This window comes from Carcharhinus amblyrhynchos, chromosome 7 (assembly GCF_965287045.1).
Source record: "Carcharhinus amblyrhynchos chromosome 7, sCarAmb.v2.hapA, whole genome shotgun sequence".
Lineage (NCBI taxonomy): Eukaryota > Metazoa > Chordata > Chondrichthyes > Carcharhiniformes > Carcharhinidae > Carcharhinus > Carcharhinus amblyrhynchos.
In genome coordinates, this window is record NC_137330.1 from 34,912,618 (window position 1) to 35,056,796 (window position 144,179).

The 144,179-nt window shown below is 43.5% G+C and overlaps 1 long non-coding RNA gene across 2 annotated transcripts; it reads left to right on the top strand.

Moving 5' to 3' along the window:
* The first annotated feature begins 56,479 nt into the window (after nt 1–56,479).
* LOC145345438 (uncharacterized) lies at nt 56,480–110,230 on the top strand. Of its 2 annotated transcripts, none has more exons than XR_013887064.1 (3): nt 56,480–56,631; nt 106,034–106,166; nt 110,124–110,230. It is a non-coding gene; the product is annotated as an uncharacterized LOC145345438 (long non-coding RNA). The 2 variants fall into 2 exon arrangements; XR_013887065.1 differs by lacking the exon at nt 56,480–56,631 and adding an exon at nt 101,714–101,799.
* The last annotated feature ends 33,949 nt before the right edge of the window (nt 110,231–144,179 follow it).

The window sequence follows — 144,179 nt, forward strand, 5'->3', positions numbered from 1 at the left end:
GGAAAACCATCTGATTGTGTTTACGTTCTATTGGACACCTCACTCTGCCAACTCTGTGCAACTGCGGCATTTATGCAGTCAGCTGTTCTGTAAATCCATGCAATACACTAAGGCAAAAACCTAAATAGCCCCTATTATACTTGGGCACCTGTGCCTTGCTTACAATTGTTTGGTATACAGCAGGATTGTTGCTAAGGGTTACAGATTGGTTCGAAACGCACCCCGTCCCTTTATTATCTAATATCAGTGACTATTTTATCTTAAATAATGGATGGGATTTTCCAGCCGTGCCCATCAGTGGGATCTTGTGGTCCTACTGATGTCGAACCCCACGCACACCACTACCACCGCACCCCCACCCCCCGCCAGCCAATAGCTGGCCAACACATAACAGAGTGTGCAAAAGGAAGGCATTAAAAACATGAGGTTGTACCTATCAAGAGAAGATCAATAGATTTGGTCTTTTTTTTCTTAAAAGAGGCCAAGGGGAGAATCAAGGTCTTTTAAAATTATGAAAGACTTTAGTGGAGCAAGTGCAGAGAGAAATATTTTGCTTGTCAGGAAGATCAAGCCTAAGTCCAACACTACTAGGTAGCCACCAAGATTTTAGTAGATATGTCTTCAGAGTGCTAAGAATGTGGAACTTGCTACCACAGGGAATAGTTGAGGGTAATGATATTAGTACATCTAAAGTAAGGCTCAATGTGCATTTGAAAGTGAAGTAAATGAAAGAGTAAAGTGAGGAAGGATGGGATGAAGCCAAAGTAGAACATAATTGCCAGCGTAGGTTATTTGGACCAAATAGTCCCTTTCTGGATATTGAATAAAAAAGGCTGTGTCCCTTTATTTTTGAAAATATAACTTCAAGCTTTCAAATGACTGGAAATTTGGCAATTCGAAATGAGACAGAATAAACTTGGCAGCACGGTGGCACAGTGGGGGCAGCACGCTAGCACAGTGGTGGGCAGCACGGTAGCACAGTGGTTAACACTGCTGCTTCACAGGTCCAGGGACCTGGGTTCGATTCCCGGCTTGGGTCACTGTCTGTGTGGAGTTTGTACATTCTCTTTGTGTCTGCGTGGGTTTTCTCCGGGTGCTCCAGTTTCCTCCCACAGTCCAAAGATGTGCAGGTTAGGTCGATTGGCCATACTAGAATTGCCCCTTAGATGCGTAGGTTAGAGGGATTAGTGGGTAAAATATGTAGAGATAGGCGGGTCGGGCCTGGGTGGGATTGTGGTCGGTGCAGACCCGATGGGCCGAATGGCCTCTTTCTGTACTGTAGGCTTTCTACGTTTCTATGAAACTTCTTAAAACGCAAGGCCACCTTCCCAAGGTGAAGGTAAAAAATAAACGATGCGAAGAGCGAGATATCAGAAACCCACAGAAACTCATTGCTGTCTCAGAAAAAGACAGTAAAATACAAAGTGCTAGATAGTGAAACAATGGCTGCCACGGACCAATACACCCAAAACACTGAGAAAATATGCAACGGCTGAAGTATAACAGGCCAGACTGCAGCCATGGCTGCACAGAGAGTGAAAGAAAGCGCTCAGCAAAGGAAACAGGCTGAAAGCTGGGCTCTCTCTTGCTCTCTTTCTTTTGGAACAAATGTATTAGCTCGTTTAGAAGTTAATTTTTCTAGAGGTCTACCAGCAATCTCAGATCTTGTAAAAATTGGATTATCTGCTACATCTGACCGCACCACGAAACCAGCTAATCCAAATCAGCCACGTTTAAGAAAGCAAGCCTCAAGAACAATCAATAGATTCTAAACTGTATATTCTTATTTCTGATACGTTTGTGTGTGTGTGTGTGCATATATGTGTGCGTGTGCGCACATGTGGTGTAGGTGTATGTGTATGTGTGTGTGAGAGACGCTGGGCAGAATTCTCCTGTCCCATCCACCACGGGAATCATAGTGGGCAGGGGTGGATCGTGCAAAGGTCTGTTGACCTCGGGTGGGAATTTCTGGCCTTGGGCTAAGCAAGGCCTGAAAATCCCACCCGCTGTGTTTTAATTATGTTATCCTGCAGGTTTAGTGGTCAATAAATTTGCTCTTCCTTTGATGCAAGAAAACATTATTTGATTAGCTCCTTATTGCCCACAGCTTAAATAGTGATATATATTTGGACAAATCCTTGTGAAAAAGAACCTTAAACCTTTGTTGCAACCAGCCGAGGAGATCGAATAGTGGGATCCAGCTCAGCTCTTCTCACTTGGTCATAACAATACTCAATGTAATTCTATGTAATCTGTGCTTGCAAAGAGCATCTGATTATCAGAATTAGTCATCGCTGGCACCCTAGGAGATTTACGTTGAACACTGCCAAACCTTTTCATGATTTTGTTTTGTTGAACATCACACATGAACCATCGATGAAGACAGCGCCACTTGTTGCAGCATCAACTCATGGTAATTTAATTGTTGAGAAATAAATACACTCCAGTCTCAGCTGTGGGGATGGGGGATGAAAGAGTCGCTGAAGGCATTCTACTGGGCTGCTTTCACGTCCCCAGTTACAAATGGGAATCGGGAGACTTGAATGGAATGCAAAGTCGAGCCATTGTAAAATCGGCATTGTGCCCAATCCCCTCAGCTCCCAATGGGTCAGTTAGGTAAAATTGCCCCCTAGAAATCTGTGAATGTTGCATAAAGTAAAATACTCACAAAACTCACAGTATATTGCATTGTAATTGAGCCTGTGTGATCTTTTCCACCCATTATTTTCCAACAATATGTGGTGTATCTGAAATATCATTTGAAAAGTTTCTTTATCATCTACAGATAACTTCTTACTTTTGTTGACAGCACTTCAAATTCAGCAGTTAACTTCCTCAGTGCCAGTTTAACCTCCTCACTTTTTAGCCTGAGTCTCTCATGCTTTTGCATCAGTTCCCCCACATGTCGCCCTCCTGTGGTGTCCTCAATATTACTATGTGATTTTCCTGGGAATTCATATTCACCATGTGACTTTTGCTAAAACAGAACAAACTTGTGAAACCTATTGAAGAAAAAGAGTCCCAGCAGAATGATAAGCTGCACCAATATATGTTTTTAAAATGTTTGGATGGATCTCTGTGTCCATTTGCATGGAAGCTTCCTTCAATTAGTTGAGGAGAAAGGGAGTGGTCAGTGTGCAGTCCGAGGATATCGCACCATTGTTCAATGTGTTAGTCATTGCTGTCCGCTCCCATCCCTGCCCTGCTCCCTGCATACCTCGGTAAAGTAGGATGTTTGGCAAAATTGTGGACCTTTTCTGAACACGTCTTTTGAAGAAGGGAGCTCTAACTGATATCACCTAAAGCTGAAAGATAAGAGGTGAAATTGGACTTTGACAACAGCATTAGTGAAACCCATTGCAAATTGTCAGCCTGTTCTACAATGGACTCATTTTCTTTCCCTCCTGAACTGCAAACTTCACCCTCCAGAATTTTTTTTTTAGTTTGTCGGACTTTCAGTTGTGTACATGGCATGCCAGAGCAATGATGCAGGTGCAGTGGGCAGTCAGCCAGCAGTTGATAGCTAGAGATGTGGGATTTCTGGTGTTTCAGTTGATTACCTCTGGCTGTTGGGGAGTATTTGCTTAGAATTTTGATAGACTACAGTCTACGACAATGTAGATTGTTCATTATCTATGCAAAATGGGGCAAGGATGGAACAAATGTTTGATTATTGTTGTTGACCGAGAGATTGGTAAATGACCTCTTTGGCAATACACTATTTCTGGATTGATTGATCTTCAAAAGAAACTGAGGCAATAATTTTCGCTTTGAGCAATTGTGTCATCATAGGTTGTGGGCGCCTGGTTTCTGCTTACACAATATGATAGACAGTGCACTACTAGCTGGATGTGCACATGCACTGGCTAGCCCCCATTTTATATTCTTAGCTGTCCACACAGGACCTGAGGAATGGGCATAATGCAATGTAATTTCTGGGCCAATGTGTTCAGTAAATAATTTTGGAACAGATGTTACACTATTTCCATTTTCAAAAAATGTGAACTTTCCAAAGTCAATTTACAAAACAGAAATGGGCCAGGCTTGGGCACAAGAGGGGGAATGCTGGTGCGTGCATTGTCTGACTGAAGGCCATCCCAAAAGGAAAAACAACATTGCAACATCAAAAGACAGTGATCATCCCCTCCCTGTTTCCACAAATGCTGAAATGGGAAGAGTAATGAGAAGAGAATTAAAACAAAGCACAGTTATAAGGAAGGATGATATGAAATAATGGGCCCTCATCACAAAAAGATGGAGAAAGAAAGCAGTGGAAAAACTGGCTCTCGGACTTACACAGGTTGACCCTAATTCATTTTGTTATTGAGATCAGAAAGGTGGCAGAACACTCTGGCAGACATTTCAGTGTAAATTCCTCCATTGTAAGACCTCTTAAAAAAAGTAAATACATGGGCCCACTTTTACCAATCGGAGCCTAAGGGCCGGATCCGGGTGTAATATGGATCCGAGCCCGGAATCCTCATTCCAGCATGCCCATATGCTTTTAGTCTGGTCCAATTCATTCTGTGGGTGGGGCTGAGCATTGCTGGAATGATCAGAGCTCTGAACTGCGCATGCGCAGTTCAAAAAAAATCTGAAATAGTGCGCCCAGGCGTGAAAGAAAAGAACAGCAGAGAGAGCAGGAGAGGATGGCAGGGAGGATGAGCTGCGATCAGACCACCCTGGGAGGCAGGCCCCCCCCGGCAGATATCCTCCCCCGAATCAGACCCCCCAGGAGACAGGCCCCCCTCCGGGCGCACAGCCCTCCCCCGGACCAGACCCCCCCTGGGAGGCAGGCCCCCCCAGATCAGACCCCCCCTGGGAGGCAGGCCCCCCTTGCAGACCTGCCCCCCAACAATCGGACCACCCTGGGAGCCAAGCTCCCTTCGGCAGAGCAGACCCCCAACCTACCTTGCTCTCCCTCCACCATCCTCCCGACCTGCAATCCTTTGAGAGCCTGCAGACCTTCCTGGCCTTCTGCTGGCATCCGCTGGAGGAGGGGGGTGGGCTCAGATGGATCTCTGGTTGGGGGAGTGGGAATGGGGGGGAGAATGGACTTGGGAGGATCTCGCAGACTGAAAATAATGTAGCATCTTCTTTGTGCTGCCTAATTACCTATGGGAAAGGTAATTAAACTACAGTGTCCTAGTGAGCAATTAGTGACCTGTATATCCCTGTAGCCATGAGCCAGGTGCTCAAATATTCAGAGTCATGTGGTGAACTTGAAAGATTTGTCCCCGTGGTGGAACTTGGTTGGAAATAAGATTCAAGGAGATTACTAAATCTGGGCAATCAACCATAGTGAAAGGAAGTTTGTTTTGGCAGCTCTTCTCTCACATTCCATTGCAGATGTGTCCCTACTTATGAATGTGATTTGCATGGGCAACATTGGATGCAGTTTCTTTGTACTGTCAAGAACATGGTTGACAGAATGGAGCAAGTTCTACTGGATTGAAAAGACTGGAATTCTTGAAGAAAATCTATTCAATAACAATGAATTTTTTGGTAAAATAAACATTTCCCTCATCAATCCTGGGTTCCAGCTCTCTATCTGCTCTGGTCAATTTGATGCTTAAATTTATTCAAACTATGCTCTGATGCTAGTCACAGCAATAGCTCGCTTCCCTAGCCTCAGTTCCTGTCCTGCCACCATTCATTAGTTGCCATTCCTGACCCATCTCCAGTAAATACCTCATCTCCACTAAAATCAGAAATTTCGTCCGCTTCTTGGCGGCAAGCTGGAAATGAACCTGCCTCCTGAATTCTGCTTCCTCAGTTAAAATCCAGAACACAATGTTTTACACTAATTATTGCTCTGCAGAAAATGGATGTCCATAGAACATAGAACATAGAACATTACAGCGCAGAACAGGCCCTTCGGCCCACGATGTTGCGCCGACCAGTTTTTTTTTTAAAAAACACTGACCCTCTAACCTAAACCAATCCCGTTTCGTCCATAAACCTATCCACAGATCTCTTAAACGCCCCCAAACTAGGCGTATTTACAACCGCAGCAGGCAGGGCATTCCAATCCCTCACCACCCTCTGGGTGAAGAACCTACCCCTGACATCCGTCCTATAACTACCAGCCTTTAATTTAAAGCCATGCCCCCTCGTGCTAGCATTCTCCATCCGAGGAAAAAGGCTATCACTATCCGCCCTATCTAAACCTCTAATCATCTTATATGTTTCAATAAGATCCCCTCTTAGCCTCCTTCTTTCCAGCGAAAACAACCCCAAATCCCTCAGTCTCTCCTCATATGACCTCCCCTCCATACCAGGCAACATCCTGGTAAACCTCCTCTGCACCCTCTCCAAAGCCTCCACGTCCTTCCTGTAATGTGGGGACCAGAACTGCACACAGTACTCCAAGTGCGGCCGCACCAGAGTTGTGTACAGTTGCAACATGACGCTGCGACTCCTAAATTCAATCCCCCTACCAATAAACGCCAAGACACCGTATGCCTTCTTAACTACCTTATCTACTTGATTCCCAACTTTCAGGGATCTATGTACACATACACCTAGATCCCTCTGCTCCTCCACACTATTCAAAGTCCTCCCATTAGCCCTATACTGAACACATCTGTTACTCCTACCGAAATGAATTACCTCACACTTCTCCGCATTAAACTCCATCCGCCACCTCGCGGCCCAGCTCTGCAACCTGTCTAAGTCACCCTGCAAACTATGACACCCTTCCTCACAATCTACCACACCACCGACTTTGGTGTCATCAGCAAACTTACTAATCCACCCAACTATACCCTCATCCAGATCATTAATAAAAATTACAAACAGCAGTGGCCCCAAAACAGATCCCTGAGGCACACCGCTCGTAACCGAAATGCAATATGCACAACTTTGTATTTTCTGTCAAAGGTTACAAGTGGTGCCAAATGTAGGTAATTCAAAATTAGCACTTAATGCAATTGTTATGAATGCAAAGTTTTATAAAATGATGATTAAAATAAAGTGGGTCATGTGATCTACTTTGAATTCTGCCCAACCACAAGCCCGGGTTGGCTGGTTACCTCGAGAATGGGAGGAGCCCAAACTGGGAGCCAAATGCAAAATGTTCACACCTGGAAATGAAGGCAGGCACAGTTGAGTGAACTGTGGACAGACCTTTGGACAGGAGAGAGAAGTCGATTAGGGAGGCAAAAGGCTGGAGCTGGTGTGGGTTAGCAGAGCAGAGCGGAGGAAACTGCAGATTCACTATGAGCTACCAAACAGAATGTGAACATGAGGATGGTCGAAGAGATGTATGGAATATGAAGACTCTGGAAGATTTACCTTGGCAAAGCTGGAGGACAAATTGCCAGATTAAAACTTAGTCCTGCTCATCAATTTTGAAATTCTCTGAAAACTGAGAGAAATGCTTTTTGATGATCGCTCAGCAAAGTGGGAAGAAGCAATCTGTTAGAAGCTGGGAGTGTCTGCAGACTGTTTCCTTTAAAGACTGTAAATCTGGAGAAATATTATCATTTATATGCATGCAGCAAGGAGTTATCGGTCTTGGTAGAGCATTATTGTTTCTCGAGTTTACAGTATTAGTTGCAAACTGGGTATTGTTTAGTCGTTATTGCTTTTAGTTAGTCTACTACAGTAAAAGTATTAGCACTTGAAATCTTGACATACAAGTCCTTTCGAGTTTAGGTGACCCTTTGTCAAAGACAAAGTCTCAATCACCTGGACTCGAAACATCAGCTCTTTTCTCTCCTTACAGATGCTGCCAGACCTGCTGAGATTTTCCAGCATTTTCTCTGTTGGTTTCAGATTCCAGCATCCGCAATAATTTGCTTTTGCATAATTCCTTTAATTTGGTCACTGGAAATTCAAGAATGGCCTCCCGCGCTATGTTTCTGGTAACAGGATGCAGCTAGGACAGTATCTTCTGGCCTTGCCGCTGTCAGTGGGATTTCCAAGCCAGGCCACTGGGAACCTACAGTGGGGGTGTGGGTCAGTGGGATAAGATGGACAATTACAAGTCACTATCAAATAAGTAATCATTGTTATGCCGCTGTTGGCACGTCAATAGAATGAAACAATTGAGGTGCTATATATATTGATACAAGTGTGGAAATCCTGTGCAAAAATAAATGCAAAGCAAATAAATCATTGGGCATAAAGTTTATGCAGAGCAGTAAGTGTCAAATCTGTTTAAAGGTTCTAATTCCTCCCAAGAGGGTGAGGAGCCATCATTCTACAGGATCCATTATGCAAGGTCAACTCATATAAATATTTTAGTGGCACTCCCAGCTCATGCTGCATGATGAACCAGGATCAAAGGCTGAAGTATCAGAAGCTAGTAACCAACAGCTGCTGTTGGCTACAAAATGCCAATCTTTATAAACCTGGTACAATTTTAAATGAGGTGCGGGAACAGAGACCTCAGGTGTGTGTAGAAGGCAGGACAAGATGAGGAGGTTGTCAAAAAACAAATAAAAGGGATTCATGGCTTTATAAGCAGAGGCACGGGGCAAGATCATAATTCACTCAAAACCCATCTACTTGCAGAGAGTTAAAATCGGCAGTTTGCTAGCTGCAAAGTTGAGGAACTCTTGAGAATTATTGGTGATGTCCCAACCAAAGTATCATGTCTAATTCTATGCAATACACTTTAGAGAGTGCACAGACTCACTAGAATAGGACCATGGATGAGGGAATTCAGTTACATGGAGTGAATTGTCCTGCACATGGAAGGTGAAGAGGAAATATGTAGAGTTGTTCCAAATTATGAATGGTTTAAATAAAGTTCATTAGGAGCAATAGTTTTCAAAGGCTGAAGTATCAGTCACTGGAAAACAGATTTTAATCATCAGCAAAAGAGGTGACATGAGGAGAATTCTTTTTAAACATGACAAGTTGTTATCAGCCTGTAACTTGCACTCAACAATACTGTTACCTTTCGATTCAATTCACTTCATATTGGCATGACCGACACAAAAGATTACAACATTTTAAGGTCAAGTTATGTTCATCAGAATTACTCAATATGATCTTTTGCCTGCCGACCACCAGACTGAATTAATCACCATTGGGAAGTTCCACTAGTTGCGTTAGCTGGCAGATCTTTGACATGGCTGGAAAAATTGAGCTCTTAAGTTTGACTGCAAGGATTCTAATAGGAATGTTTAAAAAATCTTTGGTTGTAATCTTTTCAATTTATAAAGAAACTGACTACTCTGCTTCATTTTAAGCTAGAAATGGCCCCCCATATTTTTTTAAAGTTATCAGTCATTTAAAATAGGGTTTCTCATAGGTGGTGGATCGACACTAATTTTAAAAAAAGATTTTTTTGTGACAGTTCATTTTTATCGGTGTTAATCAAACTACACCTAATTATCACTCTTAAATATTTCAAGGAGTAATTTTTACTGCAAATTTAAAAATGTTCAAACTGATTGTCTTGGTTAATGACAGGCTTTGGTCAGAATTCTCCCAGAAATATTCTAAGTGTTGAATTTGCATGAAAACTGGAATAATTCGTGTTGGTATTTTCGGTGGGAATTCAGAGAAGAATCTCCCGTACTTTGTCCACTGCAGAGCCACCAACATAAATACCATTAGAAACTAAGGGGCAGGGTCTATTCCTGGTGAAGAGGCTGAAATCAGCACATTGAGCAGGCCTTTGCACATGCGCCGATCTGAATGATCTGAAAGAAATTGAAAGTCCAGATATGCAACATCCACCGGTCCACCCTTGTGCAGTCTACTGGTCAGATCCCCAAAAGATTCCAGAAGATTTGTCTAGCATGAGTTCCCTTTGAGTGAATCCATGCTAACTTGGACTGATCCTGTCACTGCTTTCCAAATGCTCAGACATTGCATCCTTAAAAATTCGAGTTTAGGTGACCCTTTGTCAAAGACAAAGTCTCAATCACCTGGACTCGAAACATCAGCTCTTTTCTCTCCTTACAGATGCTGCCAGACCTGCTGAGATTTTCCAGCATTTTCTCTTTTGGTTTCAGATTCCAGCATCCGCAATAATTTGCTTTTGCAGAATTCCTTTAATTTGGTCACTGGAAATTCAAGAATGGCCTCCCACTAGGCTAACTGGTCTACAATTCCTGGTTTTCTCTCTCCATCCTTTTTACAACAATGGGGTTACATTAGCTACACCCACTCCACTGAAACTGTTCCACAACGTAGAATGCTGGAAAATAATCATCAGTGCATCCATTATTTTTAGAGCCATTTCCTTCAATACTTTGGGATGCAGACGTCAGAGTTATTGGATTTTAATCTGAGCAATTTCCTCAGTACAATTTCCTGATGAATAATAATCTAGACTTTATTAAAAAAACACATCCATGAATGTCCTTGCAATATATTTAAATCCTTTCAAGTACTTAATCCTTTACCAAAACAAATACTTCTGTTCATAAACCCACACCAAAGACATATAATCCTTTAATAACCATTTGGAGCTGCCATAAAACTGACTGTGCGCTTACAACTCTCCCCACCACTCCCCCACCCCCACCCCAACATTCTGATAAAGACAGGTTGCGGAAACAGTTGAACAGCTTAATCCTATAATGATAATCCTCAGGCTTATGTCAACAAACCTCTATTGAAATTGTAAGCACCATTTTTTTACAACTGCAAACTGTTTCTTCCCTGAAATTTAAACAGTAGGGGATTTAAATAACCTGACAGCTTGACAGTTCCACAGCTTTTATCCATTTTTTACACACATTCATGTCTACTTCTAACAATTCCATAGGGATACACAACTTCTCCCAAAAGGGTAAGTGACCCCACCAAAAACCTTTGACAGATTAAGTCTTTTTCCTCAGATTTGTAAAGCCCACAAGTATTTAGAAACCTGGATGATGAAAATTGCTTCTGATTGAAGGCAGCTGCACTTTTAAATGTACCACTATCTCCATGAACTGTTGATGTGCAAACTACATCCGGTCCCTGTCCTTCCCCACCCTCTTCCTCACTCCCGGCAAAAATGGTTGGTGCCAGATCGGGGACTGGGGTAGATTTGGGGGTCAGGTGCCATTTTGGCTCAGATTTCCATCTACATGAAAATTTGGGTCCACATTTCTGTTGACCTGCCATTTTAATTCCCCCAGTCCTCCCAGTCTGAATTCTTTGTCCCTGGTGTTCTACACTGTTCTCGTGAAGCTCAGAGTAAGCTTGAGTAATAGCACCTCATCTTTCAACTTGGCACTTTACAGCCCTCCAGACTCTACATCGAAACCAGACAGCAGCTGTTGATAATGGTTCTGTTATTGCCATTCACAGATCCTCTAGACTCATTTTTGCTTCTTTATTTGTCCCATTACCATCCCCTATTACCTCATACCATCATCCTAGATTTTCACAGTAAATTCATTACAGTATGAACGATCGTATGAAGCCTACTTGTGACTAATATATAAACTTCACTTTTACTTTTTTTTATCATTTAATCTCTCTGCATCCTACCCTATCACAGATCGCTCCTTTTGATCTTTCCTCCAGTCCCACTTTCTGCACACTTGTAACTTTTTCCAGTTCTGATGAAAGGTCACCAATCTGAAACACTAATCTTTTTTTCTCTCTCTGGAGATGCTGGTTGATTTGCTGAGTACTCCCAGCATTTACTGTTTTTCAATTCCAGATCACTATTCCATCTGAAGAATGGTATCTCCACAAAACAGCATTTTCTCAGTATTGAACTGGAGCATTAGCCTAGATATTTATACACAAATTCTGAAGCAGAACTTCAACTCTGACCATCACTATTTGAAGATTGGGTTCGCCGGTACTATGAAATACTTGGACGCTACAGTCAGTTGATTAAATAGTAGTAGGCATAGGAAGCTCAAAATAGGATGACTCTGCCATGCTGGCCCGAATGCAACGAAGAATGTTATTGATAATATAGTGTGCAAGAGTGCTGGATTAAGAGCAAGGAGGATGGGTTGATTAAGTACTATGCTGCATGACCATGCATGCTTTGGAGCAATGATATGAAATCAAGGGATGAATTCCACCAACTCTATGGAGCTAGGCTGGAGGTGAGGTAGGCAACAAAATAGGGAGGAGCACTATTGGGATGGCTCTCCGATGCATTCTTGCCTCTGGGAGAATTTCCCAGTTATGGGCTAGCAACAGAGTCTGGGAGATGATTAGTGTAATTAAAGCCCTGATTAGGAACCAATCTGTGATTTCAGAGGCTCTATTTCCCCCTGCCGGGGGCCTAAGTATCAAAGATCACAACTGAACCTATCATGACTCCCAAGCAGAGGTTTTCTCTCCTTCTCCATAGCCATCCCAGCTTCAGGTCTCTATTTATTGACTTCTCTGCAGGGATGCCTCCACGTGGAGGACTGCTGCCTGCCTCAGCAGTGCCTACCTCTCCCAGTGGAGCTGCCAGCCTGGCATCACTGCAGGATCTTTGATTGGACCGCCAGCCTCAGGAACTAGCTCCTTGTCCTCAATGGAATGGAAGGTAGAAGTGGCCAATTAGGGAGCAAACCTCCCAGAAGGAGCGTGACAGTACGGTTGGGGTGTAGACCACAATATGAGGCGACTTCAGGGGAACCGACGTCCGCTGAAAAATCCGACCCAATCTTGATGTAGCGGCACAACTGAGATGGCATTGAGTGAGGCAACTTCAAGGCCGGGGTCATAAATGTGGATGGCACATTCACAACAGCATATCTTGGGAAGTACTGATCCAAGAGTGAGAATGGTTTAAGGCTGACCAACCTCACAGCAAAACACGTGGTTAAATATTCTGTGGGGTAGATCCCAAATAATACCAGTGATGGTTTGTTTCTAGGGGAACTGGATTCTGATGTTTCTTATCAGTTCCTGAATACTCAATGTACACGATCCCCTCCCTTTTAAGAGAAAGAACAAACTCGCATTGATTTATTATGGACTCAGGACTTCACTAAAGTTATCCAAAATGTTACATCCAACAAACTACTTCCTGTTCCGCCAGTCATTAACATCTCTGCTGTTTGTGGGATTTTGTTGAGTAGAAATTGGCTGCTGTATTTCCTACATTGAAGCAGTATTAACATCCAGAGGTTGTGTAAGGTCCTATATAAAGGCAAATTCTTTCTTTTGTGTAGTGAAATAGGAAAATCTAATCTGCAAACAGTAAGAAGCCACTATCGGCAAATGAAGTGAAGGTTCAACCAATCGTTTTTGTAGTGTTCATTGAGGGAGGAATTCTGGCAAGGATGCTGTGAGAATTCCCTGCTGTTTCTCAATAGAATCTTCTATGAGCGACTCAGCAAGCAAATGGAAATTTAATTTAAGTTCTCATCCAAAAGTCAGAAGTTCCCAAAAGTGTCCCTTGGCACTGAAGGAAAGTGCCAAGACTATCTTCGCAATTCCTGGATGGCAGCATATACTCACTGGGGGCATAATTGAATAGCCACCCAAATCAGGCTTGGGAATCATGATGTATCATTAACCCACACCCATTCTAAGTAGTGCAGGCAGTACACAACCTTCCTGCTGCCTGCTAATTGTCATGATAGTGAGGGGTAGCCCAATATTAATTTAACTGCCTTCTTCAGCAAAGTTGTCACCACGTGGGGCTTGCCCTCGCAGGTGTTTGCCTTTGCATCATTTCCTCTCAGGCTGCAGCCCATGGCACTGGGAGAAAATATTGTTCTCAGCGCCCACATAGTCACAAGCAATGCCTTCCACAATGAGCAATCCCCCTGCAGACTTCCATAACCAATTCATCTAAACACCCAGCATTTCCACAAACTGTGGGGTGGCATGGTGGCACAGTGGTTATCACTGCTGCCTCACAGTGCCAGGGACCCAGGCTCGATTCCCAGCTTGGGTCACTGTGTGGAGTCTGCGTTGTGTCTGCCTGGGTTTCTTCTGGGTGCTCCAGTTTCCTCCCATAGTCTGAAAGACGTGCTGGTTAAATGCATAGACCACGTTAAATTCTCCCTTAGTGTACCTGAATAGGTGCCTGAGTGTGGCGATTAAGGGGATTTCCAGAGTAACTTCTTTTCTTTTAGACACAATGAACACACAGTGAACCAAGCTGGGAATCGAGCCTACTTGTGACACTAATAAGTTAAACTTTAAACTAAATCAACAAATCCAGCCAGTAGAAATGATCCAGCAATTAGTCTACATGTGGTTGAGGAATCTTTTAACCAGCATTGGTGATGGGAGGTCATTTGTTGAACGTAGCAGCTGTGCTTATGACAGAGTGTTAACTAGACTAACAAAATCCAAAAAGGCATGTCTGGCATCAAATCACTGTTGAAAGCCACAATCTGCCTACTTCCCATTTTCTAGTGCATGATGCACCAATATCTTCACCATGTTGTTCGGCACGGGTCACTCCAGCAACAAACAAAGCAGCATGGACATCATTCTGATACTAAAATTGCAATGGCCAAATCACCAGTGCGTATGCAGCCCAATTCCTCTGCCACTATGTTCCGACACAGTATCAAGAGATTGCTACCAACTCACCCAAGATGATGCGATCCAAATGACCTACTAGAAAGAGAAAGTCTAGCAGCACAGCAAGGAAATTAAGCCAAGGACGCACCGCAGGGGAATAAGCCAAGGACACCTAAAGCCAAGCAAAAACATCTGAGAAAAAGTAAAATACTGCAGAAACTGGAAATCTGAGAGAAAAACAGAAAATGCCAGAAAAACTGCAGTTCTGGCAACATCTGTGGAAAGAGAACCCAAGAGGCTGGAATTTTACTGGTACATCCGACCCGATTTCAGGGGCAGGCGAGGCTCAGGTAACGACCTTCTTTATTGTCCTTGGGGGAGGAGGGTTTGAATGAACCTTGGGCTGATGTGCCAGTAAAATTCCACCTGCACTTAGCATTTCTTGACTGTTTAACTCCTACTGAGGCACATCGATTTTGAACTTGTATTTTCTGGTTATCAGAATGTAATCAAAATTAAATAACCTGCTCCCACCTGTTTTCCGTATACCTCTCAGCATTTTCAGGAGTAGTCATGTTTCCCCTTTTCTTCACTAATGAAAACACTTCAGCTTTGTGATTCTAATTAGCAGTATTAATTAGCAGTATTAATTAGCAGTATTGATCTCAGTGTCAGTATTTACTATGCCAGCACTGTTGTCAGTACTTATAAGCCTGCAATTTTCAGCCTTTGACATTTACTGTATTTGCATTTATCAACAATATTGATCCCACAGCAAATACCCACAATAGTCACATGCAATAAAGGATATTAGCAGCTTATGGCATTACCTTGCTCAATAACTTCCCTTCTTAATGTAACGGTAAGTGTTAATGACTTAACCCCCTACACTGCCAGTTAAAACCAAAAGAACAAACTTTGCCTTGTAGAATTATAGAAAGATGAGGTTGTTCTCATGTGATAAGTTTCTAACTCACCACGATGTTGACAAATGAGATTTCCCATGAAAGCAGAGAAGGCTGAAGGCTAAGTAAACTTGTGGCACCTTTGTGCATTTGCATACCAGTCTGAAGCTCATACAGGTCTGAAATCAGGTCTGGAATCAGGTCTGGAATATTTAATCTGTAAGTGCCGTTCCCTCCAGGCAAAATGAATTTTATTGGAGGTTTCTGCATTTTCCTGATAATTTGGGAAATAGTGCACACCACCACTTAAGCTGATGGTGGCTTGGGTGGGTGGGGAGGGAGGCGGGGGGTGGTGGGAGGGGAAATGAGGAACAGAAGAAATAAGAAACGATGATGGAAAATCTTCAATATCCAATAGCCAAAGCACTGGAATTCCTGTAACTTTCCTGTGTTTAGTCTACTGCTGAGTTTATTATAAGAAAAGGAAATGGTTTATCTGGATTATTCTTGGGTGATTTTTTTTAAAACAATGTCATTTGCGTTTAACTCACACTTTATTGCTCTTAGGGCATCCCAAAGGTCTACGTTCAAAGAGCAGTTGCTGTTGTTACGCAGATAAATACAACGTCCAAATCACAAAAAAAACATTGTCCCACAAATCAACAGAATTAGACTAATGATCAGTTAATTGCTTTTGGCAGGTCAAATGAAGAATGTTGGCCAGGACACTGGGGAATACTTTCTGCTGTTCCTTCAAAAATGCCAATGGATTTTTACATTTCCTGGAACAGGCAGCCAGGGACATGTCTTACTGATTCATCCAAAAGGATGTTCAGTTTTGTCATGAAAATTAATGCATGTGCTATTAGAGGAAATGCAGGTCAATAAATTGAGAAATAAAGGTGAATCGGTGTATGTTTTTGGATGGGCAAGATGTGGGTAGCTACGTGGCCTAGTCTTGTATGCTGTGATGACTTGTTAATTCAAAGAGTTCAAATTCAGCAGCAAACTAGATGGTTATTAGAACATTTACTGAGGCCATGGCTGAATTTCAATTGCCAGGAGTGAGTGAGATTGAGTATGAGTTGGAGGGGGATTTAAGATCACCAAACCTAACAGCATATATTGGGAAGTCAGTCCCAACTTGCTGACTTCATTTCAATAGAACATGTTCGGCTGTATGTTGGTCGCCTTGACCAGAGGCACTGGACATGAGCCTTCCATCAGCCAGTCTGTACAACAGCACTGCGATAAGCAAAGGCAAAGCCAATACAGGCACTAAGGAATGCCCAAGGGTGATCAGTTTACACCTGTATACAATTTGGAATGATCGAATTTATAAATGTTGTTTGAAATAGTTTTTTGTGGTGGCTTTTATACTTGCATTGCAACAAGCGAACACTGATGATCAGTGACAGAGGGAAGATTAGGTGTGGATCTATTGGCGAATGGTGAATTGGGTTGTTTACTGACATTGTACATGGATGTGTTGGTCATTGACAGTCTGAACAGAAATGAACTATCTAGTTTGTCTCCTGTTTTCCACTTGTCTCTCCCTTCGGTTGCTCACTATATTGCTGGTGGCAAAGACTGGCCCTCATGCAACAGGCCAGCATGAAACTTGAAACCCACTCTGCACAGAACTGCAGAGCTCCTCTAGAGTGACCTATGCAAGTTTCTGTACTCCAACGATCTGCTCAATCACATTCTGTGTGGCAGCATGGCTTTCAATGCATGCATGCTGCTCACGTGTGGGTTGCACACTGGAGCCATCAGCCATGTCGACAGTCGTCAACCCTGGTGGCCCAGCAGCCAACATTTATATGGCCATGTTGGCTCAAGTGCAGCTGGAATGGCGCACTGCTGCCCATTAAGGCATCATGGGCACTGAGCTGAATAATTTGCTGCTTATGATAACACACCAGGCAGTGGAATCCCTCTTAATTACCTCTCAGAGATAACATACAATGCCTGCGAAGCAATGAGTGTGTGTTTGTGTGTGTGTGTGTGTGTACTATCAGTGACCTCTTATATCATGGGGAAGCTTGGAATACTTGTAATGCTCATGTGCTAACTGTGCCTGCTGGTCTCTTGACAAGAGACAATGAAAAGTAGTTAGTAAACTCTCGATGAACCAAATCCCTGGGGAGCTGGACTTAGATTCCAGTTAAGCAGAGTTTTGTGATAACCAGGGAGGCCCAATTTGCCACATGATTGCTTCTTTATATAACCCAATATGCCTGCAAACATGGCCCACACAGTACTGTGCTGTATTTAAATTGTTACATATTGTGCCAGTCAACACTTACTGGTTTTGCATTTCAGATTCAAATGCTGAATGAAAAACACAGTAAAAGAGTAAAAATATCTTTATTCCATTTGTTCACAGTTGGTCTTGAAAAAGGCCAGAATTTAGCACCAGAAAAGCTCTGTAATCTTCTGTTTAGCGTGCTGTTTTGGAATGTGTGTGAAACAGTCTGCCATGTCACCAGTGCAGTAAATGTTGTTTGTTTGCTGCAGTGCAAAATCCCAGAGCATCTCAACAACTTTCACAGCAACGGCAAGGCAAACAGGTGGGCCAGGGGGCAGGGAGGCACTGGGATCTTCAGGGTCATTGGGCTCTTGGCTGAACAACACTCCGCATCTACAGTGACATCATCTGTCAGTTCCATCTTGCGGCATCATCCACCTCCGCCTCAATTTCCATGGCTGCCTCTGTCAGAATCTCCATACCACCACCCACAGATGAGGAAAAGCATCTCGTCATCAGGTGGGTTGGTACTGTAACCTGCTTGAATGCAGTGGTGTAGAAGCAGTTTATAATTGTGGCTTTCTTCACTATCGTCTGCTCATTTTCAAACACCAGCATGGCCTCCGACACAGTGGGATTATTGTCCTGCCTCTTTTTGATAGCCTTAATAAGTGAAGACATCAGTTGCCATTGGTAGTGAGTTTCCAAACTCCTAATTACTCCTGATTTACTGATTGGTGCTTGCTGTGGTTTTGGGAGGCAAGAGCATCTGTTTGGTGCTTTTCAGGCCAGCGATGTTGGGGTATGAGGGGCAGTGTGTGATGGAAATGTTCCTTTTCTTTTGTTGCTTAGTTTTGTCCATTTTCCTGATCCATGTCTCAAAAATGCTAGAGGTCATCCACGCATTTTAGTTTGCCCTGTACTGAGCGGGTAGTGTCTTGATTGTTGTGAAGCATTGTGGGCATATTGGACTTCCCTTTCAGGAGAAATGGCAGCTTCTCAGCGCTTTCCATGTGGGTGTAGACCATAGCAATGACAACATTCCTTGCTCCACTTTTCATCATTAAGCCATTAAACAGCAGGAGGAGTCTGGCAAAAGGCAATCATGATGTGGACATGCTGGCGTTGGATGGGGTAAACACAGTAAAAAGTCTGACAACACCAGGTTTAAATCCAACCGATTTATTTGATAGTAAATTTGAGTTTGATAGTATATTTGAGTTTACTATCAAATAAATCGGTTGGATTTAAACCTGGTGTTGTCAGACTTTTTACTAAAAGGCAATCAAACAGTTTGGTTTTATCCATGTTAAGAACCATAGAATCTCTAAGGTGTAGAAGGAGGCCCACTGACCCATCAATGCTTGCCTGTCCACCCTATCCCCATAACTCCTTCACCACATTTCCCATGGCTAACGTACCTAACCTGCACATCTTTGGACTGTGGGGGAAACCGGAACACCTAGAGGAAACCCACACAGAAATGGGGAGAATGTGCAAGCTCTACACAGACAATGATCCGGGGCCGGTGATCAAGCCCGGGTCCCTGGTGCTGTGAGGCAGCAGTGCTAACCACTGTGCCCCCGTGCTGCCCCAGGTCCCTGTTACTGTGAGGCAGCAGTGCTAACCACTGTGCCCCCATGCTGCCCCAGGTCCCTGTTACTGTGAGGCAGCAGTGCTAACCACTGTGCCCCTGTGCTGTCCCAGGTCCTTGTTACTGTGAGGCAGCAGTGCTAACCACTGTGCCCCTGTGCTGTCCCAGGTCCCTGTTACTGTGAGGCAGCAGTGCTAACCACTGTGCCCCCGTGCTGCCTCGGGTCCCTGGCGCTGTGAGGCAGCAATGCTAACCACTGTGCCCCCATGCTGTCCCAAGTCCCTGTCACTGTGAGGCAGCAGTGCTAACCACTGTGCCCCCGTGCTGTCCCAGGTCCCTGTCACTGTGAGGCAGCAGTGCTAACCACTGTGCCCCCGCATGCTGCCCTGGGTCCCTGGCGTTGTGAGGCAGCGGTGCTAACCACTGTAAACCCATGCTGTCCCAGGTCCCTGTTACTGTGAGGCAGCAGTGCTAACCACTGTGCCCCCGTGCTGTCCCAGGTCCCTGGTGCTGTGAGGCAGCAGTGCTAACCACTGTGCCCCCGTGCTGTCCCAGGTCCCTGGTGCTGTGAGGCCGCAGTGCTAACCACTGTGCCCCCATGCTGTCCCAGGTCCCTGGTGCTGTGAGGCAGCAGTGCTAACCACTGTGCCCCCATGCTGTCCCAGGTCCCTGGTGCTGTGAGGCCGCAGTGCTAACCACTGTGCCCCCATGCTGTCCCAGGTCCCTGTTACTGTGAGGCAGCAGTGCTAACCACTGTGCCTTTGTGCTGTCCCAGGTCCCTGGTGCTGTGAGGCAGCAGTGCTAACCACTGTGCCCCCGTGCTACCCCGGGTCCCTGGCGCTGTGAGGCAGCAATGCTAACCACTGTGCCACTATGCCACCCACCAGAGACATTAAAAATGTATCTTCACGCATACTCATTCAAGATGTGAATGAAACCATTTTGAAGACAATATCTGTCATTGCGGTCGCTTACAGTGAAGAAGATGATGCTGTACCTTGTCTTGAATTGGTCCAGCCATCTGTTGCTGGTGAACAGTCCTAGCTTCTTCACCATGGTGCAGAATGGGCTGGAGATGGGCACATTCACTGCTTAAGCTTCCTTGGACCACTTGAACAGATCTTCTCTAACTTTGGGATAAGTAGCCGTTCTCATCTCTTCCTTGTTGGAGAGAAAGACTATTTGTCAAACTGACGTTTTCCTTAGCTTTCAAAATGGTAGACAAACTAATTGGCTGAATATCTCACTCTTTCCAGATGCCTGCTTTCTGCTTCGTGTCACAGTTTTCCACTTGCACTATCAACTTCACCTTCACTCTGATCCACAACACTTTATCACGGGTTCCGTCGTGTTTGCACGCTTTGCGTGTTACTTCACAGAGAAATTTGAGAAAACTTATGTCTAACCGTTCTGCTCTGATTGGCCAACATGGTCACATGGTCACAACATGGCCACAGCTTGCTTGCGCTGGGGAAGCACCTGTTTTACGAGGGATTTTTGGCAACATTTTCCTTGCCAGCATCAAGCAGAAGTTTAGCTAACCCAGATTGGCCACTGCAGAATTTCAGTTAATTACGGGCAATGTTCAATAGTTTTTGTTATTCTGCAGGTGAGAATGATTGATAACTTTGACATGAATGGAATTTTGTGTCATCTGACTTTGACTCATGAGGATTTGACTGCAGTTCTCCGAATGGAAAGTCTCATGAATCTCTCACACGACATTGAATGGCAAACTGTGCGATATTGCCAATACCTCCAGCTTCAGCCTGGAGCAGCACGGAACATAGGGGTTCATAACCATGGCCACCTTCACTGGCAATGCAGGCATTACTCTGCTCTGAGATTGTGGTTTTATCTGAAGCAGTTGTCATATTTCACTGAGGATGTCCTTAAAGTTTAAAGTTTATTTATTAGTGTCAGAAGTAGGCTTACATTCACACTGCAATGAAGTTGCTATGAAAATCCTCTAGTCACCACACCCTGGTGACTGTTTAGATACACTGAGGAAGAATTTAGCATGACCTAACCAGCATGTCTTTCAGATTGTGGGAGGAAACCAGAGCACCTGGAGGAAACTCGTGCAGACAGGAAAAATGTGCAAAATCCACATAGACAGTAACCAAAACCAGGAATTGAACCCAGGTCTCAGGTGCTGTGAGGCAGCATTGCTAACCACTCTGCTGCCCTGAAGTGCAGCAATGTTCCTCACTAAGGTCCATGTTGGGCAATTGTTCAATGAACACTCTGGGCAGACATGGTCTCCTGCTGGTAGTTTTTTTCCCTCTCCTCCTTCTCCTTCTTTGGGCAGTGAAGAGGCGTTTCTCCTTGTCACATTGTATTCCAACAGGAGCGTCCATACTGACAACACAAATGATTTCAGCAGAAGATGTTGGGTCAGTGTTCTCAGCCCAAGGGCATCACTGCAGGAACGCCTCAGAATTGTGTTGTGAACACAATCACCTTCAGTTGCTTCATCAATGACTTTCCTGGGGAAACCCATGATGATTGCACAATGTTCAGCATCATTTGTCAGTACTCAGATACGGAAGCAGTTCATGCTGACATGCAGTAAGGCCTGAACAACATTCAGGATTGGGCTGACATGGAGCAAGTAATATTCAGGCCACACAAATAATAGGCAATGCTCATTCCCAAAAAATCTAATCATCTTCCCTTGGAATTCAATGATATTATCACCACTGAGTTCTCCTGTGAACAATATCCTGGAGTGATCACTGATGGGAAGCTAAACTAGACCAGCCATATAAATACTGTGGCTTCAGGAGCAGGTAAAAGGCTGGGAATTCTGCAGAGTGGAACTCACCTCCTGACTCCACCATGCCTGTCCGCCATTTACATGGCACATGTCAAGAGGGTGATGGAATACCCCCACTTGCCTGGGAGAGTGCAGCTTTAACAACACTGAAGAAACTCAAGATCATCCAGAACAAAGCCACCCACTTTACTGGTCCCCCATCCAGCACCTTGAACTTAACTCCATCCATCACCAACATTCTTTGATATCAGTGTGTACCATCCAGAAGATGCACCGCAGCCAAAACTTTCTCAACTGCATCTTTCAAACCCATGAGCTCACTCACCTAGAAGGACAAGGACAGGTGACACCTGGGAACACCATCACCGGCAGATTCCCCTCCAAAACACACACCATCCTGACTTGGAACTATATTGACGTTCCTTCACCATCACTGGATGAAAACCTAAAATACCCTTCATAATAGCACTGTGGACTACAGCAGCTCAAGAAATAGGCCTACCACCACACTGTCAAGGGCAATTAGCAATTGCAACAAATGCTAGCCTTGCTCACATCCCAGGAATGAATTAAAACCCTCCAGCATTTGCCACGCAGCGCCTTGTAGATTTTAGCAACTTTGAAGAACTCTGGAAGGTTCAAAGCAATCATAGTGAGAGTCAATGGAAATCAATCTGCCCTAACTTACAAGGAGTTGATAGTCCGTTTAAGTAATGCTGGGAGGTCCTTCCTTTATTTGAATGCATGTCCAGCTGTGCATGATTAAAAGAAAGCAATAGCTGGAATATTGAGGTCCAAAATGGCAGTGCTGATGTCAAATGAACTGATTGACCTGCCATTCTTCTGGTGAACACTCACTGCTAACTCATCAAAGCCACCAGAGATATGGTGCCCGCATGACTCTCTCCAGAGGTGTGCACCTCGAAAACCACCTATAGTGTTCAAGAAATGCTACACGTGCCAACTCCGGGATGAGAAACTGTAACACAATTAAACTAACACAATGCTGTGACAAAAGGAAAGTAGTTTTAAACCTCTGTACAATGTCATATTCTGGCAGGACTTTAATATAGAGCCATGTGCAAAACAATCTCCAGTGGATCCAGATTGTTCATCATCAGCCTTAATCATAACAATATCTGGTATAGGCATGTAAACATCAGTACGAGCAGATCTGAGCATATTAATGACAGCTAGATATAAAACACATTTGTTTCATTTCAAATAGAAAAGAACTGCTTTATAAATATAAAAGCTGGCCTTTGTTATATCTTACGTAAATCACAGGCTATTTCTTTATTCGTCTGACCTAAGTTGAAAACTCTTGAAATAAGCAGTCTACTGTATCCATCGTGTTGGAGCTCACCGTGACATGTCAATCAAAGAACATTATTAAAAAGATGTTCTCAGAAACAGTTCTCACATTTGCCTAGCACATCCTTCCATGAAAATCTAATTTGAAGCACCTCTTTGGTTTCCCCCTGAGTTTTAAAACTCAGAACTTTGGTTTATTTCATCTGATCTCCATTCCCTGATGTCCTCATTCCAGGTTTGACATGATAGGGTATCTTCAAAACAAAACTCTCCTGATTGTTACAGCTACAGGTTACGGCAGAGGACGATTGTCTTCCTTACAATCAAGTCTTTTTTCCACGTATTTGTCTTATCTTTAAACCATTCCTCTCATAGATCCTCTCCCTTTAGATCTTTCACTGTCTGTCTGCCCACTTTTCCCGGTTCTATTCTTGCTCAAAAAGTCGTTGGCGGGAATTCTCCGAGCTCACTCGCGGCTGGAATTCTCCAATCCCAGTGCAATGAATGGAAGTTTGGCGGAGTGCCGAATTCTCAGTTCTCGCTGACAGCAGTAATGGGACATGCAAGACTGGGGAATTCCAGCCATTAATTTCTAATGTCTTCCAGTTCTGATAAATGGCCATCAACTTGAAATGTTACTTCTATTCTTTCCTCTGCTGATAATGCCTGACTGATTGATTCCAGAACTTTCTGCGTATTTTCTTCATTCTTGTTTTTTCCTAAATTAACTCATCTTTGCTCTATCTTCCAGTTATAAACTACTATGTGACACATGATGAACTTACCCCCAAAACGTGGCAGAGAAAGCATTTTTGCTTTCTAGTTGCCCTGTTACCCAATAGTGTTGCTAAATTGAAAGCGAACCTAACTTTAATGGACAGTGGTTAGCACTGCTGCCTCATTGTGCCAGGGACCATGGTTTGATTCCCGGCTTGGGTCACTGTCTGTGCAGAGTCTGCACGTTCGCCCCATGTCTGCATGGGTTTCTTCTGGGTGCTCCAGTTTCCTCCCACAGACCAAAAGACGTGCTGGTTAGGTGCATTGGCCATGATAAATTCTCCCTCAGTGTACCCAAACAGGCGCCTCGAGCGTGGCGACTAGGGGATTTTCACAGTAACTTTATTGCAGTGTTAATGTAAGCCTACTTGTGGCAATAATAAATTAATCAACAAATAATATTCGACTTTAAGGGACTTTTGTTATCCTTGTGTGAAATATGCACCTGAATTTTACTGCTGTGCCTGCCATGGGAATCAGTGAGGGTGAGGAGCGGACATGGAAAGGTTGGTTAACCTTGGATTTTACTTGAATTTGTAACCATGGACGGGATTTCAGGATGAGCAAGGCTGTAAAAATCCCACCCAGGGTCATAAATCCAAGTGATGCCAGAATGGAATGGGTCAGGATCTCAGGAAGAGGGATTGACCCAATATGACCCATGTAGGAGAAATTTCTTTATCCAGAGGATTGTAAAGCATTGAAGTTCTCTATCCCAGGAAGTTGTGGATGCAATGTCATTAAGTATGTTCGAAAGAGAGGTTGATAGAATTTTAGGTACAAAGGAATTTAAGGGAAACATAGAAACATAAAAAATAGGAACAGGAGTTTGGCCCTTCAGACTTGCTCTGCCACTCAATATGATCATGGCTGATCCTCTCTATCTCAATACCTCACTCTATCCATATCCATGACGCCTTTAGAGCCGAGAAATCTATCTCCTCCTTGTGAGGATAGTGCAGGAAGTTAAAGTGAAGTTAGAAGATCAGCCATGATCTTAAGGCAGGAGTCTTGATGGACCAAATGGCCTAATCCAGCTCCTATTTCTTATGTTTCTATATTCTTAAATCTGTTTGCAGTTCATAGCAATCTGTATTTATAGCCGGAATCGTTTCAGGGAGTATCCAAGTTGCAAAGTGGCACTTCCTTCATCCCTGTCACTTTTTAGTCTTGAACATGCTGAATGTTCTGCTTTTCTTTCTAAATAGAAACTATCGATGTGCATTTCTAAGCTCATATCTCAGTAGGGATTAGAGTTCTTTTCTGTAATTCAGAAATAATCTTTCCTCTTTTTTAAAGAAAATGTCAGCATTACTGGAAAGACTTGCCCAGATAAGATTTACTTTTTGTGAGCCTTATCTACACTTCCTTTTTTGTGGGTTTGCTTCTGACTTGCACTTGTACCATTTTCCCAGGCTGAATGTCACTGATCTGCCCTTTCTTAGTCTTGCAAAATAGCTTCAAAGTGCGAAGGTCAGGCAGAAAGCAATCATACGATATTCACGTAAGACCACACCTGGAATATTGCGTGCAGTTTTAGTCTCTTTGTCTAAGGAAGGATGTTCTTGTTCTAGAAGGAATGCAGCAAAGGTTTACCAGGCTGATTCCAGGAATGGTGGGACAGATGTATAAGGAGAGATTGAATTGGTTAGGATTGTATTCTCTGGAGTTGAGAAGAATGAGGGGGGGGGGAATCTCATAGTAATCTATAAAATTCTAATAGGACTCGACGGGGTAGATGCAGAATGAATATTTCCAAAGGTGGAGGAGTCCAGAACAATAGATCATAATCTAAGGATACGGGCTAAACCTTTTTGGACTGAGATGGGGAGAATTTTCTTCACCCAGAAAGTGGTGAGTCTGTTGAATTCGCTATCACAGAGAGCAGTAGAGGCCAAAACATTGTTTGATATAGTTTATGGGGCAAAGAACATCAAAGAATATAGGGGGCAAGACAAATTCAGGCTACTAAGTTGGATAATCAGCCATGATCATAATGAATGGCAGAGCAGGCTCAAAGGGGCCTCCTACTCCTATATTTCATATTTCTATATACATGAAAGGACACTGACCATTGAAACAATGAGAAAGAGTGGTTGAGATTGAGGAAAATGCCCAAAAGGGATAGAGACATGAGGTGGTTGGGATCTTGGTGACACTAGGTGCTCGGGACTGAGCAGTGGTGGAGAACAATGATTCTCAGGTAGTGTTTTAATTAACCGACGGAGCTGGATGTGACAGGAGACCAGCTCAGTAGCAAAGAAAGGCAGCAGCAGATTGTCTCAGGTGTGAGACCTGGCGTTCAAAGACATAAATCAACAGCCTAGAGGTGCACAGGTGGAGTAAGTCATGCAAGAAGAATGGCCAAAAAGATGCAAGAGATAGGATTACTAACAGCAAGCTTAAACATAACAGAAAAACGTTATGGACAAGCATGATATAAATAGGAAGGGACAAAGTATTAAAGGAATGAGTTACAGGCAGTAAATAGAACATTAATAGGAAATTGTGATGTGATGTTGTTAATAAGTATAATAACAACTTACATTATGCTCTTTTTGAAAAACCAGTCAAACAAAAGATAACCTAATTGAAGTAACAGCCCCTTAAAGGGGCACCATAACAAAGAAGATAAGCTTTAAAGGAAAATTAACTCACATCAAAATGTTATTTCTAGGGCTGATGATACACTCCACCATCTGCAGTGTCCATAGAACTATAGAATCCCTACAGTGCAGGAAGAGGCCATTCAGCCCATTGAGTCTGCATTGCCCTCCCCTTTGTCCTATCCCAAAATCCTGTGCATTTACCATTGTTAATCCACATAAATTAAACATCTTTGGACTGTTGGAAGAAATGATGTGGAGGTGCTGGCATGGGACTGGGGTAAACACACTAAGGTATCTCACAACATCTGGTTAAAGTCCAACAGGTTTATTTGGTAGCACAAGCCACTAGCTTTCGAAGTGCTGACCCTTCATCAGGTGAGTGGGAGTTCTGTTCACAAACAGGACATATAAAGACACAAACTCAATTTACACACCACACAGACCTCCTCCGAAGACAAAAACAGGGCACATCGGACAGAGTACTCTTCGGTGTCCAGTCCTTCCCCGGAGTGGAGAAGCTTCTCCAGAGTCTTCAACATGTCATTGATGAAAACGAACATCTCGCCAAGGCCATCCCCACACCCCCACTTCTTGCCTTCAAACAACCGCACAACCTCAAACAGACCATTGTCCACAGCAAGCTACCCAGCCTTCAGGAGAACAGTGACCACAACACCACACAACCTGCCACAGCAACCTCTGCAAGACATGCTGGATCATCGACATGGATACCATCATCTCACTTGAGAACATCATCCACCAGGTACACAGTCCATACTATTGCAACTCGGCCAACGTTGTCTACCTATTACACTGCAGGAAAGGATGTCCTGAGGCATGGTACATTGGGGAGACTATACCGACGCTACGTCAATGGATGAACGAACACTGCTCCACAATCACCAAGCAAAACTGTTCCCTCTCTGTTGGTGAACACTTCAGCGGTTACAGGCATTCGGCATCTGATCTTCGGGTAAGTGTTCTCCAAGGCGGCCTTCACGACACAGGACAGCGCAGAGTCGCTGAGCAGAAACCGGTAGCCAAATTCCGCACACATGAGGATGGCCCCAAACAGGATCTTGGGTTCATATCACACTGTCTGTAATCCCCACAACTTGCCTGGGCTTGCAAAATCTCACTAACTGCCCTGGCTGGAGACAATACACATCTCTTTAACCTGTGCTTAACACTCTCTCCACTCACATTGTCTGTACCTTTAAGACTTGATTACCTGTAAAGACTTGCATTCCAACCATTATTTTGTAAATTGAGTGTGTGTCTTTATATGCCCTGTTTGTGAACAGAACTCCCACTTACCTGATAAAGGGGCAGTGCTCCGAAAGCTAGTGGCGTTTACTACCAAATAAACCTGTTGGACTTTAACCTGGTGTTGTGAGACTTCTTACTGTTGGAAGAAACCAGAGCATCCAGAAGAAAGGCATGCAGACACAGGGCGAATGTGCAAACTCCACACAGACAGTGACTCAAGGCTGGAATCAAACTGGGTCCCTGGCACTGTGAGACTGTAATGCTGACCACTGTGCCAGCACGCCACCCTAAATACCTCAAGCGTGCCAGTGGACACAACTTACATTAAAAATGCAGCAATTAATGGTGTAAAATATCCCAAATTGTTTCATAGGGATGTAAGCACACAAAGACTGATACCAAACTGAAGGAAGTGGCATTAGACAGTTAGTGAGATAGGTTTAAAGTAAAATCTGAAGGAGGAAGAAGAGATACAGATTTATAGGGAAAATTCCAAAACTTAGGGCCTAGATAGTTAAAGGCTTGGCCATCAATGACATGGTGAAAGAATTCTACAAACTGATAGTTCTTCATTGCTACATGTTTTTGTTCTCATTTTAAGCTAAACAGCCAGCTATACATTCTGTAAAGGGAAAGAGCTATTCCCAGTTCCTCCAGAAACACAGCAATCATTTGTTAAAAGCTGTGTTGAAGTGATCTGAAACTTGGGGCCTGATTTTCCCCCTTGGAGACAAGACTCAGGGGCCGCTGGGTCTGTTTTTGTGTCAGAAACCAGCCTCCAGGAGGGAACTGACCGAGTTTCAGACTATCCAGGGAATGAAAGCTGAATTGATTTGGAGGTGGAGGCCCTGTTCAATGGGGCAGGAGAGGAAGGCAGGTTTCAGACACCCAACACAGCCATCACTGAGGGTGCTGCTTGTCCTGAGGGAGAGATTTTGTGCCAAAGCCTGGCACTGCACCACAGAGACCTGAGATGGCACAAGGGGAGCTGAAGGACTGACAGCCATGAGAGGAAGGGAAGAGTTTGCCTGCCCTAAGGGTGCCAGAAAGAGACCATCTCATCGTGCAGCAGCAACACCTCTCTGTTTGTCTCCCTCTGACTCCAATTCTTCCTTCTCACTAACCTCCTGCTCCTCCTGATCAGTTCTCTCCTTCCACTCAGCCTCACTCTCCTCAAGGTCTACACCTCTCTGGAGGGCCATGCTACAGAGAGCACAGTGGACTACCACAATGAGTGAGACCCTTGTGCAGGTCACTGCCTGACCACACCAGGCATCTAAACCCAGTGCCCTCTGAGTGTGTGATGCCCCACCAGTTAGGACCCTAATGCAGTGTCCAACATCGATGAAGAGGGCGTCGATCCCCTAGGTGATGTATCTAGGTGAAGCTGCCTGTGTGATGCCACAGAGTTCCACACCAACAAGGGCACAAATGTCTGTGACTATCTGCCAAGAGATTGGCAGTCTCCCTCAACACTGGGTCTCATCATACCCAAGGATGGAATTTACCTGTCCCATCCGCCACCGGAATTGTAGCGAGGGTGGGGGGACTGAACCATGCAAAGGTCCGTAGACCTTGGATGGAGATTTCCGGCCTTGGGGCGAATGCAGCCGGAAAATCCCGTGCCAAGTCTCTTTGCATCGGCCTTTGAATTCTAAGCTCAAGATGATGGCTCCTTATCCTTCATGTCCCTTGTCCCTCTCCTCCAGCCTCCTACTGCCTGGTGTTTACGGTCCAGGCGAGTGCTCCTCATCTCCAATGGCTTTGATTTCTGTAGGTGCGGCTGCCCTTTCCAGCTGCACCTTTCCAGGTGGACTCCAACCACCCAAGTCCACTGCTCCAATGCCCATGTGATGCCAGACAATGCCAGGATGGGGATAAATATCTGAACTGGCAAAAGTCTTAATATTGGCTCCTCCCCGCTATCAATGGTGGTCTGCTGCAACTTTAACTTCAAGGGGCTAAGCCCTTTAGATTTTAAAATGCATTTTTACTGACCTTTTTAAACTATTCCTGGTTCCACATGGTCCTCACCTCCATGCAGCTGGTCTGATCCAGGTAACTGCTAAACTCCAGCACCCTCTGGAAGGATTTCAGAAATTATGGAAGACGGGCTTTTAATAAGCTCACAACATTGTGAAGTGGCCTCATAATTAGTGCGAGCGGATTTGGAGACTCGCATTCTGCTCCCCCCTAGGGTAAATCGGGGAGAGTGGAAGCAGAGGTGGGACTGCTAACTGCACAATATCATGGTGATATGTTTTACTGGTCTGCCTCCATTTTTGCAGCCTGGTGGCACAGTGGTTAGCACTGCTGCGTCACAGCGCCAGGATCTCGGATTCAATTCCCAGCCTTGAGTCACTGTCTGTGTGGAGTTTGCACGTTCTGCCCATATTTGCGTGGGTTCCCTCCAGGTGTTCAGGTTTCACCCCCGCAGTCCAAAAATGTCAGGTTAGGTGGATTGACTGTGCTGCATTGCCCCTTTAATGTCCAAAGATGTGTAGGTTAGGGGGATCAGTGGGGTAAATACGTGAGGTTATGGGGAGAGGGCCTGGGTGGGATGATCTGTTGGAGAGTTAGTGCTCTGACTCTCCAACAGATCATTGATAGGCCAAATGGCCACCTTCTGCACTGTAGGGATTCCATGATTCTATTTGGAGCTGATAGTTTGGGTGAGGGTGGGGTTGGAAATCAGGCCCTCAGAGTTCAAATTGAAATTTGGAATTCTCACTGGGCAGAATTTTCCAACCCCTCCTGCCAGCAGGATTTTCCAGCCCTGTCGAAGTCAATAGAATTTTGAATGCTTTGCCGCATTTTACGACCCCACCCCCACCCGCACCATTGACAGGGCTGTAAAATTCCACCTCTTAAGTGCAGAGTTTTGTCTGAAAGACATCTTATGTACTGAGCTGTCAGCTGAATGCAAGCTTGAGAAAATCCTTGAATTTACAAAAGGAATAAAGATAATTCTGGCCATCTAGGATAAGCAACATTGTATGTTATTTTAGTTTTTCTAAGAAATCAGACAGTCCTTCTGTTCCAGGCACATCTGCAACAATTTATATACACTGTAGCAATTCCAGAAACTAGTACAGCTGGCCTCTTGTGGTTTGATAATCTAAGCAGTGATAGTACTGCACCGTGTCAACACATAAATATGTGACTATTGATAAAGTATAGCAATGTACTCACAAAGTTTTGGTTTAGCAATTATCACCGCAGTAGTGTACAGCGATCAGTTTGCTCACCAACTCAAAAGATCGTTCTAATCCGCTGACTCCCCTGTGCTGTAAGCACTCAGTTAGTGGGACGTGATGGCTTAGTGGTGTTTTTGCTGGACTATTAATCCAGAAACTAAAGGTCTGGAGACCCAGGTCAAATTGTGGAATTTAAATTCAATAAAAAAAACCTGGAATCAAGAATCTACTGATGACTATGAAACCATTGTCAATTGTCCAAGAAATCCATCTGATTCACCAACGTTCTTTAGGGAAGGAAATCTGCCATCCTTACCTGGTTTGGCCTACCTGTGACTCTGGAGCCACAGCGATGTGGTTGACTCTCAACTGCCTTCCAAGGGCAACTAGGGATGGGCAATAAATGCTGGCCAGCCAGCGATGCCTATGTCCCATGAATTAATTTGAAAAAAGCAGTGGGTAATGTTTTCCTACTCCTCCCGTTTAACACAACTGATTTAATCCCAGGCTGACACTATTCCAAGCACAACTAATTTGCCAAAAAGCATGGAGCGACATTGGAATTTATGGCCTCGCTTGTCCCAAAACCCATAAAATCCTGCCTGAGGTCAACAGACCTTCCCATGGTCCTGCTCTGATTCCCATGGCGGGGAAGGCGTTAAAATACCGGCCATTGTGTTTAGTAAGTTGACTTTGGGGCTTAAGTGGATTTGACTACGAGAGGGCAATCAACTGAATAACAAGCTGCTGAAAGTACTGGACAACACCAAACAGCGTGATTGATTGGTGTGGAAAACTTGCATGTCATGCTCCAGTTGAATTTGGAAATCAGGATTGGAGCCGTAAATCTGACTGGTCATTGCAAGGAATGAAGAACTGACTCTGTTTTGTTTTGCGATCTTCAGTAGTGCAATTAGTTGTGAATAATTTCTAATTACATTTTAATACATGCAGTGGTCTCCAACTCAATAAAACGGCGTGCCATGTGGGAAACCACTTCCTTCGTTTTCTGGTAAAACATCCTTTCACTCCCAGGTTTATGAATAAATAAAATATTCCACTCATAAAAGGGAAATGAAACATCCATCAGTGGGCAACTGGAGTCATAGAATCCCTACAGTACAGAAGGAGGCCATTCAGCCCATCAAGCTTGTACCGACCATAATCCTAGCCAGCTCCTACTCCCATAACTCTCATTTACCCTGCTAATCCCTCTGATACCAGGGTCAATTTTGCACGGCCAATCAGCCTATCTCACACATCTTTTTTAGTGTGGGAGGAAACTGGAGCACCCGGATGAAACCCATGCGGACAAGGGGAAAAAGTGCAAACTCCACACAGACAGTGACCCAAGACTGGAATTGAACCTGGATCCCTGGCACTGTGAGGCAGCAGTGCTTACCACTGGGTCACTGTGCTGCCAGTTAGTGAGTTGCTGGGACTGTGTTCCAACAACGCGCCATCTCTGCTGGCAATCCCACTGCTCTCCTTTGTCTGTTATTGTTGGACTGTAGATTTCTGAGGAAGGTTTGAAAGGAATGGAAGTACCACAATGAGCACATTCCCTTCCTGCCCCATTAATTCCAAAGAGGCAACTATTCCCAATTATCATGTGACACACAACTCCTCACCTATCACAGTGCATAAGCCAGCCATAAACTTTTGTAATTCTACTGGATAACCATGTTAAAAAGGTATTGATGACAGAAAGTTAACTCAGATCACATCAGAAATGGAAAATCTCTAATTGATTTTTTTTGTAAAAATACTGTCTAAAAGAAAGAAATGATGACCAGAATTTTATAGACTGTAACACAGTCTTAGTGTTTAGGTAACTGTGTAAACAGCACAAGCATCATACTCATCATTTATATAGTTATCTAAACTCCCTGGGGGTATTGCAGTCGTTTGATACAATCACAGACATCTGTTGTACTTTGTGTTTTCGCACATAACTGAAAATAAAACATTATAATAAAGATGAACAGTAGACATCTTCAATATAGTTTTCTGAATGACTAGCTCATCAATAATCAAGTAAATAGCTTCCAAATCCTTCCTTGCTCCAGCTCCATGTAGAATACAGCTGCAAATTTGCATCTCAGTGATTTACGCGGAGAATGTTCAGGTGTAACCAGCGCAGAGTTATTTACTGTGATTATAGTTTAGTGTTCAAACTCCCAGTGCTTGTTACTGGATTTGAACTCAGCTGTGAAATAGGGAAGGCACTGCTGCCATCTGACGAACAGGTTGCAATGAAGCATACCTGATGTAAGTCACCTACCTTTTCCAACGAGTGTCTTTACCAATTGAAAGCGCATTGCGATTTGTGAAACGAGAGCTTATTTTCACTCTTATTTCGGAATATTCTTGTGCATTGCCACCACACCTGGATGCTTTGTGAAAGATTGCATGGGTCACAATGCTAAATTCAGTCAGAACACATCTTGCAGTATTGCCACTGAGCCACTTGTTAAACTGCTAACCATGTACTTAATGAGCTCAAGCTGCAAAAACTGACTAATTCTCCTGAGCAGTGAGCTAATGTTTTAGTGATATTGTCAACGCAGTTTATGTGGAAGCACTCTTCCCATTGATTTCTGAGGTTGTATGTTTAAGTTTCACTCCTAGAAATAACTACATAATCTAAGCTGGAAGTCCAGCACAGTACTGAGAGAGTGCTACACTGTCATATGATGAAATGTGTAGAGAGTACAGTACTGAGAAAGTGCTACATTGTCATATGATATGTGTAGAGAGTACGGTACTGAGAGAGCGCTACACTATCATATAATGTGTAGAGAGTACAGTACCGAGAGAATACTACATTGTCATGTGATGAGATGTGAAGAGAGTACAGTACTGAGAGTGCTACACTGTCATATGATGAGCTGTGTAGAGAGTTCAGTACCGAGAGAGTGTTACACTGGCATGTGATAAGATGTGTAAAGAATGCAGTACCGAGAGAGTGTTACATTGTCATATGATGAGATGTATAGAGAATGCTATGCTGTCATATAAAGATTTATCAGACTGATTTCTGGAATTGCAGAATTAATGCACAAGGAAAGATTGAGTCAGTTAGGAATGTATTCCCTGGAGTTCAGAAGAATGAGAGGGGATCTTGTAGAAAACTATAAAATTGTAACAGAACTAGACAGGGTCAGAAGGATGTTCCTGATGGTGGGGGTGTCCAGAATCAGGGGTCATAATCTGAGTATACAGCGTGGACTGTTTAGGACAGAGATGAGAAGAACTTTCTTCACCCAGAGAGTGGTCAGCCTTTGGAATTCACTATCACAAGAAGTAGTTGAGGCCAAAACATTGTGGGCATGATCTTACCGGCCATTCACGCCAGGCTTCCACTGCAGTGAAGTCAGAGAATTTGGCACCCAGCCAAATCTCTGTTCACCACAGTGGGATGGGAAAATCCTGCCAGCGTGAATGGCGGTATCGGCAGTAAGGGAGGCATGTGGCACAGTGGTTAGCACAGCTGCCTCACATGGGTTTGATTCCCAGCTTGGGTCACTGTCTGTGTGCACATTCTCCCCGTGTCTGCGTGGTTTTTTTTCCAGGTACTCCGGTTTCCTCCTGCAGTCCAAAAATGTGCAGGTTAGGTGGATTGGCCATGCTAAATTATCTGTTAGTATCAGGGGGATCAAGGGTAAATGTATGGGGTTACTGGGATGGGGACTGGGTGGGATTGTTGTTGGTGCAGGCTCGATGGACTAAATGGGACTCCGTCTGCACTGTATGGATTCTATGATTCTGAGATTCCGGCCTGTGTGCTTTCAAGAAGCAGTTAGAAATAGCACTTGAGGCAAAGGGGATCAAAAGATCTGGGGGGAAGGCAGAATCCAGCCACTGAGTTGGATGATCAGTCATGATCATAATGAATGGCGGACCAGGCTCGAAGACTGAATGGCCTTCTCCTGCTCTTATTTTCTATGTTTCGATGTTAAACTGACACTTTGTTCAGGTTAAACGTGAATGCCACAACGCTGTTTTGGAAAAACCAGAGAGGTCTGTCTAAGACTTGTCCCAGATTCCCCCCCAATTAAAATGAACAAAAACATACTAGGGTTGAGCCTGGCACGAAAGGGGAGCCTGGCAAGGGGTGGGTAAGGGGGGCTCTGGGTCAGGCCTGATCGATGGGAGGAATGGGCTTTGGGTGCCAGATTGGGTCTGGACTTGGAGGGGGCTGGGGGTGGGGGGGTCAGTGTCAGGTGGTATGGAGGCTACTAGGGGGTTGGGGCGCACCAGGCCAACTTTTGGTGGGGTAGTCGGGGGTGGGGGGGGGGGGGGGGGGGGGGCGTGGTTGGTGGGGTAGGGTTGCAGGTCCAGTCCCACGATAGGTAGTCAGGGGCAGAGTGCCATGTTTGGGGAGGTCAGTGCACTGGTTACCCAGAAGCTAGAAATGGTTTTAATTTTTAAACTTATTCTGGGTAACGTTTGCTGTCAGGCAGCCGGAACCATCTGGAGTTTACGATACAAATTGCATTTTCAGATGGTTCCCAATGCAGCTCAATTACCCAAAGAAAGTTTGTACATCCAGGGCAATTGCAATGCAATCCTTACCTGGAAACTGCTGGGTAGGTAGTTCCTCTGCCAGGTACACTACCTCAGAGCTCAGAAATTATTGGCCAAATTTTAGTTTCTCAGTTTTTTGTGAGATCTTGCCCAAAATAACGACATATGCCTACATCACAATAAACATATTTCAAAATGGGTTTATTTTATGCGAAGAACTTTTGGATATTCCTGATGGATATCATAGAATCATTAAATCCCTACAGTGCAGAAGGAGGCCATTGGGCCCATCAAGTCTACATTGACCACAATCCCAATTAGGCCCTATTCCTGCAACCCCACATATTTATCCTGTTAATCCTCTGACAATAGGGTCAATTTACCAGGCCTATCAACCAAACTCACATATCTTTGGACTGTGGGAAGAAATTGGAGCATCTGGAGGAAACCTACGCAGACACAGGGAGAAAGTGCAAACTCCGCACAGGCAGTGAGCAAAGCCAATAATTGAACCCGGGTGCCCAGTGCTGTGGGGCAGCAGTGCTAACCACTGTGCCACCGCGCTGCCAATGATGAAGTACTTATTCTTCTGACTAATTTGATTAAGGTATGAGAAATCTATGTACTCAGAACATCCTGTTTTGTGACTACAATAGCAACAAGTCCGCTTTTAATGCAAAATACCGTTGTCATGTTTCAGCAACTTTCTGACTTTTTTCTAATGAAAGAGTTCCGAAAATGAGAGTTACTTTTAAGTTTCTTTGAAATTCTTCTCTTAAAAGTATCCAGAAGCCTTGTTTCTTAATCCAATTTCGTGGAGATTGATCATAGGAGAGCGAGAGAGAGAGAGATGCAGATTTCCATGAAAGTAAAGGATAAAATGAATTTCCAGTGTCATGTAGTAGAAGGTGTCACAGGGACCAAGTATCTCAGCCCCAGAATATATAGCAGTGCCTCCAGATGTTCGATCATCTGGCCAAGGAAAGTAAGGTGCTCTCTCCCTATCCAACCTTTGGCATCAGCACACAATGTAGTCGTCATCCTCACAATCTAAAGAGCTCTTGCACTCTGATTAATTCTGGATCCTATGATAGACCTACCCCAGCCTCTCTGGTGACACTCAATTGCATGCAGAACCTGAAAACCTCTGTCTCCAATTCACTGGTGTACAAGTACCAGACCTCTGACATCGATTGCCCAGTGTCATTGTAGAGCGGGGCCTCAGTAACTATTCTTCACTGAATTCCTGTAGTCTGATTTCAGGAGAAAGATGGGTGCAACGTCCACAGAAAGCATGGGATTGGAGGAGATATTAAGAAGCTCAGCTCTTATGAACTTGGAGCATATTAGGGTAACAATCGAAGATTGAATATTGAAATGTATGCCAAGGATTTCTAGAGGATTCAGCAGTCTCTTAAGCGTTGTGTTGAGCAATGTCATTCAATTCTGTGAAATAACATTGTAGCTCTTGCATTACTGGTTTCATGCCAGCAGTAATCTTTCTTGTCGGCACTTTATGATGAGTATGTAGTAGCACCATTTGTTCCACAGATTCTGTTTTGAACACAGATCTCACTACATTGGGTGGAAAATGTGAAACAGTTATTCAGGAGCTGGTTGGGAAATACTGAATGCTATTAAGCATGTTTACACTGAGACTTGTGCTTTTTATGGCTGCTTTTGGAGAAAACCAGGTTTAGGATGTTTTAAATCTCCTTTTTAACAGCATAGTGGAAACTACCTCAAAAAAAAAGTTTTGAAAGAATTAAACTCACCTGACCAGATTGTGTTTATGTCTATGTGTTGTTACAATCCCTGTACTAATAACTTTTAAAAATAAATTCAAACTTCCAGTTAATAGGGGGAGGGATGAGACGGCTAGATTTCATGTTTTAAGGTTTTTAGTATCACAAGCAAATGAGGAGTAACAAACACTACGGTGGGATTTTCCATCCCGCCTGCCCCCTGCGGCACGTTGTGGCAGTGGCGGTGGCCCAGCATTGACCGACAGTGGGATCTTCTGGTCCTGCCACTGTCAGCAGGGTTTTCCGTTGTTCGTACCCTCCATTGATCCTGCTGGCAGGAATGGCCTGAACATCCCAGCCCATTTGTGTAGGCAACTTCTACTTTAAATTACTGAAAAAGACTTAACCCTTTCACTTTTAACACAAGCAAAAATCCCATTTTACAATTATACATTTCACTGCGCCTTATGCGCTCACTCATGGGTTTTCTCCAGATGCTCCAATTTCCACCCACAGTCCAAAGATGTGCAGGTGTCTGCGTGGGTTTCCTCCAGGTTCTCCAGTTTCCTCCCACAGTCCAAAGATGTACAGATTATGTTGATTGGCCATGCTAAATTGACCCTGGTCAGGGGAATTAGCAAGGTTACAGGAATAGGGCCTGGATGGAATTGTGGTCAGTACAGACTTGATGGGCTGAATGGTCTCCATCTGTACTGTAGGGATTCTATGATTCTAGTTGACCTTGAGAAGGTGGTGATGAGCTGCCTTCTTGAATCACTGCGGCACATTCTGTGGGTTGACCATTTATTTCAGCAGCTGCTTCCACTTGTGCCTAATTTTGATAGCCCAGACATGTGAAACCAGGTTAGATCTGGTTGGAACAAATATAACCTTTGTGGAGTCCTTTGGAGAGATGCAGCACTCTTTTGGAGATATAGGACACCCCTGCGGATATGGTCCGAGAACACCTTTGAGAGGGTGAATGGCCTTTGGAAGAGGTCAGGTAAGATGCCCTTTGGGATTGTTAAAGGTGGCCATGATTGTGCACATAAAGTCCATACACTCATTAACTGTCAAATCAAATCTTTTCTCGTCCTGGTCCCTGCTACGAAGACAAAACACTTTTAAAACAAAGTAATTTCTAATACAATTTTCAGCAATAAAGCTGCTGTACATGACATTTACCCAGAAATAAACAATGGCTACAGCATTAAATTGAAAATAAAATATTCTTTGTAGCTTGACTGCCAGATAAAGCCTCTAGTTTCATTTCTATTTTTCAGGTTGCCTTCAGTTCCTCAAAGCAAGATCTGGAAAGCACTGCCTGAGGGGTTTTGGAAGTCAATTCAATAACAGCTTTCAAGAAGGGACCCCACTTGAAACTTTTCAAATCATTCGACATCATTTACTTCCAACAGTTTTCAATAGACATCAACAGCGCTCAATTGCAATCATTTTGACCATCATTTGACATCAATTGTTCTCAAATGCTATCATTCTGTCATCATTTGATATCACTTGCACTCATTAGCAATTATCTGGCTATCATTCAATTTCATTTTGACTCCAACATGACAACACACAGACCACACTTGCGATATCAAATGATAGTCATCAATTGACATTATTGTCATTAATTGATGTCCTGTATTGATCACAACAAAATGTGACTATATCCAGCCAAAGTCCCAGTTGAATGTCTATATAGTGGGTAGGATCATACTGTCCCCAGCCCGAAGCAACCCGTCTCTATCTCTTGCCCACCTCCCTCTCCCCTCTCTCCCACTTCACTGCTTATTCCCCTCCCCCAAAACTCCTCTTATTCTCCTCCCCCATCTTCCCTCACTTCTTTCCCTCCTCACTCTTTCCCTCTGCCCCTCCCATTTTTGGTCTTGTCAGGGATTGTCCAGACTGGGATCGAGGTGAGGTCATTGAGGCCCAGATTGAAGTGAGGTCAGTGAGCCCAATTTCCCTCCTCAAACCCTCATTCCATTCTTCCTTCTTCCCTCCTGTCTTTCCATCCTCTCATCTTTGCCTCTTCCCTCTTTGCCTCCTTCCCAATAACCCCCTCTTTCCCCTCCACTCTTTTCCCTCCCCTCCTTCACTCATTACTCCATTCCCAACCCTGCCCTTTCCCTTCCATTTTTCCTGTCTCTACTCAAAACCTGTTCCCTGCTCGTCACCTTCCCAACTTCCTCAAACCCTCACCACACCTCCCTTCAATCCATGCCTTCTCCTCTTCACTCCCCTGCGTTCAGTCTCCCTTCAACAACCCTTCTTCCCGACCACTCCCCTTCATTCTCCTTCCTCAGCTGAAGACTCTGTTTACATTGCCAGCTGTAAGCCAGAAGAAATATTTCTCAGGCCGACCCTTTAGAGATTTCGAGTTAGCATGACAAAGCAGGGATTGTGTGTAAAGGCAGGAAATAAAAAGTTGTAACTTCTGTTCATGTGAGTATTTATTACTCCTGAAATGATGAAGTTCAGCGTGTTGCTGGACTCCATTTTCTTTCTCACTTTATATTGGAAGACAGTAAGAACATGTCCAATTTAGTCAGGTATTTTGGTACGCAGCAGTAATACAATTTAACACATCCCCAAGATACACCTTAAACTCCTATGTTGGGAGAACACTCTATTTTGTTAGAGGCTGCTAAATTGGATCGTAACATACCGAGGGTAGGTCAACTGGAAAGCAGACTGACTGTCAGGAATCATTTCACCTGTTAACCTTGTCATTGAGACTATCTTTGTATCACCCATCACTAACAGTTCTGGATTCAATGCGGCTCCCCAGAGACAGAGAGCCAGGGTATAGATACAATGGCACTCCTGCTGTACAGGAATGTCATTCATTTTCCATAACTTCCACTAGGACACAAAATATATTGAGAGAAACGGGATTCACCTACAGGGTTTAGATAGCAGATTAGAACTTTATCAATATCACTTTAATTATTTTTTCCAGTAAGTTTTGTGAGTGGGAGATTCAGAAACATCAAGCCTGAAGAAAATGATAAAAATGGTAGTTACGGTATAATCGATTTTACTGGGGTGGACCCTGAACTTGGAGATTAACCTGCATTAGCTTGACTGGACCACTCTAATTTGGTATAGTACATTCAAGCAGATCAATAGCTGTCTCTATTCATCATGCACACAGCAGTTGCCAACCCCCTGGGAGCAGAGGTATTGATCATTCTGCAGCCTGGAAACAAGGCTTCCCATCTTTACATTTCTAGCTTCTGCTGAGGTCTTTGTGGCTTCTGAGGCGTATCATGGTGAAATTAATAGCAGTTCTTTGGAGTCAGATACTAAATCTGACTCCTTGAGCATAGTGGTAAGTGTGACATTTTCCCTACCAATTCATCCCATAGCTCCTTGGGCTCCACACTGAGTAATAACACCATCCAGAGAGCCAACGTTTTAAATGTGGACCATGGGAACCTTTATAAACGTATCTTTGAACTATTCTTTTCAAACGATGAAAATTTGCTGACTGGGGAACAAAGTTCTACACTCAGAACATTCCATTGCAAAGTGCAGTCAGGGGGGTTGCTCAAGCCTCAATGTCATAGTCATAGGGTCAAAGGCCACAATTTATCGCTCCGTCTGCCACGAGAATCGGAGCAGGCAAGGGGGGGTGTGGGTAGAATGGAAAGGTCCCTTGTCTTCGGGTGAGATTTTACAGTTTCAGGATGAGCGAGGCCATAAAATCCCACCCATGAGTCATACAGTGCAGAAAAAGCCTTTTGGCCCATCGAGTCTGCACTGACAATATCTACCTCTAAAGGCGCGTTAATCCCATTTTCCTGCACTTATACAGTATCCTTGAATATTATGATATTTCAAGTGTTCATCCAAATTTTTTTTAAAGTTGTAAGGTTTCCAGCCTCGACTACCGTCCCAGGCAGTGCATTCCAGGTTCCCACCACCCCTGAGTGAAAAATGTTTTTCTCAAATCCCCTCTGAACCTCCTGCCCTTTACCCTAGAACTATGTCCCCTCTTGATTGATCCCTAAACTAAGGGGAACAGCTGTTCCCCACTCACCCCTCATCATCTTATACACCTCAGTCATGTCACTGATCAGCTTTCTCTGCTCTAGGAACCACCCCAGTCTCTCCTTATAGCTCAAATGCTCCATCCCAGGCAACATTGTGGTGAATTTCCTCTCTGCCCCGTCTAATGTGCGGCACGGTGACACAGTGGTTAGCACTGCTGCCTCACAGTGCCAGGGATGCAGGTTCAATTTCCCAACTGGGGGTCATTGTGTGGAGACTGAATGTTCTCCCCGTGTCTGTGTGTGTTTCCTTCAGGTGCTCCAGTTTCCTCCCTTAATCCAAGAGACATGCTGGTCAGGTGCATTGGTCATGCTAAATGCTCCCTCAGTATACCTGAACAGGTGCTAAGGGACTTTCACAGTAACTTCATTGCAGTGTTAATGTTAGCCTACTTGCGACATTAATAAAAAAACTTAAGAATAAACTTTAAATTAATGCAAATATGTTGTTGGTATCTATGGCTATATCTCAATGATCTGGATGTTGGAATCAAGCCATTCAATTCAAATACTAAAATTTTGTAGGTTTTTCAAATTTGATTGATAGTTTGTTTTGAATTGGACAATTATTTAAATCTGTTTGATCTTGGCTGTTTTTTCTTGAAGACTTTTGAGAGTAATAACTGGATGTGACAACTTCTGATGAAGAGGAGAGAAAAGGAAATGAGCCATCGGTTAATTCTTAGTTTAGCTCAGGAATTAGGTCTAGTTGTTACTTTCTACTTGTTTAAGTACAAAGAACAAAGAAAGTTACAACACAGGAAAAGGTCCTTTGGCCCTCCAAGCCTGCACCGACCATGCTGCCCATTTGAACTAAAACCCTGTACCCTTGGTATCATATCCCATCCTATTTATGTAATTGTCAAGATGTCCCTTACAAGTCACTATCATATCTGCTTCCACTACCTCTGCTGGCAGCGAGTTCCAGGCACCCACCATCCAAGTAGTTTACTAAATATTATTAAGCCTTTATATTTGTAAAATTGTTATTGTTCAATTGTTGTATTAGTAGTCCAGCGTGATGTTTTTCTGCTACATTTTTACATGAAGGAAGATCATAAAACATGTGAAAAAATAGAAAGCTGAAATAAAGTGAAGACGCTTTGCTCAACTCCAAGATATGCTATTAATTTACTGATATCTGAGGCAGGATTTGTGCGCTAATATGGGGGCAAGAAAGGAGAAGGGCAGGTTCGTAAATTCACATGACTAGATTGTGGGCCAGTTTGTTGGCACCACCCTGAGGTTAAAGAAATGTTGAGAGGTATAGATCGGGTGGATTCTCAGAGGCTATTTCCCAGGGCTGAAATGGTCGCTACGAGAGGACACAGGTTTAAGGTGCTGGGGAGCAGGTACCGAGGAGATGTCAGGGGTAAGTTTTTCACTCAGAGGGTGGTGAGTGAGTGGAATCGGCTGCCGTCAGTGGTGGTAGAGGCGAACTCGCTGGGGTCTTTTAAGAGACTTCTGGATGGGTACATGGGATTTAATGGGATTGAGAGTTATAGATAGTTCTATGGCCTGGTAGGTATGGATATGATCAGCGCAACTTGTGGGCCGAAGGGCCTGTTTGTGCTGCAGTGTTCTATGTTCTGTGTTCTAAAATGCCAATTCAGGCCATAGACACGAGTCTTCAGCAGCTATTTGGATGTAGCCTCCCAGCAGCAGATTAATTTGGTGGAGGAGGGGAGTGCAGTTCCCTCAGCAGAGTTTGAGGATCCTCACTGCCTACCTGGCTACAGCTGCAGTGGTTTCTCATCCACAATGATGACCAAGAAGCTATGGTTATTTTTTATTTCAGATTGTTTAAAGTTACTGAAAGGGTACTCCAAAGGATATATCTCTCCCCCCTTACTTGCATGACAGATTGCAGCCCCCTCTATGCTGGAGGGGCTGATATAGGTCCTCCAGGTACTACACCCCTCTGCCCACTGTCCTTACTTGGATGGTGAGTGCACCTTTGGACGCCAATTGAACAAGTCGGGGAAAATACTGTCGGGTGATTGTTCCTCACACAGTTTAGGATTTGAACCTCCATTTGACCCTAATTTGGGGTCCCAACTCAAAATGTAAAACACTTTCTATGTCATGTAGGGAGCAATAGATTTTCTGTAGAAATAGTTTGAGATGCTGAACTGCCCCAAAAAATTAGAATAAAAGAATTGACACATCCCTCATTTTTTTAACAAAATGTAGAAGACAGTTGACATTTCATATGCTGAGTTTGCTCAAAAGTCCAGTAAAAGCCCTTTTTTTTATTCAGACGTTCTTCACTCTGCAAAGTGCTCAGGAGACGCTCATGTGCCACTCAATCAAACAGGAAAGTGGTGAATGTAAATTGCATAATTGATGGAAGATCAGCGTCAAGTGGTGTCATTATCAGTGCAGCCAGTCACTGATACCTGGGTATATGTGGCTTCAATGCGGCATTCTCCTAAACAGGATTGGGATCAGGTTGTGGTCAGAGCAATGTTTCGAGTTACACAGCGCAGTTGCCTTATGTGATGCGTTGCATTTCCAGGCAGCTCTGCCATTCCTCCCATCCATCGATTACTGTGGAACACAAAAGGCACACTTGGACGAGAGAACGCTTTGCAGCAAACTTGATCTCATTGTTCCAAGAACCCACTCGGCCCAGTCGTATTTTGAGGAAGTTACGCTTGAGACCTGAGCCACAATTCATGTACAAGTGCCTTTCTTTATGAAGTTAATTTCACTATTTCTTTAAAAGGGATATATTCCAGGAAAGTATTGGGAAAGATAGTAATGTCTGGCTCACCAGCTTTGACAAAGGATCACCTGGACTTGAAACATCAGCTCTTTTCTCTCCTTACAGATGCTGCCAAACCTGCTGAGATTTCCCAGCATTTTCTCATTGTACTGATGGTTCCCTCTATCTGATTTTATAACTGAATCTTGAAGACAGATCCTTGAGACCGCCTATTCAATTCTGTGTCACGTCTGTGTTTGTCTGATTTAGTATTCCGCTTCTATCAATTACAAAGGTGAACTTTCCGATGGGTGGTCTGACGATAGTTAAAGTAAGTCAGGTGAGTGGGAGCCAGGAAACTGGATGTCTAGCAGTCCTGCCCACTAGAAGCATGCCATTTCTATCTTTCCATTGGGGGAGGGGAGTGTTTTCTGTGCCAATGACTCTAGCTACTTTTGAGTGGGTGCCTTAAACGCATATTCAACATTCAGTTGAAAGCACTTAGCAGGTTTTGTTTCATTTTGCAATGTTTGAGTGGGTGTCTTCTTTTCTACTCTTTCACAGGATGTGTGCATTACGAGCTGGGCCAGCATTTATTGCCCATCCCTGATTACTCTGGAGAAGGGGTGGTGAGCTGCCTTCTTTAACCGTTGGAGTCCATGTGGTGTAGTAACTCCAGTAAGAAGTCTGACAACACCAGGTTAAAGTCCAACCAATTTATTTGATAGTGAACTCACAGCTTTCGGGGTTTGTCCCTTCGTCAGGTGAATGGAAAGTTCTAGCCTCAGACAGAGCATATAAAGCATATAAAGCTCTGTCTGAGGCCAGAACTCTCCATTCACCTGATGAAGGGACAAACCCCAAAAGCTAGTGAGTTTGCTATCAAATAATTCAGTGGGATTTTAACCTGGTGTTGTGAGACTTCTTACTATGTTTACCCCAGTCCAACACTGGCATCTCCACGTTGTGTAGTAACCCCCACAGAGCTATTAGGGATTTTGATTCAGCGATAGTGAAGGAACAGTGATACATTTCGAAGTCAGAATGCTGAGTGACTCAGAAGGGAATTTGCAAATGGTAATATTCCCATGTGTCTGCTGTTCTTACCCTTCTAATGTCATTCACCTGGGGCTAGCTGCTCTTCACTGTGGATTTCATGTACCAAAATATAACAGTGCATCCAATGTGGAGCTTTGAGTCATACAGGAAAAGGTACACACATTTAATGCTCTCGTTCAGGCAGATGGTTCTTGTCAATATTATCACAATGGGATAAAGAGGTTTGATACATTGCCATTGATGCTAGATTGAATGATTATTTCAAGATAGAAGAGAAGTTGAGGCACTGTTGAGTATCATAATACATCAACAAGTTAGAACAAATATGTCATGCTCTGATGCCCCGACAATCCAGTTGTTAAGGAGGTAGCAAAAGCATCACACGAGGACACTGGTGATCCTGTTGACAACCGTTCTTGCCAAGGCTTCTGCCTCTTGCAGCGGTCAGTCCTCTGCTTCTGATCCTGGGTGGAACCATTATCTGTTTCTCACATTCTGATTTCTGCCCTGTGCACCTCTGCGTAAAACCAGGATTGCAGAAAGTCCCTAAAAGCAAAATGGAATTTGGCGAGATCAAACTTAGTGTGGTTAAACGAAGGAAAATGGCTTTGGCTCAATTTTTCTTGACAAATTAAAAGAGAATACCCTGATTCTCTGCTAAATGTTTGACAAAATCAGTGTGGAACTTATAAGTCGTATCTTTTATTTTTGCTGTTGTAAACTCTTTGAATGGCATGTTTTGTCTATATAACATGCAAGAAACAATACTTCTCACTGCATGTTAAAACATGTGACAATAGTAAATCAAATCAAATCAAAAAATATTTTTATAAAACTTTTTATTAACAATTTTATTGTTGGCTTAGAGACGGATTTGATGAGAAGCTGAGAAATTGTGAAATTTGCATTCGATGACACCTGGAACATTCAAGTCTGGTATTGCTTTAGAGTAGATATTACTAGAATCCTTTCCAAACCGAGAGCACTGCTGACCCAACGTGACATTTTTACCATTGTGTCCTTTCAGCCTCTGTGTCAACAGAGTTCCATCTTAAGTCCATTTTGAGGATATATCATCTCTGCACTGCATTCAGACTCCTAAAACTTAGCTCTGTAGAAATGGTTACTGTAATTCCAAATATTTCAGCTGCATTGGAAGTTGAATTGCAGATGTGAGCGGGCAGTGCTCCAGTGAGAAACCTAGGACCAGCCTTGTCCCTATAACATCAACTCCCAAAATAACTCATTTATTGGCCCTCGCGATTTCTTATCTCCACTATACTGACTGCACACTTCAACAGTATGGTTTTAATCATTTTGAATAATTTCATAACAATATAGTGGTCATCATGACACAGGCAAAAGAGAATGTGTGATGGATTCTTACAGATTTTAACAGCTAGCAAACAAAGGGATAACTGCATTCTGCCTTTATATATGAAAAAAATCAGTTACATATGTCCTCAACTGAAGGTTGATTTTGAAGCATCTGTTTCTTGTTTTTAAAAAAAATCCTTCACAACTCCAGAATGTCAGATATGTCAAAAGGTTTCAGGCCATTACATCACTTGCATCACATAAACCACCAAAATCCTTCAGCATTGTCTCATATGGTGCACAGCAGCTGATAATCATAAACATCTTTTCAACAAGAATTTGCTCCATCGTCAGTCAAGGTTTCTGATGAATTCAGTGTGGAAATGTTCCCTGTGACTCTGTGTTTAAAAACAAAAGTTCTAACATTGAAACCAGGCGAACATTCACTTTTCCAAATCAGTAGACGAACGCTGTTTATTCAACTCTGCTGTGATTGTTTCGTGACTTTACGATACATGGAAACTGACATTCTTTCTTGGAAAGAATAGCCTCTTAACTGCACAATGCACCTTACACAACCTCTTAATGGCAATAACTGTATTTTATGGAACTTACCCGATGAGAGCTGCAAAAATAAAAAGAAGCATGCATTGACGAAAGTTGATGATTAATGTCCGCCTTATCAATCAAAATTCTGCCCACTTGCTGTGTTCAGCTCATTCAAAGGGCAAAATTTACATAGGGGAATGGAAGTGTAGACTCTGTCTACACTTCCCGCTGTCTTGGAAAAGCAGCCAACATCGTTAATGACCCCATGCACACTGGACATTCTCTCTTCCATTTTCTTCCACCGGGAAAAAGATACAAAAGTCTGAGGACACGTACCAACCAACTCAAAAACATTTTCTTCCCTGCTGCCATCAGACTTTTGAATGGACCTACCTCGCACTAAGTTAATCTTTCTCTACACTCTAGTCATGACTGTAGCACTACATTCTGCACTCTCTCGTTACCTTTTCTATGAATGGTATGCTTTGTCTGTATAGTGCACAAGGAGCAATACTTTTCATTGTATGCTAATAGATGTGACAATAATAAATCAAATCAAATATTTTTCATATATTTCCAGAAAAAAGTGAAAACATTCATTCACAGTCGATAAGGTTATCTGTTAAGAAAAGAGCAGTAAGTTGAATCATGTTGTAAAATACATATTGGGCAGGATTTTACAGCCTCGCTCGAGTGAGACCTGAAATCCCCACGCAAGGTCAACAAACGTTTCTGTTGTCCACTCCTTGCCCGCTTCGATTCAGTGGTGGGTGGGGTAGTAGAAATCTGGCAGTTGTTTGTGTAGGTGGCATAGTAGTTAGCACTGCTGCCTCACAGCGTTAGGGATCTGGGTTCAATTTCTGGCTCGGGTCACTGTCTGTGTGGAGTTTGCATGTTCTCACCGTGTCTGCATGAGTTCCCTTCGGGTGCTCCAGTTTCTTCCCACAGTACAAAGATGTGCAAATTAGGTGGATTGGCCATGCTAAATTGCCCCTTAGTGTCCCAAGATGTATAGTTTAGGGGGATTGGCGGGGTAAATACAAGTGGTTTCAGGATAGGACAGAGAGTGCTCTGTCGGAGAGTCGGTGCAGACTCAATGGGCTGAATGGCCTCCTTCTGCACTGTAGGGATTCTATGATCCTATAATTTTAAAGACAATCTTAGTACTTGTACTCTTAATAGATGCACCATACTTTAGTATGAGTTGTTTATGACTGCTTAACAGAACAGTCATTAAAGCACCAATTACTTATTTCTGCATGGCTTGCAAATTTAGCATCACTGCATGCTCATTAACAATAATACTAGAGATATGTCTTACTATAAAATACCACTCGTGGGGGGAGGGGGAAGGTTTGTTACTTGTTCAATTTATTCAAGTGTGTGGACTGAGATTAATTTCCAATTGTGTTTACTCCTCACAACAGGATTCATTAATGCTCCAAAATTAATAGCCTGGAAGTTGATCTGTGACCATGAGCTGCCACATCACCACTGATGAGTAAGAGCATCAAATGGAATTGAACCTCTTGATTCATCTGAAAGTGGCTGGAGTTTTGCTAGCACTCCTTGATGCCACCCTCGGTCAAATGCTGCCTTGATGTCCAGGACAGTTACTCTCATCTAACCTTTGGAGTTCAGCTGTTTTATTATGTTTGGACCAAGGCTGTTATGAATCAGGAGCTAAATGGCAGTGGGGAATCCAAACTGAGCATCAGTGAGCAGGATATTGCTGAGTAAGTGTCGCTTCAGAGCGCTGTCGACAGCACCTTTCATCATTTTTCTAAAGATCAATAGCAGACTGTTTTAATGCAGATTTCCAGTGGTTAGCACTGTTGCCTCACAGTGCCAGGGACCTGGGGTTCAATTCCCGGCTTGGGTCACTGTCTGTGTGGAGCCTGCACATTCTCCTGTGTCTGTGTGTGTTTCCTCCAAGTGCTCCAGTTTCCTCCCACAGCCTGAAAGACGTGTTGACTGAGTGCATTGGCCATGCTAGATTCCCCCTCAGTGTACCGAACAGGCGCCAGAGTGTGGCGAGTAGGGGATTTTCACAGTAACTTCATTGCAGTGTTAATGTAAGCCAACATGTGACACTAATAAATAAAATAAACTTTTTAATTGTTTGTGACAATTTCTTAAAGAGGGCCAAAGGATTTTGCACCTGCAAGTTATTGATACTGGGGTGTCCAAAGAAGGGAAAAGGCTGGTGCCTTTCCCACCCTGGTTGGATCATTGAGTTTCTTGTAGCACTGGCCTTCTGTTCACGGTTAAAAAGTTGATGCTCAGTGACAGCACCACCTTCCTTCCACATTACGAGAATCATACCTTTTTCTTCAGATTCCATTCATAAAAATCAAAACTCTGATCCTTTGCTGAAATAAGTTTGAAACCTTTTGAAGTCTACTCTCCCAAATTTTGTGCGCACTCCTTCTGTTCCTCTATGCAAGGAACTCCTTGTTCCACTTGGTCAGCGTCAGATCCTGCAGTAGCAGACAGTCTTGGATAATTAGATGAAAACACCTCTGAACCAACCAACCAACTGTGAACTGAGTGATCCAAACATTTTGCTGTTATCCACTATTCTCCCAGCCTGCTGTTGCAATCTTTAGCTGGAGCTGGCCTTTCAAAGGGTACATACCAATTTCTGAGCAACGGATATGCAAATGACCTGACTCATGAACTGCTGGGGAATTGACCTTTGCAGGTCATCAGTGGGTGTCAGTAAGGACTCATATTTGCAACTCTGGTGCAAGTCATTCTGTGGAATTCTGGCGCAATATCACAGTTCCAGAATTTCCAGTCATGTTTCATGGTACTGTTCTCAAAACGCCCGTGGATTCTCTCATTCTCCACAACTGTCTGGACACATGTTGTGGATGATAATGTTTGAGGGATTGAGGGATTGCCAGCTTGGGTCATTGTCTGTGTGGAGCCGGCACGTTCTCCCCGTGTCTGTGTGGGTTTTCTCTGGGTACTCCAGTTTCATCCCACACTCCAAAGATGTGCAGGTGAGGTGCATTAGCCATGCGAAAGTACCCTTTGGTGTCAGGGAGGTAGCTAGGGTAAATGCATGGCGTTATGGTGATGGGGCCTGGGTGGGATTGTGGTCAGTGCAAACTCAATGGGCAGAATGGCTTCCTTCTGCATTGTGGGGTTTCTGTGTTTCTATGATTCTAGGGACAGTGTAGCTAAAACCAGTATACATCATATAGTGACACTTACCAGAGTTCTACAACAATAACTATAAAGAAAAAGACACAACTCTGACACCCTTGCAAGATTCTTACAAGAGACCACTCTTACTTTATCCACAGGACCATGCAGAAATATATTTGACCATCAGGTATGTCTAATGTCATCAATTCATTTCAGGGGCTCAGGATTAAGGACCAACAGTATGAGTAATAGAAAGAGTACGAGTCCCAAATTTAACCTGGGGTGACAGCTGAGGAAAAGCTGGTGGAGTGAGCCTCAGTCCTCATTATGGCCTGTCAACCTGGAACCAGGGCTATTTTAGCTCTTAGGCTTTGTTTCAACACAACAGGACAGACTCCTGTTCGTGTAGAGCATCCATAATGTGAGCTTGGTGGGCCAGAGAAGAATGAGTGCAACAGAGGACCACTGGCGAGGACCCATGCCAATGATTACATATGCAGTAGGGAAAAGGCGAAAGGGGTCCCAAATGATTGCAAAAAGCCCAAGTGAGGGAGGATCAAGCCTTCATTGGTAGACTAAATAGAGCAGTTCTGGCCCACAAAGAAACTAAAAAATTAAAATTGACTGATTCTTTTCAGTCTGTTGTTCCTTGGTTTCTGATGTTTGAGCAATGTAATGTACTGTTCCATGTTTAAGCAAGATGGGCGGCATTATGGGCAGTAGAGCGACACATTGATTAGCACTGCTTCCTCACAGCGCCAAGGACCCAGGTTCGATTCCTAGCTTGGGTCACTGTCTGTGTGGAGTTTGCACATTCTTCCTGTGTCTGCGTAGCTTTCCTCTGGGTCCTCTGGTTTCCTCCCACAGTCCAAAGATGTGCAGGTTAGGTGGATTGGCCATGCTATATTACCCCTTAGTGGCAGGGAAACTAGCTGGGGTAAATGCATGGGATTTTGGGGATAGGGTCTGAGTGGGATTGTGGACGGTGCAGACTCGATGGGCCAAATGGCCTCTTTCTGCACAGTAGGATTTCTATGATTTTATGATTCTCTGATCATCAGTGCCTGAAATACAACATTGGGCCTTGCTGTGATGTCTATGAGAGCCTAGAACAGTTCCAGAGGATGTCAATATGTCAATTAAAATGGTTTGTGGAGGTGGGAGGGGGTGCAATGTGGAACTGGTGCATAGGACACTGTTCCACTTATAACTTTCAGCACAGCTCAATCTGGCAGCGAGGGGGTGGGCTTAAAGTCTGGATACTGTATCATTATAAATTCGTATTTTGCCCCTTATTGGAAGTTGTCTGCTCTTAATTTTATGTGAAAGAAAGATTTCGATTTCAAATTCTATTGAAATGTGTTATAAATTATTAATGTAACAAAGCATTATTTATTGCCATATTTTAATAAATTCTATATCACAATAAAGATAGAATCAAAATGCAGCCAAGGATAGAAAAAGAATGATGTTTGCATCTCACAAATGGAATAAATTAGCAAGGAAAGGATGCAGTTTGTCCTCTGGTTGAATTGGGTCCGCACAGCTGGGATGTTAGGGCCTGTTTGATCTGTCCTTCCAATCTCTGATAGTTCCTATGAAATTACAGTTAATGGACATGTGCTGCAGTGAGGAAATGTAAAGGGGTTGTTGCAAAACAATAGGGGCAGTTCATCTCATGTACACACCTGTTCTTTGTAGTTCACAGCGGCTAATTTGAACAGTTAATATTCCTTGAATTAATTTGACTGAGGTTGTACATTTGTAAATGTTTTAAATAATTGGTTCAGTTACCAGATGCCTGCTTTTGAATGCCTCAATACGATCAGATTGGAAGTTTATATGGTGAATAGTTTATACTCGACCAGCTAGCCTATTGTTCAAGACTGTGCACCTGCATATTCTGCTGCTAGGTTTCCTCCGGAGTGCTTTTGTGACAAAATTAGGCCCATATAAAATCATTTAGGGCCACATAATGAAAACAAAAATGGAAATTTCCATCAACAATTTTCCACATCATAATCACAAGAACAAAGACTGGTGATCTGCCTTTTGTTCTCAATACTGTATTCTAAAGAGGCAGTAGCATAGCAATTAATTTACCTAAATCACAATATGAAAGTTACTGATTTGACCCATAGAGCAGCAATTGATCCGATAGCTGTGAGGTATGTCTCATTAATTTTCAGTGGGAGCACATGGATCTAAGACATTGTGACTACTTTGGGTCTTGTGAGTGGGAGTGAGGTATATCCATGAATACGGGGATGTGCAAGCTCCCCTCAGTCTAGCTATAACTCTGTGTGCTCCTTCCACGTGCCATTGTTCCTGCTGCTCCTCCTCTTCCCAAAGTGAGATTCCCAGAATAAACCCCAAAAAGAAGGAAGTCCATTTCCAGAATACCTTTAAGAGTTTACAAAGTCCAGCAGCAAGTACAAGCACTTTGAAATCTGATTATCTAACACAAGCAAGAACTTTCTGAGGAACTCTTTAACTATCACTGCGAGTGGTTGCCTCTTTGTGCTACCCATAGTTTATGGGCAGGATGATGATAGTCAGGTCAATCATGTTGCAGTCACAGCTACGTTGTTTGATCTCATCGTGCATTTATTAATGAGACAAAAGGCCCTAATTTTAGCAGGAGCTCTGGAATGAAGCCTGCCTTGAAATGAGCATGCTTGTGACCTCATCATAGTTTGTGCTTCACTCGTGTGTGCGAGCTTACTCCCTGTAGTACCTGGTTTTTAGTCACGGCCAGGGCAGGAGGGACACAAATACTGAATGCACAGTTAAATGGGAGCAGTGTGAAGATGTGAAAAGTTATTGGACATATCACCCACTGAGAGAAATTGAACCTGAGCACAATCTTTTCTCAGTTTATATAAACCTGCTGTGTTTCCATTCTCCCCTGGATTTACTAAACCTCTTCCAGCATAGATAGTATGGAATGTATCCTCCTAAAACCATCCATAAACAATCTAGAAAAATAGGACCATTCTCTAAATTACCACAGTTGTGCTCATAACTTAATGGTCGGAATTTTACTGTCCCACCTGCCACGGGAACTGGAACGGGCAAGAGGTGGACCTTGGAATGGTCCATTGACCTCAGGCAGGATTTTACAGTTTCGGGACATGTGAGGTCGTAAAATCCCACCCATTATGTTGATTGAAAATGAATCCATATGTCGAATTATGTCCACTTGTATGATGTAAATTTAAAGCAGATAAAATGCTTTTTGTTTCTGATATTAACAACATTTAGCTGATTTAACCCTATGGAGCAGCATTTTGTGATGGATTATTCATATTCATAGGGGGTCTTGCAGTGCCGTGTGTAGTGTCCCTGCCTCTGAGCCTGAAGCTCCGGGTTCGAGTCTGCGCTTCAGTTTCTGCACTATAGAAGTTCTATAATCCTATGAGTCTCGCCCCAGAACTTGATAATCAAGAAAGGTGCATTCGTAAAAAGGTCAAACAGTTGAATATCAACCTGAAAATCCTTCCAAACGTGGCAATGGCTGGTGGTAAGAGCAAGAGAGATTCCTGGTCTGCTGTGCTTGATGTGGAATGTCACTCCTCCATATATATAGCGACAGCCACCTGTTCCAGGAATAACTAGCTACATAAATAGATGAAAATCCACCTTAGTGCATCACTAGGTGCTGGAAGAGAATTAGAATTGAATGATTCATTTTTCATAGGCTCAGAAAAAAAATTGTGATCCATATAATGAAAATGGAAAACATTATTATTTTGCTTGTTAATTCATTTTCTGTGTGGCACTATAACTGCCATTGTGATCACTTACACCATTAAAACTAGAACGAACATCTTTTTTTAAGTACATCCATTATATTAACAGATAGTCCTGGGATGTGTTATGGGGCTATGGAGCAGGGCTGAGATTATGGACAAGAAACCTGGAAGTGTGAGTTTATTGAATCTCCTACAATTAAAAATTGCAGGACGTCTTTTAACTTATGCTTTATTCTGCAGGTTTCCTGCCCAATAACTAACTTGATTGGCAGGATTGCGTTCAGGGGGAATGAGATGCTGGTTGGGTGCAATAATCACGAGTGTGAGGGAGCAGAGAGAACACTGGGTGGGGTTCACTAGATAGCTTGTTCGACATGGAGACCTGCTTCTCTTGACCCCCACAGCCTCAGAACCATTGAGTGGTGACAGAGCAGAAGAAAGTCATTCAGCCAACTGCATCCCATGCTGGTTCTCTGAGAGGAACTCAGCGAGACTCACTCGCCCGCCCTTTCCCTGTAACCCTACAAAGTTTTCACCTTCAGATGTTATCAAATTCCCTTTCAAAAGCTACAAATGAATCTGCCTCCACTACATTGTCAGGTGTTTATTTACTAGCATCACAAGTAGGCCTACATTAACACTGCAATGAAGTTACTGTGAAGATCCCCTAGTCGCCACACTCAGGCACCTGTTCGGGTACACTGAGGGAGAATTTAGCATAGCCAATGCACCTGACCAGCACGTCTTTCAGACCATGAGAGGAAACTGGAGCACGTGGACGAAACCCACGCAGACACATGGAGAATGTGCAGACTCTGCACAGACGGTGATCCAAGCCAGGATTCAAACCTTGGTCCCTGGTGCCATGAACCAGCAGTGCTAACCACTGTGCCGCTGTGCCACCCGAGTGCATTCCAGATTCTAATTGCTCGCTGTGTGAAAAGTTTACCTTGTGTCATCTTTGCCAATCACCTTAAGTCTACGGCCCTTTGATGCTCGGCTCCTCTGCCAAAGGGAACATTTTCCCTCGATCCACACTGCCTAGTCCTCTCATAATTTTAAACACATCTATTAAATCTCCTCTCATCTTCGCTTCTCTAAGTAGAACTGTCCTAGCTTCTCCAATCTAACTGGAGTCCATTGTCCCCGGAACAATTCATGTAAATAACAAGCAGTGCGCTAAAGGCACTAACCTAATGGATTTGACCTTCTCAGCTCTCTTTACCTACTGGGTTTTCCATGCCTGGGAAATGCAGTTAGCATGGGTTAGAAACAGAAAGACATTGAAATGAAGGCCTGACTCCTGAGAGTGGATTGGTCACCTACCCCTGCCTCGCCTCCATTAAACCCAGATATGAGCAGGGTTGAGGCTGGTTGGATTCCCTTTTCAGATTTTTAACTTCCTTCATGAAACGAAACCAACCCTCTTTTGAGGGTTAAAATTAATCTCTTGGTATCTAATTTAATCTCTAAGCAGAACCTAGACGTACTGCTGAACATCCATGATGCTAATTTTGATAGAGAAACTAAAACTGCACGAGATATCAAGAAAGGAGCAGTGGATCTGATGAGTTAATCCAGACAAGGGCCAACATCTGGTGACTTGAGTTACTTGGAAGGTTCTGAACTTGGCCCTGAGATCAATTTGAATTTGAATGCACTTTGGATGACTTGTGACATTCGATAACGTTATTGTAACATTACTGCTGATTTTACAAATTGCAAATGTCAGTGTCTGCTTGCCCTATCAGCATCTTCTCCACTGAGTGAGGGACCAGAGAAAGGAGAGAATGGGTGACGCAGGATTTAAAGACACATGTCAAAGACTGGAAAAGGGAAAGTGTCTGCAGTGTGCCTCCCTGTGCGGAATCAAGTCAATGCTCATGTGGCATCTTTATTTCTTAATGATTGCAGCCAGCAGTGGCTACAGTGCTTCAGGCAGGTGCTAGTATTCTGCGAGCTGCGTACAGCCGTCTGAACACAAGTCTCATTACCCTTTGCTATATATTGATTCCCCCTGTGGGATCTTTCCTTTCTGACTACTCTCATTTGTAGCGTGCATTTGCATCACTCAGCATTCAGATCGATAACCAGCGGTGCTTTGGGCGAGAATTAATGGCTTTTTTTTTCCCAATCCAGTGAGATGGTGTATAATGGAATGACTGTTTCCTCTAATTAGAGAAAAACTTTAATGGCTATATCGCAGTGAAAGTTCTTCACTGTCAGTAATGTAATCATTCCTGAAGCTGGAGGAAGAAAAATCACTGAATACAAATCACCCAATGGATTAAGCACAGACGTCAAAAATGCACTTGAATATTTAATAAATAATCAATTAAAAGAGTGGCAGTGGAAGTTTGTACGTGATATTTTGCATACTTGAGGGATAAGGGAACAAAGAATTTTTGTACGGCTGTGTGTCATTGGATTAATTTCACCCATTATTAAGGAGCCATAATTCACTTGTGAGAAAGGCACATGATTCATTCGGGAGCTCCTGAGAATGCAGTTTAAGCTCTTTTTCACAAGGGAAGAAAGCCAGTATGCTGTTGCTAAAAAGAAGGCGAAAAGCTGTAAATCCAAAATCAAAGCAGAAAAATGTGTGTTGGTTCTCATCTGAAAGAGGAAAGCAGGAAAACGCTCCTATATTCTCCTGACCAAAGGTTAGAAGAAGCATTAATCTTCTGTCTTTCCAAAGTTTAATGGCTCTGGCGAGTATCTTGAGCAATCTATCCCTTCATTTCAGTAATGGACTAGATCTGAAGCAATATTCTGTTTGTGATAAAGCAAATGAGATGAGGAGGAATCCGATCAGATTTGATGGCTTAGATTTTGCAATGGGGCAGATGCCTTATTGGAAAATAGGGCAGAGTGTGATGCAAGGTCATTTAACAAACTTAACAGTGGTTCCACTGAATTCTACGGATTGACCTCAGCATAATATTATGTGTGATCCTCATGGCAGCAATGCTGGGTGGAATTCTCCAGTCGCGCTGGTCTAAAACCAGGAAATTCCCATCCAACCGTCAATGGTGTTTCACATTCTCCGCAATCTGCCTGCTAAAATTCCAGTGGCGGGCAGAATGGGAGAATTCCAACTGCTATCTCTGATTGGGTACTCAGCCAATGGCGGCCACAGCATTTAAAGTCCAACAGCAGTTAAAAAGAACTGATACTTCTGTTTGTGTTCCTTCGTATGTACTGCATCTTCAATTACTATCAACGAACATCATATTTGTCCCACTGTAAGTTAAATGTAAAGTCTAGTCATCAGGATACCATTATACATTGTCTCCCTTTCTCCTCATTGTGCTTGAGGAAGAAGAGCCAGGTCTTTGCAGACAATTTCCACCAGGTCCCATCATGTGCTTCATGTCTGATATACCAGCTCAAAGCACACCCAGGGGATTTAAACACTGAGCTGGAGAACGGTGCAAGGGGTGAGGGACACACCACGTGTAAGCAGGATGAGTTGCAATGGCACTAGAGGTGGAGGAACTTACAATCCAATGTCGCTCAGCTCAGGAGTCAGGAGGTCTGCAGTGTTTGCTTTCAAAAGAGCAAGGCCTTCTGGACAGTAAGCTTTGCTGCAGGTTTGGGGGGAGCTTGTGTCTAATGAACAGTGTGCTGAAAATGATGGCCAGAGGGCAAAACGTCCAGGAGCCAGGACTAGGCTGGATAATGTGGCAGCAATGCGAGCAGTCACAAAGTGTGATAACTTCGAGGTCATTTTCAGTGCTAGCCCTGATGAGAAACCTGAAGAGCAGTTGGACCTCAACCGTATGACTGCTGCCGCATAGAGTTGGGATGCTGCAACATGAACTGTGATGAAAACAGTTATGTCTGCTGCGCTAAGTGAATGTTCATCAGGCATTGTATATTAAGTTGGCCACCTGTTAAATTTGCTAACTTTATTTTTATAGGAACCCAAGGGTTAAGTTTATGGAGGATTGTAAGGCAAGCCTGGGCAATTCACTTGGTATAGTACGCCCTGTGCTGAATTCCTAAGACAGGATGCAGGTAATACGTTGCATACATTCTCAGTATACAGTGACCAAAAGCCTAAGTTCAAACATGGGTGAGTGCCGGCTGGGCTGAGAAACTGGGGTGCAGCTCTCCAGCTGCACAGTGAGATTTTTCTCCCGTTTTTCAGGCATTTTGTAAACAGAGAATCTAGGGCACGGTTTCTGCCTTCACGCTGGTGGGGCGGTTGCTGATACAGCTGGCAACAGCAGCTTCACAGAGACAAGGGGCCCCTTTTTAAACGGTGCCTTCATCTGCGTTAAAAAAACTCGCCCTCATGTACACAGGAGGTCCTCCCACAAGCACCAAGACGAACCCCACCTCCCCTGCCCTATTAGAAGGCCCACCTCTGATGCAGCCCCCTGGCAGTGCCAGGATGCCAGGCATGTCCCTCTCCCACCCTCCCCCACCCCACCTCACCGGAAGCTATACCTACCTTTGTTCCCTCAACCGCCTCCCATTTTTTAAATAACTGCTGTAAACCTTGTTTATGTGACATTACTTCAGCGAGGGAGAAAGTCTTTATCTGTGCGGGGTGGGGGGACGGGACACATGGCGGGGAAGTCCTTTGGAGAGTTTTAAATTTATTATTGTTACATCAAGGGATAACGAAAATTGAAAAACAAGATCTCACCAGCGAGAATCAAGTTTTCCAATTCTCGCAAGGAGTTTTACACCCACGTCACCATTTTACACAGGGCGAATACAGGCACAAAATCACCCCAATGGCATCTGTTCTTGTTGCAAACATGCCCTGGTACAGAGGCTTATTAAAGGAATCTTGAAGCTTTTTCTGATATCATGGTTATCATGACAGTCAGCAAAGTGAAGAACATTTGAAACAGTGTGAAGGTTACACATCAGTGTTATTTAGCAAACATGTGGAATCTTACACTTTTTGGGATTCTTGTAACAGCAATAAAGGGTAGACTGAAACATTTCATGGGGACTTTGAGGGTGAAATTATCATTGACCACTCAGAGAGCTGATCGTGCAGGGAACAATCAATCCCTGATTGCCACAGGTTCTGAACACACATAGAGAGGGGTATAAGAAAGGTAACCCTTCCTTTGTCCTCCCTGAACAGCCGGGCATACACCAGAACACACCAGAAGTTTCATCTTCTCTCCTGGGCACCTGATCAATGCTCCCAGTGGGAACAAAGACTAGAAGAGATCAGCTTGGGCTGGGATAACAGCTTGTGAGTGTTGTTTGGGGAATGTGTAACCCCTGCCTCTGCATTCTCTTTTCTCTCTCTCATTTACTGTTGCTAAGTCCTCTTTTTGCCTGCTCTTTCCAATTCTCTTGCTAAATCTCTCCACCTCTCTTCCATACTTTAAAATGCCTTCCAAAGTCTACCTCTGACCAGGCTTTTTACCATCTTGCCCTATCTCTCCTCATGTATTTTGTGTATGAAATGTGGTTTGTTAATGCCTGTGTTACTTTAGCAGGTCAAAAGTGCTATATAAATACAAGTTATTTTTTGTTGTTGTTGTTGAGACATTCACTGATTTCATTACTGTTAATTAGTTTACAGTCAATAGCTCAGGTGAGAAACAGGCAAGCAGCAAGAGAATGACTGGAACTGGCACCAATAATGCAGCTGCCTTCCAAAATACTAACACATCTGGAACGTCTCACCATCTCTTTCAATGCTTACAAAATTATCAGAAAGTATGCAAGTCATTTCACCCGTGCCCTTGCAGAGCTGATACATCTTGTGGTTAGTCCACCTCAAAGGTCAGTTGTTCCGCAGAGAAGGTCGTCCAACCTGAGATCTGCCAGCAGCCAGACACTTCTGGCATTTAAGTAGCAGCTTGGTGCCTTTTGATTAAGATCAAGTATCAGATCAAGGCCAAGATGATGGGGCTGAGTGGGGGGAGGGAGGGGTGGGAAGGGAAGGGGGAATGGCTCATCTTGTCAACTTGAATCTTGTTTGTCTCTCTTATGGGGACCATGAATTGGCTTCAGTTTGAATTTTTTTTTTGGAGCAAACAAGAAGTGGATTTGGAATTGCCCAGTCTGTTCTCAGCATTGGCTTTGGAACGTTTAAGGATGGAATGAAAAAGATTTTAAAAATCTTGGTGAAGCACCAGATTGATTTGATTTGATTTTGATTTGATTTGATTTATTATTGTTATATTTATTAGTACACAGTGAAAAGTGTTGTTTCTCGAGTGCTATACAGACAAAGCATACCGTTCATAGAGAAGGAAAGGAGCGGCTGCAGAATGTAGTGTTAGTTATAGCTAAGATGTAGAGAAAGATCAACTTAATGCAAGGTAAGTCCATTCAAATTGGTGTTAAGATGATGCTGTCATGAAGGAAAGCACCAAGATAGAAAAGAATGGGCTTGCGCATGCACAATGCTGGTAATGCAGGGAATCTTTGTGCCAAGGTCTGGGATTTTTAAGTGTGGGAAAGACATCATCAAGTGGTATGAATGACAGATATGTGAGTGATGCTGAAAATGGAAGAGACTGCTGGGGAAGGCACATCTGTGTGGGGGCATGAAAATGATGTTGATAGAATTGCTAATCAGTAAACTATCTTTTCAAGTAAGGAAAGTCCCTATTCTTGTGGAAGCTTCAAACATCCATCTTGCACACATGAGGGGCTTTTCTTTCATGGCTCATACGGGCAAACTCATGCAGAAAAGAGCAAACAGTGACAATTCGGAAACTCTCACGAAGCTGTGTTACAAGGTGCTCATGATGTGGAGATGCCGGCGTTGGACTAGGGTAAACACAGTCAGAAATCTGACAACAGCCTGGTGTTGTCAGACTTCTTACTGTATTTACAAGGTGCTACCAGACTGACCCAAAACAAATCAGTATGCAAACTTTAATTTTGTTCAAGGCCCGCACCTTACATTTTGGTTTAGCTCATCTCATTGGATCTCTCAAAGGTGTCCAGAGGATATCCTAGATCTTTGAGGAGTCAACTAGCACTTACTTTTCAGCCTCAAATGTTGGGATTTTTTTACTGCTTTGAAAGGTGGACTAAACATCCAGGAAAGCACTCGCCTACTTGTATAATCCAGTGCTTATAGTGGCCAATGAGCTAATGACTGAGAGACTGGAATCATTTCTGGTTGGTATATTGCACTAAAAGACATGTGGATACAACCTGCGAGACCTGTGAATGCTGTGAATCACCCACCACTCTGTAATATTATAGGATATCTCTCATGGGATGGTGAGAAGGTAAAATGGTCCAGCAAACAATGCACCTGTGACCTGCTTCAGACAGTTTTGCACCATTCATTAACTGATATTCATAATGTCCCCAGTGGCAGCTTGAATTGACCCACTTGCTGAAACAATGCAGCTGTGACATTGCCAAACATGAGTAGTTGCAGAGTTGGCTGTAGAATATACTATAACCCTGTGGCAACCTCTGCAGGCTATCCCTCAGAAAAATAAAGATAAATGAGCCTCTGCCTGTCTGTAAATTACTGTTATATTGAATGAAAAAAGGACATACCTTTGGTTGCTCTTCAGACCTCTAAGCCACAGGTGTACTGGTTGCCAATCTTGCCTCTGTAAATGGAAAAGTTGCTGCAAAACTGACATGCAGAGTGCTTGTGAATGTCCCCTCTTACAGCAGTGTAAAGGGTAGACAGGGGCTTCACCCTTTGCAAGGCCAAGCAACATTCGTGTACAAGAATAGAACCCCTAAATATGGGATCCTGACCTCAACTCTTCTGGTCAGCTCCTATCATAGAATATTACTATAGAAACCATACTGTGTAAGTGGAGGCCATTTGGCCCATTGAGTCTGCACCAATTGTCCAAAAGAGCATCTTGCTCCTGTCCAACCCCTCAACCTATCCCCATGACAACATGCATTTACAATGGCTAATCCATCTAACCTGCACATTTTGGACTGTAGTCCAGAGTGAAAGCATGTTAAAAGGGCCAACATTTAACTAATTAAGTCATCCATCTAATTAATGAAGAAATGAATTACTAAGGTAACAGAATGTCAGTGATGGGAACTGGAACACTTTTCTGTTTTGGAAACTTTCTGCTGCCATTAAGCACTCCTAGCTCAGCCAGACATATTCATCAAGAATAAAATTCTTTCCAAACTGTTCTATCAATGCAGCTCATAAAAAGCTGCAATTTGTGCAAAACAAATTGCTGCTGTTAATGGTTAACTTTTGCTGCAGTGATTTATCTAATAATGTCTTGAAATCATACAGCAGCGTTTATGCTGAAACATTTAAATTGCTTCACAAAATTTCTCATAGTGAAGTAGAATGACAAGCTCACCTTGTCGACAATGTCTGAAATGGAGAACCTGAGAGCAGTTGATCATTATTATTCTTACAGCCTTATTACGAACACCGTACAATGTCTTGGAATTGTAGGAATGGAATCCCTCCCAACTTTTATTAAATATAAAACCAGAAAATCTGTAGTCATAAACACTGCAAATAAAACTCAACATCTACAGGCAAGCTATACTATCAGGGGTTAATCTTCAAAGCATGTCAATATCAAAACCAAATCGATTTTATGTAAAGGACGCTGCATATTATCATCCCAATGGCACAAGGTGGTGGCCAAAAGACAACTCAATAAAGAAGTGAGGGAAAATATCATAACAGATGGTCACTGACAACAACAGCTGAGGAGACATGGACTTTGTTACATGTATATCAATCTGGGAGCCAGAAACATCTCACCTGAAAGGGGTCCATTGTTTCAATCGTGGAAACAACATCATAGAATCTCTACAGTGCAGAAAGAGGCCATTCAGCCCATCGAGTTTGCATTGACCATGATCCCACACAGGCCCTATCACCATAACCCTGTGCATTTACCGTTGCTAGCCCGCCCTGACACTATGGGACAATGTAGCTTGGCCAATTTAGCATGGCCAATCCACCTAGCCCACATCTTTGGACATCAGTGATGAGTGGGTTTGTCTGGACCCAGGGAGGGGTCAGATTAATGAGGTGAAAAGGTCCTAAGCATTGACCATCCGGCTGGGTGTCCTCAGGGAATGTGTTCATCATTCAGCAGAACGTCTTCGGGAAATGTGTTTGATATTTTCAATAAGATTTGTAAGAAAAAGGCCAAGAACATAGGGTCTGGAACTGCAATCAGAAGGAAGGTAAGGCCTGGTTAGCTTGACTCAGACCTATTTTCAACACTGGTCAAGACCAGCCATGTTGGAGATTGTAAATGTTTTCAGCCATGACATGGTGATATTGAACCTACAGCTTTCGGCAGAAGGACCAGCTGTGTGGGGAGTTGTAAGTTATCAGCCAAATCCAAGGGATTCTGGGACTGACTTTCAAGATAATTTACGAGGAACATCCAAATCCTGAAAGAGTTTGTGTTGAACTGAGGATGGCTTGCATATGAAGGTTGGGTTTTGCTTGCTTGTGATTTTTCAGTAGAAGCTTTCATCCATAAGTCATGGTTTTACATGTTCCTGGAAAGCCATGGTGAATTGTGAGGAATTTAAATCAGGTTAACCCCAGTCAAGTGTTCATAGAATAGAATCCCTACAGTGTAGAAGGAGGCCATTCAGCCAATGAGTCTGCACTGACTACAATCCCACCCACATCCTGTTGTGCAGTATAATTTACACCAGGTCACAGCCATTGTATTAGGGCATTAGGAGTGTTTTGATAAATAAGTTTGTGGTTGAGCCAAAATTCTGTGTCTGTGTAAGTTTGTCATTTATAAAATCCTTAAGTCAAGAACAGTAAACGTAAACAAGAATATACAAGGTACCTCACAAGAGGTTATTGCAGAAGGTCAGGGGACATGGAGTTGGGGGTAGGGTGTTAGCGTGGATAGAGGGTTGGTTGTCAAGTAGGAGGCAGAGAGTGGGGGTCAATGGGTGCTATTCGGATTGGCGGTTGGTGACTAGTGGAGTGCCCCAGGGGTCGGTGCTGGGGCCTCAGCTATTTACCATTTATATAGATGATCTGGAGGAGGGAACCGAGTGTAGGGTGTCGAAATTTGCTGATGACACCAAGATTGGTGGAATGGCAAATTGTGCGGAGGGTGTGGAGAGTCTGCAGAAGGATCTAGATAGGCTGGGCGAATGGACCAGGAACTGGCAAATGGAATTTAATGTTGGCAAGTGCGAGGTGGTCCACTTTGGTAGGAATAATGGTAGGAAGGATTATTACTTACGTGGCGAAAAGCTGCAGCAGGTGACAGTGCAGAGGGACCTCGGGGTCCTTGTGCATGAGTCGCAAAAACCCAGCCTGCAGGTGCAGCAGGTGGTCAGGAAGGCGAATGGGATGCTGGCCTTCATAGCGAGGGGGATTGAATATAAAAGTAGGGAGGTCTTGCTGCGGCTGTATAGGGCATTGGTGAGACCGCAGTTGGAGTACTGTGTGCAGTTTTGGGCGCTGTACTTACGCAAGGATATTTTGGCCTTGGAGGGAGTGCAGAGGAGGTTTACTAGGCTGACGCCGGAGTTGAGATCTCATTGAGACATATAAGATGATGAATGGGATGGATAGGATAGAGGTGGAGAGGCTCTTCCCGCTCAGAAAGGACAGTAGGACTAGGGGGCACAGCCTCAAGATAAAGGGGGGGAGCAATTTAGAACGGAGTTGAGGAGGAACTTCTTCACTCAAAGGGTGGTGAATCTCTGGAATTCTCTGCCCGTTGAAGTGGTGGAGGCTGCCTCGCTAAATATTTTTAAGAAGCGGGTTGATGGGTTTTTGATAAGAGAGGGGATTAAGGGTTATGGGGAGAGGGCGGGAATGTGGAACTGAGCCACGACAGATCAGCCATGATCTTATTGAATGGCGGGGCAGGCTCGAAGGGCTAGATGGCCTACTCCTGCTCCTATTTCTTATGTTCTTATGTTCGTATGTTCTTACATATTATTATCATCAGTACATGCCTGTATTAATTGTTTATCTCTTGTTGCCCTGGAGATGGAGGCGATAGACCTTCTTCTTGAAGTCCATGTAGTGAAGATACACCAACCTTGCTGTTAGGTAGAATGTTCCAGAATCTTGATCCAACAATGATGAAGGATATACCCATGACAATGGTGTCTGACTTGGAGGCACAATGTTCCCATGCGCTGGCTCCTATCCATCCAGCATCTGCTTACCCAGCACTCGGGTTGCTTTGCCCAGTGTCAACTTCTCTCCACGAGTGCCTACCATGTCCGATGCCCAGTCCATTCCATTCCACCCAAGCCCCTGCCCTGCTCCGCCCACTCAGTCCAGAAATGACATTGTCCTAGTCACATCATCGGACCTTGGTTTAAATGCTTCAATGGGCTGGGTGCTGTCTTCCAGGCCCCTTTTGGGCTTCCTTGCCGGTAAAAATCTTTCAGACTCCATAATCAAGAGGCAAAGCACAACCTCTGCCATCTCTGAGTGGAGGCTTGATCACATGTAATCCTGATCAAATAAGATCTGATTTCATGACACCTGTTCAATTCTTGCAAAATGCCTGGAAGGATTAATATTTCATATTGTTTTTCTTTTTCTATCCTCTGACTGTTCAATTGTTTCTCTAGAAGCTTTGACATTCAGGATTGTTTTGTGAAAAGGTTGCGGCAGTGGTAAGCTGGTTTTCCTGTTGATGTTGGAGAACAAGCAGACTCAGCAAACCGTTCTATATATAAATTTAAACAACCAGTGACAGGGTTGGCAATGGGCTGTGGATTAGAGCTGTATTTTTACAAACAGCAGAGCTTGAGGTACTTCAAAACGTCCTGGACCCAAGCTGTCACCCACGTAGTAAAACCTTATTCGGTGTTTGAGTTCAACTATAACATTTTTGGCACCACTTAATCTCAGGAAACCTTTTTTCCTTTTATGGAAATAACAATTACCATGCTAAGTATAAATAAGGCAGCTTAAATACAGTTTTTGGCACACAGTCTGCACCAGATGAAGGTAGCAGTACAATCCTCAGAGCTAAAGACACATAGGTTTTCTTCAACTGAGACAAGTAGATATTTTCTAATGGCAACAAGTATCAATATAGGGAAGAGTGGACTAACTTTGAGTTAAAGGTTTTGTGTGGTATACATTAACCTGACTGAAGTACACAGCATAATTAACCAGAATGCTGTACCAAATCTTCAAATAAGCGAAAATGTTACTGTTAAAAAGTCAAAGTATTGAAATATTTGTCAGTTAAGTAATTAACATTTCTCATTTTTACATTAATTTCCTTGCAGTTGACTTATTTCTCTCGAAGCTTTGTGACATTCAGGATCATTGTGGTGAAATGGTTGGGGTCAGTGGTGAGCGAGTTTGTTTTTCTGTTGATGTTTGTGTCACAGAACAAGTAAGCAAGTTGTTCTATATATAAACGGAAACAACAGAATAGGGCTGGCAGTGGACTGCGGATTAGAGTTCTATTGATACAAACAACAGAGCCTGAGGTTCTCGCCTGAAATTGTGGCATTGGCAGCCCAGCGTTTTGGTCGTAGCAGCAAGAATATCTGATAGGAATTTCAAAGTTGCTGCCATTTGAAGCGCTGTTCTTTTGTATGAGAAGCAAAGGAAGAATATTGAGGTTGCGTTGCTCCTGCGATCACCATCACATTCATGGGTGTTGCTTTTGAAGTGACGCTGGAGGAAGAGACAAACGAAGGCTTTCCCTTTCAGCATTGAAAGTCAGCCCCCTCCAAAGAAGGGTTGCTCCAAAACTTATGGAAGCAGATAGCTGAGTGGTGTCTTTTTGCCATGGCTCGACCTCTTTCTCTTACAAAAGTGTATAGCTTGCCATGGATGGTAGTGAATTGTTGGTGGAATGGTGGAGGTCTGCATTTATTGCCAAACACTCCTGAGCCATCAAGTCACTTGTTGCATTACTTCAATACAATTTTCATGCTTGATATAGCTATGTTAAGATTAGGATTGTATCTCCACTTTGGTTTGTGGCTACTGCAAAGCTATCATTAACTGTAGCAGAAGAACCTCGCTCTGGTCTCCGAAGGGAATAATGTGATATTGTCTTCAAACAGTCTGGTATAAATGACGGTCTTAAAATGCAACCACTATGAGTGAGACTTGGGAAATGGTCATTGACCTGAATAACACAAATGGTCACTGACCGACTGCACGTTGATGGAGTAGGACATTGTTGTTTAGGCCATCGCACCGCGCCTAGGAGACCTGATACCCAATTATCATAGAATCATTGATGCAATTGATGTTTCTTATATTTGGATAAACCAAACAGAAGGATAAATTGTCACATTGGAGTTAATTCTAAGAATGTGATATGCTACTGCGAGAGAGTATACATCTCCACAGGAAGTGATCTCAAGATCCTGCTCTTGTAGGCCTCATGGAAAGATGTTGGCACGGTAAGAGATATTCTAATGAAGTTAAAGTTGTTCTTACCTCAGCAGACTTTATAAATGTTCTGTATAAGCACAACACGATCAAGAACATTATAATTGTTAGTATGAAAGGAGTTATATTAATCATCAGTTTCAACAGCAAATTGGACTGCAGATATTCTATGCAGCCAGCTGGGATGGCTTCAAGTGTAAAAGTGAGGTTCAGAGGAATTACAACACAGTTGTAAGGGAAGGCAATGGTCTTGTGGTATTACCGTTAGACTATTAATCCAGAAACTCAGCTAATATTCTGAGGAACCAGGTTCAAATCCCACTATGGTAGATGGTGGAATTTGAATTCATTTAAAAAAACCTAGTTTTAAGAATCTACTGATGACCATGAAACTGTTGTCAATTGTTGGAAAAATACATCTGGTTCATAATGCCCTTTAGGGAAGGAAATCTTTCATCCTTATTTAATCTGGCCTATATGAGGCTCCAGAGCCACAGTAATGTGGTTGACTCTCAACTGCCTTCAGGCCAGCCAGCAACGCCCATGACCCATGAATGAATAAATTTAAAAAGTTGTCGCTACTTTCCACTTTTCCTTACAGCGAAGGTGTTTATCTGTTGACCGTGGAGCAGGTGGTACAGCTATGGCCACCATTATAAAGTAAAGTAAAGTTTATTTATTAGTGTCACAAATAGGCTTACATTAACGCTGCAATGAAGTTACTGTGAAAATCCCCTAGTCGCCACAGTCCGGCACCTGTTCAGGTACACTGAGGGAGAAATTAGCATGGCCAATGTACCTATTTGGAATGTGGGAGGAAACCGGAGCACCCGGAGGAAGCCCACACAGTCACAGGGAGAATGTACAAACTCCACACAGACAGTGACCCAGGTTATCGAACCCGGGTCCCTGGTGTTGTGAGGCAGCAGTACTAACCACTGTGCCACCATGCCACCTATCCTGCTAAAGCTGAATCTGTAGCACAGTTTTTTTTCTTCTTTGCCAGCTACTGCGTGTTGCCGTACACATCTGATGGTATAATGGTCATTCCTGGCCTTAAGTACGATTTGATTTGATTTATTATTGTCACATGCATTATTATACAGTGAAAAGTATTGTTTCTTGAGCGCTATACAATTCATAGACAAGGAAAGAGAGTGTGGAATGTGGTGTTACAGTCATAGTTAAGGTGTCATTATTGGAGAGTTTAAAACAGTTAAAATAAAGTTTAGAAGCATAAAACGAGAGTAAGAGATGGAATTAGAAAGTATGCTGGGCATAGCTTGTAAGAAACGTCCTGATTCTGTGTACCTGACTCAGAAGCAAAAAATCCATGCCTATATCGAACAAACAATATGTGAATAACAAAGTGGTATCAGTCAGCTAGAATAACAGTATGAAAGAGAAAAGTTGGAAAAAGGACTAAATTGAATAATTAGGTAGGAACCGGACTTAAATGAAGATCGAGAAAAGCCTTTCTTTCACCAAGTTGAAAAGTGCTATATTTGTGATAGATTGCAGCTGGAAAGTATTGATACTATTGCCTAACAGGTAAATGTATTTTTGCGGAGCTGTTGTATACCGTTAGCAATCATGAGTTCCAAGGGCAGTTTTGAAAGAAGTGATCTGATCCATGTAAGTCAAACAGTGCACAGTGTGGAAAATCTAAATTGAGAAAATTGCGATAAATTTCTTGAGTTGGAAAAGGGATGATAGGCTCATTTTGGTTAAAGGCAAATGGTACAGAGTGTTCAGCACAGAGTTGACTTTCACACAAAGTGGTGCAGGTGAAAGCCCTGGAACCATTTCAGAATTATTTGGCCATCGCAGTAATGGTCCTTTAAGGTCTTTTGGAGTGAACAAGCTTAGATGGGCCAAGTAGAATTATCATTCAACTGGCAGAAGTTCGTCCTGTTTCCTAGCCACCTGCTTCCTCTGAATCAGATCTGAGAAACTGAGCAACATGCGAACAGTTGGGTTGCTTGTAAAGGCTTTAGTGAAATGTGCAGAGTTTATGACCTTGATTAGGTTGCTGAAGGATCTTACGTGCTTTTAGCTTTCCCACAGTGAACCTACCAACTGTGTGGATCTATAGACATCATCCAAAAAATCGTCAGGTTGACATAACAGCGGGCCAAAGTCTGGCCCAGAGGGTCAATGTTGGCAGTTTTTCAGCTGGTGTGGTAAATTTCAATTATTCCAGCCACCACAGTCAGGTTTGTTAGACTGTGTGTGCTCTACGTGCAATGCTGCAAACATTTTGGGAAACAGGGAAGTACACACAAGTGGGTGGAGGTTGCTTAAAAGACATGACCTGAGAATTATGACCTTGAATTTTTTTTAATTTTAAGAATATTCATTATAATACAGCCCTAAAACAAATTATAGCTTGAAAAATAGAAGCTTTTTTTAAAAAAAAGAAAATTAAAATGTTATTCAGTTGATTATGAGTTGAGCACAGGAAGCATGACTGACATTGTTGCATATATTTATGCAATGTGGCTAGATAATTGACAAACGTGACAACAAAAAACAATATTTCAAGGCTTCTCTTTTGTGTTTAGATAAGTTACAGTTTCATTAATATTTGATATCAGCCTTTCGGGTTATCTGTAAACCCAAGATAATGACAAATTCTTTGATAGTGAAGTAAATTATCAGTTCTCATAATTTATCAACAAATATTTAAAATACCAGCCTCGATATGTATCAACTCTATGTAAATTTGATCGGTCCTGAAGCATGCACTGAAAGATCAGTGGGGTCTAGCAATGTATTTTGGAACAGACACAAATTATTAATGCCAAACTCCAGGCTTAATGTTGTCAAATTCATCAAAGTACTTGATAGGTGAAGACATATATAGTTAACACTGTTGTGCAGATATTATTGATTCATCTGAAAAAAGATCTAATAGACATCAATATTATGTGAGTCAAGTTGATATTCCTCTTCCATCAATTATATTTTGGTGTGATGAAATATGCCATTACATTTCCAAGCCATCCATCTCCTCAAGCAGGATTTTTAACCAGGGTTTTTTTCTTTCATCCACATTCTCAATATTTTGACAGATGAATGATCAAAGGACAATATCCAAGAATGCGTGCCCAAATCGCTCATTCCTTCTGACACAGTTTATCAATCGGTTTTAGATGTTTAAAAGACAGTTTGAAAAATTAAGAACCGGGTCATTTCGCGTATTGAAATGAAAGGTACAGCAGTATTTTGAAAAACGCAGAATGAATGTGTTGTAAGCATTCTAACAACTTTTTCTTGCATGCATTTGAAGATGTATATGAAGCATGTCATTTGTGAATTAATTCTGAGCCTACGTTGGAATTTTACCTGCCTTGTGGAGGTGAATTTGGAGACGGAGGGGTGGGGCATTTGGAAATTAGTGCAATGACTGGACCAGATCCTCAACCTGTTCTCACCTTCATGTGCTGATGTCCCAGAGGTGGACTTCCAATAGCGGCAGCTCCCCACCAAGCAGAGGCAGGGAGGCAATTAAGATATTTGAAAGGGCAATTAGCCCCCATTCTGGCACTGCAGTGAATTTTTACCTACAGTGTTCGGGAACCTTGCTGAATCAGGAAGCCAGCAATGTGTGAGAAGTGGTGAGGGGTCAGAGCACCATTGTATGATTTGGCAGATTCATTTAAAAATAATCAGGAAAGTTACAATCCGCACCTCTGCAGGCATTTGGAGCTGTTTCCCGTGCATGCTGATCCCCAGGATTGTGTGGCTGATGTTCAAAGGATGCCATTTGGACCTTCAGGTCGATGTTTCCAACTTGTGGTGTCCTCTCACTCCCATCCACCTGAGCAACGCTCACCTTTTCCAATTGAGCTTCTGGCTGGCCATCCCTTCACCCTCTCTGATCAGCCTGCTCATGTGTAAGTTGCACGACGTCCTTCATTAGATGATGAATACAGGTGTGAACTACAAACTAACCACCTCCCGTGCGATATAATAGGCAAGCTACAAAAATAATGGCCTTGGCACCCCAAAATAGTCCTGATGTTGAGTTCCCAGGAAAATTCAACCCAGCATGAGACACCCCATCCAGAAACAGTCAGACTATAAACTTCCAAATCTCTTTACTTTGCATCTGAACTCCTTGCCCTCAGGGGAATTTGGAGGAGGGTGTGGAGGGAAAGCAGGTAACTAACTGCTTGTGTTGCAAAGCAAGGTTAGAACATTTGCTTTGAGCACTGTAATTTGGGTGGTGAGTTAAGATATTTAGTACGCACCTAAAGAGGTTCTGTTTACCAATGAACAAGCCTGTTGTACATGTACCTGCAAGAAAAGTCACAGAATGACAGTGTGATCTCAGGCAGATTGCTCAGTGATTTCACACCCACAATGTTTCTTGGTGTTTAAACACTGGATACTTTAAACAGATATTTAAGGCGTTTACCCTGATTGGTTGTTCGTGACAAATGGTACTGTCAGATCAGCAGCTTCAGATAATTCTGTCCCTTTAAGTTAAATAATGACAAATCCTACATTGTGAGTGTTCAATTCCTCTGTGTTGCAGAGTTCATCATGGGAGTCCTATAAGAAATGTATTCCTTTAGATCAGCGGCCTCCAACTTTTCAATACAAGGGCCACATCGTATATTTTATATATTTTCACGGGCCAAAGAAAAAAAATAGTTTTATAAATGAATAAATAAAATTTAAATGAATGAATAAATTTTATTATTTATAAATATTTCAAGTTGCTGCGGGCCGGATGTGGCCCATGGGCCATAGTTTGATCTAAAGCAGGGGTCTCCAATGTTGGGTAGGACAATCGTGTGAAAGGGTAATATTGATAGGCCAATTGGAACAGATAGATTCATACGTAAATAGCAATTATGTATATACATGTGTATATTATACATTATATATGCTGGGTGGAAAGCTGGTACAACAGAATATCAACATAAAACAGTCATTGCAATCTGTACTGTCTACATTTCTGATAAATAGCATTGTCCAGTATGTGATGCTCAGATTGCTCTGGCTTATTATGTAGATGATGTGGAGGTGCAGACGTTAGACTGGTAGGAAGTCTCACAACACCAGGTTAAAGACCAACAGGTTTATTTGGTAGCAAAAGCCACTAGCTGTCGGGCCTCTGATCCTTCATCAGGTGAGTGGCGAGTTCTGATCACGAACAGGGGACGTAAAGACATACACTCAGTTTACAGAATACTGATTAGGATATGAGTTTTTACAGCTAATTAAGTCTTAAAGGTGCAGACAATGTGAGTGGAGATAGCATTAAGATAGGTTAAAGAGATGTGTATGGTCTTCAGGCAGAACACTGAGTGAGATTTTGCAAGCCCAGGCAAGTCATGGGGGTTACAAATAGTGTGACATGAACCCAAGATCCCGGTTGAGGCCATCCTCATGTGTATGGAACTTGGCTATCAATTTCTGCTCAGCGACTTTGTGCTATCGTGTGTCATGAAGGCCACTTTGGAGAACATTTACCCGAAGATCAGAGGCCGAATGCACGTGACCACTGAAGTGTTCGCCAACAGGAAGAGAACAGTCTTGCCTGGTGATTGTTGAGTGGTGTTCATTCATCCATTGTCATAGCATCTGCATGGTCTCCCCAATGTACCATGCTTCGGTACATCCTTTCCTGCAGTGTATCAGGTAGACAATGTTGGCCAAGTTGTAAGAGTATGTACCGTGTACCTGGTGGATGGTATTCTCACGTGAGATGATGGCATCCGTGTCGATGATCTGGCATAAGAACATAAGAACATAAGAAATAGGAGCAGGAGTAGGCCATCTGGCCCTTCGAGCCTGCCCTGCCATTCAGTAAGATCATGGCTGATCTGTCGTGGCTCAGTTCCACTTTCCGGCCCTCTCCCCATAACCCTTAATCCCCTCTCTTATCAAAAACCTATCAACCCGCTTCTTGAAAATATTTAGCGAGGCAGCCTCCACCATGTCTTGCAGAGGTTGCTGTGGCAGGGTTCTGTAGTGTCGTGGTTACTGTTCTCCTGAAGGCTGGGTAGTTTGTGCAGAAGGATGCCCTCATAAGAACAGGATATGGCGCTTGACTCATCGATTGACAGTTCTGATGTGCCACAGTGAAAAATTGCACTGACCTCCTCAGAAGACAAACACAGGACACGGTGGACAGCGTACCCTTCGTTGTCCAGTACTTTCCCGGAACGGAGAAGCTACGACATCTTCTCCAGAGTCTTCAACATGTCATGATGAAGACGAACATCTCGCCAGGGCCATACCCATACCCCCACTTCTTGACTTCAAACAACCACACAACCTCAAACAGACCAGTGTCCACAGCAAACTACCCAGCCTTCTGGACTGTCATGTACAGATGTTTGTAGACGTGTATACGGAATAAAACCTATCCCTAATGTCTTTAATATAGAAGCACGTTCAATCTTTCGCTGGTTCTAGTATGTCAAAGGGAAAGTATGTTTTCTTCAGCTGAACTGACGATAATACGTAATTGAAACATAACGGCTGGAATTTTCCAGCTTTTCATGCTGGCAGGATCTTGCGATCCCGCCAATGGCGCATCCCCACCATGGGTTGCCTGGTAGTGAGGGTATATTCAATGAGAAACACTGTTGACAACAGTGGGACCAGAAGATCCTGCCAACAGCCAATGTCTGGCTGCCACCTCTGCCACCATGTAGTGGGTTGCATGGAAAATTCCACCCAATGTGTTATGTGTCAGTGCCTTCCCAAATGAACTTTCTTCATTTTGCTATAATTGGGTAAATGTATCATTTTTGTTTATTATTTTCACTTGGTTTATTTCAGAAGATTGCTGATTTCCTTCAGGACGTTACTGTGGTTTTGAATGAAGCCACCATTACATTGACAGAGCCAGTCACTGCACTAACGTGCTTTCCACTGAAGAAGAGTCACACCGACTCAAAACGCTAACTCTTTTTCTGTCCACAGATGCTGCCAGACCTGCTGTGTTTTTCCAACATTTTCTGCTTTTATTTCTTTTTATTACGTTGTGAATGTAAGTCGCATTATTCACCCCGTGACTGAAAAGCAAGCAGTCACCCATGCAAATGTATGTTGTTTTGATGGATTTACATTGAGTAGTTGTGCACAAACTATCAAATGTAGTGAATTGAAATTATCTGCTCGTGTACTGCAAAATGGATCATTGCTTCCTCAGAGACCAACAGTCCCCTTGCCCGCAGTTTGAATAAAGAGTAAAAGCATCTCAAGAGCAGTCTCAAGAAGCATTTACATTTAGCCGAGCAACCTCAGTGAACTAGTTCTCCATATTTGCACTGCTAAAACTTTCTTTCTGCTAACTGCAAGATTATATATCCTTGTTTTTCACGAACTTGCTCACAAGCAGCACTCTCCAGCAAATCCCAAAATCGGAAGTGGTAAACATAAGAGCATCTTTGGAAATCAATGTGTTAATTGTAATATAGAAATAACCTGAGGACATGATTAAATTGAGGAGATCTGTACAACTACAGCTTCTATCACTGTCTTAGAAAGCCACTGCACATAGAATCATAGAATCATAGAACCCTACAGTGCGGAAAGAGGCCCTTTGGCCTATCGAGTCTGCACTGACCACAATCCCACCCAGGCCCTACCCCCATATCCCTGCATATTATACCCACTAATCCCTCTAACCTACGCATCCCTGGATACTGAGGGGCAATTTCTTAGCATGGCCAATCAACCTAACCCGCACATCTTTGGGCATGGATCTGACTTTCCTTCCTCTGTCCAGCATTCAGCATTCCCAGTTGTTACAAACTGACGTAGAGTTGCTGGCATTGGACTGGGGTGGGCTCAGTAAGAAGCCTCAGGATACCAGATTAAAATCCAACAGGTTTATTAGGAATCACGAGCTTTTGGAATGCTGCTCCTTCATCAGGTGAGTGGAAAACACTCTCATTAATAAGAACCTATTTACCTTAATTAGCTTCCTATAATCCCTTATAAAAACTATTTGTATTCATGGTCACATTTCAGAGATTTTGTGTGCACTTGGAGTTGTCAGTCAAACTGTGAATTTACAGGCATCCCACTCTGATAATGATGGGTCAGGAAATCAGTCATGCAGCACTAATCCTATCTTGGTAGCCCTCCTACTTATGACATCATACAGGGTAGAAGAGCAAACACTGCTTTTTTTAATATTGGCTACTTCAAGGGCAGGGTATTTAAGCTCCTTGATAACCTGACAGCTCCCTTGACTGTATCATTTGACAATTCTCTTGACCGCACTCTTGCTAGTTCTTTTGGTAACTCTGACAGTTCACTTGACAGCTCCCTCAACAGCTCTAATGAGCTTGACAGTTCCAATGAGTCTGTGCATATTTACACACAATCATGTCAACTTTTAACAATCACAAAAGGTCACCTTCAATTGCTCAAAAGATGCTTGATCTCCCCCAAAGGTATACTGGGACCATATCATAGAGCGGACCTGACCTCTTCAAAGGAACCCAAGTAAGTTTAGAAAATCTCCGACCAGTTCCAAAGTGCACAAACTGCATTTTGGACATTCCATTAGCAAAAAGTCAGATTTGACTTTAACACGTTGCAGTTGCCTTGGTAAACCATGAATATTCTACTTAGAACACATCCCCATTCCCCCACCTGCTACAAACATGGCGGCAGCCAGGTTCAGTGTTGAGACTGCTGGATTCACCATTTTGATGAAAAGCCTCTCTGTCTGAGTGAAAATTCAGGCTTTAATATCATAGATAGACTTGGAATTTGCATGGCAATTTAATCAATCTGAGCTAATGTGGAGGTAATGTAATTATTAATATTATACTATCTCAGCCTTGCATCAAACCTATTTTTTGCACTTGCCTCTATGCTGTGTGATTTAAAACATTAAATACAAAAGTTTTCAATGTAATCTCAGGCAGCAAAGAACACTTGCTTAGTTAAAGGAACAAAGACTACCAAGACATTGCACACCATTCTGCTCAGTAACTATATTAAACAATAATAAACAATTGGGACTGTAAATTGCTGCTACAATATACACACTGAGATCAATGCAATGTAAGAGCTAATAAAACCCTTAAATATCAGTTGGTATCAGGTCAAATCTTTAAGTAAAAGTCTCACAAAAGCTGTGATTCTACACCTATGACTTCCCTTATCCCTTGGGACTTGAATACATAAAACTTGGCAGACATACATACTACATGTGCACAGTGAAGATAAGATAATGATCGAGCATTGTGTTGAGGTATGCAAATTAAATTGTAATGTTATAACCACACACCAACACCCATGGACAACCATAATTTCTATAGGCATAGTGGCCATGTTTGCCCCATTAAAATGTCAGTCCTGAGTATGGCCTTTCTGGATATCTGTGCCTGTCTATCTGTCATTTTTATACCATTTGTCATCAAGGTTTTCTCATACATTTCTTTACAACAGTTAATACTTGGAACAGAATGCAAGTCATTTTTAAAAGAACAGACGATGTCTGGTGCTATTAGCAGATGAGCAGTTAAATATATTCATGCGACATTCCTCTATCTGCATTTCTAATGCTGGTTGTATCTAACACTGCCTATTTTAAATGATCTAACACCTCCTGCTAAAATAGCAAATAAACCCCCAACAAATGTATTAAGTATTTGTCTGCTGGCATCGTGAACAGAAACTTTTCAGCTGAGCTATTCTTTGCTCTTTTCTAGGTTGACGCCACATGACAATTCCTAACAGACTTTGATCAGGTAGAGTACAAATGAGGTACAGAGTAGCTCCCTCTCTCTACTCCAACAATGTACATAACTTTCAACTTCAAAAAAAAACTTCTTCCGAAATGCGACATTTCACAGCCAATTTGCCTATTCACTGCACCCAGGAATTACTAAAGCCTGGATTTTCACAATGACAGAGATCTTCCCATTCGTTGCAAAAATGTCAGGGGAGGCCAAAAATGAGAGGTCCCGCCCCTGAATAGGGCACCTACGAACTTTGCTGGGTTAGGAATGGGCCCAGGTAGGGATTTGTGTATGAGCGGATCGCAGAGGCAGCTGCCCTCATAAATCAGCAGCTCTTGCCACTCATGTCCAATTATAGTGACCTAGGTGTGTGAAGTACAGTGTGCACGTGTAGGAGCAGATCTGAACTTTGTGGAGTCCTCTGTAGAGATGGGGTAGCCTTTTGAAGAGGTAGGATACTCCTCTGGAAATGGCCCTAGGACACTTCTGGGGAGATAAGTTGCTTCTTGGGAGAAGGAAGGTGCCCCTTGGGATTGTTAAAAGGTATCCTTAAAACATGCATAAAAAGAGCGATGTTTGAAAGGCTCCGGGAAGGCAGCAAACCATAATGTGCCGAGCGTGAATTGGATTTTTTGCCTCGCATGCAATTTTCCCAGTTCACTCCAGGTGCAGTAAGGTGGCCAATATCTCAGCATCATAACCATTGTAAAACACATGGGGCACAACCTTTCCGGCCCGCTGTGCCACGAGAAGGTAGTGCACGAAGCTGTAACCCAAAAGCAGCTTCCAGAAGGTTCCCAGCACAAATTCCCTGGTTTGATGCCCCAGAAATAAGAAAGCAACTTATCCCTTCTGTCCTACTGTTTCAACTGCTTGTCGTTCTCTGATCCTCCAGTCAGAATGTTGTTGGGGTAGGTAGCTGACATAGAAACCACTTCTCCTGAGTGTCCACGCAACAAGGAAAGACCAGTTCAAAATTCTCAAACCCCAGCAAAAATCACTCATAGTGCCGCCAGTACTGGAGTTTCATTTGAATGCTTACAAGAGCAGTTTGGACAAGTTTTACTGGTATTCTTCATTTGCAAGTTTTATTGGTTTCTCCTCCTCCTCCAGTGTGAGACTGTGCCAGGGTGTGGGCATAGACAGGGCTGCACTAGACCATCTCAGCAAGAGCATATAGCCAGAGTTATGGTAAGGCAGGGGGCATTTGAGTGGGCTCAAACTGACAAATGCTAACAAGCAGTAGATGGGAGTTGGGGGAGGATGGCAGGAACGCAAACTCATTCCATTCCCATGCCAATCACGTTAGAGGCTCAGAGTGAGCTAAGGCACACATTTACAGTTTTATACTGTGGACTAGTGCGTCCCAGGTTCACATAGCTGTCTTCACAGCTTGCAACAATAGGAGAAGTATTTCAAGGACATAACATCACTCACCGCAGCCACTGTTCCCAAGCCAATATAAGAGGGTTTTATCTTTCTCACTTTCTCAGGGAACATATTACTATAAAGAAGCAAAATGTGCAAGTTGTAGAGTAACTTGGTTTTAAATGGAGAGGCAATGATGAAAAGCTATTGTAAATTGAAATATTTTCTCATGTAGTGCAGTTACATTTACACTTAGCTTAATGTGTCATTCTTTACACACAGTCTACTGTTGTGCAAGAGAGATCAAAACAAAAAAACAAAGAGTGATGATTTATGCCACAGAATTTTGTGGACCTAAACAGAATTTTAATTGGATCTGTGGCCAACCTAATAGTCACAACAATAAAATGATGAGCTCCTTGCTGGGTATGGTTCATCAATGACATGATAAATACTGCAAATAACTTCAAACCATCATTAATGTGATGTTATTTAAGATTTATCATTTACTTTGATGGAACAACAAACATTACAAAGTGCTTCTACTTTGTGGAATAAAATTATGAACACACATTCATCATCTTTTCCTGGTTATACTGAAACAATTCGGGAGAGTGTGGATTTTTTCTTTAACGTATCTTTAGATTGATAGTAAACATGATTTAAAGATTGATTTCATCTAATAGTCTTCAAAGGAAATCATTGTTTCTGTGACAGGGAGAATTCTGAACACTGAACAGACAAGGCCCATCCACATTGTTAATGAGAGTTAGCTCACTACTTTGTAGGTGCCACTGCCTGTGTCAGAAACTAATTAGGTCAAAGATGGCTTCGTATCTGGGTAGTCTCTCTTTGAAATGTTGATGCATGCAAGTCTGCAGACCAGGGAAAGAGGAAAATTAATTATCATTGATGGCTGATCCCTCAAGATACGGCCTTGGGAAGAAAATATTTAATGACTCAAGGTTAACATCCATGACTAGAAAGACTTCATTTTGACATGAACGCAATGTCTTAGCTCTTCAAGTTCAGTTTGCTTGTGAAATTGAACTTTGGGAGGTTGGCATGAGAATTGCAGTTCTCATCTATGATATTGCAACAGTAAATGTACAAAACATTATTTTATCCAAATTGCAGATTATTCTACAATGTAAGGAGCATGTTTAATGGACAATGGACAAAATTTAGTGTTGGTGATGGGGCCCCCATCACCACTTGGACACCTGGTGAAAATCCAGTGGTGCATTTCTCCTGAAGCCTCAGTGCAATGAGCAGGTAGTCAGGAAATTAATCGGACAGTGTCTGCCTCCTGACAGAAGCAAAATCCTGCACCCTGGGGCCTTCCTCAGGGATGAGGTTGGATCCCTAAGAGAGGTAACTGGAGCCGGATGGAGGTCACAGGGAAGGAGGTCACTTCTGAATAAGGTGGGGGGGGGGGGGTGAGGAATTTGGATGGAACGGCAAAGGTTTTGCTCTCAAAAGACCTCCCCCACTTCCGAAAATTGTGTCCTTCGTTTGCCTACTTAGAGCTTGTGAACAAGGGACTAACACCCAGGAAGCAGTTGGCAAATTTAACAAGGTTTGTTGGGCAGTTTTCTGGAGGGACAGGAGACCCATGTATCGTGTGTAATCCTGGGGTCACCACTAAATCCCAGTGGGCTCAGGGATAATTGGTTTTAAGTGATTCATTAACAAGACTAATTGCCTTCCCACCACCAGCAGATGGGTTTCCCATGTCAGTTCGATCCTATCGCTCACTAAGTGCGGGAGAGTTTTCTCATCATCAGGACCCAGATGTGAGGCCTGCTGTACAAATTTCCCATCCTGCCTGCCACCCTGTGCAGCGGGTTCCAATCCTTTAATTCCTTGCCAGCTAATTCCATCTTTTTAAATTTTGAAAGGATTAATATCTTGATCCATCTGGCTAAGATTTATCCTTTAACCATTATCAGACGAAGCAAATGAATTGGTCATTCATCTCATTGCTGTTGGTAGGGTCTTACTGTGTGGAGTTTTATTGCCGCATTTACCTGACCAAAGACAGTGTCCAAAAGTAATTAATTTGCTGTATTATGTTTTGGGATGTCGTGAGGACTGAAGAGTACTTTGGAAATGTATTCTTCCACTATAAATGCATTTGTTAGCCAAAATATTATGTTATTTGAGTAATGAGATCTTCACATCTTTCTAAGCAGAAATACTAGCCTTAGTTTAACATGTCATAGAATCATAGAACCTTACAGTGCAAAAGGAGGCTCATTGAGTCTACATCGATTCTCTGACAGACCGTCTTACACAAGCCCAATCCCCCACACCACACCCCCCCACCCCGGCTCATCCCCGTAATCCCATAAATTTACCCCGCTAATCCCCCCAGCCTACATTTTGGGACACTAAGGGACAATTTCCCTGGACAATCTGTTTAACTTTGGACATCTTTGGATTGTGGGAGGAAATAGGAGCACCTGAAGGAAACCCATGCAGACACGGGGAGAATGTGCAGACTCCACACAATCAACTGAGGCTGGAATCGACTTTGTGGGGCAACAGTGCTAACCACTGTGTTGCTGTGCCGGAGAAAGCTAAGTGTCATGTAAACCTATCCCATTCCGTCTCCTTGTCGATGTTACAACATACAGCAACGGACAGGTTAGAGAATTTGGGTGGGATTTTACGGCCTCGCTCATCCCGAAACAGTAATATCCAGCCCGAGATCAATGGACCTTTCCACGTTCTGCCCCTGGCTTGCTCTGATTCCTGTGGGGGAACAGGACGTGAAAATTCCGGCTATTATATGTTTAGAAGGGAAAAAAATGTATTCCCCTGCACCACATGCATAGAGTGTGAGGTAATGGTGTCAAGAACATGCATGGAATCATTTTGTGCTGTGCTAATTATGTTGAGTTCTAAGTACTTGCAGTGAGGCTATTGCTGAGAAATGAAAACCATTTCAGACATACAGTTACGTTTCTTAAGAAAGGAGTAACGTCTGGCATGCTTCATCCTTTCAGTTCTCAAATGAGTCTGTTGATTATTTGATTTATTGTTACTAAATTGCACCTTGATAACAGAATAGAACATTGCTAACTGCCAGCTGAACCAGGAGTGTAAAAATTCTGACTAATGTCTGACTTGCAGATTGTGTTTAGATTGCAGTACAATCCTCAAGATCAAAGCTGCAGCTAAATTGTTATAAATTAGTCTCAAAGTTTACATTTGTCATTTTCATTTGAAAATACACAATGTTTGAGTTTTTTGTAGTAAATGCTGTAACGTCCAAACATTAGGCATGGAACGAATTTCAGAAATATTAATATGACCCCAGGGGCTTTAATCTAAGATTAATGACCTGTTTGATGGTTTCTGCTGTGAAGCCAATATCTTAAATAATGTACAATCATCAGCTTTTACATCATTTCAGACACATTAATACTTCACTGTGACTTTGGAGGACGCCATTGTATCATTTTAAAAATTTGGGTCCACCAAAGTTTTCTTCTCGGATTCAATGGTGTCAGTCACTCCAAAAGTTGTCCTGAGTATGTTGTTGTTATGGGAGTTGGCTCATGCTGTCAGAGAACATCTACTTGTACAGTATAATAACCTACGGATGTCAGAATAACATCTGCTTGTAATATGAACTGAGAGAGGAGGTGAAGTGATTGGGAGAGGGGGAGATGACTGGAAGGGGCCTAGGACAGCAACCTGAAGAGCGGGACAGGAGAGGGAAAAGCAAGAGGAATTGGGCTGGAGGAATGTTCCGGAACCTCCTGACTCCATCCAGGTTTGAATATTTTGTTAATCTTACCTTCTTGGTGACTGTATCCAACATCCCCTTTCGGACCTTTTGTTTGTTTTTCATTCATTCATGGGACATGGGTGCCACTGGCTGGCCAGTATTCATTTGCCCTTCCCTAGTTGCCCTTGAGAAGCTGCTGGTGAGCTGTCTTCTTAAAACGCTGCAGTCCACACGCTGTGGGTTGACCCACAATGCTGTTAGGGAGGGAATTCCAGGATTTTAACCCGGCGACTGCGAAGGAACGATGATATATTTCCAAATCGGGATGGTGAGTGGCTTGGAGGGGAACTCGCAAGTGGTGGTGTTCCCAGGTATCTGTTGCCCTTGTCCTTCTATATGGAAATGATTGTGGGTTTGGAAGGTGCCATCTATGGATCTTTGATGAATTTCGGTGAATGGTTGGGATGCATGTTGACCTTGTTTTATCAAATGTAAAGGGAGCCTGTATGACTTGAGTCCAAGTCAAAGCAATTAGTAAAGGAAATTTTATACAGTGATTAGACCCCTTATTTGCATATGCAAATAAATTGATGCCTACCTCAGGTGCAGGCCCTGGTCACCGCCTTTGATTCTATATCAATATGGTGGCACCACACATCTGTTGCAGTTGTGAGCACACACCCTGCCTGTATTTTGGATACCTCATCCGATTTCCATAGCAGAAACTCTACACTGAGCTCATTGTTGTTTGTGGGAAGTTGCTGTGGGAAAATAGCTGCCATATTTGTTGACATAATGACAGTCATTGCATCGTGAAAAGCTGTGAGATTCTACAACACATTTTGGCATGGTGAGGCGCCATACAAATGTTAGCGCCTGGGTTACTTTACTCAATCTCTCATTAGAGAAAACAAATGGACCCAAAGGCTGTCCTTTGTCCAGAGACTGAACAGTGTCACTTGACCTGATCACTCAAGTTACTCTGCTGAAATTGGGATGACATTTGAAAATTTAAATTGTCCCAGTGAGAGAATTCATCAGAAACAGAGGCAGGCGAATTCTGTCAAAACAAGTTATCTCATTAGTAGCGCTCCAGTGGTTACTATCCTGAGGGAAGCACGAAAACAATAAAGGTTTAAAACAGGTAAAACTGTGAAATTCCTCTCTGACCTAGAGGGTAATTGGATAAAATATCCATTTAACAGTATTCACTGAACCTCTTACATTCCACAGATAGCATTCCCGCATTGAAACCTCTATAGAAGCCACTGTATAGAATCAATTGCCATGTCCTTACACTGTAGGCCTTCTGTCTCATCTAATTGTTCAAATTTTAATTATCATATGTAAAGATCTTCCCTAAATAAATCACGTTAACTAGGAAACTTTATTGATAATTACAAAAAAATGTAACAATTGGCCACTGGATATTTTTTCTTCTGCTACCACTGAATCGAGACTTTCCTTGTGGGCTTCTGGTCTGATTCCTGCCCACCAGTGATTCCCAGCAGAGTCCAGGTGGTGCCACAGCGATGCTCAAAGAGAGTAAAGGACTGGAAGTGCCCTGAAGAGGTGGATCATCTTGACTGTAGTTGAGTTCGAGAAATAGGGAGATATTTGAGGCTGCATTAGTGCTAAGAGGTCATGACAAGGCCATCACCCTCTATTCATGCAGTTCAGAGTTTCCCCAGGGAATATTGCAGTCTAATCTTCCCCAAGGGACTCAGACAATTATCCGAAGCCAGAATTGAACTCGGATCCCCGGCATTTTGAGACAGCAGTGTTAGCCACTGTGCCACCATGCCACCACAAAGAGTTTACCTGCTCCTTCTGACCCACAAGCCTGCCTCTAAAATGCACTTGCTGACTGGATCTGGCTCCTCATGTCTCGAATTTGCTGTTAGATTTCCCGAGCCCTAGCTGGGAATCACTGCCAGTCAAAGCTCAACTTAAATCCAGCTCCCAACTGCTGTGTGGGAGTCTGATTTCAATGTAACTTGGAAGATGAAGCACGTGCCTGTCACACTGCCTGAAAATGGAGCCAGGCTGGAGGTCACTGCTTAGCGTTGCACCTTCCATTTTCAAAATTTTAACCCCAACTCTTTTCCTTTCACTCTTGGGGGTTCCCAACTCCTTCCTCCAGTGAATTTCAGCAGCAATGTGCGAAACATGGCCATGAGCTTTTGGAATGAAAGAACACTGTTTCCAATGTGTGACAAATGGGAATTGTTGCAGTTTAGGACAGATATGCAAGATTAGTTCTTGTCCATGAGCTTGGCTAGAGTAAGCAGTACTTTTTACACACTGTCATCTGAATTATCTGAAAGACACTTATCATCTCCTTTCACATTCCTTCCCTCCGCCTTGGAAAACTCTTCTCTGACAGACCTATTTTCCTGCAGTAATCTGTCTGGAGCTCAATACTTAACTATAAATGTACTGTTGTATCATACTTGTACTCTGTCCATCATAGGAAAATGGTCCTGACAGGTTTTGAGAGGCATCATCACTGTGTTTCTAGACATAGTGCAGACAGGCAGAAGCCTCCCAGATGTATATTTGTGAGTAATTGCACCCAACATTTAACACACAAGCGTAGGCACTCATAAACACATAATAATGAGTGGCTCACTAAAACCATAGCTGGAAATGACATGGTGCAATATTATGAGTCCTCGGCACGCACAAATCAATTTCCTCCATCTGCCACTTTCAAATCATTAGGTTATCACTTCTGTTAAAACAACAGTCAAAGAGTCTGCTTGATGGAATCATTATTAAATAGTGAGGGTGTGTACAATACGATCACACAGCAGATATTCTATAGAATCATAGAATCCCTACGGTGAGAAGGAGGCTATTCAGCCCATCGAATCTGAAATGGCCACAATGCCACCCAGGCCCGATCCCTATAACCCCATGTAGTCACCCGAACATAAGGGGCAATTTAGCACAGCCAATCAACCAAACCCATACATCTTTCGACTGTGGGAGGAAACTAGAGCACCCGAAGGAAACCCATGCAGACACAGGCAGAAAGTGCAAACTCCACATAGTGACCCAAGCCAGGAATCAAACCCGGGTCCCTGATGCTGTGAGGCAGCAGTGCTAACCACTGTGCCACAGTGCCGCTCATGGTATGCATGTATACAGAACATCTCTGCATCATACAAGGGTGCTCTGAATTATGGACAATAAAGTACGAATACAAATCAGGGTTTGTTTGGATGTGTAGTGCAAATGCAGAACACATATAAGAATTTAGTTTCAGCCCCAACCGATTTAATACTAAAGGTTCGTGACTCAATACTAAATACTAATACTAAAGATTCATCCTGTCTTTTCAAACCACACTAGTCAACCATCTTTTGAAACAAGTTTTAAGTATGCCCCTCTTACTCCCCACTTTCTGAATGAAGTGCTTTAATTAAAGCATATGACAGATATACACAGAAAAAAGCTGTATTAATGTTATTTATATTTACTTACCAGGTTATGCTCCACAATATTATTGTTGAGACCTGGCCTTAGAATTACATTGACTTTTAAATTGACCCAGAAGTGGCCAGCATATCACTCAATTCAAGGGCAATTAGGGATGGGCAATAAATGCTGGCCCAGCCAGTGACACTAATATCCCATAAATGAATGGAAAAACTTAGGGAGGTGTCATGCGATGTGAGCGCGGTAGTCATGTCTTGTTTTTAATCTATTTTTATTCTGATGCACAGCTTGTAGTTGCTCTGTTTTGGAGTGTATACTCCAAGCTTTATCTCCAACTCCTTGTTCATCCTGGACTGTATCCCAGGAATTATTTCCTCGTGTTAATCCTATACTGTGCTTTCTCATATTAGTGGGGACAATCCTATAACTAAGCTATGATGTGGAGATGCCGGCGTTGAACTGGAGTAAGCACAGTAAGAAGTCTCACAAGTCCTGCACACATGAGGACGGCCTCAACCAGGTTCATTTCATACTATCTGTAATCTCCACAACTTGCATGGGTTTGCAGAATCTCACCAACTCTCCTGGAGACAATTCACACCTCTTTAACCTGTGCTTAACTCTCTCTCCACTCACATTGTCTGTACCTTTAAGGCTTGATTACCTGTAAAGCCTCACATTCCAACCATTATCTTGTAAAATGAGTTTGTGATTATATACGCCCTGTTTGTGGACACAACTCCCACTCACCTGAAGAAGGAGTGATACTCGGAAAGCTTGTGCTACCAAATAAACCTGCTGGACTTTAACCTGGTGTTGTGAGACTTCTTACTCTACTGAGCCATGAGGCAGATTCCCACCTATTGTCCGAGTTATATTCTGCAGTTCATCATCGTTAATCCTTGAATGTATCCCCTGGAATTGCATCTCTTAATTGATCCTGTTACATGATTTATCAGACTAATAGGCACAATCATATGAGTGAGCATGCGAGGAATTTTGCTTGGTATCCTGATATCCTGATGAGTACAAGGACATTTGTTGATCCTGTTGTGAGTTATCACATTGATAGAGGAAGTCTTTTGAGATTTTGATATCCGAAGAAATATTTCACCGACTGTCCTGTTAGAGTCATCTTTTGCAGTTCTTTGTCAGTTCTTGGTAATCATTGAATGTATTCCCTGTAATTCCATCTCTTAATTGATCCTGTTCTGTGATTTATCACATTGATAGAGGCAATCCTATGAGTGTATATGACAGTGAATTTTTGCTTGCTATCCTGATATTCTAATATTCTGATGAACCCAGGAATATTCATTTATCTTTAATGGAATGCATCTTACAGAGTACCTTTCTTTCTTAAGGAGTGTGTAGGTTGTAAGTTATTAGAGCTGTGTGATTCTTACCATTTTCTCATCTTACCATTCTGTTATATAAAGCCGTGGACTTTTTCACCAAACAACCTTTACTTCAATTATAATTAAAATGCCATTGCAGGGAGCTGGTCAAGTGGTTTAATATGAAGATGGTGAGTATAGCCTGACAAATCCTCAAAGGAAACCCTTCCCCCTAGTACTTATGGGCTCATGTATTTTGAATATTTCAGTTGTTTTGGGGTTGTAAAATCCTTGCTTAACTCTTGTTGTACTACAGGCAGGCTCTATATTCTGGGAAGAGGCATCATATTGGATTGTCAGCGCCTCTACTATGATGGGGATGGGGGAACTGGGGATGGGGAAGTTTTCTTTGGCGCGTGCTTAAGTGTGGCACAAAAATCTATGATGTTTTAACCGTCATTTTACTTGTACTAATATCCTATATTTTTTGTGGTTGAATAAGCAATGGCAGTAGCAACTATAAAGATTTGCTGCTGGAATGTGTGGGGAATTCATCATTCACTAAAAGGAAGAAGACCTTAGCTGGAATTCTCCAGCCATTCACGTCCCACCACTGCTGTCACAGAGAATGGAGAATTTGGCGCTCAGCCAGATGAATAGAGCGGGACTGGAGAATCCCAGGCATGGACGAGGTTGGAGAATTCTGGCCCTTGTCTTTTCTTAAGAAGGAGAAAGTTGACATAGCTGTTGTAAGAAGCTCAGCTGGATAACAGAAAGCACCTGAAACTCAAAACGAACGGGGGCAAGTTTTTTTTTACTCCTTTTTTGACTAGCAGTCCACAGTTAATGATAATTTGTCTTTTAGTGTAGAAAGCTGCGAGAAAGGCAAAGTGGGTGGGTATGTGGCTGTCAGGGGTTGGTTTATGGGGACAATATATCGATAATGAATGTTTATAATCCCCTTAATTATTCCCTGGATTTTGTCACTAAAGTCTTTATTGAATTAGCCTCTGATTATCCATTTATTGGTGGTGATTTTAATTGTCATCTGAAGCCGCTAACTGATAAAACTTCCTGTTCAGAGAAACCCTCTTAAATAACATTGGCCTCGACTGGTAAAGAGGTGGGTTATTAGAATGTGTGCATCCCAAAGAGTTCACTCTTTTTTGGCCCCTCCTCGGTGTCACACTATGTTTTTTGTACCAAAGATGATCCTGCAGTTGGTAACCTCTTGTACTATAGACCATATTGCCACACATCAGTCTTTTTTAGAATTTCAACCCAAGGTGTCCAGGTCCTGGATGTGTCTTTACTTAAAGGTCATAAATTCCTTTCATATTTCACGACTGAATCTGATGCTTTTTATTCAGTTAATTCTCTTTCTGATGTGAGGCAGTCTGTTCTGTGGGAGACCCTCAAAAGGCCTTTGCTAGCGGGTTTGGTCATCCCATTCTTGGCTAGAAAGGGGCATGGATTGATTAGCAATGCTGAACAGCAGCATTAGTTGGAGAGTGAGTATCGTAGGAATTCTTGCCATGCCAAGCTGAAGGGGACTGGCATAGTTAGGGCAGCACTGGAGCCTTTGTTCACCCAACACGCAGAGAGGAGTTTGAGGTTTGTTATGCAGAAATTGTACAAGTTTGGGAATAAACCAATTAGGTATTTGGCTTTTTTTTACTAGGAAGAAATCAGACTCTAGAACAATAGCCTTGGTGGTGGACTCCAGGGGAATTGGAGGATTAGGGCAGAAGACATTAACAAGGCTCTTATATGCTTTTATGCCAAGTTGTATCAATCAGAATAAGCTGAGGACACTCCGGTCAGAATGGAGTATTCTGTCTCTTTTCTTGAACTTCCCTCTGAAAGAGAGAATCTCAGAACAGCTTTGAACGCTCCAATCTCTGGGGAGGAGGTGGCCTGTGCCCTAAAGGAGCTTCAGTCTGATAAGGTGTTCAGACCTGATGATTTTGGGTGTGAATTCTACAAGGAATTCAAAGACTTGTTATTGGACCCACTAATTGGTTTGTATAATTTGGCGTAAGTTTGCTAGCGCCATCATTCCGTGAGGTGAATCTTTCCCTAATTCTGAAACTGGGCAAGAATCCTGAGCAGTGTACTTCCTACAGACTTTTTTTTATTGAATGTTGATTTGAAAGTGTTACCTAAGATTCTGGCGATGCTTCTAGAGAAATCTTTCCTTTGATTATCCAGGATGATCAGACTGCATTTATAAAGGGTTGGAACTTGTGCAATAATATTGGGAGATTGCTGAATATTATCCAGGTCTTCCAAAAGTGTGCTTTGGAATGGTTAGTGATCTCCGTAGATGCTGAAAATGTTATTGATTGAGCAGAATTTGTGCTATATGTTGCATAAATTTGGAATAGGAGAAGACTTTGTGAAGTGGGTTCAAGTACTCTATAAGAATCCAATGGTCCTTACAAATGGTTTAGGTTGGCGAATTTTGGCCTTCAGAGAGGGACTAGGCCGGATGTCCCCTGTCTGTCCTTTTGTTTGCTCGAGCTATTGAACCTTTGGTTGGGCTCATTAGATGTGATCCCCAGGTTTATGAGTTGTCTATGGAGATGGACAGCACAAAATTTTATTTTATGCAGATGATGTGTTGCTGTTTATTTCTGAGTCAAGTATCTCTGTTCCTGCTAATATTGATGTGGTGATGTTTGCGAAATTGGAGACTATTGCTGGAATTCTACCACCCTGCCCGCCATGGAATTGGTGATAATACATTGGGGTCCTGGGGGAAAGACCTCGTGGTAAATATCACCGAAGAGACATAGGGTGATATTTGGGAATGTGCTAATAAAATTTCAGTTTCTAATAGAACAAAAAAAAACTCAGCTTAAGATATTGCTCCTTCTGCTTATTCTGCTTATTACTCCAAGCTTGCGACACAAGTTTGACACTGACATATCCTGGTCGTGCCAGAAGTGTAAGGTGGACACAAGGAATTATCTGCATTGTCTTTGGTCCTGTGTCAAGATTAAGAGCTATTGGTTTAATGGTCTGAATGAGCTTGAGGGGATCTTTGAGTTATAAAGTTATAGAGTTTGACCCCTTGCATCTGATACTGGGTCTCCCAGACAAAATGATCAGTAATGCAAACAGGAAAATGCTCTACAATATCCCAACATTTGGCAAATGGAAGAATATCCTTTGCTCATAGATTAGTGATAAGCCTTCTTCAATTCGGAATTGGCGTAAAGTCATTCTGGAATGTATACCAATGGAATTGTTGATTTGTTTACTTTGAGCTAAATCAGATACACTCTATAACGTTTGGGACCCTTATTTCAACATTCTGGGATTCACATTGTCTAGTTTACTCCTACAAAGTTTTCCATAAGTTCTGTATCTCTGTTGCCGTTATCCTGTGAGTTTGGTTGTGTGCCGCTGAGCCAATTGTCGCCATATCTTGTTATCCTGCTGTCGTGTTATCCTGATATCCTCCCATCTTTCAATATATCCTTTTGTTCCTTCTAAATTGGGAGGTGCTGGATGCATTGAATAATCTGAACCAACTGTGTTGGCAATTTTTCTTTCTCTCTCTTCCTATGTGTACTTGGTTTGAAAATGATCTTGCTGCGCTGTACTAATTCTTGAGAGTTTGTTGTGTTTTTTGTATAAAATGAAAAAATCTTCAATGAAAATATAATTTAAAAAAGCTTAGAGTTGGCTTTCTACCTCTGCTTTAGTCCAGAGGCTCATTTCTCAACACCTACCCAGTACAATGCAAAGAGTATTATATCTTTCCTGCAGACATTCACTATTTATCAAACTGTGCTTGCTCCTGACTTCAGTGAGAAGTTTGAATCCACCATTTTTTTCAACATGTCGAAAGGGTTTAAAAGAATCAGCTCTTTCTGGTTATACGTTGGCATGTTTGCCATTCCTGTCAGGCCATGTTCACCATGGGACAGTCAATGGTTCAGCAGTTTCAGTTTTCACATGTAAAACATATAGCATTCCTACAGTGCAGAAGGAAGCTATTCGGCCCATCGAGTCTGCATCGATCATAAGGCCTTATTTCTGTAACCCCACATATTTAATCTGCTAATCCCCCTGACACTAAGGGGCAACTTTACATGGCCAATCCACCTAATCTGCGCTTAACTTCAGCACTGTGCCGCCCCTTAACTTTTTATAGCTAAACTGAAGAATCATTTTGAGCGCACTTCTTTCCAAAAGCTAGTAGGATGAATGTTTATGGATTCAATTCATAAATGCATCACAGATTCATTGAATCTGCATTGGGCAGAAGGAGGTCATTTGGCCATTCGAGTCTGCACCTACTCTCAGACAGAACATCTTACCCAGGATCTATTCCTGTAACCCTCACATACTTACCCTGCTAATCCCCCTAATCTTGGGCAATTTAGCATGGCCAATCCACCTAACCTGCACACATTTGAACTTTGGACACCATTCTCTCTTTGTTGTGATTAGTTGCATGGATGTAGTTGTAACTTAGACCATCATTGTTGAGAGGCTGTTTGACCTTGGAAGCATCACAACTGTATTTGATCCTGTCTTCATCTAATGCCCATACAGACATGTGTAGTCTTCAGCAGTTACCACTGGAACGTGCTCAAAAATACTCCAAATGTTTGCTAGTCTTTTCTGTTCACCTAGCCCAGAAGTGCCGAGTGAATTCTAGTAGCGTTACTGACTCCTAGTCAAAACCAGCTAATTCAGCACTGACCAGGGGTTAAACTGGGAACATCCTGGTTGGTGTGGCCCAGTAGCACACAACCATTTTACTTAACACGCGAGCAGCGAGTCTATATCGCTGACTTCGAACAATAAAATTAAGGGTGCAGCATAACCTTGGGGGTTCCTTTGACTTTGCTAATGAATCAAACATTAAGCGTGGGATTCTCCAGTTGCATTCTCCCCAAAATGGAGAATCCCGCCTGAGGTCAATTGGCTGTTGTGTGGTGTCCACCCCCTTCCCCCTGAGCCTGCTATGGTTCCTGTGACGGGCAGGATGGGAGCATTCCCCCCGTAATTTATGACATTATCAGAACCCCTCCATCATATTGTTGCCTGGAAAAGCACTTCGAGCCAACTGCTACCCAATATATCACACACGTATGTTTCGAACAGCAGAGAAATCTGGAAGCAATATAGTATCCTTCGTGAAAAAATATCATTGATTAATATCCGGATGCACACCGAGTACCAAATGAAAGAAAAGCTTTGCTTCAAAATGACACTTCTGTGATTCTTTCCTCCTAATAAAAATAAAGCTTTCTGCTTGAAGAGAAAAGCAGTTTGAGTGGAGCCAAGGTGGCTTTGTGCAGCCTTATTGGGTCAGAATCCAAAAAGCATTGAAAGGATGCACTGGAGAAAGGGTTAAAACTGCTGCAAAGAGGTTCAGCAGAGCGTGGCGAAGCTGGCTGACATTCAATTAATACCTACAGAAGAAAAATGAACCTTAATGCTCTGCTAATTGTCTTGGTATTCATAGTCATTTAATTTTTTTCTCTCCGTCTAAAAATCCACATAAAATGGCATCAATTCACAGAAGACGGCAACGTGAAGATTACAGGACTGCTTTTTTTTTGTTATCAGTGACAATCTGTGAATAACATGAAACTTTTCAAGTGTAGCTGATGGAGGCAGAAATGCTACTCAAAGGCAGCTGAACATAAATATATCCTTGATGTCTGTTTGCTTTAACATTTTAAATGCAAGTACAAAGGTAGGATAGTGCGCCAGTCAGGGCTGCTCAGTGTCTCCTGATATCCATTCCAGATGCTGGCTAGACTTTGTGGAGCCAGCGTTATGAAACTGTGGTTGGATTAGCTGTCTTTTCCTCCAGGTGTGTTGCTTCACGCTGATTCCTCCACATGCTCAAAAGCCTTATCCAAACACTCAGGGCTCTGTGACAAGCCCTCCCCGTCTTCCCACCCACATCTTTCCTCCAAGTGATGGACCCTGCAGTCAGACCCACTTGCTCCTGCCTGTCACGGTGCAAATTCAAAAGAAGTTGCAAGAAAAAGCACGGACGAGTTCTGATCTGCCGCTGAACTAGTTTCTCAATCTTGTAAATGATTCCTGCTCGGGATCCTAAATAAGTCAACAGCAGAAGACTTCGCTTTCTCGGAAAAAGGTGATATTTATGATTTGGCGAGGGTCTCATCTGCTGGTACCTCCTTCGGGCTGCACAATTTATATGCAATATTTCAAAATGGCAGAGTTTCTCAGTTTTAGTGTAATTGAGTGCAGATCCCCATTGTTAAAACCATCAAGTCACGCTGAAACTTGAGACAATAACACACGCATTTTGCAGTATCAATATTTAATGCCAGACTGTGCTCCTGCCAAATTCCTCCATGAGGAATACTTTAAATAAAATCTGTCATTCAAAATAATAAATAATAATTTAGAGAAGTTCAGCATATATTATTTTAAGGTAAAAACATTTACTTTGGTTGTCATATCGAGGCCTATTGTGAGAATTCATAACAGGAAACAATAAAAATACCAGGCTTATTTTGTATTCACAAGTAATTTCTTATCTAGGATGTATAAATGAAGCACTAGAAGATATAACCTGCATTGAAGCTTTGGGAATGCATGAACACGACCCCCTTTAAAGAGTTCTGATTGTCCCTAGATTCAATGCAATAATAGTGACTCTTGATTCTGTATAAGGGGTAGAATTATATTGTAGGTTGAAGCAAGTTTAAGGTTTAAGTAAAAACTTAAGTTTTTAAAACATAAACGTACTAAGGGGATCCCTCTGGGAGCGCAAAGGTAAATATAGCCTACGAGGTAAAGGGATGTCACCAGGCAGTCCCCTGGTAAGGCCTCCAGGACTGCCCTTTGGCACAGATTGGTACTGCCAGATTGGCACTGCCAGGTTAGCACTGTCAGGTTGACACTGCCTGGTTGGCACCGCCAGGTTGGTGCTGCCAGGGAGTATTATCAGGGGCAGGCACTAATGAGAGCATCATGGGTGAAGGGGGCATCTATGTGTGGTGGCAGGGGTTGGGGGGAGTGTACTTTTTGTCCTTTTAAAACTTTACTTTGTTTACAAATGTTCACTTGATTTTTTTAAGTGAGAAGGAAGCTTTTTCTTCATTTCTACTGTGACTTTTTCAGATTGGGGAGGTGCCCTTTAAATAGGCTGCCCCGATATTGGTACAACTGGCTCTAATGAAGATACCCTGCCAGAGTGATAGCTAAACGCCGGGCACTCTTTTTCAAGCTGTCAATGTGTGAATATTCTGGGAGAAAACAGTCCAGTGGAGCTGGAGAACTCCACACCAGTTTTCTCACCAGAACTGACACTTTGACAAATTGCCGTTTCCCCAAGGATCTACCCTTGACCCCTGTCTACCCCTTCTTTCCCATATCTGCATGTTATCCCTCAGTGACTTAATCTGAAGCCTGCCAGTCTTCTTGTCCAGCACCTAGTCTTGGATAAACCTCAATTTCCCTTCAATAAAACTTTGGGAAAACTAAAGCCATTGCCTTTTGCCCTATCACAATCTTCCTTGTCCTTGCTAATTTCTATCCCCAGCCTCTGCTTCAGGCTCAGACAGACTATTCTTAAATTTGATGGCCTATTTGACCCTAAGCTGAGATTCTGACTATTTTTCCTCTCCCTCACAAAGAGCACCGACTTCTATCTCTGTAACAATGTCTGCCTTCACCTGTTGCTGAAACCCTCATACCTGTCTTTGTCACCTCCAACCCCAGCAGTTCTACTGCTGTTCTGGCTGGCCTCCATATCCCCCATGCTCTGTGAACTTCAGCTCATTTCCAAGGTCTGCTGACCATATGCTATCCCACACCAGATCCCATTTCCTTTATCTGTTATTGCTGGCCTCTACTGCCACCTGATCCGCTGACACCTCCAATTTAAAATTCTTAGCTTGCGTTCAAATCATGGTTTCACCTTTCCCAATCTCCTTAATCTCCTCCAGCAACAACTCCACTCAGAATGCTCTGCCCCTTTGACTTTAGCTTCTTCTGTTTCTCCCTGCCCCACTACTGGGAGCTGTGCTATCAGCTATCTGTGCGTCACAATTTGGGATTTCCACCCTACAGCCTTCTTCCTCTCCAACTCTCTCTCCCTCTTTAGGGCCCTTCCAAAACCTTCCTTAATCAAACTTTCACCTTTCCTAATATCTCATTCTTTGCTTGCTTTCTATTTTGGTCTGATTAAGCCTCTAAAGCAACTAGTAATATTTAACACTGTTACTTTTTGTTTTTGTAGTAAGTGACAGATGCAAGCATTTTATGTTTGGGCTGCACCATAATTTTGGGTGTCGGCCCTGGCTTAGTGGTAACCCACTCACCTCTGAGTCAGAAGGTTGTGAGTTAAAGTCCAACTCCAGGGACCTGAGCGCATATTTTAGGTTGACACTCCCAACACAGTATGGAAGGGGTGTGTGCTATCAGACAAGAATTTAAACTGAAGCCCTATCTGCTCGCCTGGGTGGACAGAAAAAAAATTCCAAAGTTCTCTTTCCAAGAAGAACAGGGGAGCAGGTAGTTTCTCCTGGTGTCCTGGCCAATATCTATCACTGCCGGTGTTGGACTGGGGTCAAACAGAAAGAAATCCCACAACACCAGCTTAAAGTCCAAACAGGTTTATTTGTAACAAAAAAAGCCGCAAGCTTTCGGGACAGGCTGTCCCTTCGTCAGGTGGCTGGGAACTCCTAGGGACAGCCTGTCCCGAAAGCTTGCGGCTTTTGCTACAAATAAACCTGTTTTGACTTTAAGCTGGGATTTCTTTCTGCAATATCTATCACTCAGCCAACATTGCCAAGATTTGGATTATCTGATCATTGTCTCATTGTTGCTTGTGGGACCCTGCTGAGCACAAATTAACTGTCAAACTCCAACATTATAATAGTTAATACACTTCAAAAGAGCAATGGTCACATCGCAGTTTAGAACTTCCTTGGGTTATGAAAGGCATTATTTGAATGCAAAGACTTTCGTTAATTAACCATTCGTGTGCTTAAATCCAAAGACGAATCATATTGGATTCAAATTTAATTCTGTTTCTCCTGCCACAAATGCTGCCAGACCTACTGAGTTTTTTTCCAGCACCTTCTGTTTTTAATTCTCCAGCATCTCAGAATTGTGCTTGTATTTTGAAACGTGTTTTGAGGTTGCGTTTTCCCTGATTTTGAAGGGTTATTTATCCATGTCATCCATTTGTTTGCAAAAGGCTAGTTTTAATGGATCTATATGTCAGAAGCCTGGCAGTGAATTCACGAGACGTTCAAAGTGTCCTTTGGTTGTGGATTAATTACAAAATTTGTTTTAGTGGCATTCATCCAAATCAACCCCATTCCTAATCCCTCAGTCTGAACTTTTATGAAAAAGGCTAACTACTCCTCCCCAAAAGGTTTTACTTCCAACTCTAGTTCTTCTCTTAACACTTTCACCTTGTCCCTAAACCCAATAACATCTTGATTACCAAAATGTTCTCGATATGTTTTAGGGTCATTGGGCCTTCAGTACAAGGAAGCTGACATGATACCTCTCTTTATTTTTCTGGATGCTAAGGTAAGTTTAATGTTTGATTTGATTTATTTATTGTCACATGTATTAGCATAGAGTGAAAAGTATTGTCTCTTGTGCGCTATACAGACAAAGCATACTGTTCATTGTTTACTAGGCATCATTGCAATTTGGAAGGTTGGAATAACAAGTCACCTCTTCATGTTCACTCATATAGTTTCACTGCATGGACTTCAATTTGTCTTTATTTTGCATTTAGGGAGTTTGGATCTTCTCCAAAAGATTGAGGAGGCTGTCTATGCCCTCAGAAACCATTCTTGCAAAGATGTAGTCAGAGAATGAGAGACAGAGGGAAAAGCAGAAACATTACAGCAATGAGTCCTATCTAGTTTCATTAAAACCAGGTTTACATTCTGTAAAGTGCCGTAGCAATTCAGCCGTAAAAGGGTTAGCTGGAGTACTTCACATTTTCCTACCATAAATGGTTCCATACGTATTTCTGGGTTGTCTATCGGACTTTCTAATGCAGCCTTTGTAAAAATTCAAGTGAATTGATTTTCTCCTCAGAAACGCACTCAAGTAATTTTATGACTGAGGCAAATTTAATTTACTAATTGTACAGTTGGCTTCTATTAAAAAACAGTAATTTATTGGTGTGCCCCAAAGTGGCTTGGGTTTGCTGTGGATGTTTTCCAACTCGCTAGCAGTTAGGACTCTGTGTATGTTTCAAACAAATCAGCTATTTTCATCACTGTAGACACAGCGTATTTTTGGAAAGCTGCTCATAATACTTTGCAATGTGTTTATAACATTCCCTTTGTCTTCCGTCTCACTTTTTCTGACCAAACCACTGTCGTCTGTTAGAAATATTTACCAGTTGGATTTGAAATGTCCTGGTAACATTATGATCACATCTGGAGTCTAGACTGACTGGCTCTATGGTCAGGGTCATATCTCTGTGCTATATCAGTCCCAGCACTATTTCTGTTTACATAGGTGGTGTACTGCATCATCTGTTTCAACTGTCAAACACACTCTAGTCCTTTTTTTTGGTGGGACACCAAGGAGGTTGCTGCTTTGTGCCATCTGTTAAAGACTGGCAACAGGGGCTGTGAGAAACTGGACAAAGAAGCTAGAGCAAGTAAGCACACAGTGCTTCAGATTTTAAGGGCATGACAGAAACGCGTTTACTTAATGTAATTAAACCACCAAAGTTTGCACTTTGAGGGGCTTTTTTAAATCAATATTGTCCTTTGTATTTAATTAGCTATAATATTTTTTGAAAGATGCTAATTAAAACATGATGTATTATCGTACGTGCCTAAAGTTGTGTAGTTTTACATGACACAATCATTTTGCAGATAGTTGTGGGTCCTGCTGAATGGCATAATTATGATTAAGGTTTAGAAGTGGCATGTAATCCAGGCATTCCTTTATTAAAGGAAAATGGCGGCTGACTTTGTCGCTCTGTAAATCCTACATACAGCTTCAGATGGTTTCTTGTTACTTATTAGTTGGCCACAATGACTCCCATTGCACCGAAGTCAGATACTGATACAGTTTATTTTATTTGGAGTCATATATTAAAAGGCGCCAATTCAATTTACTTCAGCAGGACAAATTTAATGTTACATTTCCTGTCACCTCCCTTCTGGCTTTTAAAGTGGTTTATGCTCACTGCATTGAGGTATCACATCACAAGGGGCAGCCTCCTGCGGCTTCCCGATTGTTACTGAGTAATTCACAAATGGAACAAGTGCTCTTTTTCTCCCAGAAATAGGGCCCAATTTCATTGTGGTGTGGCGTGTGTTCTAAATCTGCTGTAAAGATGACTTTCTGCAACAAAAGCGAAAGGCACATTTTAGAATGATCGCGTATGCATGTTACACTAAATAACATAGTCAGCTGCAAATATAGTTAGGTTCCATGCAGATAGTAATTTAAGTATTCAAACGGCAGGCAACCTCTGACCCTGCATAGGGAGGAGCATGTACAGAATAATGGGAACAAAACGATTTTCAGGAACAGAATCACGGAATTGTTATGAGGAAGAAGGAGGCCATTTGGCCCATCGTGTCTGCACTGGCTTTCTAAACAAGCATCATGGTTTAGTGCCATTCCCTTTTATCTTTTCCCCATACCGCTGCATGTTGTTTCTTTTCGAGTAATCATCTAATGTCCTCTGGAATGCCTCTATTAAACCTGCCTCACCACACCTCCAGGCCATGCACTTCAGACCCAAACCATTTGTTTTGTGAAAAAGTCCTTTGTCACGTTACATTTGCTTCTGTGTTCCTCTTGTTTTAGATCCTTTTATGAGTGGGACAGTTTCTCCCAATCTACTACGTCCAGCCACCTCATGATTCCAACCAGAATGATAGGGAGTGGGATAGCTTGATGTTAGGTTCAGACATAGCTCGGCACAACATCGAGGGCCGAAGGGCCTGTACTGTGCTGTACTGTTCTACGTTCTACGATTGTGAACACCTCTATCAAATCTCCTCTTAGCCTTCTCCTCTCCGAGAAGAACAGTCTCAACCTCTCCAATCCAGTCTCATTACTGAAGTTTCTTATCCCTGCAAACATGCTGGTAAACCACCAGAAGTGGGGATTTCTTTGGTGGAAGACAGAGGAAAATAAACTTTAGGATGTCAAAACGCAGCTCAGGTTTGAGACATAAGAGTCTGACTTTTACAAATCAAGTTCAAAAAAATCAGACCAATGCAACAGTCAGAAGGACAAACTTAGGGGGCAATTCTCCCAATCCGCTGCGATGCTCTAGCAATGTAATGAGCCAGGAGACATCAGCAGAGGCTGCTTCATAGGCTCCCCACTCGGCACCACAGCCTCTGTGGATCTCCGCAGCTAAGTATTTTTGGAGTCACCACCTCCACGCTGGATTTTGGCACAGAGCTAATTTCAATCTTTCAGTGTGGATTTTGATATCATTAGCAGGCCCGGGACTGAAATCTCCATGCCTGCTAGCTTCTCCCTCCCTGCCAGGAGCCGTTCCCTCCAGTGGGGTTTACAATTGCTCTTTACTAACAAGGAGCAGGCAGCCTGACACCCCGCTGGAGGGAGCAGAAGCCAGGGAGGTCCCCCCTCCCCGCCCCCCAGGAGGTTGGGGGTAAGGACGGAGTGATCCTTAGGTAGTGTCAGGCTGGCAGTGCCCTGGCAATGCCCAAGGGGCACCTTGGCACTGCCCATCAGGCATCAGGCAGTGCCCAGAGGGCCAAGACAGAGGAGGTGGGGCATACTGGGGGTGGTGGGGCCTAGAAAGGGGAGGGGGTGGTCATCGGTGGGGTTGCAGGTTTCCACTGCCACTCTGCCAGAAGATCGCTAGGAGAGGGAGGGAAGGGAGTGATTGGGATGGGCCATCTGGGTGGGATGAGTCAGGGTGGGAGGGGTTTGGGTGGTCAGGACTGCCAGGGTAGGGAAGGTTCAGGGGGACCAGGGCTGGCAGGTGGAGGTGAGGTGACAGACGGGCGACATTGGGGCTGGCCTAGAGAAGTCCAGGGCCCAGCGATCGGGGGGCGGGGGTGTTGGCGGGGCAGCGATGCAGGGTTGCGGGGCTAGCCAGCGATTGGGAGGCCAGCGGTGCGGGGCCACAGTACTTGCACTGCTCTCAGTGCTGATAGATCAGCGCGAATGCAGTGGCCTAAACAGTGCTATTCCGCCAGCCTCTCCAGCCCCCTGATTTCCAGAGTGAATCATGCTGGGGCATTCTGCAGTGCTCAGAGTATGGGAGATTCATTCTGAAAATCATGCTTAAAAAAAAATCAGTGTAAGTTACTCCAGCTTTCACGTGAATTTGGCACTTAGAATGTTTTTGGGAGCGTTGACCCCTTAATCTGCAGCATGAGCTTTCATGGTCCAAGAAAGATGAATAAAACTAAAAGGACCCTTGCTCATACGGAGGATGGTGGGAATGATGAAGAAAAGAGTTTAATGATGGAATAATCTAGAATAGAGGAACTGATGCTGCAGCTGCACCCCAAGGACTAAAATTACAGAATTAACACTTTCTTATTGTGCTGTATGAGAACCAGCATAGGAATGCATTACACTTGTATGGAATGATTTTGGGTGCTCATTTTCTTGGGACAGCAACCCATTTTTAAAAAATAATGAAAACGTTATGCTGAGGAATTTAACACCTTTGGTATTCTTGGCGCATCCCATAATTGCAAGGCCTATAGCCTTAATTGTTGCTTTTACAAGCGTTCACATTGACTTTATTAACATTTCTACTTAGGGCAACTCATAACAGGAAAAAAAATATAATCCATCACTGCACTGGGCTGGTTCGATCTGCGAGGGGCTTGCTGGGAGCGAGGAAATTCCAGCTCAGCCCAGCCACCTTGGGAGAAAATGTCAGCAAAGATTTTGTTCCGGGGACGGTGGTGTTGACTGCAGTCCTGTCCGTTGTCCCAGGAGGTAATCGAACCCGAGTCCTCAGAAAATGAGCTGAGTTTTTGGATTAACGGTCTAGCGATAATACCACTACACCATCGCCTCGCCTTTTCTTTGCAAACTTTAGTAGTTTGACTGTGCATGCCAATAAAAAAACACTGAAAGCAAGCTTTAAAAGCTGTAAGGTGTACACAGGTTGAATGGAAGATTGAAGAAATGCTGCAGAGTTCCATCTCTTTGGTGCGCTTTAGAGTACTGATATGGAAGGAAGCAAGGCAATGAGACAGAATCTTGATTTGTTTGAAGGTTTATTGAAACCACATGATGAAAGCATTTTCACCTTTTCACGTAATCTGAGTTACATAATTTTACACATAGACGTGAAACATATTGGGCTGAATTGTACATTCTCCAACAAATATGTTTCCTTCAGGAAGGGACAAGTAAGCTGGGGCGGGCATCCACCCCACCACCTTCCTGTGCACCCCCCCTATCAGCAGCCCCTCTGCCATTTTTAAATTAACAAGTCAGGATCCAGTAGGCTAACAAGCCTATTGACTCTGATGGTACACTATCTTCTTGGGTCTTGGGCAGATAGGACAAACATTTGGATATCTGGGCAGGAGATGAAAGCCTGATTTTTAACTCAAAATGGTTAAAGAGCAGGAAAATGAATGGGAAGGGTTAGCTGGGGTCAGGAAGGTCACTCTTTGGGAGCTGCCTTTTGTTGATCACAGGATGGTGCCCATTGTCTGAATAGTTCCTTCCTACCTCCTCCCCCCACTAATTTGATTTGATTTGATTTATTATTGTCACGTGTATTAACATACAGTGAAATGTAGTATTGTTTCTTTTGCGCTATACAGACAAAACATACCGTCCACAGAGAAGGAAACGACCGAGTGCAGAATGGAGTGTTACAGTCGTAGTTAGGGTATAAAGAAAGATCAACTTAATGCAAGGTAAGTCCATTCCATGCAGGGAAGAAGCTGTTCTTGAGTCAGTTGGTGCGTGACTTAGACTTTTGTATCCTTTTCCCGAAGGAAGAAGGTAGAAGAGAGAATGTCCGGGGTACATGGGGTCCTTAATTATGCTGGCTACTTTGCCAAGGCAGCGGGAAGTGTAGACAGAGTCAATGGATGGGAGGCTGGTTTGCGTGATGGATTGGGCTACATTCACAATCATTTGTGGTTCCTTGTGGCCTTGGACAATGCAGGAGCCATTCCAAGCTGTGATACAACCAGAAAGAATGCTTTCTATGGTGCATCTGTAAAAATTGGTGAGAGTCGTAGCTGACATGCCAAATTGCCTTAGTCTTCTGAGAAAATAAAGGCTTTGTTGAGCTTTCTTAACTATAGTGTCGGCATGGGGAGACCAGGACAGGTTGTTGGTGATCTGGATACCTAAAACTTGAAGCTCTCGACCCTTTCTACTTCGACCCCATTGATGTAGACAGGGGCATGTTCTCATATACACTTTCTGAAGTCAATGACAATCTCCTTTGTTTTGTTGACATTGAGGGAAAGATTATTATTGCCACACTAGTTCACCAGATTCTCTTTCTCGTTCCTGTACTCTGGCTCATCATTGTTTGAGATCCGACCCACTACGGTGTTGTCGTCAGCAAACTTGAAAATCAAATTGGAAGGAAATTTGGCCACACAGTCATAGCTGTACAAGGAGTATAGTAGGGGGCTGAGAACACTGTGGGGCACCGGCATGTGGATGATCGTGGAGGAGGTGTTGTTGCCTATCTTTGATGATTGTGGTCTGTGGGTTAGAAAGTTCAGGATCCAGTCGCAGAGGGAGGTGCCAAGGCCCAGGCCATGAAGTTTGGAGATGAGTTTCATGGGAATAATAGTGTTGAAGATTGAGCTGTAATCAATAAATAAGAGTCTGACATAGGTGTCTTTGTTATTTAGGTGTTCCAGGGCAGGGCCAGGGAGATGGTGTCCTCTGTGGACCTGCTGCGGTGGTAGGCAAACTGCAGTGGATCCAGGTAGTCCAGGAGGCTGGAATTGATTTGTGCCATGACTAACCTTTCAAAGTACTTCATAATGATGGATGTCAGAACCACTGGCCAATAATCATTAAGGCACACTGCTTGGTTTTTCTTAGATTCATGATGATGGTCATCTTCTTGAAGCAGATGGGGACCTCAGATTGTTGTAAAGAGAGGTTGAAGATGTCTGTGAATACCTCCGCCAGCTGATCCGCGCAGGATCTGAGTGCTTGTCCAGGTACCCCATCCGGGCCAGTTACAATCCACTGCCCCTCTCCCTAAACCTCCCGGGCCAAGACGTTGACTTACCCGCTCCAGGGACTCTAGGGCTTCACCCCACTCCTCAGCTGCAGCCCCTGTTGCTTCCTTACTGGCACTGCCTGAGGCAGCTGCTGGCAAATCCAATTGGCTGGCAGTTTCAGAGGGTAGTAATTCCACCCCTAATGAGAAATGAAGTCCACTCGATCCTCCTATTGAACTCCACGGCAATTTCTTGCTGCAGGATGGGGCAACCTGGAGCATTTTGGCATCAGTTTGATGGACTTGTTAGTTCAACACCATTATTGTTTCTGTTCCTGCCTCCCCGTGCCTTCTCCCCCATATTATTCCACCCCTTGTTTCTTTGATTTACCAGAGAGCAAGATTGGCATTTTCTGATGGCTGATCTGATGGCTGACAGCACAGTAATAAACAATTGTTAATACATGAGAATAGTTCGTTATGAAAAAGAAGGTTTTTGGATTTTGCAATGCAACATGTCACATACAGCTTTCTGTAGTTATTTGACCCCTGCCATGAGGCAGTCTCTGTAAGCAGACATCTTGACAATCAGTTCAATAAAGCCACTCACTGAGAAATACAGATGGAACGCCGCTGTCCTTATACATGAAACTATAAGCAATGGGGGAAGAGGGGCATTCAGGGAATAATCTTGTAGAACCTTCCTCCAGAAGACTTAAAAACAATATGAAATGTGTAATCTTTCACAGCATCCCAAAGGCAATCTCAGGCACCACGGAAAATTTACACCCTGTGCTGATCTTTTGTCAGCAAGGGATGCCAGATGAAAAATGCTCGCTAACAGGGCCAACATGCATGATCTCATATGAAATGTGTGAAAGCCTCACTAAGGTCCTATAAATTACTTTAATTTACTTCAGTGATGTCAATTCTCTATTTCTCGCCAAGTTTGCACTATCTGCTTGCTGCTTGATAGTAGAGAGAGGACATGTTCTGTACTTTCACAACATCTGCTCTTGAACTGTTTGCCCACATTTGTGGTGGCAGTTTGGATTCTTGCATTTATGCTTTTGGTATCCTGTTTTCTGCATTTTTCTTCGCCTGTGTATTTGGGTTTTTGTTCTTCCCTGCACTTTCCATTTCCGTCCTTTTGGAAGTTGGAACTTGTTGGGAGCAAAATTTAGAAGACAGCTACTCTTCCGGATATCCTTCTCCTTCTGATTGCTGTAGAATAAGCTACGTTCGAAAAGAACAACAGGAACTTGGAAGAGATGAATCAGACATCACAGAGCGAGCTGAACAAAATTTGTAAACTGCCAGAACAATAGACAAATGAGTAAAGTACAAATCGCTTCACAGAGAAAGGAACAATTGATAATCTGTACTCCATTGACTGGTGTTGAAATAAGTAAAAATAAGCCTTCAAGAGACAATTTCCTGAAGGAGATTCAACACTAAACATGCCCAACCAAAGCAGCAAAATAATCAACAATGATGTTGAATTGCATTAGAAAAACAATTGAAAATAAATCAGAAGAGGTAATGGCTTTCATGAGACCACATATTGGATGCTGTGTGCAGTTCTGGTTGCCAAGAAGAAAAGAATGGTATTTAAGCCCTGCAGGAAATTGGAAAAGCCACAAAGTTGGAGATTTCAGGCTTTATCCCGGAGATCTCCAAGAAGTGATCTTATGCAAGAAATTATTAAGGGTATATAGAAATAATTAACTCAGGATATCATTTTAAATTAAACTGCTGATATGAGCACAATCAAACATAGTTTAGGATCTATATTGGGAAACTCTTCTTCACATAAAGAGTGATAAAATTGTGGCGTTAACTTTTAGATTGAGTAGTGAAGGCAAAAATAATTTAAAAATCATTTGAGATCTCTGTCTGAGTGATTAAAGATGGGCTAGATGGCTTTTCTCATCTTTAATCATCTTGTGACTATTTGATGTGAGATCCAATTGCACTGAGATAATCACTTCCATTGACCATGATGCACCTGCCTAGATACATCGTAGGCCAGCTAAATTCCATCACGGGGGCAGCTGGGGGTTATGCTGTGTCCAGATCCGAATTGATCTTCGGTGAAGATGTAACAGACACTGCCTTCATCGGTGGCTATGAAGATAACCATCATCTTGAGCTGATATGCTTCTGCATCATTCCAAGCCACCATAGTGCTACATGCCAAGTTAGTTGAGTAGCAACACATGATGCTCCAAAGTTGTGTGGGTTGGGTTGATTAGACAACTAAATTGCCCCTTGGTATCAGGGGATGAGCTAGGGTAAATGCATGGAGTTATGGGGATGGGCCCTGGGTGGGATTGGTGCAGACTCAATGGGCCAAATGGCTTCCTGCCAGTACACAACTAATTGTCAGGATAAATTTGTTCATAATTTCCATATATAAAATCCACCAGCAATGTGGCAGGTTTTGTTAAAATACAGGTCCCATTTAGCTATCCAGGACCCAAAAGTGAATCCCATGATCTTCATGAACAGAAAAACACTCCATAATATTTATGCACAATTATGCAAACAAGAGTCTGCTACCCCAGTGGTGGTCATTTTACAGCTATCTACAAGTGAATCAGAAATTGCTCCCTGGTAACCCTGGTTCATGAATCTGCTGAGGCACTACAAGCAAGAGGTGAACAGAGTTTGACTGAAGCAGGTAATACAGACCATGGAGTTACTATCAGGAATCCAATTGTCTACAAGAATGATCTTTGGCATTTTACCACTCAGTGAAAGTTTTGTGCCGTGTTCAGCTGATGTCCACAGGCAAAATAATAGAAGTATTGCTATTTGCAAATGAAACATTGCTCAGTTGCATGATATATGAGTATATTGCAGAGTGCCTGACACAATATTCCCTAGAAAGTTTTGGGAATATCTGATGGCATGGAAACTTCCTGTTTATCTTTTTTCATTTTTTACTTCAGTTCTGTGGGCAGATCCACCCTGGAGCCAGACGTTAACTGCAGGTCATCCCACAACGGAAAGCACAGAGCTGTGGTGACAAAGATAAGTTTCCTCCGTTAGCTGCTGATAAAGATGGAGACTCCATGAGTCCTGGTGAGCGACACTTATGAATAATTACCTCGTGTCATTGACATTTGTTGGCTGTCAGTGAATATATCTTCCTTATCTAAATCCTGCAGTACCTTCAGAGCCCTAATGAATTATCTATTTTCCCAGTCTTGTGTAGAGTAATTTAACTGGCAACAACAAGCAAGAATAATAAATACTATCTGGAGGGGGGGCGGGGGGGGAGAAAAAAATCAAGTGCTGCCTGAGCATTGTTTTAGGGTGTGGGGTTTTCCTGTCCCTGCCATGGTGTGTTTTCTGGTGGCAGAGGTGGCTCACCATTAGCTGCGAGTGGGATTATCCAGTCCCGCTGATGTCCACGGTGTTTTGTGTGGCTGACATGTCCTGCCGCAGGGACCACCTTCAACAGGACCGAAAGATCCCACCAGTGGGAAGGGGCAGAAAAGCCTACCCTCTGGTGAGATGAACAGCAAGAACGTTTTTCTGTCAAAAGAATTGTTGCTCACCTTTACGCAGCAGCAACCCTTTAGAAGTTGCTGTAGCACTAGATATTTCACCTACACATTGAGTGACTTCTCACGTACTTTAGGTCTAACCTAGGCAGGAAGCTCAATTTGACTTGATTTGATTTATTATTGTCACATGTATTAATATACAGTGAAAAGCATTGTTTCTTGCGCACTATACAGAAAAATCATACCGTTTGTAGCGAAGGAAATGAGAGGGTGCAGAATGTAGTGTTACAGTCATAGCTTGGGTGTAGAGAAAGATCAACTTAATGCAAGGTAAGTCCATTCAAAAGTCTGACAGTGGTAGGGAAGAAGCTGTTTTAGAGTCAGTTGGCATGTGACCTCAGAGTTCTGTATCTTTTTCCCAAAGGAAAAAGGAGAATGAGAGAATGTCCAGGGTGCGTGGGGTCCTTAATCATGCTGGCTGCTTTGCCAAGGCAGCGGGTAGTGTTGACAGAGTCAATGGATGAAAGGCTGGTTTGTGTAAAGGATTGGGCTACACTCATGACCTTTTGTACCTTCTTGGGTCTTGGGCAGATAGAACAAACAGTAATATCTTGGCCATATTATGCAAAGTCAGCATCATCAGAAATCAGCAAAAACTCATAGAATCATAGAGGTTTACAGCATGGAAACAGGCCCTTGACCCAACTTGTCCATGCCATCCTTTTTTTTAAACCCCTAATCTAGTCCCAGTTGCCTGCATTTGGCCCATACCCATTTTACTCAAGTAACTGCCAAAAAGCTTTTTAAAAGACAAAATTGTACCTGCCTCTACTACTACCTCTGGCAGCTTGTTCCAGACACTCACCCCCTGTGTGAAAATATTGCCCCTCTGGACACTTTTGTATCTCTCCTCTCATTTTAAACCTATGCCCTCTAGTTTTAGACTCCCCTACAGTTAGGGAAAGATATTGACTATCTAGCTGATCTATGCCCCTCATTATTTTATAGGCCTATAAGATCACCCGTCAGCCTTCTATGCTCCAGAGAAAGAAGTCCCAGACTATCCAGCCTCTCCTTACAACGCAAACCATCGGGTTCTCGGTGGCATCCTAATAAATCTCTTCTGCACTCTTTCTAGTTTAATAATATCCTTTCTATAATAGGATGACCAGAACTGTACACAGTAGTACAAGTGTGGCTTTACCAATGTATTGTACAACTTCAACAAATCATCCCAACTCCTGTATTCAATGTTCTGCCCAATGAAACCAACCATGCCAAATGCCTTCTTCACCATTCTGTCCACCTGTGACTCCACTTTCAAGGAGCTATGAACATGAACCCCAAGATCTCTTTGTTCTGTAACTCTCCCCAAAATTGTCTCTATTCAATCCTTTGACTGCAAATCTATTTTTTTAGCTTTATTCTTTCTTCTGTCACCTTTCCTCACAACTTTTATTTTGTAAATTTAAGTTTAACATATTTGCATATCTTTCATATCGTTGAATTAATGATTAATAATCTCAGCTCCAATTGAAATGCACATAATTAAAGATGAATAACTTGTACATGCTCACAGAGAGAAAATGCTACCTTTGTACTTTATTTCTAGTGGATATGCTGTTATGGACAGACAGAGATATGGGATAATTTTCTCCTTTTACTCACTTCTTGGTTGATCACAACAAGATGTAGTTATTGGGAAGGAGTCTATTTCCCCTTTTTAATGCTATCACTTTAAAGAATAGACATGAAATGAGCTTAAGTTTAAATCAAATAAAAGGATAGATGTTTATTTTTATTGTGTGTGTGCACGCATGCATGTGTGTGTGTGTGTGTGTGTGTGTGGGGGGGGTGGTGTGTGTGTGGGGGGTGTGTGTGTGTGTGTGTGTGTGGGTCTATGGGTGCACTCACACACACCCACACCCACACCCACACACACACCCACACCCACACACACACACACTCACACACAAACACACACACACACATGAAATATAAATACAAGAAATACTTGTTGGCTGTCAGTGAATATATCTACCTTATCTAAATCCTGGAGTGCCTTCAGAGCCCTAAAGAAATACTATTCTCACAAGTTTGTACAGTGTAATTTAACTGGCAGCGATAAGCAGGAAGAATAAATGGTAGCCGGGAAAAAAAACAAGCGTTGCGTGAATCGCCAAACACATGCGCGCGCACACACACACACCCACACCCACGCACACACACACACACACACATGCACACACACCCACGCATACCCACATGCACATGCACACACCCACACACACACTCACATACACATGCGTGTGCGCATACACACACACGTGCACACACACATACACACGCACCCACATACAAACACACACACACCCACACAAACACATATACACATCCACACACACCCACACACACCCACATGCACACACACCCACACATGTCCCCACACAAACGTACACACACACACACACACACATCCTCACTCACACACACACCCCCACACACCTACACACACATCCCCACACACACCTACACACACACACAAATGAGTGCACACAAATAACTCTAAAGGTGTAATTTGCACTTAGGTTAGTAACACCATATATGGAAATGGGTCATACACAGTCCTTAAGTTGGTAGTTGAAACATTTCTAGCCTAAATATTCACTAGAGACATGGGAGTTGGAGGTTCCTAACTCTTTCAGAAGAAACTGTAACTGAGCTCCTGTAGTGAAGAAATATAATCTTGTTGGTGACATATGTAAGCCTCAATTCCCTGTCTAAAATGACTTTTGAGGGAAGGTCCTTCCTTGCGCTGGGAGAGGAATGGCTTCCCTCTAGTCTTCGTGTCACAGAATGACTTTCTGGCTGCTCATGTAGATTCTATGACATTCACTCTCTCCACAGTCAGTTTCAGTCATGTGATGGCAGTTTTGATATATTCCAATGTCCATGCAATGAGTTAAAGATGATGTAATTGATACACAGTTGAGAATCTCTGATATTCCAGTTATAATCATTCTCCTGATGATAGTATTTGAAATCCCATCTTCATGGGGCCAGCTTACCTCAGAGTTATTGTCATTTTAAGAAATGGTGAGGGGGTAATCAATAAGCACTTGGGAAGGCCATTTGCACTTTAAATAACTTCCCAGAGATATATTCTGACGTGTCTGTCTCTGGATGCAGTCCATTTTGTGAAGATGCAACGTCCATCTTCCAGTTGGCTTTATAGACATATAACCAGGCTGTGATAAAGCGCCGTTACATATCTCTGTCTCCCTTTTTGTGAATAGTTTTTATCCACAAAGTCTAGAGGGCACAGATACTTTAGCAGCTGCATTCTAAGAAGAGAAAAAAGGCTTTTCATAAAGGATCCTCAAACCTTACAACATGTAAAAACACCTTATAGCCACTGAAATACTTTTGTAGTGTCACCATTGTTGGCATGTAGAAAATGCAGTCAATTTGTGTACAGTAAGGTCCAACATAGAGAAAGCTAACGATATGATTTTTTTTGTTGACCAAGGAGGAACATTGTCCAGGACATCCAGGAAAACTCTCCTACACTGCTGCCTTTGCATAACATGGCTAAGGGATTACCTTGAGTTTCCTTCTGAAAGACCGCCACATCTTACACTATTGTGAGTTGAGCCTTTCTGTGACCCCTCACTGGATGTTTCATGAAATTGTGCCCACATCTCTGATGTGGGGCTCGAACATGTAACCTCTTATTCAGAAACGAGGACAGTACCAACTGAGCCACAGCTGATACCAAGACAGCTAGTTTAGATATTTCCCTTTTCAAGCCTATGTGTAATTATATTTGTGAGTAAGTGGCTCCCCCGTTGGATCAATAGAAAATTATTCTTCATAAAATGGTCAAGTTGACTCCACATTTGACCCAGATTAGATGATATCCATTGCATTGATGGTGTGTTTGGCAGGAAAGCTGTATGGTAATTAAGCAGGGTTCCTGCTCCTTGTTACTCTCCAGTCCTCTAGCGAAAACCAGATTTGTTTGTTAGATTTGTTGTGATGACTCCAATAGTTAAATAGTCTAATGACACTGTCTATGTAGGAGGACACGATCCATACATTTTAACAATGTTGACTGGATGAATGCAAAGAAGTTAAATGATCATCGGTCATAAGTATAAATTAAACAAAACGTAAGGATTACTCTGACATGTAGAATCACCGAATTATGCAATCATTGGCGCCAAATGTTTATTAGCTGACTCATTGCCCACATTCCAAAAGGAACTGGATGAACTTGAGATTCAGTGCTCATTAAAGTGAGGTGGGTTTGTGGTTGGAAAATATGTTAAATAGTAGATAAGATCTTGCAGGAGGAAACAAGAAACAGATGAATTTTGATAGGCTGCAAACAGTAGGTAGCAATATAACAGCATGCATAGTAAGCCACAAAGATTTGGCAGAACCTGAGCAATATATTCCGCATGTTGCTAGGCCAGTTCAGCTACCTCAAATGTCCATCCAGCATGTCGAAGCTCAGCCTTTTCACTTGCTACTTGTAATGTTTTACAGAAAAACCAGTCAATGAAATTGATAATTGTGCTGACATTCCTTTGGCTCACACTCACCCTATAAATGTGACTATCAATCCTCTCCTGATCAAATAATAACAATAATAAGTCAAATCAAATCAAATCAAAAATTAGGAGCTTTGCCCTCTCATATGAATCAGTTCAGACCAGTACCAACAACTTGCATGTATCGATTGATACAGTACTTTTAACATAGAGAAAATATTTCCACTTGAGCAGTTAGTCCAAAACTAAGGATCATAAATGTAACTAATAAATCCAACAAGGACTTTAAGGAAAACTTCTTTGCCCAGAGAATGATTTGTTTTAAAGCCATACTTTATATCGAAATGTTTCTATTGGACTGAAAACACTGGTTGACTTTTAAAAGATTGTTTATCATTTCAGTAACTTAACATCAGCTTCTAACTTGGTCACATGTTAACATAACTGTACCCCGTGAATTGCAAAACCATTCTAATGGAGTCAGGCTGTCCAAAAAAAAACAATTACCTGAGAGGAATGTGAATGATCCATTTCCTGGACTGTGTGTTCTGCTGGGTGTGGAACAAGTCATTAAATACAACCCCATTTAACAATGAATCCTGGTCGACAAGGGAATTTTCCAGTCACAATATAATCACATTTAAACCATGGACTTGGCATCAACATGCTTTGACCATGTTTAGGTAGCTACTGGTCAGTTGGTGAGAGCGATGTGATAAGATGTGATGAGCTATTTTTTGTGTCTTAGAGGAGATCATGTGATGAGCCACTAACTCTGTACTGTGTCTTAAGAGACGGATTTCTCCTGACTAAGGTGCAGAAAACGTAAAGCCCTGGGTGGGTATTCTCTCTCCCTGTCTTCACTAATCTAGCCTTTAAGCTTGAGCCCTGACTGTTGTTGACCATCCACATGCCAAAAGCAGTATTTTAAGAATCAATCCAGCAACTGCTGACTCCAGAAGAAAATATGTAACTTGTCCATCAACAGCTTTAAGTAACCTTGACATAGACTCCAGAACCCATCCAAGTTATCAATCTATAAGGTCCATATACCGCTGACCTTTACTGGATGTTTGAATTACTTAACTTGTCTTCCCACTTTGTAACTTGTCTGTGTGTGTGTGTGTGTGTGTGTGTGTGTGTGTGTGTGTGTGTGTGTGTGTGTGTGTGTGTGTGTGTGTGTGTGTGTGTGTGTGTGTGTGTGTGTGTGTGTGTGTTTGAACTCTTGAATGTCTGTGTGTGTGAGTCAGGGTTTTTATCATTTATTTAGAGCGAGTGTCAGTACAATAAATACTATTTCTTATATTTGAGAAAAACATACAAGAAAACTTGCGTGTTTGTGTCTTTTACAGTCACAGCATCTAAACATTAAACACTCACTAAACTGGCAAGCTTACAAAAACCACACTGTGGTCAAACAAGAAGTGGGAAAAGAGGGGAGTCAATCAACCCCTCCTCAGGTTTGAATGTGGACCTTCTAATCAGAGAGTGTTTGTGCGAAATAGCATAGATGGTTTTAAGGGAAAGTCAGATAAGTAAATGAGGGAGAAAGGAATAGAAGGGTATGCTGATAAAGTTAGATGAAGTAACGTAGGAGGAGGTGTGCATGGAGAATCCTAAGGACATAGAATTCTAGGCCAAATAGTCTGTTTCTGTGCTGTAAATTTTATGTAATTCTTGGTTCAGTCTGCGTATTAGCTTTGTAACTTTAAGAATGGAGTAAAATCTAAAAAAAGAACTATTTAAACATTCCAAGACACTACACAGGAGTGTTATCAATAAAATTTGAATCCAAGTTACATAGGGAGATACTAGGGAAGAGGTAAAGCTCTTTAAAGCCTATCTCCTTGAACAAACAACAGGTTGTGTGTCCTGTATTCCTCTTGTGGCTGCGACAAAATCTTTTGATATTGCTTTTCTTAAGTGCTTGGGGGTGGTTACTACATTAAAGGTATTATGAAACTATAGCCAATTCAATTCACTCCAAATGATACCAAGAAATAGCAGCAAAGGCTATGGGCTCCGACAATATTCCAACAATAGTACTGAAGTCTTGTGCTCCAGAACTTTCCACACTGCCAGTCAAGCTGTTCCAGTAAAGTTATAACACCCACATCTGTTTGACAATGTGGGAAATTGCCCAAGTATGTCCTCTACACAAAAAACAGGACTAATCCAACCCAGCCAATTACCTCCCCAGCCTACTCTCAATCATCAATGAAGTGATGGAAGGGGTCACCAACAGTGCTATCAATGCACTTGCTTAGCAATAACCCACTCTATAATACCCAGTTTGCATTCTACCAAGGTCATTCAGCTCCTGACCTCATTATAGCCTTGGTTCAAACATGGACAAAAAAGCTGAAGCCAACAGAAGGGGTGAGAGAGACTGCACTTAATATTAAGGCAGCATTTGATTGAGTATGGCATCAGGGAGCCCTAGCAAAACTGGAATAATTGAGAATTGGGGAAATCTCTCGATTGGTTGGAGTCAGACCCAGCATAAAAGGAGATAGTTGTGGTTCATGGAGATCAATAATCTTAGTGTCTGGGCATCACTACAGGAGTTCCTCAGTGGAGTGTCCTAGGTTCAACTATTTTCAGCTGCAACATCAATAACCTTCTTTCCATCATAAAATCAGAAGCAGTGATGTTGGCTGATGATTGCACAACGTTCAGCATCATTACTGCCAAAACATTGAATACATTCAAGAGGTGTCTGGATATAGCATTTGGGGCAAATGGGATCAAAGGTTATGGAGAAAAAACAGCATTAGGCTATTGAGTTGGATGATCAGCCATGATCAAAATGAATGGCTTAGCAGGCTCGAAGGGCCAAATGGCCTCTTCCTGCTCCTATCGACTATGTTTCTATCTGTGACTTCTCAAAACTGAAGCTGTCCATGTCCAAATGCAGCAAGGCTTGGAGACTGACAAGTGGAAGTAACATACGTGACACACAAATACCAGGCAATGACCACCTCCAACAAGAGAAAATCTAACCATTATCCATTGACATTCAATGGTGTACCATCACTGAATCCCCCATAATCAACATCCTAGGGGTTATCATTGACCAGAAACTGAATTTGGCAAGCCATATAAATACTCAGAGGTCAGGAATCCTGCAGTTTCACCTCATGACTTCTCAGGAGTGTAATAAAATACTTTCCACTTACCTGGATGAATGCAGCTCCAACAACACTCAACAAGCTCAATGCCATCCAGGACAAAGCAATCTGTTTAATTAACACCCCATCAACAAACATTCACTCCCTCCACCACCAATCAACAGTGGCAATGGTGTGAACCATCTACAGGATGCACTGTAGGGACTCACCAAAGATACTTAGCCAACACTTTTCAAACCCATGACTGTTACAATCTCGAAGGATAAGGGCAGCAGGCACATGGAAACACCACCACCTGAACGTTCTTCTCCAATCCACTCACCATCCTGCCTTGAAAATATATCGCTGTTCATTCGCTGTCACTGTTTCAAAATCCTGGAACTCCCTCCCTAACAGCACTGTGGCTTTACCTACAACACATGGACTGCAGCAGCTCAGAAGGCAACTCACCACTACCTTCTCAAGGGCAATTAGGGATGGGCTGCCAGCGATGCCTACATCTCGTAAATTAATTTTTAAAAAATAGAAATGTGAGTTGCTGTCGTCAACAGGACTAACAAAAATTTGATTGTGTAAAGGAATCAGCCCCTTTTATTAGAGGGCTGATTTTAAACTCTGCAATGTTCCATGAAGATCCTTGTCAGTCCCACGTCCGGCATTCTATTGATTGCAGTATATTGCCAGTCACAAGAAGAATGAGGTCAGTGAAGGGAGGGGGTTGTAATATAATGTATATGTACCTTCAAAGAGGAAAACTTAAACTGCTGTCAATCACCTTGACAGGATATGATGTATTCATCCCATGAGTTGTACTCAATCTACAGGCAGCAGTAGGATTCAGATGCATATACTTAGGCCTGAATTTTTGCTCCTGGAGTGGGAGTACAGGACGGAACATTTCACCTCTCCCAAACCCAACCTGGGAGAAAGTGCTTTGGTAGTTGGGGTTTTCACTCCAGGGTGGCAGGTTCTTGGGAAGTTGGACCAGATTGGGCAGAGACTGCTGGGTGCAGAGGCAGGCTGGACAGAAGGCTTGTTTCAGTGCACTGGCATTATTTCAAAGATTTTTAAATGTATTTTATGAAAGCAACCTCATCTTTCATATCCCTTCACACCCAACCCCTCTCCTGATACACTCCCCATACCCGAGCCATGCCCTATCCATGCCAATCCATGTGACCTCATGCCCTTGACCCACCCCCATGGATCTCTGTGGCCTCCATGCAAACCTATGACCCACCCCTACCCACAAGCCATAACCAATCATACTCTCCGTGCTAAATCAGAGGACTTCCATTGAAGTTCATCCACACCCAACAACCGAATCCATTTATCATCAAGTTCAGAACTGTCATTCTAAATATGCACTTCAAGCTGTTGGATTGCCCTAATAATATTTGAACATATTTGTCAGCTTTGCTTCATCTTTGTGGCTTCCGCTAATGTTGGCAGCTTCTTCTGCTTTTTTCTCAGCTGAGGCTGAACTGTGAGGCTTCACTAGATACGAGTCAATGCATTTAAACTCGTTCACAATGGACTCTTATTATTCACAGAGGAGGTCTTGTGGTGCAATGGGTAGTGTGCCTGCTCTGAGTCAGGAGCTCTGGTTTCAAATTCCACTCCAGGACTTGATGGCCAAGGAAGGTGTGGTCACAACACAGCCAAACAGATAGGGCAGAATTCTCTGGCCACGCTCGCCTCAAAACTGGAGAATCCTGCCCAAGGTCAATGACCTTTGCATGATCTGCCCCCACCCACCAGAATTCCGTGGGGGGGCTTGCGGGGGGGGGAGAAAATTCCAGCCATAGTATCAACCTGCAAAATCCTTCCAACATGCCAATAGCAGCTGGTAAGAGCAGGAGAGACTCCTGCTCAGCCATGCTTGGTGTGGAATGTCGCTCCCTCAAGTTGTAAGGCTCTGGCAACAAGCTAGTGACCTATTTCATGTAAAGAAAAGCTCACTACGGGGACTGATGAGAGTCTGTCTTGTGCACCTCCAAGCGTGGGAAGAGAAACAACAAATATTCACAGACAAATAAAACTTTTAATAAATTGTGTGGTCTGGATTCGACGCCAGGTTCTTAGATCATGATTCAATTTTATCCCACGCTTGAATTTTGTAAGTAAGTGCAACATAGGAACTGAAAATGAGGGATGTGTTAGATTGGTCTTTTGCTTTATTTAGTGATCGGGTGAAAGTTGTTCTCAGTAGCACAGTGAAAATTCACAAAATTCTATGTGGTACAAGTGGCCTCATGTGTTACTTCGAAATACGTATGTTGAATGTGAAGATTACAAGTGTGAAAATGTATTAAATGATAAGACACATTATGCATTGCAATTATGCTGTAACAATGAGGTCATAAATGCAATTTTATTCTATATGAGATCAAATCAAAATAGTGACGCTACGTTACACATGCAGATGTTAGATACATTACACTTTCTCACTGATTTCAGTGCAAAATAGTTTTTGATTCAATTTTATCTCATGGAAAATTGTTCAATTTTGACATTATCAACATCAAGGAACAGCACAGAAAATACTGTGCTCAGTACTACTGAAACTTTCAAATCAATCACTTTGGAACACACTCTTTGATATAACATGTTCAACGAAGGAGCTCTTCTAATGTAGCTCTTTGATCCATCATGCTTCACACATTTGTGGCTATTTTCTGATGGACAGGTCTTTCTTGCTGAACAACATGAAATGCGCCTGACAGCTTAACTGTAGCATATTAAAGGAGGCTTCTTGATAGAAAGATTCAATCCAGTCTCTCTCTTTCTCTCTGAAACAACTCCAGTAATTAGATCATTGACATAATTGAAACAGAAACTGTTAATTTCTATTAGATTTGAAGTTAAAAGAGATTGCTTTCCTATGTCAGCTCTTTGTTAAGAGGAAATTGATTCCATGGCGACAGAGCAACCGTTGATCGAGACTAATATATCTTTTGATAACTTGTATCATTAACTTTACTATTTAAAACTGCATTAAAAAGAAGTTGTGATACTTGTCGAGGAAATGACAAAGGAATGCTGTTTTCTTTCATTTTCTGACTCGAAGCTATACGAAATGTGCAGTAACCTTGCAGATATTTGATGGGCCAGAATACATTTTGCAGCATTGAGAGCTTCACTGGATATCTGTTTTCAATTTAATTGGACATTATCGATGCTGTTATACAAGGCCACTGACAACATTAAAACAGAAGAATCTGTGAACCATGGCAAAAAGCCCACCAATCCAGTCCACCCCTCTACCCAAGAACTGTTTCTGGAATAATTTATCTATCTTCATTCTTTATTCTATCCTGAGCCCCTTTCCCACAAAAGCAGAAATCTATTAAGTTCCCTTATGACTACCGAGTCAACCTATTGTAGATTTTTGTTAGGCAGGCGTGGCGGAACCAAGGCGGATGGATGGGAGTTTGAACACAAGGCAGGCATGATGTAACTGAACAAGCTTGAGGTCCTGACTGCCCTAACTAATATCGTACAAGATAGCGGTTATGTGGGTTAGGGAGTGGAAAGACAACCACTTTTGATTGTTACCTTTTGCTTCCTACTGTTTGTGCAAATCGGTGAGGAAGGACTGAGCTCTGCTGTAATATTCACCCATCATCCAACAATCACTATCGAGGTTCAAACACCAACAATGACACCTTGGGCAAGGTACCAAATTGCAACGGACACCTGAAGAGCTGAAGCTTGACATGGAATCAATGCCTTCAGGGACCAGAAAGGAGAAACATATTGACTGGCAATAATGCTGTGCTTCTAATTGTACTCCGCAGCTAGCACTAAGATCAATTATCAGAGAAAATGTGCATGTGATCCTGAGGTTATTCATGGTCAACAGGAAGGGACTGAATAGGTCCACTTGTAGTTTACATAGGTTTGGGCAGTTTGCCAGATTTTAACTATAATAAAGGAGAATGTAATTTTATTCATTTATACATTTTAATTTGTGTAACAACAAGAATGTGGATTTCAATGCTCCGTAATTGATAACTGTAGTCAGTTAGGGATTGAACACCCCATTGAAAGGAAATAACATGCATCAAGAGAAGGCTTCACTGTTACTGAGGCTACGTATTGGTGATAAAAACAAATGACTTAGGATCAATGACAGCACCAATTTTCATTTATCTAGCACCTTTAACTTGTTAACATCACTGAAAAAAGAGATAGTCTGTCTAAGTTTTTCATTTTGCGCTCATCAGGGCAGATTGCAAAATTACCAGCAACGAGGGTAACAACAATTCAAACCAGGCAAATCAACTCTGATTGGTCAAGGCACTACCATGGGAATGAGCCAGAGAATGGCTACCCCCTCAAGCTTGGCCACACACTTCTGTCTACAAAGGACAGGGTCGTGTGTGTGTGTGTGTGTGTGTGTGTGTGTGTGTGTGTGTGTGTGTGTGTGTGTGTGTGTGTGTCTGTAAATGTGACTTCTGGCATGCGTAAGTGAGCCATGCTGTAAACCTGACTGATAACAGAAGGTTGGCAGTTAACTGGTCCCTCCTGCAATCTGCATGGCAACACTTCTACTCTTGGTAACCTTGTGTCTGTGCTGATGTGAGCAAAATCAAAAGCTTAGACAGCATGTCTCTTTTTTCAGCTGTATTCAAGTTCTGAAGTACCAGGGCTGTACGGTGGCACAGTGGTTAGCACCACTGCCTCAGCACCAGGGACCCAAGTTCACTTCCAGCCTCCGGTCACTGTGTGGAGTTTGCACGTTCTCCCAGTGTCGCATGAGTTTCCTCCATGTGCTCTAGTTTCCTCTCACAGTCCAAAGATGTGCAGGTTAGGTTGATTGGCCATGATAAATTGCCCCTTAGTGTCAAGGAGATTAATCGGGTAAATATGTGGGGTTAAGAGGATAGGGCCTGGATTGGATTGTGGTTGGGCTGATTGGCCTCCTTTTGCATTGTTGGGATTCTATGATTTTATAATACCAAGCCACGAATAGGAAGACATCCCAATGTGCTGCATAGGAGCATTATTAGAAAAAAATTGACACCGAGCCACAGAAGGAGACAACAAAGAAAATGGCCAAAAGCCTGGACAAAGAGGTTAGTTTTGAGGTGCATCTTAAAGGAGGAAAAAGAAGTAGCAAAGCAGAGAATTTCAGTGCTTAGGGCCCAGACAGCTGAAGTCAATGGCATAGCAATTAAAATTGAGGATGTGCAATATCAGTGTGCTGAGTGGGTGCAGAGAGGCAAAGCTTTAATTCTCTGGAGGACTTAAGCCTTTTGATGGATCTGTGCCTTTGCTAATATCCTTCATATGAGGAATTGGGTGAAGCAGTGATGAACTAGCTTGGAACATGGCATCGACTTTAAAGTCTGGGGTATCGAGGCGCTCGTTAATGGCGACATTATCAGTCTCATTGCCTGCAGCTCAGGAAGCTGTTCTTTCCACCACTGCTCCATTCTCTCGATTCCTGAGCTGCAGGCCCAATCACTCCTTCCAATACAGAGCCCCCAGTACTTAGTGTTTCTCCTGGATTTTGCTGCTTAAATTGGGATTAATGGCCGGATTGAACCGAGAAACTGCTTCCCACCACCAACACCCCCACACCACCCCCCAACCACGCCCACACTCCCCCAACTAACCCCACATATACCCCACACACCCCCAAACCCCCCACAAGCACTCCAACCACACCCCTAACACTGCCACACACTCCCCACACACACACACCCCAAACTACCCCCACCCCTTCCCCAAAACACCCCCACACATCCCCTAACCACCCGCACAGATCTCCCACCACGCCCCCAACCACTACACACACCCTCCACCACCACCCCACGGCACCTCCACACCACCCTCAACCCCCTACACACCCCCAACTCCCTCCAAACCACCCCCCAACCACCCACCAAACCACCCCCTCAACACCCCCACACACCCCCAACCACTCTCCACACCACCTCCCAACCATCCCCACACATGCCCTAACCACCCCCACAGCCCACCACCAGCCCCCCAACCACTCCCACACACCACCTCACTGCACCCCCAACACCCCCCCCCCAACCACCGCCCCCCAGCCAACTCCCAAACCCCACCCAACACATCTCCACCACCCACACACCACCTCCCATTTCAGTCTCAGAGGCAGTGACACTACCCACTGCAGCAAAACACCAACAGAATGAATGCCTGCTGATAATAGAAGGGTTAAAAAGCGACCGGAGGTGGAATTGGCCTTGGATGATGATACAAAACAGCGACAGTCTGATTTACACATATCCAATTCTCTTAATAATAATTTCAATGGAAAAGAAGGCCACATGGAGTGTAAAATGGGCTGCCAATTCATTATCATCTGTATGACACCAGTGCATAGAACTGGTTTCACCACCAGTGTTCCCTCTGTACCGAAATAGTTCTGGATCAGAAACTTCTATTCAATCAAATATTACAACAAAGCCCAAGTATATTTGATAAAATGGTTGAGATGAAGCATGTGGCAGATATTCAGAGACGCCGGAAATTTTTAATTCGTTTGAATAAATACTTAGAAGAGGCTCCAGAAAATTTGCTGCATCAGTATTGGACTACGAGCAGAATCTTACCCAAAAATGGCAGCGTATTGGTCAAAAATGCAGTGATTCTCCCAATGATGCCAGTGTGATTTTGGACTGAATCTTACGCCGCATTAGTAAAAATGTTTACACCCATGAGAATCACTTTGCGCACGTTCCCTCTGATTCTCCCGTCCCACAATCATAGGGAAGCTCCATATAAACATCTCCCCACCACTTCCCAGGTCTCTGTAGGCAATGGCAGCCAGGAAATCCTCACCTCACTTTTCAGAGAGACTCCTGACCAGGCTGCTGGATGGAAAGGATTCTGCCGAGCCCCTTGTCGATAGTGTGCCCCTGGGCCCAGACATCCCACAGCTGCTGGAGCTGCAAAAGCAGAGTTGCGAGCATCGGGAAGAGAAGGCAGCACCCCTCCATGGACTGCAAGGCCAACAGGGGGAAACACATCGCCTTCTCTCCCAGGAGATGGTGCAGTCACAGCAGTGCAGCAAGGCCAATACTGTGAGGATGGCATCCTCAGCGGAGACCTTGGCGTAGGATGTCCTCTCCTTGGCAGGAGATGGTTCAGCTCATGACTGCCATGTCTGAGGGCTTCAACTTCATGGTGCAGGCATTGGTGGGAATCGACAAGTGTTAGCGCCAGAGGATGGCGTGACTTCTGAGTCTCACTCTAGCTGATCCTCTTTCCCATGGAAAAGCACAGGGGCTCTTCTGCTTCTTAGGAAGAGGATTGGCAGGAGTTACAGCCCGGGGCCCTCCAGCCAGGGTATCACGGACATCTTCAGCCCATCTGACACCCCCTCCCTGTGAGTGACACCACCCCCAGCCCTGAACATCAAAGAGGGAAGCAATCAAACATCAGCCTGCCTGATAGCAGGCCTGGACTCTCACAGTCCCAGCCATCCAGGGGACACCCGCCAAGGTCACCCCAGGCAAAAGGTTGTGGAAGTCAGCAGACCAGCTCAACCTCAGCTGCACATCCTAGGAATACAACTAGACATCGTGGGAAAGTCAGGAAAATTAAGAAACTGTAGGCACTTCGTGGGCACAGGTAAATATAGGCACTAGTGTAGGTGGGTCACTATTTTGCTTTGAATGTTTGGCATTAAAATTCACTTTGGACATCCACAGAGCCTTCACCCTGAATGATCATGCCTCCAAGCTTGGGGGAACCACCATGCTCACCCAGTGCCTCATTGCTGTGGAGTGTGAGAATGATGTGGAGTTGTCGGCGTTGGACTGAGGCAAACACAGTAAGAAGTCTCACAACACCAGGTTAAAGTCCAACTGGTTTATTTGGTAGCAAAAGACACCCTACCAAATAAACCTGTTGGACTTTAACCTGGTGTTGTGAGACTTCTAAGAGAGTGAGGATGGCAGTGCTATGTCCCAACCACACTGGCAACACAATAAGGAGGCACCTCTGCTGCCAGCACCCCACCGAGCCAATCCCCAACCCACATTCATGGAAAGGTGAACCCCCCTTTCATTCCTCTGAGCCCTGTGATAAGCCCATTCAAGATGGCAGGATGTGTTAAGCTCTCTGTTGGGTAGCAGTCAGACATATCGCTGAGGATGAGAGGGGCATTGCTCTGTCTTCAATGCAATTCAGTATCATTCTCCCGCAGAGTCTGACTAATGATTCCAACATCCTGCCCGTGATGCCTTCAACGGCATGAGAGCAAACTCTTGGCACCACATTACTGGTGAGATGTTAGCCCTCACGGCGGAACAGCTCGTCACTCCTAGTCCTGCTCACCCCAGAAGAGACGCTGTGTGGCCATCCCTTATGCATCAGCCCAATCAGGCCCTGTCCACGGCTTGGGCTCCTTCTGCTTCCTCCTCTGCGTGGCCATCCTCACCGCCCTCCTCGACATCCTCCTCATCTGAGGAGAGGTGGTGCTCCTCCATCTCTGCCAGCTCCAGATGGTCTCCCCTCTGCAGCGCCATGTTGTGGAAAGGACAGCAGATCATGACAATGTGGGAGACCCTCCGGGGACCGTATTGTAGGGATCCCCCCCCCCACCCTGCTCCCCCGGACTGGCCCAGGCATCAGAACTGTATCTTCAGCAGGCCAATCGCCTGCTCCAACAGCATGCACACTGCAGTGTCAGCCTCACTGTAACGTGTCTCCACTGGTGTTTGTGTCCTCTGCACTCGTGTCATCCTGAGAGGGTGCCCCTTGTCCCTGAAAAGCTATCCCTCCAGCTGCCGGTCTCCCCCAAAGATGGCTGTGATCTGAGAGCACCCTTTGATCTACCTGCCATGGATGCACCCTGGGAACTGGGTACACACCTGTATGAAGCACATCGTGTGGTCACAGATGAGCTGCACACAGAGGGAGCTGTATTCCTTCTGGTTCATGAACGGCGCCAAGTAGCACCATGGAACACACAGGGCCACATGGAAGCAGCCAATAAAACCTTGTCCCTGGGACAAGCCTGCTAAGGTGGTGGAGCCCATGGCCCTGGCATCTTGGCTCACCTGGTCCCATTTCAAGTTGATATAAATGTGAGCCCTTGCATAAAGGGCATCTGTTACCGCCCTGTTGCATTTGTGTGTGACTGACTGAGACATGCCACGCAGGTTGCCTGTGCTGCCCTGGAATGAGCCACTTGTGTAGAGTGGCTGTGAGTTTAAGGGTCACAGACAGGGGGTGTCCTCCCATTCCATATGGTGCCAGCCCTTGCCAGGTTTGCCAGAGGTGGCCCACTGTCCCCTGGGACAGATGCAGCCTTCTACCGTATTGCATCTGTGACACCTGCAAGTACAATAACCCCCACTGGAATACCCTCGGGTGGTACCTACGCATCTGCAGTGCTGTTCCCACAACACCAACAGGCCCAACCTCTACACACCGCAAGGTGCTGGTCCTGACCAGGTGCTGTGCCACATCAGTGTCTCTGGGCCACTCCATGGCAATAAGAATAGCCAACTTGACAGAGTCCATGATGCTCCAGGTCATGCACTGTAATGAAGAAGAAAACCACAGTGAACTATAGCGGTTTGAGAAAGTCCTGACCTTCCTCCCTCAATCATAAAACCCTACAGTGCGGAAAGAGGCCCTTCGGCCCAGCTCCGAACACAATCCCACCCTGGCCCTACCCCCATATCCCTACATATTACCCACTAATCCCTCTAACTTACACATCCCAGGACACTAAGGGGCAATTTCTTAGCATGGCCAATCAACCTAACCTACACATCTTTGGACTGTGGGAGGAAACCAGAGTACCCTGAGGAAACCCACGCAGACACGAGGAGAATGTGCAAACTCCACACAGACAGTGACCCGAGCCGGGAATTGAACTCAGGACCCTGGAGCTGTGAAGCAGCAGTGCTAACCACTCTGCTACCGTGCCACCCCTCTGGGACTATCACCCAATGGAAGCACACTCAGTAGCTGCCTCCACGCCATCCCTCACACCCTCCACTTAGACACTATAGCCACATTTCCATATTGGTCCCTGTCGATTCCAGCAGGATGCAGTGCGTGGACCCATTCGCTTGCAAAGGGTGAAAAGATGGCCTCCATTAAATGGCTGTGTTTTTTGGCTGCACAGCATAACCACTAGCAAGGGGAGGCTGTGGTGGCAATTCAGCCAAGACATGGATCGTGCGAGGTAGCAATTAGCATATCCAGCACATTTCCCCCCCCCCCTTTCTCCCAGGTCACAAGGGGTGCAGAGCTGAGCAACCTTCCATGATGCACTGAGACTGAACGCTACACTCAGGCACCCCTGACAATTGGTTTCGAACTTCCAGGCAGCTTCTCCCCTTTGCTCTCACACTGCTGCCTGAGTGTGGGTTCCAGTCATCCTCCACCGAGTGTGAGGCCCTTCAGGCCGCACGAGGGGAGACGCAGCCCGTTCCTGAATTGTCCTACTCTGCTCTGACAGCGCGGCCTCACATGGGACCCCACCCAGGTAACTCACAGCCACCTCCATGCTGAACGTCTCCCATCTCCTGCCAGCCCTCACTAAGGAAGGGCACTCCATCAGCTGCGATATGGATAGGAACCCAAGAAGGAGCCTGCAAACCAACATTCACAACCCCTTTAAAACAAGGACGCCCCGACTTGAAGGGAAGGCGAGGCCTGCAAGTGACCCCTGTCAGACCTCCTCACCAAAATGGCGATTCTGGGGCCACGTCTCCAAGTTGCACTTATCTGTCTCCCCCCCACCCCCACCCCAAGTTCTCTCCAGTGTTCCCTGAGCAGTGCACATACCAGACGTTGCTGGCTGAGCCTCACCTCAGAATTGAAGGTGCCAGACGGAGCTGTTGTAAAGGCGCCAGTATAATGTCACGCCAGTGTCTGCTGAATATCCAGTGGTGGGGGGGGGGGGGTCGTTCAGAGAAAGTGCTCGCCAAGGACATGCTAATGTATTAAAATCAGCTTCTTGGCGAGTATTTCACGCCACTCCAACGGTGAGCGGGCTGAAAGATCAGAACTCGGAAACTCGCTGGTACAAATCATGCTTTCCATGTCTCCAGATTTTGCACCCGTGTAGCCAATCCCGCAGACGGAGAGCATGGGTTCAAAATCACCCTCTATAAATGTGTAAAAGTATCTTCACTTAAAGGTATGTGGATGGAGACAAACAGAACATAGAAACCCTACAGTGCAGAAACAGGCCCTTCGAGTCTGCACTGACCACAATCCCAGCCAGGCCCTACCCCCATATCCCTACACATTTACCCTCTAATCTACACATCCCAGGACACTAAGGGGCAATTTTAGCATGGCCAATCAACCTAACCTGCACGTCTTTGGACGGTAGGAGGAAACCAGAGCACCCGGAGGAAACCCATGTAGACACGAGGAGAATGTGCAAACTCCACACAGACAGTGACCCGAACCAGGAATCGAACGCAGATCCCTGGAGCTATGAAGCAGCAGTGCTAACCACTGTGCTACCGTGCCGCCCATGTTTATCTTTTGCAACAAGATTTAATTGGGCTTAATGGATATAAAATAAGCCACTTACAGCTGTCATGGATCTAAATTTGCTGATATTATCCATTTTCGAGCATGTATAAACCTGTATGTGTATGTAAGGATTTGGAAGGATAACTTCATCAGTTACCAGCCAAGGATCTGAGTTGAATCCTTGTGAAAAGCTTTGACATGTGATAAAGACATGTTCATTACAGGCTGTGCCAGCAGACAGAGTGAATGTGAGAGCCTTCTTAATTTGGGGTCATCTGACAGCACTCAAGAGAATTTCAAACTTTGACTGATCATTTTAAGGACTTTGTTTTATTCATCTGTTTCATGAAAACCTTGATGATGGTGAGCAATTTGAGACTGGGATAACAAACAATTCGGATGGGATGACGTGAAATTTCAAAGTTTCACAACAAATAATCTGGAGAAACTCTGAAATGGTGAGGAAACTGTAATGAAAGCACAGGCAGCTCCTCTCTCTCTCTCCACAGAAGCTGCTGAATGTTTCTCTGGATTTTTGCTTTGAAGTTTATTTATTCGTGTCACAAGTAAGCTTACAGTAACACTGCAATGAAGTTATTGTGAAAATCCCCTGGTTGCTACACGCCGGCGCCTGTTCAGGTACACTGAGGGAGAATTTAGTGTGGCCAATGCACCTAACCGGCACGTCTTTCAGACTATGGGAGGAATCGGAGCACCCGGAGGAAACCCACGTAGACACGGGAAGCACGCGCAGACTCTACACACACAGTCATCCAAGGCCAGAATCGAACCCGGGTCCTCGGTGCTGTGAGGCAGCAGAGGTAACCACTGTATTACCGTGCCACCCATTTAATTCCAAATATTGATCTGTCAATGAGAACATTTACCAGAGGATGATTTACTGGCAATCCCCATGCGGTTCCCAAGCAGAAGTAAGGATACTAAAGATTATTCCTTGCTGCTTTTCTCTGTTGGGATATAGATGTTGGGATTTGACTTCAGTCACAATAAGACTGTTTTGTAACAGCACCAACTGTCACTGGCTTTGACATTATTCCCAGCTGCAAATGCAGATTTTCCAAGGAGAAGCCTAAGGGAGTAACTGGATTGATCAATGGGCCAAAGTGATGGACTGGCCTGTGGGTAAGGGCTATTATGTGAGTGCTGGGAACACTTCTGACTGACCTCCAGGATGCAGGCCCTCCCTCTTACAATTCATGCGGTCACTCTCTGCAGATGACTTTTTCCCACACAATGCATGCCGAGGGCAGCACGGTGACACAGTGGTTAGCACTGCTACCTCACAGCGCCAGTGATACTACTAAATAAAATTTAAACTTCTGACCCATGTTGAAGCCTGACATAGAATCATAACGCTCTACAGCACTGAAAGAGGCCCTTTGACCCATCATGTCTGCACCAGCCATCGAACACCTTTCTATTCTAATCTCATTTTCCAGCAGGGTCTATAGCGTTTCAAGTGCTCATCTAAATGCTTCTTAAATGTTGTGAGCGTTTCCACCTCTACCACACTTTCAGGCAGTGAGCTCCAGGTTCGCACCACCCTGTGGAGGAAAAGGATTTCCCTGAATCCTCCTGGCAGTGGGCGTTCAGAAGACCAGAGGGAAAATCCATCTCATATGCTTTTGACTTGCAGCTTTTTTAACATTGCTTTTCTCTTGGTATAGCTGGACGCTACCTTGAGGGGCAGTTCCCCTCCTTGGCCAGTCCCAGATGCTGCTCTCTCACTGATCCACCATTCCAAAGATCTTCCCGGTGTCCCAGCTATTTATACTGTAAATGGATTCTCTGCTCATTATCTTGTTGCTATTTGCAAATTGTCTGCCTTGTTAGTAAACTGATAGTAAACCAGCTATCCTTCCTGGCCTAGCCTATATGTGACTCCAGGGCCACAGCAATGTGGTTGAGAATCAACTGTCCTCCAAGGGCAACTCGGGAGGGGCAATAAATGTTGGGCAGCCAGCGACCCCCATGCCCCATGAATGAATATAAAATAAATCTACCAACATTACAATGTTAGGGTTGTAGTTTGCTAATCAGACAGTGCAAATACCTTGTAATCTCGTTGGAAATTATTTTGTGACAGTTTAAAATGTTGTGCACTCACTCAGCCCGTGATTTAACTGTTTTGTTAATGTTTGTGTTGAATAAACTTCAACAATGATTATATTTATACAAGTATTTCTGACGCTGGGCAATTTCCCAACTCTCATTCAAAATTAGATAATGACAGCAGCATCACTGTCTGAATCAAAAATAGTTTCTATGACTACATAGCCCTTTCACTGCATAGGAGTTTGGCTTTCAGTCTGATGCTATGCTTGGTGAGTTAGCGCGGGAAGCAGTAACACCTCTCACATTGACAGATTGATCTTCTAAAACAAGCTTCATTCAACAGCCTGCTGGGGGGGATTGTTGCCATTTCCTCAAGAGCAACAGAAAATGTTGCGTAGGAGTTTGGACCTAATGTCATCCCTGAGCAGTTACCTCCAACAAGGGCCTTGGCAGTGGAGATTTGAGAGGAAGAGGTGTTATATGGTCAGAAAGAGGCCTCTCTGTCCCAACGTTCCTGCTGTTGTCACCACCATTGATTTGCAGCAGGATGCAGGAGTAAGCTTCAGATCTTACGATGGATGATATCATTCACTGGTTTTTCCTCCAACATTATGCCATGTCATTGCGAAACTTAGAAGTCTGACAACACCAGGTTAAAGTCCAACAGGTTTATTTGGCAGCAAAAGCCACTAGCTTTTGGAGCGCTTCCTTCTCCTTCATCAGGTGAGCCACATTATTGCAAAACTTCCCATGGGATTTCAGGATCAGAGAGATACACGCCTTCTCCTACCCTTCTAGTTTTTGCTGGCTGCTTTTGTCCCACCTCAGTGCAAGATGTAACCAAATTCCCTATCCGGTAACCTTAGCTTATCTGGCCAATGGAACCAAACTCCTTAACCAGTACCCCCAGCTTATCTGGCCAATATCTGCCCTGCTCAATTCAATCTGGTCTTCTTTTCCCCAATTGCAGCTTTTTTTCATTCCAGATGGCATTCTCCGTCCCCTCAGGACTTTCTTCAGCTTCCCCACTTCCTCCTACAAAACATTACATAGCTTCAGCCCTCCTTTCCTTTGTCCCCTCAAATTGGCCAATTTTTTACTCTCTTTCCATCACCTATTTCTTTTCCAATTACCCACATGCCCCTGCTGCAGGAAGTGACCATAGCCATTACACACAGCGGGTGGAAATTTTCCTCTTGTGGATATTAAATGGCATTGAGAAGAAGAGGTGGCAAAACATGGACTTTGTATTTCTGATTCTGAGGTTAAATATACCAGAGTCAATGTTTTCTTGTGTGGTCGGGGTCTAGGCTGAGATTTTCAGAGATTGTCTATTCTCCCACAGTATGCTGCTGGAGTCTGTAGTTTCTCAAAATGATTACTCTCTATTTACAGCAAGTATTCAGACTTTACAAAGCGACACAGTTTTGGAGCTTCTCCTCACTCCAGGACTTTCTTATTTCTCGGTCATGTGATCTGACATCTGTGTTTCATCAGCATCATGTACACTTCTAATGTTAACTCTTTACCCAACATGTCCCACAAGTCTTTGGGCGGAGTTTTCCCGTCCCACTTGCTGTGGGAATCGTAGCAGGCGGAACAGAAAATTTAGTGGACATCGAGCAGGAATTTCCGATCTTGGAGCACACAAGGCTGGGAAATCCCATCCTCTATCTCTATCATACTTACAACCTCCTTCATCTCCCCAAAAGACTCAGCCTTTACAGAAACGAGAGCCTTGACCAATCTCCCTGATCTTGTCCTGACCTCCTTTTGAAATTAATGATATTGCACATTGTCCTCTCTGTAGATGTGAGTGTTCTTCTCCTGGGTGGCTGCAGGGCTCTGAGTCAGTCATTCTTCTTCTTCGTCAGGACATGACTAATAAGTTTCTATTGGCTTTCTCTCCAAGGATATCATGCATTTTCTCCTTATTGCAACCTGACCTGTCTCAATCCAGCACAATTTTGATTGTGGAGTTTTTCAATGATTGTGCCTTCCTTCTGTCCACCCTGGTTTCAGCTTGGTAACTCGTGTGCTTTATGTCTGTGATTAAAGTTCCGAGCCTGGTGGCTCCTCTGATCTTCCTCACACTGTTTTACCCTCTCAGTCTGGTGCCTGACAATACTGGGTCTGAGCTTTTGTTCTAGAGACAGAAACAGTGTTCTCACTCTCCTGCCCCTTCTCATTCTGATAGTGAGAAACCGTTTTGTAGTGGAGAGGCTCGATAACTCAGAAAAGCCTCATTAAGGTCTTAGTTTCCTTCAACAAATCTTTGACAGTTCGTATCCTTTTCTCAGCTTCCCCACTTGCTTGAGGGTAGGAAGGTGAATTTGAAAGAAGCCGTATTCATGTGCGAAATTGTGGAATAGCTCATTAGCAAATTATGAACCTAGTATCGGATATCTGGAGTGTCATGCATTGCATAAATTCCATGAGAAACTGGATGACTCTTCCTGCTTTGATACAATGCAATCTGTTTACTCCAATCTGCCACGAGTAGTTATCAATTACAATAAGGAAGGATTCATCTCTAAATTCAGTAAGTCCGTTCCCAGGTGCTCCCAGGCTTGATGGAGAAGTAGAAGGTAATACTGGTTCTTTTTGCTCTTGGTTGCTTATAGCACAAGTAAGAGAGTTAGGAATCATTTTTCTAAACAGCAAGTAATGCCTGGCTACCAGACTGATTGCTACACTCTCACACAACATTTTGGTCATCCTAGATGATCTTGTCGAAGCTTTTGAAAAATTATTCCTAAGTGTTCTTGGTATGACAATCCTCTCATTGAAGATGAGAAAGTCAATGACTGCGTGGTGTTTGCATTGTTCAAGAGATTGTTATAGTATTGGATTAGTGAGGACATGGGCTTACCATTCTTCCTGACAATATTCTTGGATTGGGCTGTACCCGCACACAGTTTTTTTGTGATTCATGCATGAGAACATTCAAATCCCTCTGCACCATAGCGCTCCGAATTTTCTTTCCAATTACGTAATAATTTGCCTTTATATTTTTCCTACCACTTATTCACATTAAAAGCCATTCACCAAATTTTGCCCCATTGGCTTAACCTATTCATATCCGTTTGAAAATTTCTTATTTCATTATCACAACTTACTATCCCACTTGTTTTAGTGCCACATGAAAATTTGGCTGTGGGGAAATTGCTGGGATTGGAGAAATTGCTGGAATTAAAACCCAATAATTCCCCAGGGCTTGATGCTCTGCATCCCAGAGTATTCAAGCAAGTGGCCCTAGAAATAGTGGATGCATTGGTGATCATTTTCCAGCATTCTATAGGCTCTGGAAGAGTTGGATTGGAGCATAGTTAATGTAACCCAAATCTTTTTAAAAGGGAGGGAGAAAGGAAACGGGGAATTATAGGCTGGTTAGCCTGACATTGGTGGTGGGGAAAATGCTGAAATCAATTATTAAGGGTGTAATAACTGAGCATTTGGAAAGCGGTGATGGGATCAGTCCAAGTCAGCATGGATTCACTAAAGGGAAACCGTGTTTGACAAATCTTCCCGAATTTAAGGAAGTGACCTCAAAAAGGATTTTCAAAAGGCTTTTGACAAGATCCCACACAAGAGATTAGAGAGCCAAATTAACACTCATGATATGGGTGGTAATTTATTGATAAGGATAGAGAACTGGTTGGCACACAGGAAGGAGAGAGTGGGAATAAACGGGTCCTTTTCAGAGCGACAGGCAATGACTAATGGGGTACCGTAGGGTTCAGAACTGGGATCCCAGCTGTTACAATAAATATTAATGATTTGGATGAAGGAATTGAATGCAATATTTCCAAATTTGTGTGTGCTGTGAGGGGGATGCTGAGAGACAGCAGAGTGACTTGGACAGCTGGCTGAGTGGGCAAATACTTGGCAAATGCGATATAATGTGGAAAAATTTGAGCTTATCCACTTTGGTGCAGAAATAGGAAGGAAGATTATTATCTAAACGGTGGCAGTTTAGGAAAAAGGGAAGTGCAACATGTCCTGAGTATCATGGTGGAATAGTCACTGAAGATTGGCATGCTGGATAGCAGGCAGTGAGGAAAGCTAATGGCATGCTGGCTTTCTTAGCAAGAGGATTTGAGTATAGGACTAAGGATGTCTTGCTACAGTTATACAGGGCCTTGGTGAGGCTACACCTTGAGTATTGTGTGTAGTTTTGATCTCCTAGTCTGAGGAAGGACATTCTTGCCATTGAGGGAGTCCAGCGAAGCTCCACCAGACTGATTCCTGGAATGGCAGGACTGACAGATGAAGAAAGACTGGATTGACTGGGCTTGTATTCATTGGAATTTAGAAGAATGAGAGGAGATCTCATAGAACTTATCTCATGCACCTATTTTCTGGGTGGCATCGTGCATAGTGGTTAGCACTGCTGCCTTACAGTGCCAGGGACCCAGGTTCAATTCTGGCCTTGGGTCACTATCTGTGTGGAGTTTGCACATTTTCCTCATGTCTGTGTGGGTTTCCTCTGGGTGCACCGGTTTCCCCCCACATTCCAAAGATGTGCAGGTTAGGTTAATTGGCCATACTAAATTGCCCCTTAGTATCAGGGGGATTAGCAGGGCAAATGTGTGAGGTTACAGCGATAGGGCCTGGGTGGGATTGTTGTTGGTGAAAGCTCAATGGGCCAAATGGCCTCCTTCTACACTGGAAGGATTCTATAGTTGTATGAGAAACATATAAAATCCTGATGGGACTGGACAGGCTAGGTGCAGGAAGAATGTTCCTGCTGTTAGTGAAATGCAGAAGTAGGGGGTCACTGTCTAAGAATAAGGGATAAGCCATTCAGGACTGAGATGGGGAAGAACTTCTTCACTCAGGGTGTTGTGAACCTGTGGAATTCTCTACCACAGAAAGCTGTTGGAGCCAGTTTTAGATATGTTCAAGGGGGAGCTGGACATGGCCCTTGTGGCTAAGGGGATCAGTGGGTATGGAGAAAAAGTGGGAGTGGGATACTGAAGGTGCATGATCAGTCATGATGATATTGAATGGTTGTGCAGGCTCGAGGGCCAAATGGCCTATTCTTGCACCTACGTTCTATGTTTTTACGTGTCTACTTTCCCTGCATGCAATTCATTAATGTAGATTGTAAATAGTTGGGGCTCAAAGACTGAACCCTGTAGCACCACACTAGTTACATCTTGCCAGCCAATGATGTTATCGTGCTTATGTGCTGCTACAACTCATTCCATATTAGACCCATACAGAAAGCAGGAAAGAGAGCTTTTCATCCCCCTGGAAGAAGTGCAAGGACTCTGTCTAATGCACTGCCTCTCCTGGTTCCCCTGGTAATAAATGTTGGTGGATATGAAGGAGCTCCCTGTTTGAATCCACTGCCCTAGAATGCTGTCAGACTGGGCAAATTCCACTACAAGGGATTTCAGCTGGGCAATATCGACAGATCGGGGAAATTGATATTTCAGAAAAAAGGCATGTTGTAGAAAGTTCCATTCAAAGGCATTTTGTTCACAGCTGACAGCAACAGCCCGAAAGAAATTGACAGTGATGGAAAGTACAGGTCAGTCGTGCCTTCCAGCCATGCATGAACCAAACCTAACACCAAAACTCGTTAGAGCAGACAATGTGATATTAACAGGTTATTGATCAGGTTTGACCTCTGGTAGCCACGAACCTTACCCCTTATGGCCTGAAGCTCAATCTGGACAAAGCTCTTTTCATACAGATCATGATTCCAAGATGCACATAACAAGGTCCACAGTATGTTGCAGCATTAGTTGCGTAAAATGACTGAGGAATATAGAGGTGAAAATTAATCTTATAAAGCTGATTCTATCTTGCTGAATGCAGGTGGCTTTATCCAGTCCAAACGCTACACAGAAAAGCCACCCAAAATGAACTCTGATTTCCTTAGAAATGGACAGAAGTATATTCTGACATGCAAACTTTGGTTTAAAAAAGAACAAATGTATTTAGTTCTTGTTCATGATTCTTTAAGAAATAAACGGTCTTCCAGCTGGTCAAATAGAAAAGAAGTGTTGAGCGATTTGTTTGAGTTTGTAAACATATAAAATAACAATGTTCATTGATTGTGGGCACATTATTGAACCACTTGTGTATGATGCTTAAAGTGGCCTCTGGCACCAGCACTGCTCCTACTGCTGGAAGCAATTCCAGCTGTTGTGCTTTCTGGGCAGAAATTCCTGTTCTTCCAGGTGGGAATGGGATTAAGGGAGTCCCACAGAGACACGCTGAGATCTGCCAAGCTAAATTCACCACACCCGCCCATCCCCTGCTCCACCACACCCACACTCAGCTTGTTAACACACTCACATCAGAGTCAGAAAGAGGCTTTTCCCACTCCCACTCCAGAGAGCTGAGCACAAGGTCGAGACTGACAACCCAATGCAGCTCTGAGGGCAAACTGCAATTCTGTGGGCGGGGAGTGGGGGTGGGGGGTAGTTGATTGTCTTATGGAAGCAATGTTTAGTGAGCCCCTCCTGCCTGTACATAAGAGATTACCCAGCATTACTCGAATTTCCTCATGGCCATCATTTTTCTTTAATCGAGGGAACAGGCTCTGGCACAACGTGAGCAGATTGGAGAAAACGCAACAAGGCCAATCTCAGCAGGGAGTGGCGGAAAGGGAAAGGATAAACTGGGGTGGTGGGGGGAGTGGCGGAGGCTCTTGTGAGACCCATAGTCTCCTGGTCCACAAGGAACCAAATGAAATGTTAAAAGCATAGCCTTGCTTCCTTTGGCCCTGTCTACTCTTTCCATCAGGGTGGGCCTGGCAGGGAAATGACTAGCGCTCCGCCTCTCTGGCTTCAGGTTAAAATAGGAGATTAGATGAGGGTTGACTTGCATATCTAAAACCGGACTCTGCTGGCTTGGTGCACGCGCTCTTGATGATTGTCTTTTATAATTGACATTGGACTGACCAGAGCAAGAAAAGAGTGGTGAATTTGAGTTCCTTGCTCCATCTCGGTTGCCGGCAGTGCCCCTGACCTGCCACCTCCCCCCACCCCGCCCCCCTCCACCCCAAACCCACCCAACACTCGCCAGCCCGGTTTTGCCAAGTGTGAGAGTCAAAGCTGAGCCAAAATGTTTTAACTCTGAGTGAGTTTCCTCCGGGTGCTCTGGTTTCCTCCCACAGTCCAAAGATGTGCGGGCTAGGTTGATTGGCCATGCTGAATTGACCCTAGTGTCACAGGGATTAACAAGGTAAATATGTGGGATTGCGGGAATAGGGTCAGGGTGGGATTGTGGCCGGTACAGACTCGATGGGCCAAATGGCCTCCTTCTGCACAGTAGGGACTCTATGATTCTCTGCATTTATGAGCTTGGGTATCTTTCATTCCTGTTAAAACTGTGATGTAAATTTTTTTTACACCAGTGCAATTAGGAAGGTTTTGATGACAACTGTTTACATGATGCAAATTGCTGCAAATTATCACAGTGGGTTTCCATTTTAATCTACATTAAAATTAATTTGCTTGTGCATGAATACATTTTAAAATTGCCCTAAATTAGAAATGATCTCTTGTCATATAGTCAAGTCAAACATTAGATGTGACACACAAACTCCATGACACCCATAAATGTAATAAACGTGGACGAGTGGAAATCTGATAGGAGAATGGGAGCATAATTATAGTATTGAATATAATTCGGGGTAGTTGAGAAGATTCCCATATGCTGGATATGAGATACTTACAACTCTCAGCTCAGCGGAGCTCTGACATCCTATAGACGTTGTGTACACAAAACCATTTGACATAGTATTAATTTTTGCATGGATTTGGCAGGAAGGAGAGGAAATGACGAAATGCAAAACCATCCAAGGTGAGGTCAACTTTTATATTTTACCCTGCTTAGCTGACCACCTACAATTATTTTTTTTCACAAGATAGGATTTGATGCATCAGTTCCTCAGAAGAAATAAAACTGCTTGCTCCACATATGTGGACTGAGGGCATAGTGGAACCCACCGCACCCCCCCCCCCTCCCCCCACCCCCCTGCCCCCCTGAGCATACATAAAGGAAAAGACATAAATCCCCATCTCCATCACAATCCCATATGTTTTCTGAAGTCTCCCACTATGATTTTATGTGCTTGCTTCTCTCCACCCCTCTCTCCCGCAGGAACACAGCGTTCCTCACTCGGCTCCCTGCTTCATTCACAACCCTTGACATTCTCCAATCCACACCCAGATTTTGGATCTTAAAGTAAAATCACAGCAGATGATTTACTCGGTTAGGAAGCTTGCGAGTCAGCTGCCACATCCTGAAAGTGTGGAAGGCAACGGGGCAAAGGAATATTCGGCAGAACTTTAAAGGAAGAATGTCACTAGGGATTTCTTTCAGCAATCAAGCTGAATAGCGGGTAGGCAGATATGATTCAGGAGAGCCATTGAGGGAAAGCGGGGAGAAGTCAGCTCACCAGATTGAGATTAATGAAGATTGGGGAAGGTTTGTTGGGGAAAACGTGCTTTTCATCTCCTCAAAGATTCTTATATTCCAACAGAAAGTATTGGCCCAGATTTTCGTGCCAGAGTAATGATGGGACAAAAATAATTATTTATGCACAGGCGCAAAAGGTGAGGGGCACGTGGATAGCTAAGCTCAAGTATTCAAAAGTTGTTGTCCAATGCTACACAATTAGCTTTATGAACATTGCATCTTGCTATCAGCCTCACTATTGACATGCATTGAAGGGCATGAAATTGTTGGATTTGCAAGTAGATAGAACTAAACTCATAACAGTAAGCTAGGTCTTCTCCATTTCAGTCGAAGTGCCCTTTTAACAAAGTGATGGATGCTAATTCCTATCAAACTGAAAATTAACTTCTACTAGTGTGGAGTCCCATTCCTCAGGGCTTAAATGTTATTGGCGATTTAAGAACTATAAAATTTAACATATACTTAATGCCCTTCCATTTTGTCACATTTCTTTTTCTCTCAATCAAATCTTCCTTTCTTCCATTTATTTCACTTCATTTGAGCGTCAGCTGTGGATCAGGGAGTAACCTTCTTACTGAGACTGTGAGATTTGAGCCAATGAAAAACAATCTAGGCTGGGACCCCTGTGCGATGTTTAGGGAGTGTTGCACTATCAGAGATGTCGCCTTTTGTTAAAACAGAGGTCGCATCTGGCCTCTGAGATGGAAGTAAATGATTTCTTGGCAATATGTCAAATATTGCCCTGGCCAATATTTATCCCTCAAAAAATATCATGTAAATTATCAGTTATTATCCCGTTGCTATATGTAAATAGGCTGCGTGTTTCCTACGTTACTGCAAGAAGTCTCACATCACCAGGTTACAGTCCAAGAGGTTTACTTGGAATCACGAGCTCTTGGAGGGCTGCTCCTTCATTGAGGAATCTCACTCACCCAATGAAGGAACAGCGCTCTGAAAGCACATGATTCCAAATAAACCTGTTGGACTTTAACTTGGTGTTGTGAGACTTCTTACTGAGCCCACACCAGTCCAACTCCGGCATCTCCACATCATTCTCACATTACAACAGTGGCTATATTTCATTCAGGTCTATTTAGTCATATCGACAAATGGATTCTTGCTACTCCTTGAATTGTACAAAATTCTGAATCATTTGGCCCCTCACTTCTATGTGGTGCGAAATGCTCACAGTGTGAGGGGAGCTGTGCCTCACACTGGTCTGCAAAGCTGTTTGCCCAGAATTTGACAAGTCAGCTCATTGGCATGTCCACTGGAGGAATAATAAATTCAGAGTATAATGAGGTATAATGTACTGGGATACTTGGAAATTAGATTGGTGCCATCAAAATACAGAGTTCGTGATATGGATACCTGTAACAAAGTGGATAGATGTCAACATGCTGCTAGGCCCTCACTGGTGAACATCTACAACCTAGCTGTTTGCAGACATGCCAACAAGTGATCGGACGTTAGTTATTCTTCTGCCTTGTGAGGATCATCTGGATGCTGGCTGGTCCCCTCCTTCCACTGCAGTGGAGATCATCACCTTTGGAGTGGCACAGTGGTTATCTCCATTGAGTCACAGCGTCAGGGACCTGGGTTTGATTTCTGGCTTGGGTGACTGCCTGTGCGGATCCTGCACGTTCTCCCCGTGTCTGCAGAGGTTTCCTTTGGGTGCTCCGGTTTCCTCCTACAGTCCAAAAGATTGCTGGTTAGGTGCATTGGCCACACTAAATTCTCCCTCAGTGTACCCGAACAGGCGCTAGAGTGTGGCAACTGGGGGATTTTCACAGTAAATTCATTGCAGTGTTAATGTAAGCCGAATAAATAAACTTAAATCAAACTTAAACACAGTGGTTCAGAAGCTAAAAACTGCACCCCCACCAGTAAACTCTGCACATTTAATCCCTCCCCCATGTTCCATGCACTACTTCACTAAAGGCCCTCACAAAATTTAAATGCTTGCCTCTACAATCAATCTAACAAGAAAATAAGGTACAGTTTGCAGTAGAGTCTCCTGTTAGGAAATGTCAGGTGAAATTAGATTGAGTACAAAATAACAATTGTTTACCTCAGCTGAAATAATTAAACAGCAAAGGAGAGTATTGTGTTTACTTTTGGGTCACAATTTGTGGGCATGCCGTTCTCCCACATTTCGATTCTGTCCTGGCTCCCTGTTCTCCTGTAGGCTGACGGACATCCTTGGAAGATTTCAATTTTCTCAGCCACCCAACTCAGAAAAGGCATGGTGGACTATTGGAAAATTACTTCATAATATGTGTCAATAAGGAGAGGCCATGACTTAGTGATGTTATCACTGGACTATTAATCCAGAAACTCAGCTAACGTTCTGAGGACCTGGGTTTGAATCCCGCAGATGGTGGAATTTGAACAGAATCATAGAACCCTACAGTGCAGAAAGAGGCCCTTCGGCCCATCGAGTCTGCACTGAACACAACAAAAAATATCTGGAATTAAGAATCTGCTGAAGCCATTGTTGTAAAAACCCATCTGGTTTACTAATGTCCTTCAGGGGAGCAAATCTACCATCCTTATGTAGTCTGACTCCAAGCCCAGTAATGTGGTTCGTTCTCAACTGCCCTCTGAACAAGGGCAACTAGAGAGGAGCAATAAATGCTGTCCAGCCAGCGACACCCATGTCCCATGAATGAATAAAATAAATAAATTAATTAATGGACTTTGAGCTGGTCCATAACAACCCAACTTAAAGTAAGAACGCTCAGGAAATGCAGAAGGCATTTTCTCCTGCATTAAAAGCAGCAGTAAAAATTGACTGAAAGGAAAATCCAGTAAAACTGGAGTCTCTCTACCATTAGCTGGGAACAGTACATTCTGCCCACTGTGTGGATTCACATGCCTACAGCACACTGAGATTGTGTAAGTCCATTAATCAACATGATTGAATAGTGCTGCTACCTATTCGGAACTGTATACGTCTCAAACAAGAATCCAGTTGGTGTATGGATACAGATACTCGTTCCTGCGTGCTTCCCAGGTCGCCACCAGACTGCTGGAATAATCACACTATTGTTGTATAAGTTTCAAAGTTATTAAATAACTTTTTCATTCGTTTTGACAGAACATGTGCTGCACATTAACTTGGGGTCAGACCAATAAAGGTGCCACTCAAAATCCTGGAAACAAGAGAAGAGGAGAATAGTGAAAAGAAACAAGACTGGCAGGCGGGGTGAGACAAGAGAGAAAGAGCAAATAGATAAAAATAGGAAAAGCAGCAAAAACCAAAAGAACATGAGAATATAAGCCATTACGGTGAAAGACAGAGGGACAGGCTGAAGAGCTGCAAAGAGCCACATTAGCAGCAAATACAGAGAAAGAAAGTACTCCCAATTATCAGCATGGTAACAAAGTAGGTGGCTTAAAAGGCACAGGGAAATGTGGCAAGATTTTAATCATTCTGGAAACAATTAAAAGCAAGTCAGTAGACTGGGCTAATGATATCTAGAGCCAGAATTTTGCTGCCACATGAGTCTCGCAGAACGGAATTCTCTGTTGGCCTCAGGTGGCATATTACAAGCCTCGCCCACATGAGATCGCAAATTATTAGCCTAGGTGTCTATTGAAAATAGTGCAGGAAAGTGGAGTGAAATTTGTAGTCTGCTGGGGCAGTCTGTTAGAGATATGGATCATTTCCACGGTATTATGAGTGTAGCTACCCCGCGTAGATTACAACGCTTCAAGATGCCAGCTCATCACCAATTTCGCAAGGGGATCTCATGATGGGCAATGAATACTAGTCAGTAATGCCCACATCCTATGACAGAACAAAAAACAACAGGGCACAACTTTGCTCTCTCAGTCAGCTGAGCTCACGGCCTCAAAATTCATCCCCACAGGAATATCAATGACAAAATTATTTCAGGCCACTTCCAGGAGCCTCCTGTGGTTGAGTGTGAGACTTGAGAAGACCCATCACAAGTGCTTGTCTTTGGTTATTATGACATAAGTAGAAAGGTGACAGAATGATGCATGTCCAAGGTGTCTGTAGATCAACAACCAATTATGATCTAGGGGTTCTGAGATTTCTACTGTTAGAAATGCTTCTATTGGTGACACAGAGCTGCAACTCATCCTCAACTGCATTTATTAGAGGTTAAAAGTGCAGATGCCTATTATTTCTGTTATAGGCAACCCTCCCATGCATTACTACAAGACACAGTTGGACTTTTTTGCAGACAATGGATCACAGTTGGACTGGTTAACTATTAAAAGCTTATTCTGGGTTGCCTAAGCTTTGAAATTTAACGTCACTTCTGATTATAGTGCACCCTGCAAGCACAGCGGTGGTGAAAAGTGCAGTGATTCCCTTTGATACTTTAACTGTTTACATTTTAGATATTTCAACTGTTTTTAACTCGAGTATTGTGACTTTCTACAAACCTGCATTTTCCCATAGATAACACACTTTGGTGTGAAAATCTGGTATCCATAAACTGTTTGGTTCTCATTCTCGGGCCATGTGCTGTAGCATACGTCCTGATCACTAACATTCGACAACTCGGTTTGCTGTAACATGACAAAGCTTTTAACCGAGCAGAACATTGAGCGATAAGCCCTCTGCATATTGATAGCATTCACATTCAATGGGTTCCACCTGAACTTGACAGCAGCATGGCTAAACCGAGCCAGAATGAGGGCAGCTGAACAGAGAGTAATATAAGAACATAAGAACATAAGAAGTAGGAGCAGGAGTAGGCCATCTAGCCCTTCGAGCCTGCCCTGGGGGAGGAACTCGACGCACTGGTGTCGCTAAGCCTAAAATGGAGCCATTTGACCATCGGACATCTCAGCAGCTCTTACATTGAGGCTTATTTGCAGCAGTATTTGCTTGTTGGTTTTGTTAAAGGGTTGCACCCAGGAGGCTGAGTAAAGTCATTCATTGCTTTTAAGTATGTTCATGTCACCCACGGTCAAGAAATGACTGATACTGTTGTTAATATAATGGTGCCACCTTTTGAGAGAAGGGAAACTGTGAAAAGATATAAGTTGGAGGGTGGTTTGATTCTCTTATCCCGCTGTGTTAATTTTTCAGTGCAGTGGGCCGGGAGAATCCCACGGCTGCGATCCTTGGGATTTTTGCAGGCATTCCAGCCCTGATAGCACTTCCCAGCGCTGGGTTTCCGGAGGTGTCTGCTCTGCACCAGAACTCGATGGGGAGACAGGTTGAGTATTTAAATCATAATTTTAATATCATTTAAATGCTAATATTGGGCCTGGGACTGAAGTCTCTGGGCCCGCTAACATCTCCTCCCTTCTCCTTGCCCAGAGAGTTTAACTCCAGCAGAGTTTACAGTAGCTCCCTACTTTTGGGGAACCAGTGGCCTAACATCGCTGGAATGAAGGGGAGGCAATCGGGGCCCCACAAGGGGTTGGGCAGTGGGTGATGGGGGTGGTGCTCTCTGGGTATGGGCACCCTGGGCAGTGTTAGCCTGAACCTTTTGGCACTGCCCAAGGGGCAAAGTACCAATGCCCAGGGGGCACCTTGGCACTGCCCATTGTGCATCAGGCAGTGCCAAGGGAGCAGGGCACATGAGGGGGTAGGGCCTGATGGGGTGGGGCCTGCTGGGGGCTGGGGCATAGCAGACGATCAGCAGGAGTGGCAGGTCCTGCTGCCATTCTGCATAGGGGTCAGTGGGGGAAGGAGGGAGGGCAGCAATCAGGGTGGGCTGGGGGGGACGCAACCATGGGGGGGGGGGGTGGTGGCAGTCAGCCTGCTGGAGGGTAGGCACTGTGGGGAAAGAGTCGGGGCTGTATGGGGTGGGGATTACTATCGGGGGGGCGGGGGTGGGAATTGTTGAAGGGGTGGCCTGGAGATTGCAGCAGGCCAGGAGGGTGGGCCTCGAGGCTGGCCCGGGAATGGTCGCAGGGCTAGTGACAGAGACATTGGAGGCGGAGAGCCGGCATTGCAGGTGTGGCAGTTCTGGCTAGCGATCGAGCTGGCCAACAATCTGCAGGCCATCAGTTTCGGGGCCATTGCGCATGTGCCGATCTCTGCACTGACAGATGTTGATGTGGAGATGCCGGCGTTGGACTGGGGTAAACACAGTAAGAAATCTCACAACACCAGGTTAAAGTCCAACAGGTTAATTTGGTACCAAAAACCACTAGCTTTCAGGGCTCTGCCCCTTCATCAGATGAATGGGGAACTCCTCATTCACCTGACGAAGGGGCAGAGCTCCAAAAGCTAGTGGCATTTGCTACCGAATAAACCTGTTGGACTTTAACCTGGTGTGGTGAGACTTCTTACTGACAGATGTTGTCAGACCTGGACCTTGTCCAGTATTTTCTGTTTCTATTTCAGATTCCAGCATCCGCAGTATTTTGCTGTTATATTAAGTACACTTATACAGCCAACAACAGTGGGGAATTCAGTTCAAGGGCCTGTGAAATTAGACTTTATCCAGGTCTGTGGATGCCAGCAGAATATTTTTCTGAAGTAACTGAAATAGCAGTTCTTCAACTGAATTGATGAACTTGTTCTTTTTTCCCGCAAACCAAAAACTCCTGCTCTGCTGTTTAAATATTTATTATTTTACATGCAAACCTATTTTTCAGACATGCTGATTTTCCAATTCAATAAATTCTCAATCAATCAAATGGTGAACTGCTGATTTCGAGACGCAATGATACGTGAAAAGAATTTGCTCAAATAAATACAAATGACTTTGAAGCAAGGGGAAAAAAAACAGCAACAGCAGCAAATTCAGTGGCTAATAAACCAATTTGTACCTGCCTTGAACTCACTTGGTGGTGTTTTATAATACAGTAAAACAGCCCTGCGCTGGAGACCAATGCTATATAATAACAAGCAGCAGCAGCAAGCTCAGATATATAGAGTGTTTCTAATTATTAAATCGCTGCTGTTGCTTTTCTTCTGTGTTGCCTTGCGATACCTCAAATTTAACCTAATTAGCAATTTTTTTGTCCCAGTGGTTTAACATCTCAAACCTCACTAAGTAGAGACCATGAAGTGCTGTAACTTTGATAACATGTTTACTAAATGTACAATACTTTTTTTGAGGAATTTACTTTCCAATGCACCCCCATTTCAAATTTGGGAGGTTAGCCACATCTGACTTTTGTGAAATTCTAGTGCACAATTTACACTGGAACCAACAAATCTAATTAATTGCCCTGCTGCACAAAAATCTCTGCTTTAAGGTCACCTCAGCATTCAGGATAATCATTTTGGGAATAGTCTTCATACTCCACCAGAGGAGAGGTTAGGGTTAGGGTTAGGGTTAGGGTTAGGGCTCCACATCACTCATAGTTCACCAGTTTACCACTTTGAGGAGACATCCAGCTTAGACACGAGCACAACTGAGCAATTCCAGCTCCTGTCATGGCTCAATTATTTTGTGCTCCAGCATATATTTGATCTCCTTCTGTACGTGAGTCAGTTGCTCTGAAGCTAGACCATAGGGATTCTGTTTAGTGAGAGGGGTTTCTCCCACGTCATGTACAGCTAAAGTGGTGTCATACCTCATCCCAGAGACTGGCTGGCCTCAGGATCAGGGACCCGGGTTCAATTCTGGCCTTGGGCCACTCTCTGTGTGGAGTTTGCACACTCTCCCTGTGTCTGTGTGGGCTTCCTCCAGGTGCTCTGGTTTCTTCCCACACTTCAAAGATGTGCAGGTTAGGTGGATTGGCCACTGTGGGGGGGAATCCTCCCGTCCCACCAGCCACAGGAAGCATAGCGGCTGGGGGAAGGATCGTGCAAAGGTCCATGGACTGCGGGCAAGATATTCCGGTTTTGGGGCGAGCGCAACCAGAAATCCCTGCCTTTCGTGTCTCAGGATGTGTAGATAAGGGGGAATTAATTATGGTTACGGGGATAGGAGATAGTTC